Raw genomic sequence first — 143,408 nt, 5'->3', positions numbered from 1 at the left:
TCATTAGGTATTCCCCCCACCCCCCAACCCCACAGTCTCTTACAGTTATTTACAGCTTTTTCTTTTCCAATAGCTCAGCCCTAGTCAACTGGGAAGTGGAGGGGGGGGCGGGATTTTCAAGCAGCAGGAGCTACTGTTGCTGAAAATAAAAGATGGGCCTGGGAGAAAGAGGAATGTGGGACAGACAGCTATGATACCTTGAGGGTCTGAGAAGAGGACAAATGGATGGGTGCCTAGGAGATGAGATTGCTCTTGGCAGCATCACAGCCTCCATACTGAAGAACAGCGACAAGCAGTTTAGAAATGTGAGCGATGGGTGGTCTCCTGTTGGTCTGCAGCTGTGCTCCAGTGCTGTTCTGGCCAAGTGAGAGTCTCAGCAGTTTATGGTGTAAGTGACATGTTGCCACTTCATTGATCAAGGCAACACTGTCCGGCCGCAGGGAAGAAAGGCAGGAGACAGGGAAGAAGAAGCAGAGGGGATTGAGAAAGTTGCTCAGTCCTGGATGCACACAAGGAGCAATAAAATTGATGCTGGACACAAAAAGGGAAGACAGGAAGAAAGAAAGCACTCAAAAAATGAGAAACATCCATAGGTTAAAGAGTATAGTGAAGGACAGGTGTCACAGTAGGATCTAGGAGGGAGCACAGGTCCAGCAATGGTGTCCTTCCCTCTCCCCAAAGCTAGTTCACATTGAAAACAATCACAGAATCCCAGAATGGTCAGGGTTGTCAGGGACCTCATCCAGTCCCACCACCCCAGAGCAGGGTCCCCTCGAGCAGGCTGCACAGAACAGCACCCAGGAGCATGGGGTTTGAATGTCTCCAGAGAAGGAGACTCCCCACCCTCTCTGGGCAGCCTGGCCCAGGGCTCTGCCACCCTCAGAGTAAAGAGGTTCCTCCTCATGTTTAGGTGGAACTTCCTATAATGAAGTTTATGCCCATACTGAGCACCACTGAAAAAAGATTGACTCCATCCACCTGAGCCCACCAGTCAAGTATGTAGCAGCAATCATAAGATCCCTCCTTCTCCAGGCTAAAAAGTCCCAAGTACTTCAGACTCTCTTTATAAGAGAGATGTTCTAGTCCCCTCAGCATCTTCATAGCCTTTTTCTTTGTACCCTCCCCAGTAGCTCCCTGTCCTTCCTGACCCAGAGCTGAACACAATATTATCACCAGGGCAGAGTAGATGGGGAGGAGAACCTCCCCCAACCTGCTGGCCACACTCTTCTTGATGCCCCCAGGATGCCATAGGCTTTCTTGGCCCCAGGGCACACTGCTGGCTCATGGTCATCTGTTGTCCATCAGCACTCCCAGGTCTTTTTCCACAGAGCTGCTTTTTGTAAATTAGTCCCACAAGCCTGGGGCATTTTGAGGAGTATGACCAGGAGGAAAAAGACATATGGAGAGGAAGAACAAGAATTCATACAAGACAGTCATGCAGATGACAGGAAGAATAATACAAAAAGGAATTGCACATTGCAAGCTGAAGACTGTTTTGCTTCAGGCTTTTTTAGGCTGGGGAGATTGAAGGCCAAAAGATACTTTTGCACAGGTTCTGAGGGAGTTTTGAGGCTGTTTATCCAGTTATTTCAGTGGCCTTTGCATCAGTCCTTATATCCATACCAACAGCAATTACCAAGAAGATTAGAAAGTTGCCCAGTGGTGTCAGGAACACTAGTCCCAGAGAAACAGTCTAATTAACAATCAAATAATACAGCACTTCAATAAATGCAGTGTAGCTTGGTTGGGTCAAACCATCACAGCTTCTGAAGGGCAAAGTATGCCTTATTAACCTGAAAAAGTTAATAAAATCAGAGAGCAGTGTGACCCCAGTGCATGTAATTTACTTGGATTGCTGAAACACATTTTACAAGGTTCCTCATAAAAGACTGTTAAGGCAAATAAATAGATACAGGATAGAGGAAAATGATTCAGTGGATTAATAACTGATTTCATTAAAAGATACAAAACAAAGAAATGTAAGAACAACTGCAGAACCAAAGGCATTCCAGACTAAGCTTAAATTGAGAGGAGACCCCAAAACCAGAGCAATCTGAATGTCAGGGAACGCAGCTGCCTACAGGTGGTAGATTTTCATTTTCTTTTTGTATCAGGTAGTTTGTAATCTGGCCTTAGTGCTCATCCAGACGTGGCTTTGACATCAAGTGCTTTGCTTTGCCACTGCATTAGCCCCTACTTTTCTCATGTACAGTAAACTCTCTGCTCTCATGGCATGGACCTAGGAAATACACACAGTCTCATGATGCTTGGACTGCAGTGAATTATGTGGCATCATGATGCCTATGAAAAGATGAAAGGTCTCAGTACTTTCTGCAGAGGGCAGTGGATGTTTCAAACCAAGAAACATGAAGGAGGGATTTTGCTAAATTTCCAGTGACAGTTAAGGACTCCACAGTTGAGCTATCAGACTGATTAAGAGGTTATTTTAGCTATGGCTAATGATGCAGAGCTGGAGTAGTTTGACTATTGTAATTCCACTCACTATCATTGTTATTTGTGTGTGTGATCATAATACCTAGGGCTCCCACTGGAGCCTGGAACCATGTCATGCTGGATGCTGTGTGGACATGTATCAGAAGCAATTTGAGAGGTAGTAATACAAACAGATGAGGCAGACAGTGGGAGGAGAAACAGAGGCACAGATATACAAAGAGTTTCCTGTAGAACGTTTAGGATATCAGTTGAAGCCATCCAGGTCTCCACTGCTATGCCCACCCAGCTGGGTGGATAAAGAACATCCCAGCTTTATAAAAACCAGCATTTCTTCCAATTCCTCAGCCTCAATTCAGACATTTTAGGGCTTAGATCTCTAGTCCTGACTGGAAAAGGTGAACATTGTTTTATCCATTTAACATCAAAATATCATTTTCATTGCCATGTTTCTGTCTTTTTGACACTATTTATAATGAGATCTACCCTACACTGGAAGCAAAAATGTAGCATATCATGAAACTCAAAGATCACAGAAGACTTCAGAGCTTTTGAAGAAAGCTGGGGAAAATTGTCCCCTGTTCCAAGCCAGAAGAATTGGAAAATACAATTGTATATTATGTTATGAAGACAGACTATTGGAGTTTTGAATATGCAAGCTGCCTTTCAGAGAGAATTCCTGCTTTCCAGGAAGGTAAATGGGCAGGATGGGGCCTTGTCACTTCAGGCAATGACCAGCTGTACATACTGAGAAGATATTGGACTTCTGGCACAAGAGACAATGACAAGAAACTAAGCTAATACCCAATGTTTATTAAAAGTTACAAAGACCTGACACTGGGTGACAATGTGCGAAAGACAGAACAGTCAAGTAAACTCTGAGATGCTTATGTACAGGGTGCAAGACAGTTGCAGCACATGGAATGGTAAAACAGTGGCACCAGTTACACAGGTACTGAGAAATCTCAGGGATGCTGGAAACCAGTGTGGATGGGTGGAATGTGGTGGAGCTTTGGGTTAACCAGTAGCAGAGGGTTGAGAACTGAAACACTCTGGCAGGGGCAACAAAGCTTTGGTGCAACCCCCTGCCAGGAGGTGCAGCTGGAGGGAGAAAAAGAGTCCCACTAGCCTCCTGTGTGCCCCCCAGCTTCACCCTAATCATGCTTAGTTTCCATGAAGTTATCAGATGCATAAGCATTAATGAGAATTATGGGAGAATTTAACATCTCAAAACTAGATTGTAAGATAATTATCACTTATGTTGGCTCAGATGTTTTAGGTGATAGATCTCTTTGCAAAAGTAAGTCTAAGACCTTTTTAGACCTAGTTCCTGCATGGGTTTAAATGTAGTAAGATTTGAATAAAGTGTGATTATGGCCTTCCTTTATTCAATTCTAACTTCAAAATTGATGAAACTAGGTCTAGAATGAAGCTTTGGAAGCTTAGAAAGAGAAACTTTGAAATCTAAGGAAATGAATTATTGAATCAGACTGAGTAGCTCTGGGATCTGTGTGCAGAGAATGCACAGGTACTAAAAATTCAAATTCAAAAGGAGAGAGCAGTGAGAAGAGGTATGCTTGGGAAGTTACAAACTGTAAAAAGAAAGAATGACTGAAAATCTACCTCACATAGGTGGTTAAAATAACTAATAGTAAAGGGAACTTAAACCACAGAACCAAAAAGAACATAGGGAAAATTAGGACAGTTGAGTACTTGAGGCAAAAATAGATCAAAAGTTACTAATCACTAATAATGAAGATCTGATTTACTGCAGTTAAAAGCAGGAACAATGTGATATCAAGGGCATTGAGAGGAGTCCCAGTGTAAACAAGGGTAGTGCACATGACATCACCTGAGGTGCAGCCACTATCTAGCCTGATTCAAGTGAAAAATGAAAAACTGGTTTCTACCTAGACCATTAAGAGCACTGGAAGGCAGAATGACAAATCAAGTAGGGATGATATATAATAATTATACAAATCAGGCAGAGTCCCCAGAATGGAAGAGTAACAAACAGCATTTCTGTCCGTAAGAGGTTGAAGAATGATCCAGACAACTCAAGGCCTTTCAGCTTGCCATCAAAGTTTTGAAACAAGAATAAATAAAAAACGGTGACATAGGGAGGAATATGGAAATTACAAGACAATCATAGAATGCTTTGGGTTGAAAGGGACCTCAAAGACCATCTAGTTCCAGTCTCCCTGCCATGGGCACGGACACCCTCGCTAGACCAGGTTGCCCAAACCCCCATCCAACCTGGCTTTAAATGCCTCCAGAGACAGGGATTCCAGAACCTCTCTGGGCAACCTGTTTCAGTGCCTCACCACCCTCACAGTAAAGAATTTCTTCTTAAGGTCTAACCTAAACATAGCCCCTTATAGCTTAAAGCCATCGCCCCTTGTCCTGGCACTGCATTCCCTGAGGAACAGCCCCTCTCCCACTTTCCTGTAGGACCCCTTTAAGTATTGGTGTGTCACAACTAGGTCACACCAGAGCTTTCTCTTCTCCAGACTGAACCAGCCCAGCTCTCACTGCCTGTCTTCATAGGAGAGGTGCCCCATGATCATCATGTGGCTTCCTCTGGACTTGGTCCAGCAGCTCTACATCCTTCCTGTACTGGGGACCCCAGAGCTGGATGCAGCACTCCAGAGGGGCAGGATCACCTCCCTTGACCTGCTGTTCTTGATAGTTCTTGGCTAAGTAGACATCAAAAATAGTGGTGTTGATACTGGAGCATTTTCTGAAGCTTTAAAAATCTACCCTGTTAATAAAATTACTACTGGACCTGTTATGCTCAACCCATAGGCCTGGAGAAAATGCATTCCCACTTGCAGTTACATTGGGTGCCATGAAGCAGGAGCAAATGTTGGACTGAAAATGTTCACAATAATAGAGAGGCATTTTATCTACTAGGAAGATGTGCAATGTGGTTAAATCATTATCAATTTTTTAATGCAAGAATGCTTTACATAGAGCCAAACTGGTAAAAATGGGAAAATTATTTTTTAGCATACCAAGATTATTAAATGTTTTCCATTAACTGGATCCAATATATATTCTTTGTTCTACACAATCTATCAGATTCTAAGGAAAATTTCTCCTAAAGCTAATAAAACCATTTTTGAAATATTCACTCTTTGCTCATTTGCATTTGCTTACAGAAAATTGTGTCTACTGCAAAGACAGCAAAACAGTAATTATTTAAATTAGTTTGATAGATGTTTAGTAACGCTTTGATTAAAATATCAATTTTAGATACCAGTAAGTTTGTGAAAAGCAGAGCATTTAAATGATAATGATTTTTTTTTCAATAAAAAGTTTCATTTTGCACAAATGATTTTGTATGAACAGCCCTTTTCCTATAAAAATTTCAGACACTCAAACAATGGAGCTGGTGCAGAACTGAAGTTGGTATGATGACCCAAACACCTCATGATAGGGCAGAAAACGGGCACATCTGTCAGATTATATACAGATGAATCCACCTTCACACAGGAATAGTTTAATTATGTGGGTGATGCCCAAGTAACTCTAACTTGCCTGGAAAATTGTCCAGACAAAATAAGTCATTGGCAAAAGGCAACACAGACCTAACAAATCCATATGAAGCACCAAGCTCAAAGCCAGGCTCAGAGTTCCTTGTTCGAGCCTACAAAGCAGCAATAAATCCTGTAATCATAGGAAAGACTTTTTGGGGTTCCCAACTCTGTTGCTGCACCTCTACACACGAGGAATTACATGTTACATGTGTATGACCTAAATCTTGTCATGCAAATGAACCCCACTAGTTCCCAGCCTGTTTGTAATAGATACAGTTTGCAAGATTATTCCCTCATTCTTTCCATATGTCCCCTAAACCAGCTATTCCTCAGGACAAACATCTCAAATCCATTTTTTTCCCTCAGAGATCTCCATCCAATTGGTACACCTCATTCTCAAAATGTAGTTCCCTAAACTGGCCATAGTACTGTGACCCTGCCCATCCTGAGTAACAAACAAAATGTTTACTGCACATGGACAAAGGCAGGCATATATTTATCATATATGGATAAATAAAGGTATGTATTCACACATATATATATATATATATGAATATGCTTTATTTTTTCTTTGGTATTTTGTTTTTTAATAGTAATGTGTTATGCCTGAGCCAAACTCACTTTGTGATCCCTTATTTCCTCCCAGGTCCTCTTCTGCAGTATCATTCACAAACTAGACTTTTCCCTGCCCAATACTTGCTGGAATATTTACTCTTACCTGAAAGGAACAGCATGGTGCATTGATTTGTAAGAAATAGTACTGAATTTCCTCAGTGCATTTCTCCATGCTGTCAGGATTATGCTGAATTTGAAGCTTTTGTCTTTATGACTCTCCACCCTCAAATGGAGTGGACAGAGGAAGAAGATATGATGAAAGTGAATGAAAAATGAAATTAAAATGATGTAAAAAGCAGCAGCAATTTGCAGGTTGAGAGGCTTTGGTGAGAGCTTTTAATTGCAATGGTTAAAATGGGAGTCTGGATGAAGATTTGGTCCTCAGGTCAAAATGGTAAGATTTTTAGTGCAGAAATGTGGTGAAAGACTGTGACTAACACCCTCCATCCTTTAATGCAGAGAGGACATGACATGCATTACCTATTTCAATATTAGCAGTCAACTCCTAAGAAATGTATTAGATGTAGGGTGGGCTACAAAAGCAGGATTCCTCTCTTCTCCATAAAACCTTGCTTCTGAAACCAACAAAATTCTGAGAGAATAGCAATAGTAAAGGTGCCATAGGTGTCTGCTTCACTGATGAGCAGCATCCCAGGCTCTGTGTCCCCATCACAGGCAGGGGTGCACATTATCTCCTCTATAGATTTAGCGTGAGTTTCAAGTCTCAGATCCACAAGAAAACAAAAAACCACAAGGAACCCACAAAACCAAACCCCACCAAACCACAAAATTAAATATTTTGAGCTCAGTAAAGGCACTTTTGCTAACACAACTTAATTTAATTAGCAAATGTGTGAGCAGGGCTGATCTGCTATGAGCAAATCCCGTTAGGCTCTCGCTGTGCCAATACTTGCTGTTGGGTATGAACACATGGGGAGTGAAGCAAACCCACAGCCAAGCTGTAATAATCTCTGGGAGCTGTTCTGAAAAACATACTCTTCTGAATTTCATTTCCTCATCTTTTTCTCATGCAGTCACCCACAGCAATGTGTGGTGATGTTCCACTGTCTGATCCTCAACCACCAGCATCTTCAGTATTTCTTCCATTGCAAAACTCAAAGCAAACTTGTTGCATGCAGTTTGCACCCAATAATAATGTAACTGGAGGAATGGAGGGAAGCAGACGGATGCCAAAATGAAAATAGTTCAGCAAATAAAACAACAGGGAAGGTCTGGGTCTGGCTTCTCAGCAAAGACATGCACATTGTCACGAGCTGTCCCCTAAACACTAGATATTTCTCTCCCAAAGAGACCTGTCTCAGAAGCTCATGTCTACTGTCCCAAATACAGCGACAGTGGTTGAGTCACCTTCCCTGGATGTGTTCAAAAAAGGGGTTGATGAGGTACTTAGGGATATGGTTTAGCACAGGATGGGAATGGTTGGACTTGATGATCTTCAAAGGTCTCTTCCAACCTTGTGATTCTGTGATTCTGTCAGTGCTGTACTGTCATTAGCAGTGGCCTCATGGAAAGCAGTGAGAATAATTGCCTGTGGGTGACTCAGAGAACAATTACCAACAATTGAATATTTTTTTTCTACTCACAGAATGATAGAGCAGCTCGGGCTGGAAGGCATGTTAAAGATCATCAAGTTGCAACGCCCCATCCAACCCAGCCTTGAACACCTCCATGGAGGGGGCATCCACCACCTAACTGAGCAGCCAGTGCCTCACCACCCTCGTAGTGAAGAATTTCCTCCTAATATCCAATCTAAACCCACCCCCACTCATCCTATCACTACATGCCCTTCTAAAAAGTACCTTCCCAGCTTTCTTGAAGGCCCTCATCAGGTACTGGAAGGCCACTATAAGATCTCCCCAGAGCTTTCTCTTCTCCAGGCTGAACAACCCCGACTTTCTCAGCCTGTCTTCATAAGAGAGATGCTCCACCCTTCTAATTATCTTCATGGCCCTCCTCTGGACCCACTCCTACAGTTCCATGTCCTTCTTATGTTGGGGACTCACAACTGGACAAAGTAGTGCAGGGTGAGGTTTCACAAGAGCTCCTTTGACCTTCTGGCCACGCTTCTTTTAATGAGGCCCAGGATATGATTGGCCTTCTGGGCTGTGAGTGTGTATTGATGGCTCATTTTGAGCTTCTTGTCTACCAGCCACCCAAGTCCTTCTCTGCAGGTCTGTTCTCTGTCACACTGTGGTGGTTCAGCCCCTAACACCGCTCGCTCAGTCGTGGAGAAGAGACAAATGGATGGGGAGAAGGACAGTTTACTGACAAATTCACTGTGAAAGGGAAGCAATAACAGCCCGTTGCAAATTACACTCTCAGGCAGACATAACACAGAGTACCTTCCCAGCCCAAGGATAACAGAGTAATGCACAACACAACGACCAACCCAACACCCCGACTGCACTTGGACTGCACTGGAGGCACCCAGGAGAGCTCCTCCATGACCAGATCCTTTTATGGGGGATTTATGTCAGGTGATGTGGAAAACAACCCAGGCTAACTCAGCTCACCTGTGCTGACTGCTTGGGGAGGATAACTCTGGCCTGGACAGAACAAGGACACACATCATCTCCCAGCATTACTGAGGATAAGGATTGCCCCAACCCAGGTGCAGGACCTTGCACTTGGCCTTGTTGAACTTCATGAGGTCCACATGGGTCCACTTCTCCCTCTGGATGACATCCTGTCCTTCTGGCATGTCAGCTGCCCCACTCAGCTTGGTGTCATCAGCAGACTTGCTGAGGTTGCACTCAACCTCACCATCAATGTCACTGATGAAAATATTAAATAGTACCGGTTCCAGTACGGACCCCTGAGGGACACCACGTGTCACAGATCTCCACCTGGACATCAAGCCATGGATAACTACTTTCTGGATGTGACTATCCAACCAATTCCTTATCCACCCATCAGTCCGCTCATCAAATCCATCTCTCTCCATTTTAGAGAAGAGGATGTTGGGGGGGACTGTGTCAAAGGCTTTACAGAAATCCAGATTATATCCACTGCTTTTCCTGTGTCCACTGATGTGGTCACCCCATCACAGAAAGCCACTAGGTTGGTCAGGCAGGATTTGCCCTTGGTGAAGTCATGCTGACTGCCTCGTATCACCTCCCTGTCTTCCATGTGCCTTAGCATAGCTTCTAGGAGGATCTGTTCCATGATACTTCCAAGCACAGAGGTGAGGCTGACAGGTCAATCCTTCCCTGGGTCATCCTTTTTACCCTTTTTAAAAAGGGGCACAATGTTGCTCTTCTTGCAACATGACTATGATGGAGAGGGGCTTGACAACCACATCAGCCAATTCCCTCAGGATTCTGGGATACATCTCATCAGGTCCTACAGACTTAGATATGTTCAGGTTCCTCAGGTGGTCATGAACCTGATCTTCCCCTACAGTGGGAGGGGCTTTACCCCATCTACAAACCCAGGAGGGGTCAGCTTTCTTCTCATCTGTAATGAAGACTGCATACCCCCAAAAGATGTGTGTAGATACCTGTGTGACTAAATTCATAGTTTTTATTGGTTTAGTTGTGGATTGAGAGAGGCAAGCAGGTTTTGAGGGGCTCGTTATCACAGCTGAGGAGAGGAAAGAAAGTACATCTGCTAATGTTGGAACAGACAACATCTTGACCTTCAGCCCCATGTACTCCTCCACTCTCTGTCCCTGGAAAAATCCCCACCCCATCGTGCCACGGTGTGAATCAGCACCTTTCTCTGGAGCTCTCCAATTAAGATTCAGCAGTGCTTGGAGAGCAGCAGTAGGCCCACACTGAACTAATTAATTTTTCCTGCCTGAGTAATTACAGTCCAGAGGTGACCATGAAAGCCAAGCAAATCAATTTGTGTTTTACCCAGATCCTCATCAGTCACGGAGCACTAACCAAGAAGAAAAAAAATGAGCAGAGACTGAGCTGGCCCCTGAACAACAGGCAACAAAGGTTGCTCTAAAGCTGCTAAACTTCTACACTGGACATAGCAAACACAGTCCAAAAAACCCCTTTTTTTTTAGTTTGCCCAATCTATCAGTTGCTGCAGTCACCCTCTTGAAAATTTCAGCTTTATCTCCTTCACTGGCTCTCACATCCCATGAAACTGATTCATATTGTAGCCCAAACCACTTCAAAGTTCCATTTCTGAAGAGGAGTGCCACCTTTTTGCAAATGTCAGAGCGAGTGTTGGGAGTGACTTTCCATTTTGCAAACAGCAGCAATCTGCTGCTCTGCTGAACCAGTGCATTGCTGTTAGCAGCTCCATCTATTTTCCAGTAGAAAGTCTCCCAAATGTGCCAGGGATCCAAGGACACAACTGTGTCCACATTCCACTGTTGATATGTCATGAAATGTCACTCTCAGCCTTACCAGAAAGCATCCAAAAAAAAAAAGATTCTCTCTTAAAATCCAAAGTTTTCTTCCTTCCCCATCTAATTTTTCCATGTACTTCATACAATCCTAGATGGAGAAGCAAGTGTGTTTGACTGGTGGTATAATGGAGAAGGAAAGTTTCTTTCCAGAATGCTAAAGAACTGGCACACTTGGTTCTCCCAGAAGTGGGTGTGAGGATTGGTGGACAGGTGTTGTGTCACTTGAGAGGGTGTAAGTGGGATAGGTCTCACTGTAGAAGTGCCATGGCATTATGTTCAGCTGGCAGAGACTCTGCTGCCAAGACAGAGGTGGTCAGTAAAAGGAGAGTTAAACTCTTAGAAGTGTGTAGGGCAAAGAGGTGCTTTGTGACCCCAGGTCTTACCAGCCCTACCTAACGAGCAGTCAAGGGGAGCTTTTAATGGTCTTTAGCTGTCATAGGGATTGTGTGACTCCCACATACAGTGCAATGAAATGAGCTGTCACAGAGATACACTTCTGCTGGTGTCCAAACTAAAGCACCTCATCAGAAAGGTTTATCTGTTGGCTTTTGCTGTATTGTGTAATACCACTGAGAATTTTGGCTCCACCCCCTTTGCAACTGCCTTCAAGTAGCTGCAGCTACTATCAGATCCTCCTGTAAGTCCCTCTTCATCTGGATAACCCAGTCCAACTCTCTGCATGCTTGCTTGTGGGCCTGGAACCTGTGTTATGACTGTTTTTGTCACCATCTGCTGACCTCCCTCCTCTTTATCTATATCCCTCTTGAAGCAGGACCGTCCCCCAAACTGGCCACAGTAATGATGTTTGTCCTCACCAGCACTGACCAGATGGGAAACTACTTTCTCTTAATAGGCTTATCACAATCCTCCTAATGTTGCCCAGAAATGGTTTGCCTTCTTTGTACTTAAAACAAAGTTCTTAGCAGACATTCAGTCTTGCATCCCCAGTTTCCTCCAGCAGGACCTGTGTCTTTTCAAGAAGACTGAAAGCATCTAATGCTGTCAGGCAGAGGATCTGGGCTGATTCAGACTGGCTCTGGGTTGTTACTGTGCATGGATGGACCTGAACAAGTGGAGAAGGTGAGCCAAATGCATCTCACTAAACCCTTCTCTTTAAAATACATGCATATGAAGTGTGCATGGCTGTATATATACACGTGTGCACGTGTCTGTGATGATGTGGGGATAAATCTTGGCCCCAGCCACTTGCTGCAGGGACAGATGGTTGTCTCTGTCGGTGAGTTCAAGGCATTGAGACTCTTCAGAAGGAGGCATTAGCCACAAGTTCTGTTTGGACATGAAGTGGAATAGCTTTGGACCTGTTGTACCGACAGCACAATACGACTCCTGCCAAGAGTTTCCAGGATGCACCTGTCATGTACACAGTCCTGCAGCCAGACATTTCAGTCAAGACTCACAAAAACCCATTGGGAGAGGCCTCAAAACCCAAGAATAACCAGGAGGAGATCAGGATAGAGTGAGAAGAGCATTTCTGCCCCACCACTGACCTCCACATTCCCTTTTCCCACAGATGCTCTATGGTGGGGCAGTGCTCCTCTAACAGATACCTCATTCATGAAGATGTCATCCTCTGTTGAGGACCCTGTTAGATTTGTTTGACCTTTCTGCCTCTCAGGTTCCATAATCATGCTAAGGAAAGGCTGATTCATGATCAACGTGGCCCACTAGTTGAGGAACCTAATGCTCCATCTCAGTCCATGGGCTATCATCTAGAGAAACCATTTGCCATTAAGTTGTTGTTATTAACTGCAGTGAAGTTGGTGTTGGGCTTGTTCAGAGGGATATTTTCCCCCATGTATAGAATCTGGTTCGGTTTTGCTTGGCCAGCCAAAATGATGGCCCTTTATCAGAATGGACTTTTCTTGCCAACACATTTATTTTTAGACTGAATTGCCTTTCAGATGTCTCCAGATGAGTGTGCTTTGATGAAACACTGCATTTGGAAAGGCCCAAGCCCCAAGTTCAGTAAGAACTTACGGAGAGGGGGGAAAAAACGGTTGGAATTTTTTGTTTTCCTCTTTCTCCATGTTTCCTCCCCTTCATTCTCCCCTTGACGGCGAAAGACCTTGTTTTTTTGACTCTACCAACCTCAGCAAGCAGAGACTGAAGGGACCCTGAGGCACTATTACTGCGATGAATGGCACGCCAAGAGCTTTGTTGTCCTTCAACGCAAGCGGCTCGCAGCGTAGCAAACCCACCCCATTGGGTCACAGAGGTTAATAAAACCACAGCAAAGAATTTATCAACATGGTGGTTTGAAAGCCAACGTGGGTGATGATTACCAAATTTGCATCCCAGAGTAATTACCTTTTGCTGGAGGATAAAACCCTCCCCAAAATTCTCCCGCCCCTTGTGCAATGGCACCAAGAAGATGATTCCTCCTGACGTGCTGAACTTTTGAACCTGATGAAAAAAAAAATCCCTCTTTTTTTTTTTCAGTTATACAAGAGAGTCATCGAAAGTTCATTGCCCTTTCTCACATTTGCACCACCAAAGGGACATAAGGAAAAACATCAAGTGTAATATCCGTCAATGTTAGCCAGGCATTCAGAATACATCACCGATGCATAAATAACTCAAGCAAAACTCCAGTGGTGGGAGGAGGTTCTGGAAGAATGGAGATACACAACAATATTTAATTATAAATTGCATCGAAATTATTGTCTTGACTCATCAAAGGGCTTCTCACAATAATTCCTTTGGTTCAGATGTGAGCCTGAAATCCTAGGTGGCCCCATCCGAAAGCTCGGGATTTTTCTTGGTTCGCTGGCTACTTTTTCCTGCCAAAGTTCATAAAAATCCAGACACCAATTTGCTTAACACGAGGGGTGTGAAATCCCCACTTAGAGAAGGTGAAGTTAATTGGAAAAGAAAAAAAAAAATCATAAATCCAGGCCACTGAGCAGTTAGAATTGATAAGCTCTCCTGTGACCTTGATGTGTTGTGGTTTTATTTTCCTGAAATGTTTTTCCCAACACACGTTAGATGGAAAATTCTCTCCACTGGAATCACCAAGCGTTGGCTTTTCCTATCCCTTTAGTAGAACACTGTTTGTGTACACTTTGTGTAAGGCAAATGCTGATGAAAAAAGCCTTCTGAAAGGACTGGTGGAAGAAATCAGGCATCCATCTTGCACTGGATCCCATCTAATGGGAACTCTGGGCTGCTGAACAGCTGCTGTCACCAGTGTTTTTGCAAATAAAATTCTCTGGAGGACTTCTTTTTTTATGTAAGCAGAAATTTGATCAGGGATTACTCCCAACGTGCTGTGAAGGAGATCAGACTACACAGGCTACACAGCCACAGAATTGCCTGGTGGTAGCAGTAATGTGGTCCACAAGGTCACAGACACCCCAGCCTGATGGAGAACCCAGTTACCAGAGGCAACACCAGTGAGGATGAAGAAAACACAGTGGGATGCAGACCATGGATTGGTCTTGAAGATATAATCTTGACAGCCTCAAGTCAAAATGGACTATCAGAAATGTTAATTTGAAGAAAAATAAAGATTTTCTAGTCTGTAACTCCTACAGAGGCTCTTAGGTTCTTTCCTAACATATAGCCATTAATTAATAAAAGTAAGGCACTGTCACATGAAACTCAAGGAAAGCTAAAGTCACTGCATCTCCTTTCTCTACCAATGCTTTGATTGTTTGGTGGGAGATCCCTTCACTATTTCTGTTCACTCATTGTTGAGCTTGTTCAGCCTGGAGAAGAGAAGGCTGTGGGGGGACCTCACTGCAGCCTCCCAGTCCCTGAAGGGAGCAGAGGAACAGGAGGGGAATCAGCTTGTTAAAGGGCAGAGACTGGCAGGACAATGGGGCTAAGCAATATGGAATGAGACACCTCTTTCTCATGTTTGGAAACGTTGCAGAGTTAAAGTCAAGGAGGAAATAAAGTCAGAGTAGTACCTCCTCCAACCACCAAATCAGCAGGAAAGTCCAACCCCTGGCTCCACACAGGGACAGCCAAGTCAGAGCATGGGACTGTGTGTCAGTCAGGATGGAGATATGTAAAAAAATCATGTTGTGGTTGGAAAATCTTTTCAACAAGAAAGAATGGGCATTTTTTAAAACCCAAACATTTCTTCTTAGACCCTTGCACAGCAAATCATCTGCCTGAACAGTCAGACTGTTCACTTGTGACATTTTCAAAATGAAACCATCCCACCTCTGGTTCAGAATAACATCTATAAACATTTACATTTGCAAAACACAAAGAAGAAATGACACTGGGAGGGTTTCCAGAACCAAAAAGGAAGAAAAAAAATTGTCGTTTCCATTCTGATGAAATTCCTCAGGAGTTTTGTGTGTGTGAGAGAGAAATAATTTCATTTGGATTTGAGGATACTGCCCTCTTTCCCTTGTTTGGTAAATTAACATTTTGTTATTCACTTTCCACAGTAGGTCTACTGGCACTGCATTTATTTACCTCTCCACAAATCTTCCCATTCAGAGTATTCACAACTCCATAACTTCTCATGAATAATGTACAAACTAGCATAAATATGACTTTCCTATATGTGTCCTGATCTGATTAATTGAGAGCCATAGCATTCTATGATCCATGCTATTTCATCTTGTCAGTTTATAGATATTAGATTGACCTGAATTACAGGTCAATTTGTTTTACCAGCAAATCCAAAGAGCTGCAGTTTTATTTTTTGCTGTGCTTGTAGTCAGCCTGGATGTTCACTTAAATTGCACTGCATTTTGTACTTTGTCAAATTTCTCCATCAAGATCCCAACAAAGCACCTTATGTATATATTAAAGTGTTAACCAAAATATGGCATAAAGGAGTAAGAGTCCAAAATGCAAATCCACACTGCTTCAAGTCTTATTAAAATAGGTCCATGTCCACAATGACAAAAAGAAGTTGGATACATCACTAAAAAATTAATAATCCACTACTTAGAAGTGGGAAACAGCTTAGATGTGAATTCTTAAACAAGTAAAAATTCAGCCCTAATGATGAAAGTTTGAAAAGAGGGTTAATATGTGTTATATTATAATTTATAATCCTTCATTTGAGTCTCTCTAAAGAAAGATATGTGTCTTCTTCTGAAGACCTATTGCAAAAGTAGCTGAAGCCCCAGAGGCTGTGGTTGGACCTTAGGAAAAGATCCTTTCCCAGGAGGGTGCTGCAGCCCTGGCACAGACCACCAGGGAGGTGGGGGATGTTTCCAAGACTCGTGTAGACAAAGCCTTGGTTGCTGTGATGTGATGTTGGGGACAGTCTGCTGTGAGTGGGAGGTTGAACCAGAGATACCAGAGGTTCCTTCCACCATCCCTACTGAGACCTCTAAATAACAGGATGACTTAGAAAATGACAGGAGAGCTGAGCAGAGATCCACCTCACTTTACTAGATGGCTTGCCAGTGAAGGTTTCTTCTGTTTATTTATCACCCCAGGGAGCCCAAGAACTTGTGCATGGCAAGACACATTCCCTGGCCTTGCTGTATGCTCAGAAAGCACCAGGGTCCATTCACTGTTCCTTCAGAAACACACTCAGGCAACCTTGGACTGCTTGATAGCATCTTTGATGGACAATCACTCCTTCAAGTTCAGTACCAGCTCAGTCCTTGGTCCCCCATTCCTATTCCAGTGTTTCTCATCATACTGTGGTGGCTGGGAACATATGGGAATCTACATCACATCTACATTCCTGGAAAGAATCAGCCTGGAAAGAGCTGAAGAGTCAAAGCTTTCATCATGTTCTGCTACTAAAAGTGCATTGGAAAGGAGTTACAGATCCTAAAGCTGTTTCAGGGTGTACAGTAAGAAATATGAATGTGCACTAGAGCCTGTCCCTGAGCAGGTGAATGCAAAACCATTATGAAAAAGGGGGAGCTCTGAGTGGAACTGGTGCAACAAGAAGTTAGGATGCTCATTGTATTTGGTTTGGCTACTAAATGCACTGACAATGGTTATAAAAAGGATAACAAAGCCCTGATGGGAACAAGCAAGGCCCTTACTTATTTCTCTGAGTGGCAGAGAGAGAAATCTGGCAAGCAAAAGATAAACAAAATGCAGCAGACCCAGAGCAAAAATGTGTCAAAACTGAAAAACCAATGAAGAAATATAGAAGAGGGGAGGTGAATAGGCAAAGGAGAAATAGTGCAGGCAATGGATAAAAATGCCTTAAGAAAAATGCCTCACAATGGTCTTGTACCTAATAATCATAGGAAGATCAACCATTATGCAAAAATGCAGCCTAGAAAAAGCCAAGGAATGAAAGCATCATACCTGGGATACAAGCAGTGCCTCAAACTGTCAGATTTTATACCTTATGAAGTAGCACATTACAAAATGGTAGGAATATGTTTTTTTTCAGAGCTCTGACCAGCACCAGATAAGGGAAAAACCTGGTAGAGGCACACAAACAAACAGGAAATTGAATGGGAAGCAGGCATCAGTGCTGCTGCAAATGGCTAGAGCTACAAACACTTGCACTGCATTGTGCTGAGGGAGGAAGCAAACTCAGAGCTAAGCTGAGAGAAATTAAAATTTCATGCAGGCTCTAAGGCAGTGTAAGTCACAAGCACAGTAGAAAGGATATTCATGGGCTAAATGACACAGGAACCCTTGCTTTCAGCAGTAAATTAAAGGAATCCTGACATGAAATGAGAGATAAATAATCCACCAAACCCACAGGAATGAGATGGGTGAGCGAACATACAATATTCAGAGCAGACAGCACGATGCATCTGCTAACAGGAGAGAAAACCCTTCTGGTAACCCAGTATTGCAGCTCCTGTTACAGCTTCAGCCTGTGCTGAGCTTCAGATGTGACTGACCTCCCATGCACACACTTTTGCACAGACAAGACACTGAAGACCTTGACCTGACAGAAGTTGATGCTGCAGAAATCATCAGCTGCATCAGTTGTGGCACAGGTATGAGGAGGTCCTAGGGAATCCTACCAAGTAGCATGTCTGATCCTTCCAGGGACCATGCCTCAAACTATGACAAACATGAAGACATGCTCAGGGCTTGTTATTGGCATTGCAAATGAAAGCAGACAGATCACCAGCTCCTGATGTCTGAGTAGAGAAGCTAAAGCCAAGCCCTCCTTCCAGGTGAGACAGAAGGGAATTTAAAGCTGTTCATCCTGTGACTCTAGCTAGCTTGAAGGCATTTAGAGGAGGAATGGGTGGTGCTGTCATACTGCCTGCAGACATCTGCAGACAAAGAGGCCAGGAAACAGGTTGTGAGCTGTGCTGCAGCTCCCATGCAGTCCAGGGAATCACAGATGTACCTGTATCTCCTAGGGCAGAAATGTAGGTGCTTAAGCCATTATGCACTTTTTTAGAGAACATGAATTAGCTCTTTGGACCTGATCTCATATGCAGGGAGAGCTGAGGTGTAAAGATGTTTCTCCAATGTCACTCTTTCAGTCTGTCTTACTTCTGAAACTTGCAGCCCTGTGCACTCCTGACAGGTTCTAGCCACATGGCACTTTCCCATCAGCGTTTTGCTACTGATGCCCACTGAGTGAAGCCTGTGGCCATGTGATGGGAGAGACATCTGAGCCACCCAGCAAATGGTGGTGTGTCACCCTGGACTGGAGCAGAGAAGCTTTCAGGGAGATTTTGGGCTGCTGTTTGCTTACCAGCTGGCTTTCAGAGCAGCAGCCAGACCAGTTACTTGGGAAATGGATGACAGAGGACAGAAACAGTATTATGCTGTAGACTTCCCTTCCTAGGTCAGGAAAGGAAAAGCTCATAGTCTGGGAAGGTCAAGTTTTTACCTGAGGTCTATCCAGCAGAGATTCCTTCCTAATGGTTTGCTCTGAAAGCCTAGGTTAAGACCAGTTTCATATCTGAACAGCATTTCCCTCCTCAGCATTCCTGGGGGAATGTGAGCAGGACACACTGCTCATATTTTTTACCATCTTCAAGTACAAATGTTCCACCTCCCAGCATATTCTGCACCTTTATCATGTTTTTCAAGTGGTTATTGGCTTATTATAAGCTTCCCTTAAGCATTTGCATGTGCAGATGGCACAACCCAGGTTGCTCAGGGACTCACAGCACTGGATATTACAAAGACACTTTGGGAGAGTGGATGGCTTGATGAAGAAAGTAGGGCTGGGAGGAGAAATGGGGTGTTGAGAGGCCTCTGGTTACCAAAACTAGTCATGGGAGACCCAGACAAATGCACAAACCTGGCACCAATATTGATGAAACTGTGGCTTACTTGGGAAGAGTTTTAGGTGTGCCCAAAGGTGGAATGCTGACCCCATCCTTTGTTCAGTAGGTTTCCAACACAGATTGAGTCTTGCCCCAAAGGGAGGCAACACTCTTCCCTAGTCAAAAGAAGTGGCCAGTGGGATGGGAGGTGAGCTTTCCAGACTGTTTTGCCTTTGTTGCTCTGATAAGACACTCCATGCATGTTCTGCATGTGGGTTGACAGTGTATATGTGGGTGAGCATCAGCTGCACCCCCTTCCATAAGGCTATGAATGACTTGATCCCTTAGGGATCACGTTTTTTATGGTCTCCCTTCTTTTGGGGTTTGCAGCCCTTGTTGCTCATCAGTCCTGGGCTCCTGGGAAGAGCTGCCACTGCAGGAAACAAGGCTCTCTACCCAAGGACCTTTAGGGGCTTTCCACAACCCCAAGGAAAAGTGGCAAATTACAGTTGGGTGCCTGCCTCCAGCAAGACTTGCTAGATTGATTGATCTCAGTCTGATGCTTCCCATCACTATTTCTCCTTGACAAGACATTTCAGAACTGTTGTGTGTTGATCTTGTTCAGAGAATGGATTTGGCAGGTTCAGGCCTTGACCCAAAGCTTCAGACATGCATCTAAATGTATTTCTAAATGTACAGAAGCATCTCATGACTACAGAAATATTGACTTCAGTCACCAACAAGCAAACTTAAGCTTGTCCTGACAAATGCATGCAGAAATTCCTTTTTCCTTTGGAAAGGAATTAGGAGTGTGACAGAATCAGACATCATAGATATGTGATTATGAACTAAATTATTGATGTTCTTATTATAAGTCAAACTCTTTATTGCAGCTGAATGTTAGATTATGACAGCTAATGGTCTATACAGTCTATTTGCTATATTATTTGTATCAATCATCTAAACTACACCTCGTTCTTTCAATGTGCCTGACTTTAGGGGCTGAAAGATTACTGCAGAGAAGAATTTGTGGATAGTAATTAAAGTAAAAGCATTGAGTTCATTTCCATAGAACTTGATCCTTCCTCTGCTTTACAATGATCATTTACATATATGATTTTCCTTTTTTTTTCTTTTCTTTCACATCCAGGGTTGTCAGGGGAGCAAGATTCTCATGAAAACAGCTATGATTTACTTCCAACATGGGGTTCAAACTGGGAGGTAGTTGCTTAGACACTGAATTGCCTGGAGGTTTCTCCTCCTGCTCACAACTGTTTGTCAATGCGTTGGGCAGCTGAAATTTCCTAGGAATAAGCTAACCTGTCTTGTACCATGAATAATGAAGACCAAGCAAAATCATCACTGAATTGGTAAGTTCAAATATTCAAACATGCACATAAAAAATCACAGCATCTTTTTAACTCAAGAAAAAGTTAATGGCAAAATGTTACTCTGGATAATTTACAAGTGGAGCAAATGGCTACATTTGTCAATGAATTATTCAGACTAAATGGTTTAAGCACGGTAACAGTGATACCTGCTTATCTTGAAGCAATTTCCCAGGCACTAAACAAATTTTGGGCATGTTTTCCTCTCTAAGAGATCAATATCCCTCATTTTGTCTACCAGGATATTTACACTGGAGCAGGATAATTGGAAAGGCCAAAAGTTGGAGAGAGCACCTAGAAAAAGAAAAACCACAAGAAAATGCTTCAAACTTTACAATTCACATTTATTTTGAAAAAATGTTTTGTTAAAAATACTCCTACAAAGGCATTGGAGCAGCAGGTTTCTGTTTCCTTTATAAATACATATGATTTATTTCTTTATTTTTCTCAGTAACATCGAAAGACATCTGACAAAGCCCAGGGGAAGCCCTGGTCTGAATGGAAGACACATCCCTGTGTAACAAGGACCTGCACACTATCTCCCCATTCACAATTAAAAAAATACAAATACTGTAATGAAAAGCGTTACATTGTCCACAGGGCCACGGCCAACATACAGGAGGATGAAGAGTAGAACACCAGGGTTAGGGACCCCCCCTCCCCTGGAGCCCAGCTGATGTATCCTTGGACTACTGTTAGAGGGATGACAAGATGGAGCACTGATGAGACACACTTGTCTTTGGGCAGTTGAAGGACACATGTGATGTCCCCATCCTATATTGCCAGCTCCTTCCAAGACCATGACAAGGTGGCTGGAGCCCAGTCTCCTCTCCACAGCCCTTCCCTTTGACACAGGCAGCTCCTCACAAACCCTCCAGTGAAGGCTGATGGTTTCACATCATATTGGAGGAGCTTCACAAGCAAACCACAGCAATCCAGCACCTTGAGAGGCAAGTGGGGCTGTTTTGCTCAACCACCCTCTCCCCTGCCTCCTCCCCATCTGAAATTCCAGCCCCCAGCATAAGATTCCCTTCCCTCCAGAACCTTCTTGCTTTCTCCCTGGGCTTTATTCTCTGAACTAGGACTGATCTTCCCCAAAAGGCCTCTTTTAAAATGGAAACATGGGCAGCTATGTTGGCTCTTCAGCTATTCAGAAGCCTGCTGATACATGACATCTGGGATGCAGGCAGCAGTTGGACCATCTGTGCCACGCTCACCCTGAATGGAGCTCTGCAAGCTCCAAGCTGTGACTCACCTGTGTCCTGCACCCCACCACCTCTCAGACCACAGCCTTGCTGAGCAGGTCACAGCTTTGCTTGGGAACTTGGAACCATCAGGCTCCCTTCTCCCAGACCTTGCTCTGGCTTCAACTGCTCAAGCACTCCCACAGAACTTCAAATGGGGGCTCAAATCATGTCCTGGGTGGACCGACCTCACAACCCACCCAAAACAGATGGCATAGAATCACAGAATCATAGAGTTGTCCTGGTTGGAAGGGACCCTTTAGATCATCAAGTCCAAACATCACCACAGCCTGCCAAAACCACCACTACACCACATGCATCAGCACCACCCCTGTCTTGTACATGCCTCCAGGGATGGAGAGTCCAGCCTGTTCCAATGCCTAGCACTCCTCTCTGTGAAGAAGACTCCCTGCATGGCAGGGAGTGCCACAGGGCTGGCAAAGCCACTCCAAAGCAGACCTGAGAATAGAAATCATGTCCTCAGACTGATGGGTGCTGCAGGTAGTCAGCAGGGCTGGACCCTTTGCCCCAAACTGTTCCCTGCAACATCTACTAAAGATCCTGGCACTGCTGCCCTGGTCTCATGCAACTCTCTGCTTCTTAGTCCAGGAAGATCTATGTGAGGTGGCTGATGTTTCCAGGGAGGAAAGGGAGGAAGACAGAGAGGCAGAGGGGGGGATTTTTTCATAGGAAGAAATGGAGCTAAAAACAGTTTCCCTGCAGAGATGTGCTGAGCCAGCTCCAAGGAAGGGAATCCTTAGTGATGACCCAAACCTGAACAAATCTTCCAGCCCTCCTACACTGGAGAGGGGACAGAAGGCAAAGAGACAATGAGAGAACAGAGAGCTGATGAGGGAGGGCAAGGAATTAAATAAAAAACAAAAGGGTCAGAGGCAGATGAAGTCTGCAGGGGATGAAGTCACTGGAGGATGACATCCAACAGAATGCCCCATGCAGTTACCTATGCTTGGATCCACAAGTGAAGGAACAGATCCAGATCCCCAGTCCCTGATTTCTCCTCCTCCAGCTCCCTCAGGACAGCAAGGGGTGTCCTGTGATGTGTGGTCTTGGTTCAGGAGGGACATTATGAAGAGAAGTGAGGTCAGGACATCAGCAGGAGCCTCTGGATGATCTAGGGTCACAGTCTGGCACACTGGAGAAGGGGCACATGTCAGGGCACCTACAAACTGCAGCTGTCCCAGAGCTCAGGCTCATGTCTGCTCTCTCCAGCTCCCTCACCCTCCAGACATTCTTTCCTTCCACATCTGCTCAAGCCAGTATTTTGCTGCCCAGATCTTCTCACTGTTTGATGGGGCAGGGAGACCAGACTTGTCTTGAGTGATCCTGGGTAGGGGGAGCTGAGGTGTGTCACTTCCTTCCACTGTTGAATGGCTTGGAAGAAAACTCTGAAGCTTGAAGGCAAGATGGTCTGTGCTTCTACTGACCTGAGTGACCTCATCACAACCAGACCCTGACCCTGAGCAAGTTCTTACTGCAGAAGCACCACAGAGAACTCAGCTGCCTGAACAGGAATTGTACCCTGACTTCTCTGTCATTGTCAGTCTTTATTCCTCAGTACCTCAGTCCTGTGGAAAGGCTTGGCTTGCCTCTATGACACGTGCTTTGCAAACTGCTTGGTGCTCAGGTGTGGTGGGAACATACACAGTGGTCACCAGAAGCTGGGCTGGCCAACATGAAACCCCTGCAAACTGGCTTCCTCACATGAGAGTTGGGCTGTCCTATAGTAAAAGCTGTGATTCTCCTATGAGCCCAGTGCTCCTGGGATCATGAACACAGAGCTGGGATCTTCAGAGAACAAGAATAACCATCAAACAACTTTAAAAATCATCTGCTAGAAATATACTGATCCTCTCCCTTCCAGTCCCTGTGAGAGTTCAGATCCCAGAGGAGGCCCAGGAAGCACAAGTACACCAAATATTGTGCCTCTTTCCTGGTCTCTACAGCTTACAAGGGGCTGCAGGGCATCAGGACTATACAGCCAGGGATGCCTTCTGCTGCAGGTAGACCCTTCTCCCATGTTCCTGGGCTGCTCTGCAGAGACTGAGCCACTGCCTGTGTCAAGCAGCTTTCTCACTAGCAGGGTAGCCAAAGCAACAGGAGGTTTCTGTGTCTGTTTCTAAATTGTCTCCAGGACATAAAAAAATCAACTGAGTATCAGAGCTGGGCCAGCACTCAGAACAGAACCTTGCACTGACCCCTGTTGGTATCTTGTTCTAGAGCCTGCTCTGGGATATTACTGCATGTACTGGCCCTGAATCACTCCATTGCATCAAGACCTCTTTGCTCATTTGAGAAGCTTGTTCTAGGCTCCTCTCCTGCATTTTCATCCTTGAGACAGCTCTCATGGGGCCATTTACACTCATAGTTAGATACCCAAGCAACCAGCAGTGACTGCTCACACAGGCTGAGCCAACACCCAATGCAGAGGTGCCACAGTCTCACTGTCAGAAACCATAGTGGAGGGAGGAAGAGGAGGGAGGGGATGTCTCCTTACCCTAGCAGCCCTCTCTGTGCATCACATTCTCTTACTCATCAAAGAAGGTATGAGGCAAGAATGCTTTCACAGAGAGCTTCCACATCCAGAGCATGATGGACCACCAAGACAGTCTCCCTTTTTGTGCCATCACTGCTGTTTGAGAGGCACTGGTGACACACAACAGTTCTGAGTCCCAGGGTTGCCCAGGGTACACAAGGAGTTGGGAGGAGGGAGCAAGTGGTTCCTACCTCCACACAGAAATCCTTCACCAGAAAGAGAGAATGGAAAAATCAATGCTGCTTGAGTGTTTGAGCTTTTAAGAGAGTTAAAATGTCAGTGCCAAGAATACAATGGTAGAAGTGCTGAAGGACCCCATGCCCCCAGGTATCCATGACCCAGAAAAACTGGAAGAGGTATTTGTGTGCAGGAGGCACATACAGATATTTCTTCCACAAATTTGTCCAGTCTTCTTCAGAATCCACCTAATGCTTGGTATCTACGTGCTCCAGCAATGAGTTAGCCCCTAATCATTGTGCTTTGTGCCAAAGAATATCCTGCTTCACCTGCCTTAGTGCTTGTCTTGTGAGAAACAGTGACTGCTGCTTATTCACCTTACTCACACCTTTCCTGATTTAATGGCATGACATTGGTTTACCACCTCCAAACCAAGAATCTAAATCTATTTATCTTTCATACCTCCTAAAGTCTTCAGGCTCTTCCTGAGGTCTGCAGCTGTGTATTCCTCAGGTTTTTGTGTATCCCTTTTTGCTGAGGAGAAGTTCTGATGGCATTTAAGAAGCTGGCACTTCAGAGATTTACTAAGTCATGACAACACCTTTGTGTGAAGGCTGCTAGCTAATACTTGCTAGCAATCAGAGTCTTCACATTTATTCTCCACTAGCCAAGGCCAAGCAAGGGTGTGGATTTTCCAGACCATGTGCCCTCAGGTCAGTGCCCTCAGCTTGGTTGGGGTCTAGTGCTTTGGTCAACCTGTCCCCCAACCTCACAAGCTGTCTCACTGGCCACAAAGAGGGGGTGTGCTGGGAGTGCAGAAGAATGGCAATCTGGGGGGTGGGGGGAAAGGTGATCTGATTGTCAGCTTCAACCTCAGGTTAGAACATCGTGCTTTGCTAACATAGCTGTCTGGCTAGTAAAGACTCAACAAAGTTTGATCATTTCCTCCTAGCTGCAGGAGGAGTACATATCATCAAAGGATAGAACACAGTACCTGTGCAGGCAGCAAGGACTGGCTTTAGAGGTAGAAGCAGAAGCTACAGTTGAGGCAACTGAAAACCTCTGACATTTACTGGGATGAAGGGACTGGAGAAGAACCACCCAAGCACTTGCTAGTGCTTTTTTATGAAGGCAAAATGGAATTCCTGAAAAAAATATGAGGCACTCAAGGTCAAGGCTTGTGGCTTGTTTGCAGGAGTGGAAATGAGGGCACTATGAACACTGAACAGGCTGTGGTTGGGGTGAGCGAGTCAGTGGTCGGACAGGGCTACTGAACTGGGACTGGTGCTGCACCCCTGCAAAGCACAGGACTGCAGAGAGGTTTCTTACAGACTTAATACAAAAAGTAAAGAAAAGAAAAGGAGAGAAAAGGCTGAGAAGGCAAATTAAGACCAAGATTTGTGGGGAGAGAGGACTTCTTGCCTCCAGCCTCAAATTTCTGCAAGTAACGTTTGTCAGTGGAGTTGGTAGGAAAAACAGAGGGAGAATAAAAAGATGAATTCTGGGAAATATTTGCCAAGTGCTGGGAGTTTTCTAGGAGAACTATGGAAGATTGAAACGCACAAGGAAGCAAATAGAGACCAAAGTTGTGTCCTTGTCTTTGGAAAAGGCTCAATGGTCACAAGAAGCAAAGTCATCCTGGGGAAGTCTAATGACAAGTCCAAGATGTGTCTGAAGATCAAAAATACCCCCAAAACAAACCCTAAAATATATTCTGCATAGTGGGAGGACTCCAGCAGCTTTCACCAGTTACAAGATAAAATCAGTAATAGAGAAGAGGTATTTTGGGTGGAAACTGCCCACAACACAGCCAGTGGCAGAACTGCACTGACCTGTGAAGATGGTAGAACCAAGATGACAAGCAGATGGGAGCAGTGCTCAAGTCACAAACAAGAGCTTCAGGACAACATGTGGCTCTGTTAGCTGCAAGCAGGTAGAGCTCAGATCACAGGATGCTGAGGACATGCCATCTGGCTTAACATAAAGGACTGTTGGTCCTAGAGCTGAAAGCTGAAAGCAGGTCAAACACCAGGTCACTGAGAGATTGCAGTGCAAAAGGAGGGGGACAGAGCAAAGAAGAATATAAAAAAAGAAGTTGGTGCTACATTAGTTGTTCATATGACTCTTGAAAGAGGAAATGCTGAAACCTGCATGTAAAGAACTTGCAAGTATGCCAAATTTTTGAAGATGGAGAAAGTCCTACATTAAACCAGCCTCAAGTTTGACACATGGAAAGGGAGATGAAATGCATTAAAAAAATATACTCAGCTCAAACAAAGCAGACAACAGTGATACTTCCAGACACTCTGGATTCATACATCCAAGGCAGCCACAAATTTATTTTACCATCAGAGTATACAACTGTTAATGAGGCAGCAGAATTTAAGCCCTGACTTCAAGTTTCATATAAATCATCCTGGAAAATGTAACAGGAAGTTTTCTCAGCTGTTGAAACCCACCAAGTTTTTCCCTACAGCCCACTCAGTCTGCAGCCTGTGTGATGACTACTGGAAAGGGACCCTTCTCTTAACACCAGTTCAAAGAACGACTTCAAGAGGCATGGGAGAAGCATTATTAGTACAGCCAGCACCTCATACTGATACAACATGCTCTCTCTCTGTCTCATGGACAGCCTGCATGGATAGTGCTTATGCAGCCAGTGAAAAGAGCAGAATACTGCTGCCCTTTATGCCAGATCTTCCAAGCCAGAGCCATGTGAAGATGCAGTGCTGCTTTCTCCACAGCCTTGCACAGGGTAGTTTTAGACCCTGCAGATGATTCTCTCCCTGCTCACACTGGTGTTTACTGGTCCAGTGATGCTAAGGATGACTCTGCTATAAAATGACTGGCATGGAGATGTGGGCAAAACTCCACATCTGAATTACAGCACTGAATTAGTACTGCATACTTGGTAAACCCTGTGACAGCCAGGTTCACCCAGGTCACACACAAGCCCCACGTGTGGATTGCTGCTGTTAAAAGCTGCTGTGTGGTAGTGAGGATGCTGTGGGGAGGAGAAGCTGGGCAGCTCCTCAGCTGCTGAGAAACACAAATCTCCATCAGGTTTATGAAAGGAAGTTCTGAGATTTTACTGGGGGAGTGGAGGGGAGATAATTTGGGGATGTGGGTGCAGTTCTGTGTGTCCCCCCAGGCAGCAAGGGCAAGTGATTCCTTGTGGCAGTGCTGTAGCTTAGAAGTCTGTGTTCCCTTTTGCCTGGCACATCCCTGTGCTGTTAATTCCAGGCAAAGGGCTGGAGGCAACAGTTGAACATTATCCACTAAATAGATTATCATGGAGATTCTTTTAAATTCTTACTATCTACATCTGCTTTGCTTTCCACACGCTGCTGCTCTGCATGACTTGAACTTTCCACTGGCCAACCAACTAGTATTTTCAACCCAGCATCCTGCTCAGCTCTCTTGTTGGCTGCCACTGCCTGACACGGGTGACCCTCAAGCAGCAGAGAGCAGTGGGAACAGGAGCAGGGTAGGGAAGTCTGGGAAGGAGCTCAGAAGGTGGAGGAGAAATATGAAAATTGCAACAAGCTGCCTGAAAAACCTCATGGTGATAATTTTTGCTAAGTATTCACACATGCACACATGCACATGCACAACAGTATTTCACAGTGTCAGTGTTAGCAAGTGCCTTTTCCCCTTGTTACACATTCTCCCTGTGAAGCTGAATTTTGCCATTAGACTCATGTTTCATAGCAGTGCATTCGATACCCATGAAATAAATATGTTAAAGTCACTTCAGTGACTGCCCTCCACTGGAGCATGCTCCAGAGGCATTTATAACCAAAGTACTTTACAGGAACTTGGTTCCTCATGCTCCCAGGGGAGCTGGAGGGATGCAGAAAATTGCAGTTTTATGGATCATTTCTATTTTAGCTCCAGCTCCCCATTAGCACTACACAGTCAACCACAGACAGATGTCACAGCAATGCCTGGTATCAACAGTTGGGAATGTGTTGCTTTTAGTCCCAATACCATGTGAATTTTGGTCAGAAGAGACAAGGATATTCATTCTCTGTCCTGTAGACAGGTGCTAGGGCTTTGGTGAGTTGTGGCACTGGGCTTGGTATGGTCCCATCCTTCACAGTGGGTTGGGTCTGGCAGGTAGATGTGTGTGATGCTAGCCAGTGAGGAGATTCAGTGCAGAAAGAAAAGATGTCTCCAAATGAAGAAGACCTGAAGTGCTTTTCCAAGCCATGTGACTGGCTCTGGAGGGATGCTGCCTGGCCACTGCTCCTCCTTAGTGTGTACCAGAATGGAAGGGGTAGCAGAGAACAGTCAGGAATTGTCTGGGAAGGACCACTGAAGGGCATCATGTGCATCTTCCACATGGCTGCCCCACAGGAATTTGCTGGTGAGTTTTCTAGACAGAAAACTGACGACTGTTCCCTGTTAAAATACAGCAGCTACAGTGTGAGGCAGAGGGGCATCACCTGAGTTCTCACCGCTGCTCTGCGCTTCACCGGGCTGGGCGCACGGTGCAGCTGCTTATTCCTCTGTGTGCCCTCAGCAAGCACCCTGTGTGCTTCAGTTGTCAGTTCTTACACACTGTTCTTTAAAAGTTGAGTCCATTTTCCTGACCAGAAGAGATTTTTAAATGCAAAGACATTAAAAGCATCCCTTTACTAGATGCACAGGCTGGATAAGCAGATTGTGTCCAGGCATCACCCGTACACAACATGCCAACAGTCCACTCACCCTTCACTCTACATCAGAGTCTGCCATCTGCAAGAGATGTAGGGCAATGTCAGCAGGGATGCACTGTGGACATGGAGTATGTCCCTGTGTAACCAGCACACACCTCTGCTCCTGATGTTCACAGGACCACAGATGTACACCTGATGGGACGACACACCGTACAGTCCTGCACCACAGCTGAGATGAACAGTGGCTGGAAGGAAAACTCCTCCAGTGAAGGTCCCTGCTGTTGAAGCTGTGCACCAAACACTGGGATACTGCAAGAGCTAAGCAGAGAATTCCTCTCACTTACAGGGAATGGTCTGTTGCCACTCAGAACCTCTTCACTGTCGGACCTGGTCTGAAAGTGGAAAATGCTAAATCCTTTATAAATGGCCTCATGTTTTACAGGCAGTGGAGGGAGGTGATGTCTGGCCACAGAGGTCTAGACAACTTGGGAGTTTCATCCACAGCAGACCAACTTCCTCTTGGACTGAGCTCCTGGAAAATACAGCAAATTGGCTCCCAATGAACATGCTTTCAGCACCAAGTGCTGCTGGTGAGGAGTGGAGTACCCTATGAAAGACATGGCAACGGCAGACAGGGGTTTGTAAACACAAGTTATGCTGGCCATGGCCAGGAGTTGTGTGGAAACACTCCACGCCTGGCCAGAGGTGGGTGGTAGTAGGCATGTTTAAAAGGTGGTGTGGAACAGGGACAAGAAGTTCAGTTCTTATTTGTTTTGCCCTGTGCTTGGTTGGTGGTATTTACACATACCAAAGACCTGGTCAGCAACTGAAGTATTTATTTCAGTCAATTATAAATCCACTGATTGACCACTCAGCTTCAGCCACAGCAGTTTCCCTCTGCAGATGAAGCCACTAGGTCAGAGTATTTGCCTTTGCTGGCCCAGGCTCTCCTTGAGGTGACTGGCTGAGACTGAAGCTGCCTCAGAGCCCCCAGCACCTCATCCAACACAGGGACTGGGTCCCCAAAGGACACAAAGCACATCCACAGAGGTTGGCCACTGAACCCACCCACAGCCTGAGAGCAAACCCAATTCAGACTGTGAGAAGCCACACACCACCAGCTCCTCTTAGAAGATCGGGCTTACCCTGCCTGTCTGTGGTCCATGCACCAATCTGACACTTTCTAAGCAGTCAGACATTTCTAAAGGGCTCTGATAGCCAACTATGGAGTCAACACCCCCTCCCACAACCCACCCACCCCTTTCTTTCATCCCCCCCCCCCTTGCAAACCCCTCCTTCCCCAAAACTTCTGTGATGCTGCTCACCCCTGGACCAACCACCCTCAACTGAGCAGGTGGTCGTTTCATCTTGGCAAACAACCATTGGAAACCCAACCATCAGAAACATCTCTCAAAACAGCAAACAAGCAAATGGGAGGAAATGTGCATGTAAATTCCTTTTTTTTCCTGGCATATGGTCAATCAGTTGCAATTTTTTTTCCCTTCCCCAGGGGAGGGATTAGCAGTTCTTGAACGATATGAAGCTTGGAGATGTCATTTCTTTTTCATTAAAAAAAACAAACCCCTAACCAACCAAAAATTTCCAACCCCCCAACTCACAAACTGGTGTTAACAAAACAAGGGAAAAGGACAAATCTTCCCACAATGACAACTGAAAAATAAAGGTACACGTCAGCATTTGTAATCAAAAACTACTACATACTGTACTTGGGAAGTCTTCTGGGATAAGATCATTGGCATCTAGTGAGGACATCACTAAAAGTCTTGTGCATATGATATGTATGAGACAATGATGCCACTGGAGGGTGGATGGACGGACCCTTAGGAAACTGTCACTCACAAAACTGTTCCATGACAAGAGAAAATAAGAGATGTAAAAAGGATTGGTTTTTCCCCATCCCCACCCCCCCAACCGTTACAGATTCCTTCTCATTTGTTGGAAACAGCCTCTTCTAGTCTCAGTTTGTTTGTTTTTTGTGGTTTTTGTGGTTTTTTTTTTAAAAAAGTCTTCGGCTTTTGAAGAAGTCCATCCATTTCTGAGATAAACACTTGGTTCCACAGCACCAAAGAGCTTCAGCTCTCTCTTCCCTGTGATTTCCTAACAGGGGCTTTCAGGAAGGACTACTGGGCTGCAGGATATTCCCAGAGCTGCCATCCCACATGAGAAGAAGTGCTCGTGACCTTGCTTTGCATTCACCTTCTTGAAAAAGTCTCGTTGCTCCAGAGGTGCCTGGGCCGAGCTGCAGCAGCCGTGTGCAAGAGGAAATAGATGAAGCTGCTCTTTTCCTTTGGAGACTCCCATTGGTCTTGGAGCCCTTTTCAAGAATGCAATTGCTTTATTATTATTATTTAAAAATATTTCATAGCTTTTTTTTTTTTCTTTTCAAAATAGTTGTCTTTTTTTGTTTTGTTTTGTTCCCTTTTTCCATTCCTTAAATTCTAGAAGCTCCTGGCAACTTCTCATTATTAGGACAGGGTGTTTCTTCCTGTTGCCACGATCCTCAGAGCAGCTGCCTGTGTGGTCCATGCAGAACACTCAAGAACTGGAGCTCGGACATAGAGGGGCAAAGGGGAGCAGGACCTCAAGGAAGTGGAGTAGGACACGTACCTATCAAACCTCCACAGACTGAATTTGGTTCATCTGTGCTCTCATCACCTGGATACTGTTCAGAATTTTCTTCTGGTGTCCTGCTAAAGTGACCCCAACTCGCAGAATGTCCCTTTGGGAGGAAAAGAAACAAAACACCTCATAAATACCAGGAGCCACTTTGTCACAGCAGAACAAGCCCATGCATGAGCATCCCCCTCAAGTGTGGGGTGTGGGGAGCTGAAGACTCCACAGATTCATCCCATCAATGCACACAAACCTGATGAAACTTCCACTCTTTTTCTTTGACTCTTCCCTGCTTATCCATCCCATCTTTGCATTTGCTACCTACCTGTAGCACCCTCTGAGCACTGGAAGCCTCAGTAGAGTGTGAAACCAAGTATCACAGGCTCTGCCCAGGGGTTGTAAGTGCATTTGCATTAGGTTTTCTACCCTTGCATCACTTTGATTCTTTCATTGCATGTTCTCTCTCTCCTTTTGTGACACAGTGACCCATTTTTCCCCATCCCTGGATATATATGAACAGGACTCAGTGTGAACAGGACTCACCAGTGTGAATCTCACTCTCCCTGTGGCTGTTCTTGCTACTTTGCTTTGATCTGTTGAGGCCAGGAAATAACAAGCTTTTGATAGTTACCTTCCTTGCTAAATCACAACAGTCTAGGTTTCTCTTTTTCTGCATTGTTTCTATTCTTTATAAATATTGGGTATCTGGGAGAAATAAAGGTCATGCCAAGAAATGTGGCTCTGCATTGGTCCCACCTGTGATGATTCCAGGTGAGTTTGCTACTCATCTCTCAGCTGGTGGGTTAAATCTCAGCCATGAATTCTGATCAGGGAATGGGTGGCATTCATGAGATGCAGCCTACACCTGACTCTAAGAACTTTTATTTGCCTTTTCTCCTTCCTTGAGTGTTAGGAACAAACTTTTAAGAAGTGATGTGGCAAAACTCTTTCTTCTTTTAGAGTGGAAGCCAATGGGCAAAGAAGGGTACACAGGAGCTCCAAGGAAAGGTGGGGGGAAAGTCCTCCAGCATAAGTATCACATAAGCCTGTATATTTTGTTTTAGACCTTGCTGTAGACCTTATCTATTTAGTCAAACAAAAGAGGCATGAAGAAGTTGAGCATGGGGCTGTGCCACAGATTTATACATCCTGCCCAGTGGTAGCTGACTGGATACCAGCATTTGTTCAGCCCATCTCTCTGAGATCAGTCTGAGAGTGAACATCCAAGACACAGCTTTGTGGCTGCCCAGCAAAGTGACTGGGAACCTGCCAGCACACTGCACAACTCTGGCACCCAGGATGGTGTTCTTCACAGGGCTTTCCATTACCTTTTCTGCCCCAGCCAGATGTGCTGATCTTGAGAATTCTCCTCACTGGGTGAGATGGGCACTTAGACTTTGGCTTTTGTTATGATTGGGAATAAAGCCCAAAGTCTTCACTTGTGTCTGTAAACCAGAGGAAGACTCTGGTCCTGCACAGCCCTGTGCTTTCTAAGCTTTCTGCCCTGGACATAATGCCTTTGGTGGCAATGGTGTCCCAGTCTCCAGACAAAGCAGTGAGAAACCTTTCAAGTAGGTCAAGTGTTGTGATCACATGGATTTTGTGAAATGAAGCAGGCTTCAGTAAACATTTACACTTTCCTGGCTATCCAGGTTTAAAGAAAACAGCATCTCAGAGCAATTAATGTCCACTTATCTACTTCTGCAAACACCAGCAAACATTAGAAGGTGGTTTCAAGTAGTACCACAGCATGGTTTCCCAAGGAGAAAGGACTTGGGAGTGTCCTCCTCCCAATTATTATGTCCAGCTAAGCAGGTGAGCAACATGGAAAGTCTGTCAAAGCTGGTGGGGACATGAGCTGAGGAGATCCCTGTGGTTGTGATGAAGGCACACAGAGAGGGCTGGGAAGACATTGTGAGGGACATGGTAAGGAAGTGGCACAAGTGGCATTTAAGGGACACTGAGCACTCCTGCAAAGAAAGAGCTGGAACTGTTTGCTGTTACATACACTGCAAACAGCACAACCTAGGCAGGGTTGGGTTGTGGTGCAGGAGTGATGTCCCAGTTTGGTCAAACTTCTTCTTCCCCAGCCTTCACATTTTATAAATCCTCTTTCTGCTTTATGAACACAGGCTGTAGAGTACCCACATGTGGAGCTGCACCACAGATGTGCTAAACCAGCCAGAATTGACATGTGAATTTCCTGGCAACAAGTGAGAACAAAAAATGCCAGAAAAGGTTTGTGTGAACAGATTCTGATTCATGGGTAGATTTAAAGTCTGGAATTAGGCACCAAATCCAAGAAAGCTTTCTGGTTACCAGACACAGAGACACTTACAGATGGCTTTAATGCTTGGTGCTTGCTTAGGCAGGGTTTCTAAAGCTAACTGCAACCAACCACAAATCTTTCACCAGGGGCATCAAAGCCACAGCTATCCCCAAGGGATTTCAAAAACCACCACAAATGGATTTCAGCTGCCTGCTTTCTCTGAAGAACTTGCTAAGATTTTGCCATCAAGGGATGGTCTTAGTGGATGCAGGACGATTCACAACAAACTTGAAACCACCTGGCAGAAGTTTGCTTGCAGTGTGCTTGTCTCCAATGCACCATACATCCAAGAGGACTGTGGAGTCTCCAAGTGCTCTTCAGTGGCTGGACATTTGCTCCATGTTGGGGTTTTGGAGACCTTTGTGGGGGTTTTCACTTTCACAGTGGGGACACAGCATGAGAGTGTGGAAATGAATTCTGCAGATCCAGGGTGAGATTAGACAGTCTGGAGACAAGAAAGAGCCTGCAGGACAGAGCAGCTCTGCAGACACTGAATAGACTACAAGTGGGTCCACAAAGTAAAGTAAAAGCTTCTAGAAAAAGTAAAACCACATCATGTGAAAATAAAAACTAATTCAATACCAACCAACTGCTGTTAAACTACTGAGGCTTTTCCTTGTCCCTTGGGACTGGAAGCCTGGGCACTTACTCTACAGTCATCTGAGATACTACGTCGAAGGTGGTAAAGCCAGAACTGGCAAAGCTCTCCTTGTACTGGCTCATCTTGATGGCATCCAGCCATTCATCCACAGTGTTGAAGCTGGTATAATCCGGGATTGTGCGGTCAAGGAGGGGTAGGTTCATCCTGAAACACAGAAATGGGGAATGAGATGAACAAACTGGGGCAAGCATATGCAATTCTGCACCCTCCATCAGCTGGAGGGACCTGGACTGGCATCAGTCACAGTGCCTGCACTGCACCATAGTAAGAAGTAGCCCCCAGAAAGCACTCTATTCAACTGAAGGAAGGACTGTGTAGAGCATCAGAGAAGTCCTTCTGGATCAGTTCACACAGGAGAGGTAGGAGCCATCAATGATGATGGTGTGCAGCTCTGAAATCCTGGCTGAGCAAAGGGAGAAAGTACAATCCAGTAATGGGGCCACTGTTTTCCACAAATTGGTATATCCCTGCCCTGTCCTAGGAAACATCATCTGCCTCACAAGGCTTTATTTGCCTCCACTGCATGTGAGATTGGATGACCAAAGCAACAACACCCATCCAGCAATCACACATCCATGAAAACAAGATGCTCCCCTAACTGTGCAGACCTGACTGAGGACAGGAACCAGACTGACCTTGACATCTTTTAATGCCCTTCCTACAAAAGACCAAATAGCACAAGCCAAGCCACCTCTAAAGTAGCCTAGAGAGACACAAGGATGGTGCCCACCAGGACATAAAGGACAGAAGATCTGCAAATAGAAGCCAAAGGACAAGTGAAAGACATAGAAACACATACCCAGAAGAAAGAGGTGCCATGGCTTTCAGGCTGTTAGGATTTCGGATCATTTTATCTAAGGTGTTGACAATTTGCCCAAATTTGGGTCTGTGGTTTCGATCCTTCTGCCAACAGTCAAGCATCAGCTGGTGCAGGGCATTTGGACAATCCATCGGTGGTGGCAGCCGATAGTCCTGCTCAATTGCATTTATCACCTGCAGGAGGAGCAAAAGAGATCAATACCAAGGCAATAAAACATATTTAACTCCTAATGTTCCTTTTCTTGGCTCTTGAGGACATGGCCAATACTGCAATGGGGCTGCTTTGCCTCTTACTGCTATTATTACTGCCTATTACTGCTGCCATTCATATCAGCAGCGCACTACTCTGAGCCTGAACCCTCTGCATGTCATCCTGTCATCATGTGAGGCAAACCCAGTCTTGCTTTGCTGACTCCTTGTGATGACTCCTGCCCATCAACCTCCTAATGTGGGAAATGACAGCATCCCTGCTACCTTGACAAGGCTGTGTGAGCCCACAGCTCCAGGTATAGGTAAGGAGAGTCGTACAGAAGGGTTTGTGTTTATGGACAAGCCCACAGCACAATGCAACACCTCACCTGGAGGAGAACATTCCTTCCAGTGAAGGGTCTGCTTGTGACTCACAGACAGGAGAAGACACCTCTGTGTTTTCACAGGGTCACAGAAGGGTTTGGGTTGGAGGAGTCCTCAGAGCCCCACCAGTGCCACCCCCTCCCATGGGCAGGGACACCCTCCACTAGCCCAGAGTGCCCAAAGCCCCATACAAACTGGCCTTGAACCCTGCCAGGGATCCAGGGACAGCCAGAGCTTCTCTGGGCACCCTGTGCCAGGGTCTCCCCACCCTCACATGTAAGAATTTTTTTTCCTTGTATCTAATCCAAATCTCCACTTTTTTAGCTTTGCCCACATCCCTGGGGGTTTATTTTAGCTCCAGCTCTTTTCAATATTTTCATAAGTGACCTGAACACAGGACTAGAGTGTGTCTTAAGTAAATTTGCAGATGACACCAAATTGGGAGGAACTGTTGACAGGTCTGGGTGTGCTGAGCCAGCAGGAACAGCTGGATCTCCCCACAGTCCTGTGTACATGCACACAGTGGCAAGAAGCAAGATCTTGGTCAGCAGAGCCAAGTACCAGAGAACTTGGCTGCAGCATGCAGAGAGGGGTTGTAGCACACCTTGCCTAAGCCACACTGCAGCCCTGTGGGCAAGAAGGCTTTGGCTGATGTCTCTTTGGTCTCTCCTTACTCCAACACACAACCTAGGAAAACCAGGTCTTTCACTGTTCAGTGGAAAGAGCACGTTCACAAGGGCTGGCAGATCTTCTACAAGCAAAATCCCATCGCCCTTCACTCTGCACCTGTAGCCTTCCACCTTCTCCTGGATAATCAAAGAGGATGGAGGTGCACAACTTCTTCCAGGGGCCTATATTCCTCCAACAGAGGCATGTGACAGGCAGTGGAAGGCCCACAATGTCTCTGGCTATTCTCACCATGTGATCAATGGTGCAATGCCTTTGTTCAGCCGTGTCTTGCACACTTCCAAGGACAGAAATCTGTCTTGTGGGCTACCACAGGGCTGCACCATGCTCCTAGGGAAGAACTACCCACGTCCTGAGTATCTTCTAACACTGCTGAGGGTGCTCCCATCAACCCTGTCCTAGAGCAGTACAACGGGCCCAGAACAAAACCCAGTTATCCCCATTTCTTCTTCCAAAAATGTTGACCTTGGCCACACCTCCCACCAGAGAGAAGGCTCAGCCACAGGCTGAGTCTAGCTGTAGCCATGCTCTGGCTTTGCAACGCTCCCAATTTCAGTGCTCCTTGTTTCTTAAACAACTCACATCTTGGTTGGTCATATCCCAGTACGGCCGCTCGCCGTATGACATCACTTCCCACATGACTATTCCATAGCTCCACACATCACTGGCTGATGTGAATTTTCGGTACTGAATTGCCTCAGGTGCTGTCCACCTGATTGGGATCTTCCCACCCTGCAAGGAAAAAAAAAAAGAGGATAGCAACAGAAAGAGCAAGAGCAACTGCAGAAGATGAGTGTCCAAAATATTCACCTCTAATATGCTGGTAAAATGCTTGAAGGAAGGGACCAAAGGACAATCCCAGTACAGTATTGGGGATGGCTGTGGCTTGTCTAGCCAAGTCTGGGAAACCTTCAAGGATAACAATTCCACTCCACCCACCCCCAGCCTTGGTGACCTGCCCAAGGGCTGCATCACCCCCCTGGGGAAGAAGCTTTTTCTGTTATTCACCATGAAACTCCCAAGACATGGTTTTGTCTATTGCCCTTTATTTTTTCATCTGATACCACTACAAAGAGTTTGTGTCTTCTCCACACCTGCCCTTTACATACTGCAGGTCACTTACAGGTGTCCCCTCAGCCTCCTCTTCACCATATTAAGCAAGCCCAGCTCCTTCCACCTGCCTGCTGCTATAGCAATCTTCAGCATGACAAAATGCCCATTGATTGTGCTGCTACAGTCTGTTCAAAAATGGACAGACATTTAATGTAGAAAACCCCAAACTGATCCCCTTTCAATCTCCTCCCATCCTTGTGCTGCCACCTAGCTATCTCCAAAGCAGAATAAAGGGATTTAGAACACCATCCTCTTTGGCTTTCTACATGTGCAGACACTTTGGAGTCAGTGATCTGCCCTGCAGGAACCCTGTGCTGCCATCCAGAGAGACCTGGACAGGCTGGAGAGCTGGGCAGGGAGAAACCAGATGAGGTTCAACAAAAGCAAGTGCAGAGTCTGGCACCTGGGAAGGAATAACTGCTGGAGTCAGGACAGGCTGGGGGTGACCTGCTGGAGAGGAGCTCTGTGGAGAAGGACCTGGGGGTGCTGGTAGATGACAGGGTGGCCATGAGCCAGCAGTGTGCCCTGGGGGCTGAGACAATGGGATCCTGAGGGCATCAGGAGGAGTGTGGGCAGCAGGTCACAGGAGGGGATCCTCCCCCTCTGCTCTGCCCTGGTCAGGCCCCACCTGGAGGACACGGTATGGGGCCACAGGGATGGCAATGCTCTCCTTAAGACCTTGCAGCCTCCTGATTTTCTACCAGGGTCTTTGGACTTGAGCCATTCACAACTCAAGGGACCTTCTGAAGGGAAGATCTCCCCCTGCACTGGAAAATGAGCAACATCTGCATTTTGTGGTTGTGAGAAGATTAAGGAACAATGCATTTTGTCACTGAATAACTACCATGTCTTATGAAGGGTTTCCTAGGGCTTAATAGGACTCAGACCCTAGAGATGCTAGAATAATGAAAAAAAGAAAATGTTTCTTAATCTTCCCATAGCCACAAGCCCCAGACAAAGTATTTTGTTTTCCACAAGAGGGAGAGACCAAGCATTCCAAACATGAGGCATACTCTTGACAGAGTGCCTGGCAAGCAGTGAGTTAATAAAAAAATAGGTTAAAAATAAGTCCTAAAGCTGAAATTACTGGGAGATCAGTATCTAATGATGCTTTGCCCAGGATGCATCCACACTTGAGTTAGTCATTCTGGGGCTGAGTCCATGATGTGACATGAAAAAGGATCATGACCTCCTGGGGAGAAGGTAGCATGACTAGACAGTGATGGTAAAACACCCTGAGACTTGCTGCAGTACAACAAATCTGTCAGGGCAGCATCTCAGAGGACCCCCCCAGCAGGACCACACTCCTGGGATCTCATACCCACAAGAAGGAGCCCAGTGAGCCATTCTCCATGAACTCAGTAATGATCATGACTAGTGAACTCTTGCTCACCACCCCCTCCAGGGGGATGATGTTGGGGGGTGGTCAAACTGCTGGCTTAGCTCAGGAAGTCCCATCTCTGCTACAGGGATATAAAGCATCATCCCAACTAGGAGCTCTACAAGGGACACAGATACACTTGCAGACACATTTAGAAGAAGGTTGTTAACCACAAGAATGACTGTAGGGCCATCAACAGCCACTGGACAACTGACAGGACCCTGGAAGAGAAAATCTTCCTTGGATCATTTCATTTCCTTTCCCATCTCTCTTCCCATTGTTGGAACCCTTGAAAAAGTGCTCCCCATGTGAAGGGGAGGGATCCTCCCCCCTTTTCTTCTCTTTCCCTGACTCCCTCCTCCACCACCCATCCCTTCCCAGTGGAAGAACAGCTTTACCAGTGCACTGGTGTAGGTGGGATCAGAAGTGTCATCCTCCAGGAAACGGGAGAGGCCGAAGTCAGACACTTTGCAGACCAGGTTGCTGTTGACCAGGATGTTGCGGGCAGCCAGGTCCCGGTGCACGTAGTTCATGTCAGCCAGGTACTTCATGCCAGCAGCGATGCCCCGCAGCATGCCCACCAGCTGGATCACTGTGAACTGCCCATCGTTTTGCTTAAGGGAAGAGAGGGAAGGAGTTCACTTGAGAGGAGGAAATCCCCTGCTCACCAAGGTCAGCCAAGCAGGTAGCAGCTGGTACCTAGGCTGCACGTCAAGACTCAGCCACACCACAAGTAAGGAAGTTCCCTCTCAAAGCAAGAGGGTGAAGGAGAGCTCACAGGGGCTGGAGGTCACCCTCACCCACCCCAGGGCCATCACCACAGTGGCTGCTGTCAGCCAAAGGCACTAGATCTGCCACATCTTGCAGAGGAGGGTTCAGGACGAGCAATCTATTCCTACTAAGCAGGATATCTCCCTTCAATACAGAGAATCACCTGTTTCACACTCAGACCTAATAACAGGCAGAGCAGCTGGAGGTGGAGTCCTGCTGTGTTAAAGCTACAACAGACTGTCCCTCCATGTTGACAGAGCCAGAGACTGTAAATACATCTGTGGACATGCGTGCAGGGAGGCACAGCCTTTTATAACATACATAACAGATGACAGCCTGGGGTCCACCTCTGCTTGAGACACAGGTCTTTGGACAAGGCAGCAGATGTCCCAGTAGCCCAGGACACTGGGCAGTAAAGGGCACTGCTACACTGGCACAGGGAAGGGAACCTCTCCTGCAGTCCTCCTCTGGCCCAACATGCTCATTCCTGGGATCTCATACCCTCAAGAAGGAGTCCAGTGAGCCATTCTCCATGAACTCAGTAATGATCATGACTGGTGAACTCTTGGTCACCACCCCCTCCAGATGGATGACGTTGGGGTGGTCAAACTGCCCCATGATGCTGGCTTCGCTCAGGAAGTCCCGTCTCTGCTTCTCTGTGTAACCAGACTTCAGGGTCTTGATGGCCACAAAGATCTCTCTTTTGCCAGGAAGCTTGAGATGCCCACTGCACACCTCCCCGAACTCTCCTGTGAACAGAAGGGAACAGGTAGGGCTTGTCAGTCTTCTGCCTCTGCCTTTCTCCACAAGGGACCCTCCTCCCATGGGCTCCAGCCATGTCTGCCCCACACACCCATGAGGTGCCCACCCACCATTTATTCCCTGCTGCCTCCCTCACTGCACAGCAGTGACCTCCCTTCAGTGGCCTCATCACTGGACACTAGATGCACACAGGAGCTCCTTGTCTGCAGCACTGGATGTACTGTTTCCTCCAGCACTGGAATATCTTGCTCCTGCTTAGTCCAGGCTGGGGCTATGTGTAGGACCTTACTGACACCAGTCCTCCCAGTACACATCAGGCTAAATTCTCACCAAAGACTGACACCACAAAGGAAACAGTGCTGCTGAGGGCCAGGCAGACACTCACGATTCACCTACCTGCCCCAATCACCTGCTCGATTTTGACACAAGAGATATCGATTTCTTTTGCAAATTCCCTGACAGCCTCATTGGGATCTTCATAGGTGAAGGGATCAATATAGATCTTCATCCCTGGAGTCACTGCACAAAGGTGAGGGAGAGAGTCAGACAGATGCAAATGGAACCACTGGTGGCATCGAGACAAAGCTAAAATCAGGTCAGAAAGACCTCACTAAGTGTCACACAATCAAGAGCATGAAGCAGACACAGCAATGTGATCTGAGAAAGAACCTGCAGAGCCACCTCTGTCCAGGACTATTGAAAGTGGATTCTGATGTGTATTGTCCAACACATCGCTGGGACAGTGGAGGGTAACGTCATGAGCTGGTTCTGCACGCTGACCAGAGGTCCATACTTCCTCTGCAGCAGGATGTGGCTTTAGGAAACCCAGAGGAAAAGCAGAAGTGTTTGCTCTCAGGAGGTGGTGCATAAGCACACCAATGTCACAGCAGAGCCATCAGCTTATTACAAGGGTAGACAATGGCAGGACAAGGGGGGTGGAGTGAAGCTAAAGGAGGCAAGGGTTAAATTGGATATTAGAGGGATGTTCTTTGCAGAGAGAGTGGTGAGGGGCTGGAACAGGCTGCCCAGAGAGGGGGTGGATGCCCCATCCCTGAGGGTGTTCAAGGCCAGGTTGGATGGGGCCCTGGGCACCCTTGTGTAGCTCCAGGCCTGGAGGTTGGTGTCCCTGCCTGTGGCAGGGGGTTGGAGCTCTGTGATCCTTGGGGTCCCTTCCAACCCAGACCAGTCTGGGATTCTATGATTCTATGATCATGCTGCAACACAGCAAGGGGACCATTTGTAGAAACTGCAGCTCTGCAGTGTGCTCTCACACCATCCCATCAGAGGTATGGGAACATGGAAGAGAAGAGGAGACTTGGGCTCAGGACAGAGAGCAGATAGTCAAGGTCTGCCTTGGAATGTAAACTGAGGCACGAGTTGCTCTTATTTCTCTATAGAGGAGGCAGCTCCAGGTGTTTGGCACTACTGACACAGCCACCAAGCCAGGCTGACTCCTCCATAGGAGCCTGTAACCCTTGCAGGGGCAGTGCAAGCAGGACACAGTCCACTTTGTGCCCTGTTCTCCTGTTCTGCCTGAACCTGGATTCCCTTGTGGTAGTTCCAACATGGTAAAGACAAGCTGTAGGGGAGACTGGGGACACTGCAACAGCCCAGCTCCTCCTGCTAGGCAGACTAGAACACATGGTGATGTGCTGATGTGAAAGGCCATGGCCATGGCATCTGGTGAGGCTGGACTGCTGATGCCACATTGCATGTCCTACATCTTGGGACAGGTCTTACCTGCAGTTTTCCCCTTTCTGTACTTGTTTTTCTGGCCTCTGGCTTGCCCCAAAACTGGGGGTACTTGGAGAGCAAAACTCACAGGTCACTAGATCAGGAGCCCAAGACAGAACCAGAGGCATGACCCCAGTTCCCCATGCAGCAGGCTAGTAGGGCTCAGGGAGTTGCTGCAATGCTTCCAGGGCTTGCAGGTTCCCTGCACCGTGGCAACTTGCTAACCACAAGCTGTAGCCTTTCCACAGCAATTGCTGCTGGGGAACTGAGCAGAGACTGTGCCTTGGACTGGTGTCTTGAGTGAGGATGTGGCTAAAAGACCATTACCAGTTCATCTGCTTCCAGTGGCATCGAGCCTGTCCCTACAATGGTACAGGCGCAGCTAGTAATGCCACCCCAGCCTGAAGCTGTCATGTTATGCACCAGACCCCAGGAGGAAGTGTGAAATTGTGTTTACATGTGCAGCAGGGACTGACAAACAACTGAGAGCTGCATTTGCATAATCCTTCTGGAAGAGTGTCATTCTGCCTGGGAGGCTGCAGCCAGCACGCTGCTGCGCTGGCACCGAGCTGCAGTTCGTTTGGGAAATGCAACCCAGATCAATGCAGAAGCAATGAGTGAGTTGAGTCCTGTGCTGACACACTGCTGGTGTTCTCCATTTTTGGAACAGTGCCCTGGTCTGTCCAGGAATAAGGTACAGACAGGCCAGAAACCCTGAAGCTGTGAGTGTAGCACAAGGTACATCACACCTGAGAGTCGAACTGAGCAGGATTCCAGCAACAGGTCTCTAGGGAGGGAGGGGAAAAGCATTTCAGGGGACATGCAGCCAGGCATTGTGAGGGGAAGGAGGACAAACTGGGGTGAGGCAGGGTGTGCAGGAGGTCCTGAGCAGGAAGGTGAGGGGAGCGTCTTGCAATACTCAGGGGTGTTGGAAGAGGGAGGCTACAAGAGTTATGTATTGTATTATATACCCATAGACATATAGGTACATCTCACGTCTACTGAGATTCTGGAGGCACTGGGATGGGTTCTAGGAAAGGCAGCACAAGGGATGAGGGTTCTGGCAGAGCAGCCACACGCTGCAGGCGGTGGGTCGGTGGGGAAAGGACTCTGGGTCCTGCCCACAAACTGGGCAAAGTTCAGGGCAGACAGACAGGGTGAGGAGGCAGAAGAGAGCGAGGTCACAGGGGCACATCAGGGACGTGTGTTGGGTATCACAGAGCACTACAGAGCACACACAGGTGTCCCCTGCATGCTCAGCACCCGACAGCAGCAGGCATGCAGAGCACAAGCTCTGTGAGGCAGGGCAGGGGCCTGAATCATGGGGGGCTGGTGAGGGGTCTCAACAACACAGGGGGGGTCCTCCTGCCTGCACGCTGACCACGCCTGAGCCCCACCACCCCCACACACCACAAGGAATGAGTGAACAGGAACACAAACCGAAGAGAGAGCGGACCCCCAGGGCTGGCGGGGGCCCGCGGTACGTACTGTGGCCACTGGTATAGTGCTGCAGCTTGTCGGTGTACTCAGAGTCAGCACGCTCAAAGCCCCGTCTTCTGGAAAGAAAGGGAGTCCTGAGCACCACACCACGGGCCTGTCAGAGACACTGCAGAGGCATCTGGGTCCTCTTCACCTTCCCTCCCCCCATCCCTGCCACCCTCTGGCCTGGGAGATGACAGGGTGGCCATGAGCCAGCAGTGTGCCCTGGGGGCTGAGAGAGACAATGGGATCCTGGGGGCATCAAGAGGAGTGTGGGCAGCAGGTCACAGGAGGGGATCCTCCCCCTCTGCTCTGCCCTGGTCAGGCCCCACCTGGAGTGTTGTGTCCAGTTCTGGGCTCCTTGGTTTAAAAAGGACAGGGATCCCCTGGAGAGAGTCCAGAGAAGGGCTACGAAGATTATTAGGGGCCTGGAACATCTCCCCTATGAGGATAGGCTGAGTAAGTTGGGACCCTTCAGCCTTGAGAAGAGAAGACTAAGGGGGGACCTAATTAAAGTTTATAATTATCTTAAGCAGGGGATGCAGAGGGAATCAGCTAGCCCCTTTTCAGTGGTCTGTGGGGACAGGACAAGGGGCAATGGCTGCAAGTTGGAGCATAGGAATTTCCACAGCAACCTGGGGAAGAACTTTTCCCCAGTGAGGGTGAGGGAGCCCTGGGACAGGCTGCCCAGGGGGTGTGGAGTCTCCATCTCTGGAGAGATTTAAGACCTGTCTGGATGCCTATCAGAGTGATATGTCCTAGGGAGCTGCTTTGGCAGGGGGGTTGGACCCCAGGAGCTCTCCAGGTCCCTTCCAACCCCTACAATTCTATGACTCTATGATTCTATGATCTCGGTCCTCTTCACCTTCCCTCCCCCATCCCTGCTACCCTCTGTCTCCAGCTGTCACCCCCTTACCCAGCCCCAGGTTGTCTGCTTGGACTGACCTACCTGTTGCACACAATGATGATGACGACTACAGCGATGAGGAACACCAGCCCCGCTGCGGAGGAGCCGATGATGAGCGGCAGCTTCTCCTGGACACTAGTCTGGTACTCAGCTGGCATGCAAAGAGGAGGGAGTGGGTTACTGTGGCACAGGATGGATCTACACCAACAAGCACTAAGCACAGCCCTCAACACTGCCCACATTTGCAAGGCTATTGTAACCAGCTTCCTGGCATCCTTTTGGTCCAGAAAAACTAGGGCTGTTCCAGGCATGGCTCAGGTTGGCCATGGCAAAGGATGTACCTTAACAGGATGGCTGGATGGAGCTATCCCTTTTGGGTGGGAAAGTTTAATCCCCTGCATGCATGCTGTGCCTTGTCCCTTGGCCTCGGGGCCAGAAAACTGGCTTGACCTGTTCTATCTAGCAGCACAGAATTAGAAAATAAAGACCTAGGTCTGCATCTGTCACACAGCTATGCAGGTGAAAATCATACATTTCATCTCCTCTAAATCCAACTGAGCAGGCACATCCCCATACCAGGAAAACCCAGCAGAAATCAGCCTGGATTATATGGTTCCCCACATGGACCACCACGCGCCCACAACTCTCTCCAGGTTGAATAAATAAATACACATGGCTTGTCAATACACCCTTGAGGGTTCTAACAGCTGCCTGTGCAGCTCCATTTGTCCAAGTCTATCCAGACCCCGAGTCACCTTTATGCAGAAGCAGCTGAAGACTCACCTTCAGTCATGGTCTGGAAATACATCTTGCCACTATACCGGCCATACCCAGCCACAGTACGTGCCCGCACCTGGAAGACGTAGATGGTGCCAGCTTTAAGGTTTTGCACTGCCACAGTGTTGGTAGGGCTCTTCACTGTTGTTGAATTCAACTCGCTCAGATCCTGACAAGAAAATGCAAATCCATCATCAGGAAGAGGAGTCCAGAGTCAGGTGTGGCACCTCTAGGAGGAGGGAGCGCAGGAGCAGCATGAGTGGAAAGAGCATGGCATTCCTCCAAGACTGCCTTCCAGGAGGGAGACACACACACAGGAGTGGGAGTATGGACATCCCTGGGCTCCATCACCTCTCAAGAAAGTCCCTGCTTCTCCAAGCCTTGAGCTCAGTGGAGATGGGAACTGCTTCTCTTCTCTGTGCCCACTTCCTCTTGGCGTGATCCTCCTACCTCACACCTCCTCCTGTGCCTGATCTAGACCCAGAACTCTCTCAATTTCCTCTTCTCCATCTCCCTTTGCCTGTGCTGAAGGTATAGCTCACCTGAACTCAGGGCTTTGGTTGTCAGGAGAAGTACTGCTACCATTCCCCTGCCTAGCCCCTGCTTTCACCAGGGACCATGGCTAGGTTCTCAAAGCTGAGGAACATAAGACATGTATAAAAAATGAATATTTAAATGAATATTTAAGAAACAGCATATTTTTAAAAGACTACTTCCAAATTTTTGTGTCCCCTCCTTGTCTGCAATTGTTCTAGCTGAGGACTTGAATTTGTGAAGGCAATTGATCCATCACTGCCCTTAATAATTATGCCCTTAATAATTATGCCTTTAGCTGAGCATCCAGAAGCACGACTGGATGGACCAGGATCTCCTTGTGCTAGCCACAGTACAAGAGAATGAACAGTTCCTGTCATCCCCCCACCAGGGACATGGCAAAACAGGGGAGGATCAGGGATGGTGCTGAATGTGGTGCTTCTCATGAGGGCCAGATGCCTGGCAGCCATCAAGTCCTGCCAGTCAGTGCAAAGCAGTGGCAGATATAAACATAAAAGGAGGCACAGGAGCAAATTCCTGAATCAAATTGCTGCAGTTCCATTGAAAGTGCTCGTCCTTTCCCAGGGGACCTCTGGGCTGGCTGGACAGGCTGCCCTAGAATGAGCACTGCTTGGAACAGATCAGCAGCTGCCAGCTCAAAATCTGGAGCTGGCAGATTTACAAGTGAGTCCCTGAGATCTGCTAACTTCAAGTCACTGCAAAGGGCTCAGCAAGTTCAAGAACTCTCACCCTGCACAGACCCATCAGGGAGGTGAGACAACCCCAGGAGAAGGAGGCATGGGCTGGCAGAAAGGTTCAGACAGGTAGTTGGTGTAATCTCATCTGTGAAACTGCTGTGGTTGTCCCAGGTTAACAGGAAACTCCCTGTGAAACTCCCAGTGAGGAGCAAAGTATCTGCTCCCCCTCACCAACTTCTGCTGCCATGGGCTCCTGAAGGGCAGAGGGTATTGAAGGGGCAATCAGGCAGAAGGTCCCATCCTGTGATGAGCCAAGGCTTCCCCAGACAGTGTAGGATGTCAGTCCCTTGTGCTGCATCAGCTGCTGCTGGCAGGGGTGATGCAGGAGTCAGTTTGCACTCTGCTTTGCACACCCTGTGCTGTGTCCTCACCTCCTCAGCTGTTAGAGCACAGGATGAGTCAGAGGTTGACTTGCCCACCAATAAATGGTGGAAATTACCTTTGGGGGCAAGCTGCTCTCCTTTTCCCCCCCACTCTCCACACTGCTAGCCAGCTGGTGACTGTGCTTTCACATTCATCCACTTCTAGGAACAGTGCTGGTGTCTTCACTGACAGGACCCCTCTGCACAGCCAGAACCTGTGGTAGCAGCAGCACTAGAGGCCCACAACAGTCATTCACCATGGGGCTCCATACAGCACACCATGTTGAACCCATGTTCTCCTCATTTTCCTGGGAAAGCCCAGTGCTTTCTCCATTAGCCATGCTGCACAGGATGGATTATACTCATGACCTGGGTTTGTGTAGACTATTCACCTCACAGCTGCAAAGCATCTGATAGACAACACTCATGGAGTTAATTGCTGCTTGGTTTAGGCTTTTGATTGAGCAGTGCTCTGGTGTGAGAGAGTGGTCTGGCTGGAATGGGTTTCTCCAAGTGTGCAGTCAAACTTGGAGGCTTGGAAATGCTGATGGCACATCACTGTTCAGGGTAATGCAGAGAAGCTCTGCAAATGCCTGGGAGACCTCTACTATTCACAGCATTCAGCAAGAACCTTCTCTTCTAAACCCTACAACGTTAGTTTTATCCATCTGGACCTGGAGCTGAAGATGCCTGGATGTCACTGGGGTGTCTGGGAATTAGACTAATGACAATGAAAAGCTCAAGTACAGACACACAGAGAAGAAAGATGAAGAAAATATCAGCACACAGAAAACTGATTGCCTCATTTGTCTGATCAGGCCTCAGCATTCCCTTGGACCTTTCCCAGGCAGGCTAAGAGAGAAGTAGGTCAGGAAATATTTACAGTTTGAGTGCTTAAGGGCTTGGCTAAGTCCTCCCAAGCCCTTGGATGGCTCTAACAACACAGTTGTTTTAAAATAATTTGCCCAGCTGTTTGAGGGAACCTCATCCCTGCTCCTGGAGGACTTTAAATGGAGTGCAATGGGCATATTGACATGATGGTTTATAGCCCAGGAAGCTGATCTCTGTCTGTCTCAGAAAGGCATTCTCATGCTGGTGCTCTCCTCTAATTCCAGAGCAAGGAAAGAGCATTTACACCTCTCCACCCTCCCTCATCAGACCTATTCCTTCCCCTTGGCATACTGCTCTGCCATCACCTCTCCAGTAATTCACTGTAAACACTTCTCCCCTTTCCCCTGTCTGTGCTTCTTCAGCAGGTCAAGGGCATCCCAGGTGGTCTAAAGCCAAATCCCTTTCTCCCAGGTTGCTTTTTGCAGGGGTTTTGGGGTGTGTGTGTGTGTTGCTTTTTGTTTTTTCCCTTTTCCTGCTGTTTATTTTGGTTTCCATTTGGAAACCCTAATGCAAAATAACACCCTTTTGTGTTTCTCTCTGCACCCTCCTGGCAGGGCAGTGGAGCTGGGGAGAAGGTCTCCCCTCAGCCTCCTCTTCTCCAGGCTGAACACCCCCATCTCCCTCAGCTGCTGGGTGAGGAGCCCAGAACTGGACTGGTTTGGTCTAACTACATGTGAAAGAAGCTCATCATGTTGCCTCCATAAAGGCATTTGTAATAGTATCTAATAACAGCAATGTTATAAAGAATCTGTGACATGGAAAGGAAAATCTACCTTTGTTTCAGGCACCAGGAGCAGCTCCTTCCTGGCAATGCTAAATCCCAACCTTTAAAATGTAGTTTATGTCTTTATATGGAAGAGAATCCATTTGGAATGAAGAGCCAGGACACTTCTTATACAAGCTGCATATGCTGCTGTTATTCCATCAGAGCTGTTTTCATGCTAATAAAATGCCATTTTCTAATGGGGGGGGGGGGAAATTCCCTCTAAACCCAGCTTCACTAGCTGCAGAGGTGTCTTCTGAGCAGTCAGAAGCACAGGGGACCGTTTGCAAGGAAGCATTTTGGAAGAGAAGCACCTCTGTACAGAGCAGCAATCAAGTGAAAGCACATGGGGGACGTGTCGTGCACCCCATCCAGACTGCAGCACTGATGGGCAGCAGGGGAAAGGCCCAGCACATCCCAGGCTCTGCACTTTGGGGCTGTTCCCAGGCACCAGGGAAGTGGCTTTTGATGGCAGGACTCAGCACTGCAGTGGCTGGGCTGCCATGAGACAGCTCTGCCACTGCCTTGTTGAGAACTCAGACAGCCCCTGACTGACCAGCTGAAGCATTTCAAGCCCTTGGCTTGACTACTGATGGATCAGACCTTGAGTGTGCAACAAATCCACTGCCACTGGCCAGGCCCCACCTCCAGCTCCTGGTTATTCCACTTCTTTCTCAGTATGTTTTCAAATCCTCTGAGGTTTGCTTGCTTTTGACCTGATTAAGCTTTGCTGAGAATGACACACTTCTTGGTTAGGCTCTCCAGTTCAAGAAAGACAAGGAACTGCTGGAGACAGTCTAGTGCAGGGCTATGAGGATGATTGAAGGCACTGGAGCATCTCTCATGTGAAGGGAGGCTGAGAGAGCTGGGGCTGTTCAGCCTGGAGATGCCTGAGAGGGGATCTGATCAATCCTTATCAATATCTAAAGGGAAGATGCCAAGAGGATGGGGCCAGACTCTTCTCAGGGGTGCCCAGCAACGAGACAAGGGGCAACAGCCCCAAACTGGAACACAGGAATGTCCACCTCAATATGAGGAAGAACTTCACTCTGTTGGTGTCTGAGCCCTGGGCCAGGCTGGGGAGGCTCCTTCTTAGAGGAGAAATTTTTTACAAGGGTGGTGAAATATTGGCACAGGGTGCCCAGAGAAGGTTGTGGATGACCCACCCCTGGAAACATTTGAGGTCAGGTTGCAGGGGGCTCTAAGCAACCTGACCTAGTTGAAGATGTCAATTCTTGTTGAAGGGGGTTGGACCAGGTGACCTTTAAAGGTGCCTTCCAACCCAAACTATGCTACGAGTCTATGATCCTTTCCTGACAGTGATGTACATCTTGCTTGAGGAGGAGATGAAGACTGGCCTTTCCTCTTCAAACAAAAAATAAACACACCAAGAACTTCAAATACCAGGACAGAAAGTGTCTCAGCACCAGCATGTGGAGCTGGTTGCACTGTCCTCTCTGCCAGGGCCAGTGCTCCACCTGAGAACCTCCTGCCACCTGAGAACCTCCTGCCACCTGAGAACCTACCTGCCTAAGTGTGGCTTGGGCCCCTTGTCCCTGTGATCACACCCATGCTGTGCCCTGAGCTCTGATGATGGAGCAAGGAGATGCTCACCTTGGGGCTGGCTCTGAAGACTGGCCACAAACAGCAGCTTCCTCTTTAGACAAAATGCCCTTTATTTACAGCCTTCTCCAGAAAATAGAGGGGAGAGGGGGGGAAGCAAAGAGATTAAGAGAAAGTAAGAGGATGAGAATGTTCTCCTGAGATCTTCTGTCTCTACCTCAAGGGCCCCTGGGAAAGGACCCCTCTGGCTTTCCAGATCTGTCTTGTTACCTACTCATCCATCTTCCCACATATTCTGGGATCATTTCCAAGGGTCAAACAAACGGCTGTGATTTATGCAATATAGGTCAGGACCTATTTAACAGCTTACAAAGGAACTCCTTCCCCACCCCCCCTGTTCTCCCTCTGGCTCTTGGTGATGAGAAAATAGGTCACAGGCAGGCAGTGGGGGGGATTAATCATTTCTTCTGGCAACTGCTGGGAAAAATATTTTCAGTTCCATTTAATCATAAAGCTTTTTAATTAGTTAGTTTGTAATTTTTAATGTATAGCTTATAAGCTCTTGTGTAAAGGGGCAGATTCCTGGAAGGAGAAATCTCCTGCTCCCCACCTCCCCTGGGTGATAAGGATGAAATTCACCAGCCAGGCAGAGCTTGACAGGTCCTGGGACCAACATCAACATGGTCTTCAGTGTCTCAGCAGCTGCACAGCTCCAGCCCCACAAGATGCAGATGCTGGCTTGCAGTTCCTCTGCTGGCCTGGGCAGGGAGGAGGTGGAAGGGACAGGTTCCTCAGGGCTGAAAGAACCACAGCTGCAGTACCCCTTCCCATCCATAGTGCAATAGGTACCCTCCATGGGAATCTGGGACAGCTTCTCCCCAGTTCTGCACCCAGGTAAAGGGGTTCAGGCTGCTTTTCACAAACACCAGTCTCACCTTTGGTGTACTCATAGACAGCATTGCACAAAATCTCACAGACTGGACACTCAGCTAGGGTGGTCCAGCCTGAGAGTAGATGCCCTGTGACATCCTGACCACCCTGACCATCCCCATTCTCCACTAATGCCCCAGTAAGAGAAAGGAAAACATTAGACTCCCCCCAAGCCCTGGCCATCCAGTTGTCTCTGCAGTGGGTCCACCTGCTGCAGGTTCTGAAGTGGTGAAGAGAAGAGAAGCTCCTCCTGAAAACACCAGCAGATTTTCCAAACTTGCAGCTTTTACAGAGTGTCCCTGGAACCACCACCAGGCTCCAAAGTACTGCCAACCACTGCCACCCACACAGCCCACCACGGCAAGAGAAGTAACCTATTGACCAACCAACGGCTGCAGTCGGTGTCACATCCTTAAGAGAAGCTCTGCACCACTCCTCTCCCCAAACCCTGTGGCTGCACCCTGCCCAGGCCCCTCAGTACCTTCTCATAATACTGCAGCTCATAATCCAAGATGACTCCGTTGGGTTGGTCAGGCTGGGACCATGAGAGGGTAATGCTGTCCACGGTGCGGCTGACCTGGTGCATGATGGACACAGCTGAAGGAGCTGGAAGAGAGAGTGAGAGAGTGAGACAAGCCTCAGTCAGATGCCTGCATGGGCAGGACCCCCTCCCCTTGCCCCAGCTGAGTGTAGGGAGGTGTGTTACTGCTCCTTGGAGCTACCACGTTCGCTGCAGCAGTGGTAGGGCTGTCCAGGGGTCAGCACAGCCTGGCTTTTGCTCTCAATAGAGAGCAGGCAGGGGAGGACAAAAACTTTCCACTGCTCACTAAGAGTGTAATTAGAAGCCACATAGGGCAGCATCTTGGGCAGGAAAAGAAATCATTGCCAGGACAAATGAGCCCACTGCTGGAGAGAACACAGCCTTGTTTCCCTGGAAAAGCACTACCAGCCCAGCAATCTGCAGCCCTCCCTGCCTGCCCCAGGGAAGCAGGGGGTTTACACTTTGCCATTTGCATAGAGAAGCTTTGCAAGGCACAAGCAGACACAGGAAGCAAGCAGGTCCTCTCCCTGCCTGGGTTTGCTGGGTCTGCACATGCCAATCAAGGGAGGTGCATAGAGCAGCCTGAGCAGGCAACGAAAACCTGACCTGACATGCTGACAATGGTGAGTCTCTGCCTAGCCAGAGTGCCCTGGAAATAGCACACCCACAGACGCCACTTGTCCCACTGAGCACAATGGGACCTTCCAGCAGCTCCTCAGACAACCCAGCCAGCTGTCCACCCTTGTGCTGCCCTGCGCTGCCCACAGGGCTTGACACATGGCCAGGTAGGAAGAGTGGAGTCTTGGCTGGTGACATGCTGTGGGAAACTGTCCTCTGGGGACAGGGGACATGGGGCAGAGCTGTGCTGCTTCCCTGGGAAACACTGACCTGCTTGCTGCAGGCTGGGGCAGATGAGCAAGCAGCCTGGTTTGCTTTTAGGCTGTTTGGCTCAGGTGTTGATGGTGGAGATGCCAGACCATTGCAGGCACCAGCTTACAGCCCCCCTCCCCTCTCTGGGGGAGACTGACAGCCAGAGATGCCCATGCTGCCTCCTCTTCACAGCACCTGAGACCAGTGAGATGGGCACGTGTCCTCAGCCATCCCACACCCAGCCTGCTGAGAGTAATGCCAACACAGTCTCCATGGACATCAGTCCTGAGGCCTCACCCCAGCCCAGCCCAGCTGTGGGGAGTGCTAACTGCAGCACAGAACCAGCCCTGCTACCCCCACCAGCACACACTCACTGCTGCAGCAGCTCCCAGGCAGAGGGCAAGCCTCAGGGGTGGGAGAGGACCATGAAGTGGTAGTGAGAAAGCTTCCCCATCACTTGCATGCCAGCCCTGGTTACCAATGGATGCAGCTTGCACTCAGAAGGGCTTTTACCAGGTCCAACCCTTTCAATATTTCATGGAAGACCAACCCATCTGACAGCTCTGAGCAACAGCTGGGAGGAGCAGCACACAAGGCAGAGCACCTTTCCCCCATCTCCAGTCTGGTTTCTCTTGGCATCACAAGCAGTGACAGAAGCTGTGCCAGCTGAGGGCTGCAGACACAGCAGCAGGAGGACTGTGCTACTCAGACCAGAATGGCTGCAGCATATTCTTGCACATCACTGTTGGGAATGACAGCTGAGCAACTCCTCTCCAAGCATGGCAACAAAACCTGATTCCCTGATCCCACTGTCTTTGCCTCTGTACTACTGGTTTCCTGCATTCAAAACACTGTAACTGCAGGATGCTCAGTGCCTGGGTACCAAAGGAGTAGGAGTTGAGTATGGACAACACCACACTGCTGCCCCATTTCCCTTCACAGCCCTGGTTTCCCCACCCTTGGAGGAAGGCCCAATGCAGGTCAGCCTCAGCAAAACAATGGCAAGCTCTGGAGTTGTATAGTGCTAAAACTGAACAAGGGCAGGAAACTTCCATCACTGGAAGTGTTCAAGATCAGGCTGGATGGGGCTTTGAGCAACCTGACCCATCTGCAGCTTGCATTTTGGAAGAGATGATCTTTAAAAGTCCCTTTAGACTCAAGTCATCACATGATGCCAACAGATTCTGAGACCAAAGCCTCACCTCCTCCCAAAGCCAATCCCTCCACCCATTTCTGGGTAAGCCAAACCCCATTACCCAACAGTCTGAAACTGTGTTACACAGCACTGCTTCCCTCCTGCCTGCATGTCCCAGTCTCATTGCTTCAGGATCCCCATTTACAAACTTGTGGTATCAGTTTCTCATGCTGGTGTTAAGATGAAACACAGGTAAAACACTTCTGGAACCTATCAGCTCTTGCCAGAGCTCACTGCTTCCTTGTTGACACAGATTTCATAGGGTATCTGCAATCTCCAAGACAAATGATTCTCTTTCTGTGGAGGACAGTCTTCAAAGGAAGATGCAACCAAGCTACAAGCAGGAGGGGAAGGAGGCTGGCTGGGATGAACATGGACCTTCTTCTAGAGCTTCGGTGGAAAAAGAAACTGTACAAGTTTCTTGGAAACTTGTCAGGCAAGTCTTGGAAAGAATGTCAGGCAATGTGGGAGGATTAGAGGGATAATGTTCACCTCTGTAGGGAGAAAATTTGTGCAGCCAAAGCTCAGTTGGCGTTGAGGCTGCCCAGTACAGTGGCAGACAAGGAAAGGGGTTTTTCAAATACATTAACAAGAGGAGGACCAGAGAGAACACTGGTCTGTTACTTGATGAGCACAGTCACCTTACAAACAGGGACATACACCAAGCAGAGACATTTAACACCTTCTTTGCCTCTGTCTTCAACACAGTCCATGGGCTGTGGGAAGCCACACGCCTGGAGTTGGAGGATGTGACTGTGATACCAATAAGCTCCTAGTTAACCCTGAACTTGTGAGTGATTTGATGCTCCACCTGGATCCATGTAAATCCATGGGCCCCAATGGGATTAATCCCAGGGTACTCAGGGAGCTGGCTGATGTCATTGTGAGACCTCTCAGTTATTTTTCAGCAGTCTTGGGAATCTGGAGAGGTCCCAGTTGACTGGAAGGTGGCAAACATTGCCCCAGTTTTCAAGAAGGGTAAGAAAGAAGAGCCTGGTAATTACAGGCCTGTCAGTCTCACTTCAGTGCCCAGTAAAACTGTAGAGAAAATCACACTGGGAGTTACTGAAAAACACCTAAAGGACAACACAGCCCTTGGTTGCAGCCAGCACAGGTTCAGGAGAGGCAGGTCCTGTCTATCCAATCTGATTCCCTTTCATGACAAGGTCACTCAGATGGTCGACCCAGGGAAAGCAGTTGATGTTACAGTTCTGGATTTCAGGAAGGCTTTTGACACTGTGTCTCATTATCTTGCTGGAAGAAGTGCCCAGCTTACAACTAGACAAATCCACAACAATTTGGGTGGTCACATGAGCTGAAGAGTTGGTCCCAGAGGGTGGCAGTAAATGACATTACATCTTGCTGGTGGGCAGCTTTCATAAATGACCTGGACACAGGACTGGACTGATGACTCCTCTCTCCTAAGCCTTTTCCAAGTTTTGTTAAGCTCCTTTTGGGATAGAAACCTCAGAACTGATCTCAGTAGCCAGCAAGAGTCTCCCTTAAATGCAGAGACACCATCCACCTCCTCGCTCAGGTTTGACATTCCTCTGAGTGTGCCCAACTCATTCCAGGCCTCAGCCAGTTTGTGCAGAGCAGCTGTTCCCTCCCCACTGTGCACCTTCAACTTCCTTTCACTGTTTCTTTTTAAACTATGCTCCCAGCTCAGGGAAGGGAGGGGGTAACCTCTTCTTCCTTCACCCACCACCCCCCCTGCACCGATGCAGGGCTGGACCAATGCCTCAGGACACAGGGTGCTGCTTCATTGCTTGTAACTGCCCCACATCCTGCTGGGAGCAGGGGGAGAGATCCCAGCTGTATCCAAAATTAGTGTAATTGGTGAAACTGTTTGGTAAAGCAATTCATTACAATAAACCTGACAAAAAGCAGCAAGGGGGCATCAAACAATGAACTCTACTGGGTGAATGTGGAGTGAACAGGCACGTTCTCCTCCTTGGTTTTATGTCCCTGAGTTGTACTGTTTAGAGGCATCCTTAGGAACCTCATGTGTTTCCCTTCACAGCCTGTCTCCATGACACGAGGTCTTCTTGGTCTGGCCTAATAAAACTGGAGTCCTCAAGAGAACTGCTGGGGCATCCTCCTCTTTTACTGAGACAGCAAGAGCTGTAACCTTTCTCCTAGCCCTGATTTTTCCATATCCTAATGTGATCTCCCTCCTATCCCACCCCCACCTTCTCAGTACAGAGGGACCAAGAATAAAAGACATGAGAGTGCATCAGGACTCACTTAACAGGACAACAAGCCAGCACCTTCCTCACAGACACTGAGCAACATAACCTGTCACCCTGTGATGCAGCCTGGTGCCTTGCATGTGCTGCTTCATCCTACCCCTGTTTCTAATAGGCTTTGATAACAGAGGTTAATTTTCTGTGACTCCTGGTCCACCACAACTGCCAATTTCAGCCAGTCTGACTCTTGGTGAGGTGATGCTGTGGAACAAGCCCACCTCCAGCTACACACACCAAGGAACGTGCACAGTGCTGGAGGGCTGCTCAGAGCCCCAGTGCTGCTGTGCCACCACAGAAGGTCACTCTGCACAGCCTGGTGGCTGGATGCTGCTGTGGAGGGAATAAAACTGGACATGACACAGCCACCAGCCACAGCAATGCCACAGAGAGCAGCCCAGCATCTTGGACTCCCAAGGGCAGCATCTTCTGTTGATGAGGGTGTCTGGTGGGACTGTGTCCCCCCAGCTTCTGGACTGCCTGTCAGGGGAAACCAGCTCCTCTTTCATGATGTTCCTTCCCATCTGAAATGCTCCTGATTGCACTCTGCCCCACACTGCAGCTGCCCCCCTCCCAGTGCCTCCACCTGCCAGTTCTGCAAGGCTCAGCCTTCCTCTCCTTGCCTGCGAGTCGGCACTGTCGAGACCCCAGTGTAACCAAAGCGTCTCCTTTCCTTGCTGGCCAGGCTGGAAGGGTTGGGTTTCAGGCAGCAAACCCCTATCTCTGATCACTCTAATACCACTAACCCATGTCATGTCAGAGTGAGTCAACATTTGCTCTGGAAAACACAACAGAGAGTGAGCAAAGCCAGCCCGTCCCGTGGCCTCTCCCCAGCAACACTCTGAGATTACCCAGGGGAGGTGTGGGGGAAAGAGGTGAACAGCTGGGACTTTTCCAGCATCTCCTTGGAGCCTTCCTGACAAATCTTGGTCCCTGGAGTGTCAGGTTACTGTTGGGGTGGGGAGGGCAGGGGGAGAACTGCTTTTATATAGCAGGGTCAGCAGGGAATTCTGGCATTTCCAATTACCCGCTGGCAGCAGCGGTGTGATCCAGGGTCAGGAGGAACAGCCTGACCCCCACTGAAGGCAGAGGGGCAGGGAAAGGCACTGTGATGCTGCAAGGCACCGGCTGGGGAATGGGGAGATGGGGGGGGAAAACTCTAACTGCCCTGCAAACGCTGCAGAGAGACTTGGAGAAGCTTGGGGTGAGTGGCCATGCTTCTCTCCCAGTGCATCCAGCCAGGGATTCAGCCTCACTGGGTGATCCAGGTAGCTCCAACATGTGGGAAGTACACAGAGAACAGGATCCTGTGGGACCAGAGCAGGGCATTCCTCAGTGCAGGGCTCCCAGCAGTTCCCAGAGTTCCTCCTACACTTCAAGCCCTGCACACCACCAGCAGCTCGCTCTGACAAGGCTAAAGGGTGATGCCACGCAGCCACGAGGACAGTGCTGTGATCAGTCATGGAGCCAGGGTTTCCCTGTCCTTGAAGCCACAGGGCCTGGAGATATTTAGGCCAGGATTCAGGCTCCAGCAGCACCCAAAAAAACAGTACTGGAAACACACTTTGCACTTCCCCACAGTCCTGTGCCAGCATCTCAGCCAAAGGACATGTAATCCAAACCAGCACACCAGTGCCACGGGGTCCCCAGCAGGTCCACCTGTCCCCAGGGCAGGTCCCATCTCTGACCTCAAGTTCTTCATGTGCTTACTGAAGTTAACCCTCAGAGTCCAAATGCATCTGGGTATCCAACTGAAAACAGACTCATTTGGTTAAAACCTTCTCCCCACTTTTTGCTTCTTCAGGCAAAGCTCTCTCCTGCCATTCCAGCATCGTGGTCTTTCATGGCCCCTCCATCAGCCCTCCAGGAGAATGGATGGGAATTTGGGAAGTCTTCCTCCAATGTGAGCACTGCAAGGAGCACACTAAGGAATACCTGGATAAGGAAGGGAGGAAGGGAAGCTTCTTCCTGACCTGCCATCAATAGCAACCCTGGTGACCCTGCTCTGCATGGGAGGTTGGGCTGGAGACCTCCAGAAGCCCCTCCACCAGCACTTCTGTGCACAAGATTCTCCTGTTCAAAGGGTTCATTATTACTTGGACTATTACAATGTTTGTCCCCCCAGTTTCTCTTCCAGTGTCCTCCCAGTGATGGTGTGGTCAGCAGCCTCATACTTATGAAACCAATTACCTCCAGCAGAAGCTGAGGAAGGCAACACACCATCACAAGGGATGGCAGCAGTAGGACTCTTTCATCAACAACTGCCCTCAAAGCACCACGAGCTGCAGGTCTGGGATGCTTGCTGGACTCTACAGCTCTCTACGACCGGCACTGCACAGCCTGGGAGGTTTTTGTTTCCCAGGCTCCTGGCAAGGTGGCCCCATCAGGCTGGTGCCCACGTTGTTTGTGTGTGTCGAGTGTCTGGAAAACTTCCCAGCTCAGCCTCCAGCCCCTTGTGTTTGGAACTACAAACGCTGAGAAATCTTAAAAAGCACAGCAACACATTCCAAAGCTGGTCCTGGCTACAGACCCACTCCCATCAGTGAGGGCTTTGGTGTAGATTACAGCCTTTAAAGCAGTTCCTACTGCCACAAGCTCAATGACTTGGCCTGAGCAGATGAAGGCTTTTGGCTGTCTTTACATTTTTTGTTTAATTGAGTTTGCAGCCTTCATTTGCATGCTGCCATCCTGCCTGCAGAGGAGGGCAGCACTTTGTTCTCAGCAATGAGAGAAGGTGCTCCAGAGGATCCCTGCATCCCGTCACAGAACCTGCTGGAATGGGTTTGGGGCTGCTCACTGCTGAGTTCATCTCCAACTCCTGGCCCCTGCTACACCTGGAAAACCAGCAGGCTCCAGATCAGGGCAATGTCATGGGCAAAGCTGGGAGGAGTGGCTGACACACAGGAACACTGAGCTGCCATCCAGACAGACCTGGACAGGCTGGAGAGCTGGGCAGGGAGAAACCAGATGAGGTTCAACAAAAGCAAGTGGAGAGTCTGGCACCTGGGAAGGAATAACTGCTGGAGTCAGCACAGGCTGGGGGTGACCTGCTGGAGAGGAGCTCTGTGGAGAAGGACCTGGGGGTGCTGGTAGATGACAGGCTGGCCATGAGCCAGCAGTGTGCCCTGGGGCTGAGAGAGACAATGGGATCCTGGGGGCATCAAGAGGAGTGTGGGCAGCAGGTCACAGGAGGGGATCCTCCCCCTCTGCTCTGCCCTGGTCAGGCCCCACCTGGAGTGTTGTGTCCAGTTCTGGGCTCCCTGGGATAAAAAAGACAGGGATCTCCTGGAGAGAGTCCAGAGGGGCTACGGGGATGATGAAGGGCCTGGAGCATCTCCCCTGTGAGGAAAGGCTGAGTGAGCTGGGGCTGTTCAGCCTGGAGAAGAGAAGACTAAGGGGGGACCTGATTAATGTTTATCAGTATCTGAAGGGTGGGATGCAGGGGAAATGGGCAGCCCCTTTTCAGTGTCTGTGGGGACAGGACAAGGGGCAATGGCTGCAAGTTGGAGCACAGGGAGTTCCACAGCAACATGGGGAAGAACTTTTCCCCAGTGAGGGTGAGGGAGCCCTGGGACAGGCTGCCCAGGGGGTGTGGAGTCTCCATCTCTGGAGAGATTCCAGCCCCGTCTGGACGCCGCCCTGTGCAATATGAGCTGGGGAGCTGCTTTGGCAGGGGGTTGGACCCCAGGAGCTCTGGGGGTCCCTTCCAACCCTTGGGATTCTGGGATTCTGTGATTCCTGCCTGAACCAAGTCAGACAGGAACTTCTCTTATTCCACACAGATAGAGGGGACTGTGAAACCCCAGGGACTCTGAGATGGACCAAGGGACAACTGGGCAGCTGTCTTCATTAACCTCATTTGCTACAACCATCTATTATGTTCCACATAAGCACGCTGCTGAGCAGCATCACTCCCTGGGATATGCTCAGCTGTTCAAGCACTGTGACCCTGAATCTGTGACCTGTGTGTTTGCAGCCTTGCCTACCTGCCTCCAGCATCCCCACCTGCCTGAATACTGGCACTCAGCGCCCCGTGCACGAGCAAGGCACTCAGCACTGCAGGCTGTATTTGCCCAGGGCAGCAGGGAAGATAAATCACTGCTCCTGAACATGTAAGTAGAAGATGAGCTCCTGAGCCATGCCATCAGCTCCCAGCACTGGCACGCAGTGGGGACGATGGCGTGTTGTGGGAAGAGGGGGAGGTGTTGGGACTTTCCACCCCATCCATCATGGACAGGCTTTTGTTTTCTGCCTACAAGTCAGCTCCAGATGCTTCAGAACAGGTTTCTGAAGCCCCAGGCAGGTGGTGGGAAAAATGATCCTCAAACTCACAGAAACAACAGGGACTCAGCAGGTGAAGGAGTCCACAGAGCTGGTGGAGAAGAGCATCTGCTAGGGAAGCTCTAGCAGTGCAGCTCTTACCCTTCCCCACCAACATCCCCCCAGCTGGCCACCACAGGAGAAAGGAGACCTGAAAAGCCAGCAGCTGGCAAAGCTACAACCATCTGGGAGCCCTGTCTGTGGATGGTCTCCTGTGGGCAGAGGAGAAGGGGCTTGGGCATGGCAGGGTCCCTCCTTGGCACTCACCACCAGATGCTGTGGATGGGGCAGATGCAGCAAAGGAAACAGGTTGGGCCACCAAGTGAGAGAAGGAGGGCAGCAAAAGTCAGGCTGCATCAGGTTTTGGTGGCTGTAGCCTTGTGTGTGAGGTAGCCAGGGTGAAGGTGGGAGCTGAGGGTGAACACAAGAGAAGGGAGAAAAGGGCCATAGTGGCACATGGGTTACTACAGACACATGGGTCCTTGTGGAGGGTAAGCTCTGGCTGATAATGCTGGATAAAACAAGCAGCCAAGGCCACGTTGAGCTTTCAGGATGTTTTGGAGCCTGGGAGCAGAAACACATCCAGTAAAGTCCCCAAAAGAAGAAGCCTGAGATTGAAAGGACCGCAGGAAAAAGTCCTACCATAAGCAGACCCACTCCTGATTGCTCTGTCACACAGGCAGACAGGCTTTGCCCTGGCTCCTCCATGTGGGATATGTCTCCACAGCTCCAAATTCCTGCTTTTCCACCTAAATGCTATCACCAGCCCCTCCACACCATCTGCTCTTGTCCTTCTGCTTTAATAACTCTTCTCCCCTCCTGGTGCCCCTCCAGCCCAGCACATCATCACAGGCAGAAATCAAACCCCTCCTCTGAGGCTGAACACAGGGTGCCTCCTTGGTCTCCTAACGTGGGCTCTCCTGTGCTCTGCTCACCTCATCAGCCTTTCACACTACCTGCTACCATCACAGCTCAGCCCTCCTCACTGTGGGTAGCCAGGTGTACATGCAATGACCCTGCAAAGCTCTACCCAAGCTCTATCCAGTGACAGTGAGCCTCTGCTGCAGGTTGTGAACACACTTTGCTTGGTAGACTGCAGTCTTGCCTGTGGTGTTTCTCCACAAGGTTTTTATACTGGAGAGCTATCCCTCCCATGGTCTGCCACCAGGTCCTCCTCAGCTGCCAGGCTTCCTCTTGACCCTGTTATTCCACCTCAGGGACAGTGGGGTGACTCTGTGTAAGTAGCTCTTGTTGAACTGTCTTGATTTTTTTCCTGAACTCAGGAGTTCAGTAAAGGGCACCGACTGGAGTGAGGCACTGGGCTCAGCATCACCATCTCCTGCCACACATGAAACTGGTTTTACACAGGACCAGCAGTCCCTGGGGACTCAAACTGTGTCCAGCACAGTGGAGGCAGCACCTCTCCTTAAACTTAAGATCAAGGAAGTTCACACACCATTCACCTTTGTGTTCCTGCAAAGATGACTGGGGACATTACTGCTTCACCCCTCTCCAACCAGTTCCAGATGTCACCACCACTACCTTTTACATTAACAGAACTTACTTTGCTGTTGTGTTGTGGGAGGAGAACATCTGTCCTCATGTGGACAGAGGTGGCAAGTAGCTTCTCTCAAATTAAAAAAAGAGGTAATTGGACCAAGCTGAATCACCCTTTCTTGCCATGGAGTGGCTTTCCAGAATGTGCATCATTCCACAGCACTTTCTGGACACTTCTACATTCTTCATCTAAGGATTCTGAAGGTGCACAAGTCCATTGGGACCTGACAAGATGCATCTGTGGGCCCCAGGGGAACTGGCAGAAGTGGCCAAGCTATTCTCATCATATTTGAGAAGTCACAAAAGTCCAGTGAAATTCCCACTGACTGGAAAAAGGAAACACAACCCCCATTTTTAGAAAGGGATAAAAGGAAGAGCTGGTAACTACAGGCCAGTCAGTCCCCTCTGTGCCTGGCAAGATCATGGAGCAGAGGAGATGGGGCTGCCCCTGGATCCCTGGCAGGGTTCAAGGCCAGTTTGGATGGGGCTTTGGGCACCCTGGGCTGGGGGGGTGTCCCTGCCCATGGTAACAGGGGCACTGGGGCGGCTCTGAGGTCCCTGCCCATCCACATCAGTCTGTGACTCTGTGATTCTAAGTTTCCCTATTGGGATGATGTTCACTGTATCCCCACACCCTCCCATGCCACTCCTCTGGCCACACTCAGTCCCTGCCCTCTGGCTGCTCTGTGGGGATTGTTTTCTTACCCCCCTCACAACAGCTTTTCCTCAGGATGATCAAGAATTTACAATACCCTCAGGTTAACCATACTGCTGCTGAGGTGACATATCTCCTCAGTCCCAAAAGCACCACCACGTGTGGGTGCCCTTCCCCAGCAGCAGCCCACTTACCTCTGGTGAAGCAGGGTGCCTCTGCTCTGCTTTCTTCAGGGAAGATGCTGTGCAGGGCTGGGGGGGCACACACCATATTCTACACCTCTGCTCTGCCTGAGATGGAGCCCAGCTGGCAGAGGGGGGGGCTGTTAGCACCAGCTTCCCATCTTAACCCTCCACTCTCCCTGCACACTCTCCTCTCCCTCCAGCATCCTCCCCCCCCCCCCCATTCTCCTGTCCCAGCGCTGCCTTTGTGTCTGCAGCTTCTGTTACCAACTGCTAATGATCTACATCAAGGCTGCCAGGCGGTGAGGAGTGTAAGCAGAAGAATTCAGAGCCTCTAATTACAGAGGAATTAGCAAGCAGACAGTTACTGTTTAGTGCTAATGAATAGATACATTAAGAGAGGCATCACACAGGCTGAGAAGTGTGAGCCCTGATAATAAAGGAGCCTCAAACAAGGAAAATAGAAGGAGGAGAATCCAGGGGACAGAGAAGGATTCACCTGCAACTCAGCTTTCTAAGGTGGAAGTAGCCCCCAGTGGTACATGAAGGTGACAAGCACCCTGTGTAAGCACAAAGTGCAAACTCTGAGCATTAAAGAACTTCTCTGTAGCACAGGGTGATGCTGGGAGAGGGCAGAGCCCCTCACAAGCCCCAGGCAGCAACGCATCCAGCCTGCCTCCAGCAGCCACCTCAGGAGAGGAAACAGCAACAGAACAACAGATCCCACACCAGGTCCTGTCTCCTCACCCTGTGCAGTGTCCCTGCTCACAGCCAAACCACGCTGGGCTCAGGCTGCCTTTGGGGCTACTGACATGGTGCTGAAAGTGCTGTGACCCCCCAGGGCCTGAGCTAACTTAAGATCAGAGGTCACTCTGCTGCTTCATGTGTGACCAAGGCACCTCTGCAGGTTCACTCTGTCTTGGTGCTCTGCATGCCCAACCTAGAAGTACTCACCCCCTCAAACACCTCCTGTTCCCTGCAGCCCCCACACCCCCCAGTCTCCAGCCAGCTCAGTGCAAATGCAAACCCCTGCTCCTGTCAAACTCAGTCTCAAATGTCATGCAGCATCCAGGGCAACCCCAGGCATGTCCACACCCCACACACTTGGAGTGCTCAGAAGGATCCCAGACACTCCCTTGCCCCCACACATGCTCATACCTTACCAGCACGCTTCCCCCATGCAATCAGAGTCAGCAAAGCCCCAGCCCCAGTCTGAGCTCCAGCTCCAGGTGGGCTGGGAGAGCAGCCCCTGAGCAGGAGCTCTGTGGGACATCCTGCTGCCAGGGGCTGCTGGTGAATCTCCCAGGAGCAGCACTCCTGGCAAATCCCCTCCCCTGCATAGGAAGCAAACCCCCAGTCCAGCACAGAGCTAGAAACCCTGGATGAAGCCCTTCCAGCCCTTCCAGCTCGGTCTTCTTCACCAAGGTGACTCTGCAGTGGCACAGGACCTGGAACACACCTGTAACCAGCCATCCTGTATATCCACTTCCCAGCCCCTCTCTTGTGCAGCTTTCACAGCCTGTTCTGGCTTTCTCTGCAGTCCCAGCAAAGACTGCAGCTTGTCTCAAAACTCTTCAGCTCATCTTACCTCCCTCCTGAGGAACCCAGAGCAGGAGCAGCGCTGAGCAGTGCTGCTGTGTCTGCAACACATACAACGACCTGTGCAACCCACCATCCAAGGCAACAACCCCAGAACCAGGTGTGCACCCAGCACCAGAGAGAGATGCTCAGACACTAGGTGACCATGACATGAGCTGTTGGCTGCAGTGACGGTGATGGGGAGGGCAGCTCTGCCTCCAGGCACACTCAGCTCTTCACTATGGGATACTTTTCACACCCAAGGCTCAGGATTGCCAGGCCCAAGCACTTCAATGACCACATCACCCACCACCACGCCACACCTCACCCCACTTCTTAACCCCTTCAAGCCCCCCAGCACCTCTTAACCAGGAGATATCTCCCCACCACGCCACATCTCACCCCACTTCTTAACCCCTTCAAGCCCCCCAGCACCTCTTAACCAGGAGATATCTCCCCACCACGCCACTTCTCACCCCACTTCTTAACCCCTTCAAGCCCCCCAGCACCTCTTAACCAGGAGATATCTCCCCACCATGCCACTTCCCACCCCACTTCTTAACCCCTTCAAGCCCCCCAGCACCTCTTAACCAGGAGATATCTCCCCACCACGCCACTTCTCACCCCACTTCTTAACCCCTTCAAGCCCCCCAGCACCTCTTAACCAGGAGATATCTCCCCACCACGCCACTTCTCACCCCACTTCTTAACCCCTTCAAGCCCCCCAGCACCTCTAAACCTGGAGATATCTCCCCACCACGCCACTTCTCACCCCACTTCTTAACCCCTTCAAGCCCCCCAGCACCTCTTAACCAGGAGATATCTCCCCACCACGCCACTTCCCACCCCACTTCTTAACCCCTTCAAGCCCCCCAGCACCTCTTAACCAGGAGATATCTCCCCACCACGCCACACCTCACCCCACTTCTTAACCCCTTCAAGCCCCCCAGCACCTCTTAACCAGGAGATATCTCCCCACCATGCCACTTCTCACCCCACTTCTTAACCCCTTCAAGCCCCAGCACCTCTTAACCAGGAGATATCTCCCCACCACGCCACTTCTCACCCCACTTCTTAACCCCTTCAAGCCCCCCAGCACCTCTTAACCAGGAGATATCTCCCCACCACGCCACTTCTCACCCCACTTCTTAACCCCTTCAAGCCCCCCAGCACCTCTAAACCTGGAGATATCTCCCCACCACGCCACTTCTCACCCCACTTCTTAACCCCTTCAAGCCCCCCAGCACCTCTTAACCAGGAGATATCTCCCCACCACGCCACTTCCCACCCCACTTCTTAACCCCTTCAAGCCCCCCAGCACCTCTTAACCAGGAGATATCTCCCCACCACGCCACACCTCACCCCACTTCTTAACCCCTTCAAGCCCCCCAGCACCTCTTAACCAGGAGATATCTCCCCACCACCCCTCTCCCAAAGAAAGAGCTCTGCTGGGACACACAGCTCTGCATCTTACCAGCCTGGTTGGTGGTGATATTCACTGATGCAAACTGTGGGGAGAAGGGGCTCTGGTCCGTGACGCCGTTGACTGCCTGGATCTCGAAGGTGTACTGGGTGTGGGCCAGCAGGTCGCTGATGTAGATGCGGGGCTCTGTCAGGCCCAGCTGGCGGGGGGCGAACTGCACGTTGTCCCCGCAGCGGGTGCAGGCCCCACGGCCAGAGCCGCAGCTCTTGCAGATGATGTTGTAGACCAGGTCCTCCCGGCCCCCCGAGTCCCGGGGCGGGGTCCACTCCAGCATCAGAGATGTCTCGTTTACGCTGGAGATGACGGTCTGGGGGGCGGAGGGGATGGCTGCGAAGGGACAGACAGAGGGGGAAGTCAGAGCCCTGCTTATCGAAGGGGCTGGAGCATCTCCCCTGGGAGGAAAGGCTGAGTGAGCTGGGGCTGTTCAGCCTGGAGAGAAGAAGACTAAGGGGGGACCTGATTAATGTTTATCAATATCTGAAGGATGGGATGCAGGGGGAAATGGGCAGCCCCTTTTCAGTGTCTGTGGGGACAGGACAAGGGGCAATGGCTGCAAGTTGGAGCACAGGAAGTTCCACAGCAACCTGGGGAAGAACTTTTCCCCAGTGAGGGTGAGGGAGCCCTGGGACAGGCTGCCCAGGGGGTGTGGAGTCTCCATCTCTGGAGAGATTCCAGCCCCGTCTGGACGCCGCCCTGTGCAATATGAGCTGGGGAGCTGCTTTGGCAGGGGGTTGGACCCCAGGAGCTCTCCAGGGCCCTTCCAACCCCTGGGATTCTGTGATTATCACCACAGGGCCAAGTGCACCCTACTGTTTTCCCCATCCCCTGGCAGGTCTCCCCAGCAGGCACACAGGGAGCTGGTGTTTCTCTTGGTGTCAGGGATGTGCAGAGCAAGCTGGGCAGCCGAAGGTGGGAGCGGGAGCAGAAGAGACAGGTTCTGTCTCTCACTCAGGCCCATTTGATTATGTGGCCCCTGGCAGAATTCACCAGTTCTTACCAGGCTGGGGAAGGGGCTGGAAGGCAAATTCTCTGAGGAGCAGCTGAGGGAGCTGGGGGTGTTCAGCCTGGAGAAGAGGAGGCTGAGGGGAGACCTTATCACCACCTACAACTACCTGAAGGGAGGTTGTAGAGAGGTGGGCGATGGTCTCTTCAGCCAGGTGACAGGAGATAGGACAAGGGGAAATGGCCTTGAGATGCACTAATGCAGGATCAGATTAGATGTTAGGAGAAAAGTTTTTGCAGGAGTTGTCATGGCCTGGAACAGGCTGCCCAGGGAGGGGCTGAGTCACCCCCCCGGGTGTGTTTAACAGAGGGGAGATGAGGTGCTCAGGGATGTGGGTCAGCACAGGACAGGAATGGTTGGACTCGATGATCTTAAAGGTCTTTTCCAGCCCTGTGATTCTGTGATTCTGTGTTTCTGAGTCCTGGCCTTTGCACTACTCTGCAGCACGACATACACAGAGGTCCTCCTGTCTGCAGCCCCAGAGTGAAGTCATCCCACTGCCTAGAGCAGCACAAAGCAACCCAAATTCCTGTCCTCTCTGCCTGAGCAATGCTTGCAAGCACAGGCTGGCCCAGGGGAAGGAAGACCCGTGCCTGCAAGGACAGCGCTCGGAGCCCCTCGCGTCCTGGAAATTCCTACAGAGACAGATGCTCTTGTTAAGCATCCCTGGGTGTTTTGCCTGATGTGTCTCCTTTCCCAGCTGCATGCAGTCCCTCCCCAGTTGCCCAGAGCCTACATACTGGTGCATGGCATGTCAACAGGATCAGCATCTGCCCGGTAATATCCGTTGCGGCACACGCAGTTCGTGGCCCCTTCCGACGTGGTCCGGCTGTTAATGGGGCAGTGGATGCATCCTTCATCCCCTTGGCTGGCCTTGAACATCCCCGACGGGCAGCCTGGAAGAGAACCAAGAGCAGGGGTAAGTGATGGGGACAAGGGCTGGCAAGGATGCCCCGAGCCTGGACAATACACAGCCAAAAAACACCCCCTTGGGGCTTTGTGGAGTCCAAAGACTAAACCTGGCACTTTGAAGTAAACACAGTGGAGAAGCAGCAGCTGGTTGATGGCTCCGAGGGGGCAGATGCTGCAGCTCATGCCTCCTATGGAGATGAGGTCCCCACACAGAGTGCCCTGTGCAGGACACTCAGGGAATCTCACCAATGCTCCAGGTTTTCCTGCTGCTGCCACGTACTACGATGCGAGTGGCTCTGCAGCGGGTCAGCCCACAGCCACCACAACCCTGGCTCAGCAGTGGCCACCCAAGGAGCGGGGCACAGGCCAGGCACACACACCCTGCCCACAGGACCTGCCCACCCTCCAGCCATTTATAGCTCAGGGACTCTCTAAGAGGCTGGCTCTTCCCAGCTGGCATCCCTTGTGTTGGGATGTTCTTCCACTGTGTTCCACTGCCCTTTGGGACTGCTTCCACAGCCTCTCCAGATGGACCTTCCAGTGCTGGGGGAGGAGAGCTCAATCCTGCCTCACAGGGCTGCTGGGCAGGGTACCACACAAGCCCCAGGAACTTTGCAGGCTCTGAGGGAGGGCCAACCTTGGACCTCAAGGTGCCAACTCCCTGGGCCACACCAGCCCTCCCTTTTGCCACCTGATACATTTAATTAGCAGCCTCCACTGTTACTTCATAGTTGAGATAAGCAACTAATCCCACTGCCAGGTGCTGTCACTGCCAACAGCTCTGACAGCATTTGGAGAGCGGAGGGTGGAAATACAGAGGGGAAAACGGTTAAATGAGATTAACTGAAGGGGAAGGTGGTGCTCAGCTGACTCTGTGATGTGGATTAAAGAGCTGTCAATAGAGGATGAAACCACAATCTAAATGTTTCTGTTTCACCCTGTCCTTCTCCACAGGACACAAGCAGAAGCAGACGGCGCAGGCCTGCAGAGCATCCTCCCACTGCCAACAGCTCTTTGAGAGGTCCCCACGCCACTGACAGGACCAACATCCTGCACATCAACACAACTCAAGGAAATCATCTGGGTCACGTCACCTCCCCAGCACACAGGCACCTCTGCTCCAACCTGATGTGACAGCTGGAGGTACAGGACTCCAGAACCCATACCCACCACACCAGTGCTCCCAGAGAAGTCCCATCTGTCCCTCAGCTTTGGAGCAGGGCTCCTGCAGACACAAAGCCTGGCAAGGACTTCCAGACTGCATGCTGCCTCTCCATGTCCCACCACGGGCTGTTCAGTTTAAGAGGTTGCTCATGCTGTGACCATCACCCATCATTCCTCTCATTCCATGGGCAGGTGCAGTGGGGAGGTCAGCATGGGGCTGTGATATGACCATAGTGCTGGGGTCTCAGACATGGATGGACAGGACCAGGCAGGGCAGAGTGGGGCCCTGTTTTGGGAGCTCCTCAAAAAACCACGCTGGAAAGTCTTGTGATGGACAAACAGTCCCTGCCCTTCCAGCCAGACCACCCACAGCCCAGCCCAAACCAGCTCCTAAGACCAGGAGAACCACATGGACCTGGGTGTGACCTTTTCGATACCATGAGACAAACCAGCCCATGCACGAGCTCTGTGGCACAGCCAGAACCAAAGCCAGGCAGTGACAGTCCTGCAGCAGCATCCCCAGCCTGCTACCCCCTCCCTCCAAACTCAGGAGCACCCCCCAAACCCCGCAGCTCTCACCCCAGCAGCGCAGCTCAGCCCTCTCCCAGGGACAGGCTCCACACTGGGGGCTTGCTGGCAAACCCCTCTGAGGGGGGTTCACAAGGTTATCTCCCCACCAGCACCCCTCAGCATCTGACACCCCTGGGGGCATGCACACCTGCAAGCTTCACACCCCCCCCCCTCACCACCACCCCCCTCACCCCGACTCCTTCCTGCGCCAACCCGCCCTGGGCAGCCAATCCATCAGCCCTGACACAGCACACAAGGCTGCTGGGAAAAACGCCTGGAATGTGTTACCCACCCAGTCAGCCCAGTTCACCCTCAGCCTCAGCCCAGTTCAGCCTTGAAGAGCTGTCGTGGGGACTCTTAAAGAGAAACAGAAAGCCTTCTGCCCTGCCCAAGCGTGGGGACCTGGGGTGCCACCTCCAGCTCCTGAGCCCAGCTGACCAGGACTGTCATCTGGCATTTCTCCTGGAAGTGCAAACCCATGGGGAGAGGATCTCCCCACCAAAGGATAGGGAGCTGTGTGCTTATCACACCAGGGTGGTCAAGGGACCGCAGCCCCAGGCAGGGCTCACAGCTAGCACCCAGGGGCCAGTGCCCCAAGGGCCCCGAGGCCAGTGCCCTGGGATGTGGCTGGAAGGCAAGGACAAGTCCATGGGTCAGGAGCAAGACTCTGGTGGCAGCACATGCTCTGCACTCCTCGCTCCTGCAGACTCCCAAAGAGCCTGAGGAGCTCCACTCTGGATGCAGCTCCAAGACCAGGCTCAGCAGAGCATCCCACCCACCACCCCCAGGGATGTTGGGTGCTGCTAGTGCAGGAGCAGATCCCAGTTCCAGCACAAGGGGTGACTGGGATGCTGCCACCAATGCATGTGCAGACTTTCCACACCAAAACCTTGTCTCAGCAGCTCAGCACACACCTAAGGACCTCAAGCTTCAGCTGTTGGAAAACAACACTGCCCAGGGACACCTCACATGGGCTGTCCCCACAGCCAGCTGGCTTTCTCCAAGCTGTTCCCAGAAGAATGTAGGACTTTCACATTTTCTTACTTTGTTTGGTCTTAGTTTACATGTTTCCCAAAGCTGTTGCCTGGCCCTACCTCTGGAGGGGGTTCTGGTCACCCCTGTGGAAACAGTTCCCAACCTTTACACACAGGGAAAGGAGGAAACCAAGCGAGTGGTGACATCAAAGCTGCGCCGATGGAAAACCCCTAATCCCATAAATCCTTCCTGCTTTAATTGGTGTTAAAACAAAGCTAATCTTATCTCAGCCTTATAAAAGAAGGGATAGGACGTCCTCTCTAAAAACCTCTCTCAAAGCCCTCATAAACTTGACAAACACTCCCTGTTTGAGCCCAAGGAGAATGGCTTTAATCCCAACGGAAACATGAAAGTAAAAAGAGGGCTGTCCCTGGGCAAGAGCCTTTCAAGTGTCCTCCCAGCTCTCCTGGTCCCAGTGCCAACCCAGAGTCACTCCTCCAGCACCACTGAGCTGCTGGGGATAGGAATGTATGTCCACCAAGGCCAGACACTGAGGCAGGGACCAGAGCAGCCAGGGATGTCTGCTGGTCCCCGAGTGTGAGCAGAGCCAGGACCAGGGTCCTGAGCAGACTTGTGCCTCCACCTCAGGGGACTCCCAGTGTGTCTGTGGCTACCCAACACTTTCACTGCCCAACTGTCAGTCTCCACCCAGCTCCCGTATTCCACGTGCTGGAGGAGCTGGTTTCAGTGTCGGGGTGCAGATGCTGGGACTGGCTCTCTGAAGGACATTCCCACCAGATGCCCCAACCCCAACAGCCAGTGCATGGGAGTGTTGGGGGGCACCATTCCCCAGCTGCTCTGCCCAGGCTTGCCACAGTGTGAGGACCAGCACCCCATGGGCACCCTCTCCATCCCCAGCAGAGGGTTCAGAGGAGTCACGGAGATGATCTCCCCTACGGAGAGAGGCTGAGGGAGCTGGGCTGGGTCAGCCTGGAGGAGAGAAGGCTGGGGGGGACCTCACTGCAGCCTCCCAGTCCCTGAAGGCAGCAGAGGAACAGGAGGGGAATCAGCTTGTTAAAGGGCAGAGACTGGCAGGACAAGGGGGATGGAGTGAAGCTGGAGGAAGGAAGGTTTAAACTGGATATTAGAGGGAAGTTCTTTGCAGAGAGAGTGGTGAGGGGCTGGAACAGGCTGCCCAGAGAGGGGGTGGGTGCCCCATCCCTGGGGGTGTTCAAGGCCAGGTTGGATGGGGCCCTGGGCAACCTTGTGTAGCTCCAGGTCTGGAGGTTGGTGTCCCTGCCTGTGGCAGGGGGTTGGAGCTCTGTGACCCTTGGGGTCCCTTCCAACCCAGCCCAGTCTGGGATTCTATGATTCACAGACCCCTCCAGGCACAGGTCCCAGAGGACTCTTTCCAGGGCACAAGCAGCTTCTACAGGTGGAGGTGGGGGTGGCCAGGAAAGCTCAGAGTGGGCATGTTCACCCATTACATTTTAAGGCTGCTCAGCACCCAGTTCAGACAAGTTCCAAACCCGCCAGCTGGGGAAGCGCCAGCAGCCGCTTTCCAGATGACAACATTGTTCTTTGTCAGCAGTAGGTGCTGAGTGGAGCTGGCATAAGGGCTGATTAAAAATGGTTAGTTATGGTGGCTTGAATCACTGGGGGTGTAGCTGCACAGTCACTTTCCTTCTCAGCCTGCAGTGAGCAGAGAAGCCGTGGGCAGGCAGCACCGCATGGGAAGGGAGGGAGGTCACACACCGCCCGGGGCAGCTGCACACTGTCCACCTCCACCTTCCACAATGCCCTGAAATCTGTTTCTCCAGCTGGCAAAACCCAAGGAGAACCAGCTTTCCTCCAAAACAAGCTCCTGAGCGCTCTGGCACTCGTGAGATTTGCATGGAGCACTGCTCCAGTCCAAGGAAGATGCTTGTGTGGCTCCAGAAAAAAAGCCCCTGGGATGGCTGGGGGTTGGAGCATGTGGTGGGATGAGGGTTGGAAAGGAGTCTGGAGATGAGCAGGCAAAGGAGAGACCTTACTGCTGCCCTCAGTGGTCTCTGAGAAGGTGTAAGAAAGATGGAGCCAGACCCTCAGAGGCAGGACAAGGCTCAAGGTTACCCAGGGGAAAGTCCAGCAGGACACAAGGAAAGTGTTTTGCACCAAGAGGGAGGTCAAGTGTTGCAAGAAGGGCACAGAGGTCCCAGCATCTACATCCCTGGAGACAGTCACCACCTTTCCCAAGGCACTGACATGCACTCTAGCTGCCTGTTGCAAACAGAGCTTCCACTTCTGGACCTTCTGGATGCTCAGCCTGACCCCTACTCAATGGACCACTGCTTCTTGGCCACATGGGCAGGAGCACAGCAACCAGGGTTATGCAAACACAATGTCAACCTGAAGGCACAAAAGAGCCACACAAGGTCAACCAGGCATGTGCAGGAGCAGCCTGGGGAGAAAACTCACTCTTTTACTTTGCTGAAATTCATGGACTTTGCTAGACCAATCAGATGGGAAGGAGACAGCTCCCTTCCCCAGAGCTGAGTCCCCTGGTGCTGTCACCACACACATCTCATGGGCTGCAGCGCCAGCCTGCAGCTCTAGCTCTGCTTTGGATGTCCATCTGTCCCTGCCACCTCCCATTCACTCACATCCAAACAAAGCACTTCTGGCCCTCAGACGCCTCCAAGGTTTCCCCAACAACCTGAGCTGAAGCAGCTTCACTGGGTGACAAGGTGCTGCAAAGGGAACTGCAAGAAGCAAGTAAAATCGCTGTGTCTCCAACCCCCTCATGTGCAAAACACTGGGGCTCCTTTGGGACCCCCTGTTCCAGAGGAGGGGAGGATGTAAAGCCAGCCTCTGGAGAAGGTCACCCATCAGCATCAGCTGCAAGCCAGGGTTGGAAAGGGGGTGTTGGGACAGCAAGGCTGACAGTGAGCCACCTCTCCTCCCCTGGAGCAGGCACAGCAAGAGCACCAGCATCTGCTGCTGCACCCATCCTGGTTTATTTGGTCTGTGTTGTGATTTCAGAGCATGACTTGCTACCTAATCCCTAATCACACAATCACAGGGTTGGAAAAGACCTTTGAGACCATCCAGTCCAACTGTTCCTGTCCTGTGCTGACCCACGTCCCTGAGCACCTCATCTCCCCCCTGTGCCAGGCCCTGAGCACTGCCCAAGGGACGACACACTGGGTGTTGCCACCAGGAGGATTCCCCATGGGAAACGTGCTGGCTGGGCTGCAAGAAATGCCAGAGACAGCAGGAAGAAAGGCAGTGGGGTGGCCCCTCTGGGTGGGTGCCTGTGTGCTCCTGGCAGTTGTGGCACAGGCCCACATGCCACCACCACATGCCACTGTCTCCCCACACATGGCACAGACAGGACTTGGGAGCTGCTGGCTTCAGCCAGAGGAAGAAGCAGCCACGCACTCATGGGCTGTCCCCAAGAGACCCCCCCTCAGGAAGGGAGATACAAGCAAGTGAGGCCTCTCCAGAGGAGCTCACCTTCCCCCTGTCTGACAGACTTTTTTGGAAAGAAGGACTGCCAATGGGCTGTGTGGCACAGGCATCCTGTCCAGCACTGCCAGCGTGCTCAGGGATGCCCAGGGCCTGACTCAAACAAACATCCAGGCTGCTGTGTGCTCACAGCCTGGCCTGAGGTCAGCCTATGCCATGGCACCCCTGATCCAGGGGACAGCATGAGCTTAACCTGACCCTATGGCTGCACCCCAGGCACCTGCAACCCTTCCTTCTACCCACACAATGTGGGTACTTGGGAGGCTGAGCAGAGAGCACAGCGGTCTTGAGGAGAGGCCAGAGCTCTGGAATCACAGAATCCCAGAATCCCAGGGGTTGGAAGGGACCCCCAGAGCTCATCAGGTCCAACCCCCCTGCCAAAGCAGGCAGGCAGGATGATTGCACCACTGCCAGGGGCACAGTGTGGAACAAGTGACATCACATAAGGTCCCCTGATACATTTCTTTTGTGTTGTGGGTTTTCACAGAGTCACAAGGTAGGAAAAGACTTATAAAATCATAAAGTCCAACTGTTCCTGTCCTGTGCTAAACCAGATCCCTGAGCACCTCATCTCCCTTCTGTTAAACACACCCAGGGGGTGACTCAGCCCCTCCCTGGGCAGCCTGTGCCACAGCCCCACAACTCTGCCAGGGAAGAACTTTCCCTCCCAGCTGAGCTGACCCTGCCCTGGCACAGCTTGAGCCCATTGCCCCTTGTCCCATCTCCTGTCCCCTGGCTGAAGAGACCATCGCCCACCTCTCTGCACCCTCCTGGCAGGGCAGGGGAGGTGGGGAGAAGGTCTCCCCTCAGCCTCCTCTTCTCCAGGCTGAACACCCCCAGCTCCCTCAGCTGCTCCTCAGAGGATTTGCCCTCCAGCCCCTTCCCCAGCCTGGTTGCCCTTCTCTGGACTCGCTCCAGGACCTCAATGTCCTTCTGATGGTGAGGAGCCCAGAACTGGACCCAGCACTCGAGGTGCAGTCTCCCCAGTGCCCAGTACAGGGGCACAATCCCCTCCCTTGCTTCCATTTGAAGAAGGCTTGGTTTACTGGTCCCTCTGCAGTGGGATCAGAGACACTTGGTGTTCACGTGAGGCTGACCATCCTCCCCCTTTTTCTGTGAGCAGCAGGGAGGTTGCTGGAGAGAATGGGCTGAATGTGACAGCCTGGCACGAAGCTGCAGGAATGGACCAGTAGGATGCTCAGACAAAGGGGGCAGGAAGGTGCCAACACACTGGATCGGACACGGAGGTGATGTCACGTGTGGGACCAACCACCAATTTCCTGGTCCCTCAGCAGCCACATGCAATCAGAGACAGATTTGGGCTTCTGAACCCATAGGCTGCCCAAGGACCAAGACTGCAAGGGGTCCTGAAAGCCCTTCTCCAGGAACCTTCATGCATCCCCCCTCTCAACAACCACAGCACGGCTGCAGCTGACAGAAGGGTTTCCTCCACTTGCAGAGGAGATGGGGAAAGCAACCTCCCTCACCCAAGTGGGAAGCAGCTGGGTTATTCAGAGCCAGGCTGTGGTCAGAGAAGGGTTTTCTTCAAAGCAGGAGGTGCCTGGAGCTCTTCCAGGCAGGGCTGGGAGCAGGACAGATGGCAGAGCCCAGCTAATCCAGATGGGCCAAGCCAAGCCCAGCACTGAGCAGCGTTCTGGGATGCTGCCAAGCATCAGCTCCCACTTTAAAGGCCCCACTTGCTCTTACAAATGAACACGACCCCCTGAGAAGGTGCTGCAGGGAGATGCTGGTGTCTGAGATTGGTACCCTGCCTGAGGAAGGATGCTGCACTGGAGCTGAGATGAGCAAGGGATGGAGCTCAGTGTGTGTGTGTCCCAGCACTGCCCCCCCACACCCCACACCCCAAATCCTCACTAACAGAGTGCAAGACCCCAACCTTCACACTCTTGACACCTCTGCACCCTCCACCCCAGCAGGCTGCTGTAGCACAGGGATGCTAACAGGGAACTGCCTTATTAACAGGGCTACGTGAGCAAAATTCAAGCTGCCACACTCTTCAAGGTGAGGTCTGTGCCTTCTCCTCTCTCCTGCTCCTTTTGGCTCTGCCTGCAATGCAGCCCCTGGTTTCCCAGGGCAGGGTGATGCTGGAGACAAGGGCACACAGGCTGCAGTGGGCTGGCACAGCACCACTGAGCAGCACAGGGAGCCACAGACCCTCCTGAGCAGCTCTGAGGGGACTAAACACAAGCTCCTCCCAGCATCACGAGGATGCTGAAGCTCTTCCTGGTGACTTCTCCTCCTTTTCTCTCTCTGGGGTACCTCTCCCTGCTGCTTTTATTCCTGTGATTTCATTTGCTCCCATGGGAAACCATCATTAAAGGTCTCCCCAGCTTGTTCTCTGCCCATCCTCCTGCACAAAGGTCTTGGCAGCACGACATGGAGCCTGCTCTCCTCTCATACTGGTCCCCAGTGCTCTACTACTGGCCCTGCTGCCCAGCTCTCAGGTCTCTTCCAGGTCTAACATGAGGTGAAGGCACTGGAGGAGCTCCCTGGCAGAAGAAGGAGCAAAGTGGCTGCTCTGTAGAGAGAGCTGCTGGTATGGAAACGCCTGGAACCCAGTGAAGAGGTACCCAGCAGCATGAGGACCAGGGGACCTCCAACCCTGTTGGCCCAACAACAAGCTGGGACCAGCTTCTTGTGTCCCCATCACAAGGAGATCACACACATGGGGGTGGCTACTCATCCCTGATGTGATGGAGAGCAGCCTTGTGGAGACAGACATGGGGACCAATCCCACCCTGGGCTGCATCCCCAGGAGTGTGGCCAGCAGACAGAGAGAGGGGGTTCTCCCCCTCTGCTCTGCTCTGGTGAGACCCACCTGCAGTGCTGCATCCAGCTCTGCAGCTCTCAGCACAAGGAGGACGTGGACCTGTTGGAGAGGGTCCAGAGAGGCCACAAGGATGATCTGAGGGCTGGAGCACCTCTCCTGTAAAGACAGGCTGAGAGCTGGGCTTGTTCAGCCTGGAGAAGGCTTGGGGGAGACTTTATAACCCCTTCCAGCCCCTGAAGGGACCTACAGGAAAGCTGGGAAGGACTGTTTGTAGGGGCATGGAGAGATAGGAGGAGGTGGGATGGTTTAAACTGGAGCAGGACAGGGTTACACTGGACATTAGGGAGAAGTTCTTCACTCTTGAGGTTGGTGAGACACTGGCACAGGTTACCCAGAGAGGAGGTGGATGCCCCATCCCTGGAGACATTCAAGGTCAGGTTTGGTGAAGCTCTGAGCACTCTGATCTAGTTAAAGGTGTCCCTGCTCACTACAGGGCTGGGACTAGATGACCTTTGAAGGTCCTTTCCCATCTAACACATCCAATGATTCGATGATACTACAGGCTGACAGTGCACAGCAGTTGTGCTTCTCCTCTCAGCTAGGGTGGCCACTGCTGCCCTGCCAGTCCATCCCAGTACAGACAGTGCCATGGTACTGGAACCCAGATGCTCACAGGACTGATCTCCAGTCTAGAGCTGAAAATTAAATTAAAACCGCGACAGGGACAGTTAATTAAAGCAGATTAGTGTGAGACTAATTAGGGACGCTGACACTGCAACCATCAAGCCCTGCAATGTTAATTAGCTGTTCATTAATGTCAGCTCCCTGTTCAGTACAGAAATACGAACTGCCTATCTCCTGGGCTTCATGCACAGCACAGCACTCAGCACCACTGAGTCACCTGCTCGGCTGGTACACCCAGCCTCCTGTCACAGAGTCACAGAGCTGTAGGGGTTGGAAGGGACCTGGAGAGCTCCTGGGGTCCAACCCCCTGCCAAAGCAGCTCCCCAGCTCATATTGCACAGGGCGGCGTCCAGACGGGGCTGGAATCTCTCCAGAGATGGAGACTCCACACCCCCTGGGCAGCCTGTCCCAGGGCTCCCTCACCCTCACTGGGGAAAAGTTCTTCCCCAGGTTGCTGTGGAACTCCCTGTGCTCCAACTTGCAGCCATTGCCCCTTGTCCTGTCCCCACAGACACTGAAAAGGGGCTGCCCATTTCCCCCTGCATCCCATCCTTCAGATATTGATAAACATTAATCAGGTCCCCCCTTAGTCTTCTTCTCTCCAGGCTGAACAGCCCCAGCTCACTCAGCCTTTCCTCACAGGGGAGATGCTCCAGGCCCTTCATCATCCCTGTAGCCCCTCTGGACTCTCTCCAGGAGATCCCTGTCTTTTTAATCCCAGGGAGCCCAGAACTGGACACAACACTCCAGGTGGGGCCTGACTGCACAAAGGCCAGAGCTCACACAGTCCATAGGGAGCACACAGGGTCCATAGGGAGCACACACAGCCCATAGGGAGCACACAGGGTCCATAGGGAGCACACACAGTCCATAGGGAGCACACAGGGTCCATAGGGAGCACACAGGGTGCATGGGGAGCACACACAGCCCATAGGGAGCACACACAGTCTGTAGGGAGCACACACAGTCCATAGGGAGCACAGTCCAGCTGTAAGGACCACAGCCAGGCTGCAGCACACATGGTGTTGCAGGGAGCTCAGACAGGCTGTGGGGAGCACGTGTGTGGCTGTGCTGAGCCCAGGGGCTGTTGGGAGCACACACAGGCTGCAGGGAGCACACACGGCTGCACAACCCACCCACACACAGGGTGCAGGGAGTATGTGAGCTGTGGGGAGCACACGTGGGCTGTAGGGAATGAACACAGGTTGTAGGGAGCACACACCAGCTACAGCAACACCCCAGGGGCGTGGGGTGCACACAGGAGCTGCTGGGCACAGAGTGGGCTGTGGGGAACACACCAGCTGTACACACCACACATGGGGCTGTACACAGCCCATGCTGCTGGCAGCACACACAGGAGGGACAGAACAACCCCAAGTTACACCCCTTACAGGGTGTAAGGAGAGCAGATGGGGTGCAGGGTGCTCATCAGCATCTCTTGGCCACGCGCCGCTGGTCCCACGCAGGGCACCCTCGATCCCCAGAACACACAGCCCACCTGCCAGCCCCACAGCATCCTCCAGCCTGCAAGCACTGAACATCCCACCCTGGCAAAGCACACAGGGTGCTCACACCTCCTGCTCCAACCTGTGTCCCACTCCAGCATCCCAAAAGCCTCCCTGTACCACCCATCCATCCCCTTTAGCCAGCCCTGCAGAAACAAAAGGGTCTCTCTGGTACCAACTGGTGATGGGGTGGGGAGCAAAGGGAGGATGTCCTAATGGGAAGCTATCAGACTCCACTGCTTCTCCTCCCCCAGAGCCTATTTAGAGCTTTCAGAAGGAAACAAAACTTGTTTATCTTAATGCTAATCAATTTATAGCAATCAAAATAAAACCCATTAGGAGCCATTCCCCATTTGAGTTTCAAAGAGTCTTCTGACCCCAGGAGGCTCTCAGCTGATTGATTAGAAATTTCTGACACTAATGTGTGTCTTCCAAGGGTCCAGTGTGGCTTTAATGTCTCTCTCCTGAGACACTGATCACACTGATTGTGTGTTAACATCTGTCAGCCCTTTCCTGCACTTAGGGGAGGGGAAATTCATGAGCAGACCGAGTTGCATGGCACAGCTGGGGAGTAGGCAGCATTTTCTGGCTTAAACAGCTTCCAGAAATCCCTTGGGGGCAAATCATTTGCATGATCTTTTTCTACTTGGGCAAAAAAAAAAGCTGGAATGCACCAAGAAATAAAAAGCAGTGATGAGGAATGGAGGTGGAGCCTCAGAGCACTGGGATTTTGGCTTCAGCATCCCAACTAGGGTGGGCACAGAGAATCATCACATCATCGAATCATTGGATGTGTTAGGTGGGAAGGGACCTTCAAAGGCCATCTAGTCCCAGCCCTGCAGTGAGCAGGGACACCTTTAACTAGATCAGAGTGCTCAGAGCTTCACCAAACCTGACCTTGAATGTCTCCAGGGATGGGGCATCTACCTCCTCTCTGGGCAACCTGTGCCAGTGTCTCACCACCCTCAGAGTGAAGAACTTCTTCCTAATGTCCAGTGTAACCCTGTCCTGCTCTAGTTTAAACCATCCCACCTCCTCCTATCTCTCCATGCCCCTACAAACAGTCCTTCCCAGCTTTCCTGTAGGGGCTGGAAGGGGCTATAAAGTCTCCCCCGAGCCTTCTCCAGGCTGAACAAGCCCAACTCTCTCAGCCTGTCTTTACAGGAGAGGTGCTCCAGCCCTCAGATCATCCTTGTGGCCTCCTCTGGACCCTCTCCAAGAGGTCCACGTCCTCCTTGTGCTGAGAGCTGCAGAGCTGGATGCAGCACTGCAGGTGGGTCTCACCAGAGCAGAGCAGAGGGGGAGAACCCCCTCTCTCTGTCTGCTGGCCACACTCCTGGGGATGCAGCCCAGGGTGCCTGTGTTAGATACAGATAAAATAAGTATTTTACATATATATATATATATATATGAAAGATGATTTTGATTTGCAGTTGGAACCTTCAAGAAGGAGGAGCCTTCAAGACAGAGCACGCTTGGTCCATCAGTGTTTTGTACCACAGTGAAGCCCACATGTGTCTGCAGCTGAGGACAGAGTTAAAGCACAGACACCCCCAGTCCTGACATGTGCTTCTGGGGGACAGAAACTGTGTGTGTGGGCTGTGAAGGCATCACCCCTGGGGATCACACGCCCATTTGCTGGAGCTGGACTAATGCAGCAAGTGGCATTTTTGGCAGGGAGGCTGAAACCATCAGCCTGGTGATGGAGGGACCCTGCCCATCTGCTGACACATTGTTCTGTCAGCTGCAACAAAGCCCAGGGTGGCCAGAGGTGTCTGCAAATGTGTTCAGGCTAATGGGGTGTGTGTGGCTTTGTGCACCAGACACAGTGTCATCCTGTGCTCCCTCTTCCATCCATACAAAGAAAAGGGGGGTGGAAAAGGGGTGGAAGGGGAGGGGGTAAAATAGTGTGGCCAGTAGGTCTAGGGAAGTGATTGTACCCCTGTACTGGGCATTGGTAAGGCTGCACCTTGAGTGCTGGGTCCAGTTCTGGGCTCCTCACCATCAGAAGGACATTGAGGTCCTGGAGTGAGTCCAGAGAAGGGCAACCAGGCTGGGGAAGGGGCTGGAGGGCAAATCCTCTGAGGAGCAGCTGAGGGAGCTGGGGCTGTTCAGCCTGGAGAAGAGGAGGCTGAGGGGAGACCTTCTCCACACCTCCCCTGCCCTGCCAGGAGGGTGCAGAGAGGTGGGTGATGGTCTCTTCAGCCAGGGGACAGGAGATGGGACAAGGAGCAATGGGCTCAAGCTGCCCCAGGGCAGGGTCAGCTCAGCTGGGAGGGAAAAGTTCCTCCCTGGCAGAGTTGTGGGGCTGTGGCACAGGCTGCCCTGGGAGGGGCTGAGTCACCCCCTGGGTGTGTTTAACAGAGGGGAGATGAGGTGCTCAGGGATATGGTTTAGCTTAGGATGGGAATGGTTGGACTTGATGGTCTTATAAGTCTTTTCCAATCCTGTGATTCTGGGATTCTGTAAATCTGCCCATGCCAAGGGACACCCCAAAGGACAGCAGGCTCCCCAATGCTTCCTCCTCCTCCTCCCTGAGCTCCCCCTCCCCAGCACCAGCCCCCTCTGCAGCCTTTCCAAGCAGAACCAACTGCCTCTCGCTTTCAGCAGATTAAAGCAGCTAATCTAGTTAATGACAGCAAATCAGCCCAAAGGAGCCACTCTTCCCTGCAGCAGGCTCACCAGGAGGAAAGGTCCCCACCTCTCACAGCACCTGGAGCACTGGGGTGAGGATGCTGAACAGCAACCTGGTGTGCAAGGCCAGGCCAGGCTTTGACCCTCCCTGATGGGTGTGCAAGGTGAGCCAGTGAGCAAGGATGTGTCTAGGACCTGGCAGGAGCCTCTCCAGGAGTCCATCAGTCAGGTTCATTACGCTGGGTGCAGGATGCTGAAGCTGTGGGACGTGGAAAATTGGTCCAGGGGCAGCAGGGTCAACTGGTATGGAACAGGATGCAGCAGCAGGACTCAGCAGGGCAAAGATGGGTTTCTCAGGGTGCTCCCACAGGTGCTTGTCTTGGGGCAACACATTATAGCCAGCGTTAGAGATGCATTACAGACAGCACACCCCAAGGATGCTGTGCTGGAGACCTGTTATCCTTCAGGCCCTTCTGCAAGCTGGGAGGCAGGGGAAGAGGAGTCTCCCCTCTGCTGGCACTGGAGGGAGGAACTGCTCTCTGCAGAGCTGCTGGACTCAGCCACAGCCCAGGTTCTGAGCCCCTCTGCCTCCTCCTCCTCTGCAGCACCTCCACCCTTGGCTACAGCTCTGGTGTCCAACATCCACGACAGGCAGGGCAAGGGCTGATGGCAGCGTGGGCAGGACACCCCCTCCGTGGGTGGTGCCTGTGGGACCAGGGTCCAGCTGCTGCAGGGACACTACCCACGCTGTCACCAGCACTGCTACACCTGTTGGGCTGCCCTGGGCTGCCATGGTCCAGCTACACCCAGCTCTCAATCAGGGCAGCCCCTGCTGTGTGCAGCCATCCCTGGAAGCCCCTGAGGATGGTGATGCTCAACCTCAGCTTCTCCACAGCCCGTCCTGAGCTTCTCAAGCCACAGCTTGTGGTTGCTTTCTCTTTGTATAGGATCTAGCACCACTACCAGGGGCCTGGGTCTGCTGCCTTTTAACTGCCCCACCCAGAGCTGGAGCTGTAGGTCTCTTCCCAGTTCTTCACTGGGTTCTCTCCTCCTCACTGAAATCTCCTTGTGCCAAGCTCCAGCCAAGGGTAATGGTCCCATCCTCCTCTGCCAGTCACTCAGCCCTGGGAAAGACCCTCCCAAGGCAAGACATGAGTTGTCTCTGCTAACCTAAAAGCAGCTGAAAAAAACCATGCTGAGGTCTGGAATGGCGCTCAGCATGTCCAAAACAGGACCATGCAGACAGAAAACCCCAGCCCTGTGCCACATCTCCTAGAGGCATTCAGAGTCCAGGCCCACCAAGGGTGACCAGATGCTGTATGACACATGAATCACATCCCTGCACAGTCATACAGACACTGAGGATGCCAATCATTGGGATGCTGCAACAAGGAGCCCCCCTGAGCACCCACTTGCAGGCTGGAGCCGGGGGTGATGAGTGACACGGCACAGCCTCCTGATGTCCCCAAATCAGCCAGGTTTCCCAGAGCTACAGCCCCTGGCAAAGAGTGACATGGAGATCTGGGGGTGCTGAGTGACTGGGCAATAACACAGCGACTGCAATTCTGTGGTGACAAAAGGAAACTAATGCACTTGGGGGAAAAGAGCCCTAATTATCCAAACACAATGATGGGCACTAAATTAGCTATTAACATGCAGGGAGGAGATCTCGGCAGCACTAGAGATAATTCTCTGAAAACATCAGTTCAAAGCTCATCCATCATCAAATAAAATGAGAAAAGGCAGGGAATTATTAAGAAAGGAACACAGAGCAAGAAGAGGGATGTTATGAAGCCACTGCATGGAGCCACGTGCTGAGCAGGGCTTGCAGTGGTGGCCACCCTTAGCCAAGGTCATGAGGGAGATGTTAAAAATAATTGGGGATACAAAGCAGCTTCCCTACAGAGAGTCAATCAACTCAGGACGTTCCATTGGGAAGCAGAGCACTCGGGGAGGTGTATAAAGCCATCAGGAGCACAGGAGACAGGGGTGGGAAGAGATTGCTGCAATTTCTTAGAGGATCACAGAATTGGAGGGGTTGGAAAGGACCTCAAGAGATCATCAAGTCCAACCCCCAAATGCAAAGACACATCATCAAACTGTGAATGTAACTTGCTACCCAGGAATACCAACAGCACCCCAGGGCACAGGAGGAATCATCACTCATCCCCTTCTTTAAATTCCTCCCTTATTTCTCCCACTCTGACCAGTACAGCTGTCTGCAGTACCGATGGGATGCCCTGCTCTTGGCTTGTGCAGTGGGTGCCTGACCCTGCCCGTCTGCTCCCTGTGCAGCACCCACAGCACAGCACCTGCCCGCTCACTTCAACTCGCCCCAGGAGCCGCTCCAACTCCTCTGCTGGCCTCCAGGAGCCTCCTGTGGAATGAGAAACCACCCCAAAACACAGCAAAGATGTCTGCAGAGAGGCTGTTGAAGAGCTTCTGGGCCTCCCATCTGAGGGGTATGTTTCCCTTCACACTCAGCCCAGCGAGCAGCAGGAGCCAGAGCTGCACAATGAATCCGAGAAGACAGCGCAGTGCCGGGCTGTCAGCGAGGATCTTGGTTCCCCCAGCACTCACCATCCAGCCCCCCTTCCCATAGATTTAAGGACCAAAAGCTTCCAAGGCAGCCAGTGCTGTGTCTGTCAGGCTCTCCCACCCCAACTCCCCACCCAGGGAGACCATTAGCCACGGAGTCCCCAGCTCCTGGGCTTGGACTGGCACTGGATCCCTGGGAGAGCAGGGGCTGTGAGGCAGCTTCACACACACCGCTGCTGTGCTGGGGCTGGTATTTTTGGAAGCAGCATCCCAGGGGGCTGCAGTGGATGCTGCTTGTTCTTGTGCCAGCCCTGACTGTTTTGGAAAGTTTGGTTGAGCTCTGTTTGGCTGCCTCTGAGTCAGTCAGGCACACAGAGGGGGTTATTGGTTACAGGAGCTTCGGATTATTTGTTTTCTGAGGGTAGTTTGGGTGAGACAGCCCAGATTGGGCCCATCTGGTGCAGCTCCTGTAGTGAGGCACAACAGCCGCTGTAGGCAAGTGAGCAGAGTCACAGCTACCTCAGAATCACAGAATCACAAGGTTGGAAAAGACCTTTAAGATCATCCAGTCCAACCATTCCCATCCTAAGCTAAACCACATCCCTGAGCACCTCATCTCCCCTCTGTTAAACACACCCAGGGGGGTGACTCAGCCCCTCCCTGGGCAGCCTGTGCCACAGCCCCACAACTCTGCCAGGGAAGAACTTTTCCCTCCCAGCTGCTCTGACCCTGCCCTGGGGCAGCTTGAGCCCATTGCCCCTTGTCCCATCTCCTGTCCCCTGGCTGAAGAGACCATCGCCCACCTCTCTGCACCCTCCTGGCAGGGCAGGGGAGGTGTGGAGAAGGTCTCCCCTCAGCCTCCTCTTCTCCAGGCTCAACACCCCCAGCTCTGAAGGCACTCAGCAGAGCGTTAATTAGGAGGATGTAACGAGAGCCCACAGCCTGTGCCTGCTCAGCCCCGTGCACAGCCAGGGCAGGAAACACCTTCCCTGCAGCTCAAGCATCACTGCCCCCCACCAGCCTGCTCGGTCCCCCCTTCCCCGCGCCTCTCGCACAGGTCACTGCCCACACTGCACCCTGTGCTGCTTCGCCACGCAGAGGGTTTTGCTGGAGAGGTTGGAGGGGGTTGCTCCAGGCTGCCTCACAGAGCCAGCTCTGCACCTCAGAACACCCCAGGACACCCCCTCCCCTCCTGCTCAGCTGCTCCCGCCGCAGCGCTGGCAATAAAGAAACCTCTGTGCGTCTCCAGGGAAGCGGGACTGGGAGAGGGGCACAAAGACTCCTGCAGCTGTGTGTTTGCAAACAACCCAGCTGAGCTGTGAAGAGGGGCTGAAAGCAGTAATTGTCTTTAATTAAAGGAGGTTGGAGGCATCTCAAGCTTTGACAAAAGACATTTCCAGTCTGCTCGCAGCTCTGGCACTCGTGGCTGCTGCAGCCGCAGCCCGGCCCGCAGGTTCGGAGCCGGTGTGTGAAGTGGGGATGTGGTGACGCCAGCCCAGGGGTGCCAGGGTGCTGCCACGCACCCACAGGGCACCTCACCTGTGCACCTGCAGCCCAAGGAGCACCCGGTGAGGACCCAGTGGGGACCCAGCCCCCTGCAAGTCTCACACTTCTCGCTAGACCTGAGCCAGGTGTGTCCGTACCAGGACACAGCGGGTGTCTGAGGGCACCCCGGGTCTTGCTTCACCTGGCTGCATGTGGCTGTGTCACAGGTTGTCACTTCTGCCCTGCCCTGTGCCTTGCCCCCATGCTGATCCTCCCCATCCTCCCCTCCCACTGTGGCACCCTCACCCCTTGCCAAGGAAGCCACAACGCACGTGGGCAGAGACCACAGACCAGACACCAAGAGCACGACTGCACAGCTCCCTCTCACCTAATTAATTACTCATACTCATTAGTGAGCAACCTGGGCTGGTGTGGAGCTCTGCCACCATGCTGCCTCCTTGCAGGCTCTTGTTGGGCCAGGCAGCCCTTGGCGCTGTGGGAGCACACACTGTGATGGACACCCACACGGACACCCAGGCATATGGACACTGCTCCCCTGGGGTCCCCTGCCAGTGTCCCTGCCCCCTCACTCCCAGCTATGCAGGGAGATGGCAAGAGAGCTCAGGGTACCAAAATGTCCCCCCTTCCCTCCTCTTCCCCTGCACTCAGGGATGAAGGTCCCCCGGGGCGGGTGTACTGCCCACCACATGCTGCTTCCTCCCTCCCTCCCTCCCCCTCGTGTTTGTTCTTGCCCTTCCAGGACATCAGCATGCAGGAAATCATGGTTCTGGTTTCCATGGAAACCTCATCTCGGGGTGGGGGGTGGGAGGAGGAGGAGATGAGGTACCAAACATACACAGCATGGTTGGGCTGGCACAGCAGCAGTGGTCCCAGATGCCCTGCTACCCTATACACAGCTCAGGAACCTTCTGGTCTCCACCAAAGCTGTTCTGACCACCCCCCCCATGGCAGTGGCCATGGCAGCCAGGCTGGGATGCTCCAGCTCTGCAGGGAGCTGCTGCCAGGTGAGCATGTGGCACTCACCTTCCTCCTTCAGGCAGGACCCAGGGGCCAAACCCTACCTGTGTCCAGTCCAAACTATCCACTCAGCTTTGCACATGATGCTTTTCCTGCTTCCCCACACGGACACCCCCCCCTTCCCACACTCCACCCAGTGTCTGCCTCGCAGCTGGACACACCAGGACATCAGTCCTTGCACATGGGCAAACCCCTGCCATGGGCTCTGCAGAGGTGCCAAGGGCCAAGTGCCCCCAGAACTGTTACAGATGTCAGGGGCTGCACATGATGCACACATGGGTTGGGCTTGGCTGGTCCCAGAGGAACCACCATGGGCAGGTCCCCACGTGTGCATTTCTGCCTGGGAAATCCTGGAAAGAGCAGCCACACTCTAATTCAAGAGAAACAAAAACAAACTGGGATCGCTTCCATCTGAGCCAGACAGCAAAACCTTTCCAGAAGCAGAAAAAAAAGAGGGGAAAAAAAAAAAAAAAAAAGACCAGTTCTAATTATAGGGTGTCCTGGAGAGACACGCTGGGATCTGTCATTCCATCTGCAAAGCAACCACACTCACGGTGGCCACGCAAGTTCCTCCCAGGGCTTCCTCACCCTCTTTAGGGAGCAGAACGCCCAGCATAAGCCCTAACTGGGGCTGAACTGGTGCACCCTGTCGCTTCCAGTGCCGCAGACCTTGGGCAGGTCACAGAATCACAGAATCCCAGAATCCCAGGGGTTGGAGGGGACCTCCAGAGCCCATAGGGTCCAACCCCCTGCCAAAGCAGCTCCCCAGCTCATATTGCACAGGGCGGCGTCCAGACGGGGCTGGAATCTCTCCAGAGATGGAGACTCCACACCCCCTGGGCAGCCTGTCCCAGGTCCCAGGGACCTGGCACAGCCCCAGCTCCTTGAGATGTCTCTGTTACCAGCTTCCCCACCTCCTATTCTTCAGTCAGAGCCACGGGTCCAACTCCTAGGGTGTAAATTGAGAGTAAACCACCAACCTCATGCTGGATCAATGTCTGAGCTGATGTCAGTGCCGGTAACAGTGTAACTACTGTACTTGTGAAGGTGACTGAAAATTACAGCATCGCTTGCCTCCTGTGAGTGGGAGGGAGCTGGCGAGGCACCACGTGCCAGGAGGCACGCTGCAGGCTGCCACCAGCAGCACAACAGCAAACGTGGGCAATTTTTAATCCATCATCAGGGCACACAGCAGGGAAAGGTGAACACGAAGCCTCTGGGGGGAGGGGGGTGTGAGTCATTCCCTGAATATTTCTCTTCATCCCCTTTCCCCCCCACTCCTACTCTCTGTTCAGCTCACAGGGGCTGTGCATACACACCCAAAGGCTCCCAGTGAATTTGGCTGGTGGTGTTGCAGGGGAAGCCCTGCAGTAAACCTGCCAAGGCTCCACACCTTCAGAGATGGGAATCCCCTGGGTGACATCGGGCATGAGAGCAGCTCCAGCATCCGCTGCCAAGCACTGGGCTGGAAGGATCCTGAGCCGCCCAGGTGGGGAGGAATGGGGAGTTACCAGCCCAAATAATGCTCTTGATCACAGCTACAGCATCTAGAGAACTGTCACTGACACAAGAGACTGGAGGGATAAGGAAAAAGGGAGGGGAAGGGGCAGAGGGAAGCTCCTGAAAAAACAGCTGGTTTCCAGTGAAATGCCTCAAGATCAGTGCCTCAGGAATCCCCAGTAAGGGTCTGATGCCCAGCAATGCCCCATGTCTCCCCCCTGCCCCTTGATTTTCACACATGTATGTGTACCTGGGGTGCTGTTCGGGGTACCAGCCCCCAGCATCCCCTCTGCATGCCCCGAGAGGATGCAGACACTCACCAAGGGCAGGCAGAAAGGTGGAACAACAGGATGGAAACCACCTGCTGATGTCTGAGAGCAAACATGGCCCTGACACTGCACAGACCCTTCCCTCAGAAAGCCTCCTGGAGAGCTGTTGCTGTAAAAAGGCAGATATCATGCATTTAATGGAGTGTGCTGTTTGCTGCCTGACAAGTATTATCTGTTCCTACAGCCGCTTCAGAAGTGGCTGCGATCGCTCCGAGAGCCATCCAGGCTGGGGGAAAGCAACACCATTTGGAGCAAAGCATCCCTCTTTCTCTGCCTCATGGGCTGAGAACACCCTTTAATTCCCACTGATCGTGAGGGTTTGGGCACATCACAAGTTTGAAGTGAATCAAGCCCTGATCCCACAGCCATTCACCCAGCTCCTGCCTCCTGTGGCAGCTGCAGGTGTAACCACCGTGGACACCCCCGGGATCATCATGTTTGGGATGGAAATTGCTACCTTTGGTTTCAGGCTTAACAATCATCTTCTGGAACACAGGGGCTCTGTGAAGCCTGTGTATGACAAGAGGCTTCAAGTGCAAAGAGACTCTGCAGGTAGGAGCTTGTTGTCCTTGAAGACTGGCAGCACCCAAACACCAGAGATTCCCACAAAAGGCACTGGGAATCTTTCCCCACCGACCACAGTAGCCATTCCCAGCCATCACCCTCCATCCATCCTTTCCTAGCAGGGGAACAGCCAGCACCAGCACCACAGCAGCTTCCCAGGAGGGACAAGGAGGGTATGAAGCTGCTCCTGGCATTGTGCTGGCATCGGGTCGTGGCTGTGCCTGGCCATGGCTGGCCCATCACACGCCGTGTGCCCCACGGCCAGCAGCAGCTCTGCCCCCAGCCTGGCTGATTCCATTCTCTAACCATTCCTGGAGACTTCTACATATACTTCCCAGTGACACACTATGTTTCTAAGTCATACATGGAACAATGAAGTGTCTCCCCAGAGCTAATTAAGCTAATTATGGCTTCCAGATTAAATTTTCTGTAAGATTTTTACCTTGTATCACTAAAATAAAACAACTGTGCTCTTAGAGAGTGATCATCTGACATGAACCTAACTTCTCTCTCTCTGCTCCCCCTCTCAGCATCCCCCTCTGCTCTGCCCTGGTCAGGCCCCACCTGGAGTGTTGTGTCCAGTTCTGGGCTCCCTGGGATAAAAAAGACAGGGATCTCCTGGAGAGAGTCCAGAGGGGCTACGGGGATGCTGAAGGGCCTGGAGCATCTCCCCTGTGAGGAAAGGCTGAGTGAGCTGGGGCTGTTCAGCCTGGAGAAGAGAAGACTAAGGGGGGACCTGATTAATGTTTATCAATATCTGAAGGATGGGATGCAGGGGAAATGGGCAGCCCCTTTTCAGTGTCTGTGGGGACAGGACAAGGGTAATGGCTGCAAGTTGGAGCACAGGGAGTTCCACAGCAACCTGGGGAAGAACTTTTCCCCAGTGAGGGTGAGGGAGCCCTGGGACAGGCTGCCCAGGGGGTGTGGAGTCTCCATCTCTGGAGAGATTCCAGCCCCGTCTGGACGCCGCCCTGTGCAATATGAGCTGGGGAGCTGCTTTGGCAGGGGGTTGGACCCCAGGAGCTCTCCAGGTCCCTTCCAACCCCTGGGATCCTGGGATTCTGTGAAAGTCTGAGGGTATTTCCCAAAATTAAACATTCAAACTAATCTCCTGGCTTTGGCCTGGCTCACAGAACAATCTCAAATGGAAAAAAACCCCACTTTCTGCAATGTTTCTCAAGTTACATGGGATGCAGAGCATTCTCCTCCTTCCCCATGCAGGTTCAGCACACCCATGATTCAGGGACAAACCCTCCCTGCCCGCCAGATCTCCAAGCACCTTCATTCAGAGGAAAAACTACTGGTAAAAAAAACCCCTTGCCTTAGCTTTTAAGGCACTAATGAGTTAAAACCCCAGCAGCTGGGCCCTGGCTTCTGGAAAGGTGAGAATTAATGAATACACACAGCTCTCCCATCAGCCATGGGATGCTGAGGGAGCTGCTGCTCCCTGCTCACATGGGTGCAGCAAGCCCAGGAATGTGGGATTTGATCCAAAATGCTGTTTCATCTGTAAAAATAAATCCAGGGGAGATTTTCTTATTGGTTGAGATGTCAGCTCCATGAAAGCATCTGCGTTCCAGCAAGGCTCCTGTCCCTGCCCCAGCCAGAGCAGTGCATGCAAAGGGGTGGAGGGGACAGCACTCTTTCTCTGGTGGAGATCCCACTGGCTCTGCTCTCCCCCACCTCCTCCCATTGCCTCACTGATCCCAGCACAGTGAAACACCTGGGGGTAAGGATGGGACCATCCTGTCCTGGAGTGGGAAAGGGAGCAGAGACCTTCATGGAATCATCAAGGTTGGGAAAGACCTTCAAGATCACTGAGTCCAGTCAGCCCTGCACCACCATAACCAGTAAACCATCCCCTAAAGCACCACATCTACCCATGGCTTTGCTGGGGAAGACCTTGAGTAGGGAGAAGAAAGGGCTGGCACAACGGGCCTGGGAAACACCAGCCATGGCACAGAGCTACAAATGCAAACTCCACCCTGTCTCAGAAATCCTGGGGATGCCCACCAGTTCTGCCAGGAAACTCCCAAGAGGCTCTGCTGGACCTGAAACCTCCATCCCTTTCTCCAGCCCAAGGGACTCATGACCTGCCCATACTAATGACTGAGTAATTGTTACTCCCCTCCACGCTTCCAGTGGCTGCTCTTGGGTTGTCCTCCTGCAGCTTGCCCTCACAACAGGGCTACAATGCTCCTGGCTCTTCCAAAATCACTCTTGTGTCCTGCAAGCCTTGTCTCCTCCCCTTCTCTACAGGGGAACGACTTCTGTGGAACACCTCAGCCCATCCCTTGTCTGGAAAGCAAAATGAGAAAGCAGTTCCCACTTCCTTTGCCTGCTTTTTGCCATGGAGCTCTAGTCCCTCAGAACATCCTGTTCTGGGGCAAGTCACCCATCTTCCTCCTTCTGATGTCTTGTCCCAGTCCTGGACTGCTCATGATGCTCCTTATGAGGTCAACATCTCCTGGGACTTCAGACTCCCCACCTCCCCACCTGACAGCCCCTTGCCCCACTACACTCCCCCTGGTTCCACTCCCCAAACACCACTCAGCACTGGGCAGGGGACAGGCTGGCACCTCCTCCTGCTCCAGGGTGCACCACACAGACTGAGGGTGGTTAACCCCCAGCTGCTGCGATCCCCACCACAGCTCTACCTGCATTCACAACATGGAGAGGTCAGCCACAAGCAGGAGGGAGAAAATCACAGCCAAGGGCAGAAAGAGGCTGTATTCCCACTTCCCAGCTGGTACAGGAGGAGAGGGGGAAGCCCAAAGAGCAGCATCCACAGCACCATGGAGCCAGGGCTGGCTGGGAGCGTTCAAATTGTCAACAACCCTGTAGGAAAAGGCAGACAAATTCCTGTTCTGTGCTTGGGAAGAAGCCAGGTGATGTAACCCTCTTACAGGATGATGGGGAAATATTTTCCATTCCAGCAGTAACTCAAGATGTTAAATAGCAGCTACTAAAGTCAAACATTGGTAGGGCAGAGCTGCCTCCACTGAAGAGGGTGTAAAGAGATGGCTGATTGAGCCAGGGGATAGTTAACATTCACTTTCCACACCCCATGAAGGAGTGGGATGTTTCAGAGCAGTAGGAAAAAGCCCCCTGTGAACTCAGGCAGTCTCAGCTGTTAAAGGATTGCCACTGCAAGGCCAGTGCCAGGCACACACAGCCCCACTGGCTGTGGGATATGGTCAGCAAAGCACCAAAGGGAGGTGGTGATGGTCGTGCCAACCTCCACACTGATGGAGATCAGGTCAAGGCACATCAGCCTCACGTGGGGTTTTGGTGCACTAAAGACTGACTGGAAGGGGTAACCCCATTAGTGCCACACACCCAGACTCTGCAGCCCCTTTTCCCTGCGAACACATGATATTTTGATTAAGAAATCAGAGGGTCCATCAGCCCTGTGGGACATACTCAGTGCATTAAAACTTGGCGAGCCGATGCTGTTACGGTCTGAGCTGTGAGCAGGGAACGTGCACACAGCAGGTCTGTTTCCACTACAGCAAACAAATTCAGGTCGTGCCTCTGGGCTATTTAACATTTTTATCAATGACCCAGGAGAAAGCCCAAAGCATTCCCAACAATGCTAGCTGATGACATGGTAGTTGCAGTGAGGTAAATGCTGCAGATGATGGGTTCCTGATACACGGTGATCTGGATGCCTCAGGTAGTTGGGCACAAGAAGGGATGTGCATTTCAGTACCAACCACGTCAAATCCCACCTCCAGGGACAAAGACACATGCCACAGCAATCATTTGCTCCCATTCCCACCAGGAAAGACAAGGATCCCTGAAGAGCACAAAGAGAATCCCAGAATCCCAGGGGTTGGAAGGGACCTGGAGAGCTCATGGGGTCCAACCCCCTGCCAAAGCAGCTCCCCAGCTCATATTGCACAGGGCAGTGTCCAGACGGGGCTGGAATCTCTCCAGAGATGGAGACTCCACACCCCCTGGGCAGCCTGTCCCAGGGCTCCCTCACCCTCACTGGGGAAAAGTTCTTCCCCAGGTTGCTGTGGAACTTCCTGTGCTCCAACTTGCAGCCATTGCCCCTTGTCCTGTCCCCACAGACACTGAAAAGGGGCTGCCCATTGCCCCCTGCATCCCATCCTTCAGATATTGATAAACATTAATCAGGTCCCCCCTTAGTCTTCTTCTCTCCAGGCTGAACAGCCCCAGCTCACTCAGCCTTTCCTCACAGGGGAGATGCTCCAGGCCCTTCATCATCCCCGTAGCCCCTCTGGACTCTCTCCAGGAGATCCCTGTCTTTTTTATCCCAGGGAGCCCAGAACTGGACACAACACTCCAGGTGGGGCCTGACCAGGGCAGAGCAGAGGGGGAGGATCCCCTCCCGTGACCTGCTGCCCACACTCCTCTTGATGCCCCCCAGGATCCCAGGGCACACTGATGGCTCATGGCCAACGGTTAAAGCCAAGGGGGGATGTAGGGAGAAGGACACCTCTGCATCCATCCCCTCTGGCACCCCACTGATGAAATGCCATCCTGCAGGTGGGGTGGTGGATCAGGCAACAGGGAGGCTAAAGCAGTGCCAAGGGCCAGAAAGAGCAAAATAAACTGCCCCAAAACTGTACCAGAAGCCTGGGGGCCAAGGGTTACTCTTCAACAGGCACATGGCAAACAGAGGTGTGGTGATGGCCAAAGTTCAGAGTGCCAGGTGCAGGTGGGGTGGGAAGGGAAGAGCAACGGCTGGAAGCGTTTAACGGGCAGTTCTCCATCTCTGGAAACATTTACATCAGGATTGCCTGTATCTGCTCCAGCTCAACCAGGAATGCTTCCTGTAAGAACATAATTACCCCTAGGGCCTTACAATTTATTGGCTGGGTCTAGCATTATCAGTGGAGGCCTGGGCCTGAAACAGGCATGGAGCCATGAATAGCCTCTCATACTGAAAACATCACGTACTTACAGGACGTGACTGTGAGGCAGCTAGGACATACCCTTCTCTGGCACAGCAGAAAGCCAGTGTCTCCAAGCCCTGAGCACACACTTGCCTCACTCCAAGACCCAAGCATAGCAGAGCTGGGACAGAGCCCCAGTGCTTCCCACAGCTCTGCGATGGAGGAGCAGCTCTGGGGGTGTGTGACACACGTGTCCATGCACATCACTGGCTCTGCACATCCATCCCCAGCACATGGTGGGGTGGTGGCAGATCTGCTGCATCAGACCTCAAAATAACATGCACCCCTAGGCAGAGAAGCCCCTCATAGAGCCCACCTGTAGGGTGCATATCTGCAAGGGCACAGCCCTACTAAAAGCCACTGGCCAGCCTGACACAGCCCCAGACTGGGACACCCTGGGGACCAGCCCACCACAGCCTTGGAGGTCACACTTCTCCCTTGAGAGCTGCACTTGGGGCTGGGTTGGTGCTGAGCTGACTGGGGGGGATCCAGCTGGGCTGGTGGTGAAACTGGGCTGTGGTGTTGGTGGGGCTGGACAGGACAAGACACTAATCTGGCTGCTGGAGTTGGGTCAGGACCCCCACACTTTCCCTCCTGGCTTTGCACCCCAGGGAAGGAGCAGGAGGAAGGCAGTGCTGAGCTCCCCACAGGGGCAGCATGGAGAAAGCAGGTGGCAGCCTGGACCACCGAGCTGACCAGGCTTCTCATCCCAGCATGTCACCAGCTCCTCCTCGGAAAAACCTGTGACCCCAAGGGATGATCCCACATGTCTTTGAGAGGAGGAAAGCGTCACCACCAGCTTCTGCAGGGCAAAACCACCCCTGGCTGCCACGGAAAGACCAGGACTCCCCCTGCCCAGCACTGCACAGGTAAGGAGATGCACAGCTGTGAGCACAGCGATGGACACAGGGGCACATGTCCCCCAAAGACAGGCAGGAGCTGGGGTGGGGGTTCAATAACCGGGACCAGCAGGCAGCAGCCGCCATCCCCAAGCAGGGAGAGCCCCTTCCTTGCAGGCAACATTCATCTCCCAGCCAGCGCAAACAGAGAGGCAGGCAGCACAATAGCTCTGCCTCCGCCGTTGGGAGGGGAGGGGGAGCCGATGGATCGGGGAGGCAGGGAGGGAAATGCGCTTAATATGCTGCATGGGAGGGACGGGCGGGGGGGGGGGGAAAGGGGGGGGGGGGTGGCAGACAAAGAACAGGGAGATGGAGGAGAAAAAGACGCAGGCAGGGAGCAGGAGAAGGTGAAGCGGGGAGGACGGGGATGGGCGTAGCGGTTTGGGGGTGGGGGGAGGGAGGGAGGGAGGGAAGGAGGGAGGGAAGGGAGGGAGGGATGGAGGGAGGTGGTGCGGGAGCGGAGAGCCCCTCGCCAGCGCCGCGGCAAGGAGCCAGGCGGTGAGCAGAGGAGAGCCGAGGAGGAGCCGGCAGCTCAGCCCCTCTCGGGCCCCTGCGGGACCTGCGAGCCAGGCCCAGCCAAATGGAAATCTCTTAACCACACAGAATTGTTAACTGCCCCCAAATCCTTTTGTGCTGGGGCTGCGAGCTTAGAAGAGCTTAAGCTGTTAGATGCATGAACTTCCACCGTAAATCTCCCCCTGTGGACAGCGCCCTGAGCAGGCTGGGCTGCAGCAGCCAGAGGAAAAACCCTACAGAGAGAACCAACAGCAGCAGCACCCAGCGACCGCCCCATCCATCCCTCAGGATGCCCTTCTCCACAGGGACCCTCTGGCAGGGCAGGCCCAAGGAACCGTGTCCCCCACCCTCCCTGCCACGTCCCGTCTGAGAACACTGCTCCCCAAAAGCCAGCTTGGATTTGCTTTTGTTTTGCTTCTGGAAAGGGGCCCAGATTCCCTCCCAGCCCTGGAGACACAAGGAAACTTGCTGGCCACATGCACGAGCTCCTACGCTGCCTCCACAGGGACCAGGAGCACGGACAGGATGGGATGCGGGCAGGGATGCAGGGCTGCCTGAGTTGTGCTGAGGAGGGGAGCTGGGGTGACCTGTCCCTGCCCCAGTCCCTGTGGGGATCACTCACGAAGGGGCTGGGAGATGCTGGGGATGCTGTGGTGTCCTGACAGCTCCACAGCTGGCTCTCCCCATGGCCCACAGCCTTTTCTGGGGGCTGCTGGGGAAATCAGAGGGAGTGTCCCCATCTGGAACAACCCTGGGGTCCCACCCAGACCCGATGCAGGGAGGGGAAGGGGAAGGGGAAGGCAGCCCTGGATCCAGCTGCCCCATGGAGGCGGCAGGCTGCCGGCCACCGGTGATTAATGATGGCAGGGAACGCAGGGCCGGGCACACGCCAGCACCGGCTGGAGAAACAGCTGCCAAGGCACCAGGCCTCCCAAAATCCTGCTGCTGCACAAAGAGGAGACCTGGCCTCTCCCTGCAGCTCACTCCCCCCCCAACCTGACCCCCCCACTCGGCTTCCCTTGCCAGCGCAAGTTTCAGGGCTGGGGTCTGCAGAAGGTGTCCTGGGAGCCCCAAGCATGAGAAGGGACCATCCCTTGGATATCTCAGCAGGACCTGAGAGCTCTGAGAAAGCAAAGCTCCATCAGAGCAAAGCAGTGGGCAGGGGTGGGTCTGGGCAGGTTTGAAAAGCTGCTGTGATGAAAAAGCTGCCATGAATCACTCTGGCTTTGTGGTGCTGCTACGAACACTTCACCTGGGCATCAGAAAACACACGTCTCCCCTTCAAGGCTGGACGTGGCCAGGCTCCTTTTCCATGCCATGCTGCAGCAGTACCTCCTCCCTCTCCCCATCCCTAGCACCATTCCTGCTACAGATGGAGGACACTTCATCACCCCAAGCTTGGTGGGAATGGGTGTCCAGGGGCTTAGTGAGGAGGAGCTCAAAGCATGGATGTTAAATAACACCCTCAGCACATCAAGATGCTTGACGTGTGAGCAGCCCAGCCACCAGCAGAAAATGTGGTACACTCTCCAAGGGGACTGTCCAACCTGGAGCCCCAACCAACCATGGCCAGAGACTGTCCATCTCCCTCTGCAGGGTGTCCATCTCCCTACTACCAGCACCTTCCCTTTGCTTGCTTGGTGCTACCCAGCCACCCCTTATCACAGGAAGAAGAGAGGAGATGTAGCTTCTCTGTCACACCTTTCAGTGCCCATCGACCTGTCTAGAGCTGATCTCAGAGGAACCCCAGCTCAACTGTGCCTCTGCTAATGAACCATAACAGGATTAGGCTGCTCAGCCAGGACAGAGGGAGAAGAGTCCATGTGCTGAATGTAGCATTTGCTCTATTCATGGTACCTACAGCCACTGGCACCCAATACACATGCAGATCTTGGGTCCCCATCTCTCTCCCAGTAATTCCAACAGCTTATTTCTCAACCTCCCCAAGCCTGTGTGCTGCTGGGAAGGAGCACAGAGATGGGTTTAGGCATGAGAGGGTGGTGCAGAGCCTCTCGTTTGCTCAGGACCATGCTGGATCCATGGTGCTCAGCTGAAATGAGCAGGGACTCCCTGAAGCTGCTCTGAACACCTACAGGGGCAACAGAACATCTCTGCAGGGGCAACAGAACATTGTCAGGGGCAGGAGACCTCTGACTGCTCAGGGAGCTCAGGGGCTAGGCTGGAGTGGTGAGCCTGGCCTTGAAGGGCCATCTGCACCTCACCAGGAAAATGCTGCAGACAACTAGTTCGTTCCTGCCACACCATGTTTGGGGGCCTGAACTCATGTTTCCCTCAGCCCAGGAGCATCTCAGCCCACGCCAAGGCATGGGATGCAAACCAAAGTGAAAACAGCCCCAGTATTTTGGGAGGTGACTGCAGATCAGGGGCACACACCATGGCCACACACACACATGAGTCCCTCCCAAACCTGGAAAGGATGGAGGTCACAGCAACAGGCAGCACCACTAGACCCAGTGGCTCTGAGGACACAGAGGTAATGCAGAGCCACTGCAGGGGCTGGATGTGCTTGGGGCAGAGCTAGAGGAGCTGGGGAAGGAGTCAGCATCCACCCACACGTTCCTCTCCCACGTCTCTGCATCCCCCTCTCCCACCCCTGCCCAAAGAGGTTACTCCCAGGTGGCTCATGCAGATCCCAGCTGCAAATCCCGACTGCCCCCACAGGCACAGCACCCCAGCAGCCACGTGGGTGTGCGGAACAAGACCCCAGAGTCAAGCAGTTACCTCTGCACACAGTCCCGTTCTCCACCGACTCGTAGCCCGGCCGGCACATGCAGCGCCCGATGGGCACCAGCCACTCGCCGTCCCCGTTGCAGTACAGCTTGATGGGCACGTCCACCTCCTCAGCATTGGGGATGCAGGTCCCACGGGCTGCCACCAGCGAGGTGCTCTCCGCTCCGGAGAGGGTCTCCTGGAAGACAGCCCCGTTCTGGATCACCCGGGGACACTTGCGGTAGAAGACACGGACGGCAATCAGGGACATGCAGCCTCCATAGTCCTGGAAGGCCAGGTAGAAACCATTCTTGGAGACAGGCCCGAAGCTGCGCACCTCGGTGTTGATCTTCATCACCCTTCCACCGAGATCAACCTGCGAGAAGCTCTCGTCGGCGGCGATCGTGTCCACCTTCATCCAAGGGTTCTCCATCCAGTTAGGAAAAGTCTTGGTGGCCGAGTCAAAGTCTGACTCAAAATAGTAGAGGTTAAAAGTCTCCTTACAGGAGCCTGGGACATTAGGGATGCTGCTGCAGTCCCGGACAGAGAACTTCATCTCCACGTGGATGCGATGTGCTCCTCGCCTCCGGATGTACTTGGTCCGAAGCCAGTTGTTCTGGCTGGACTCAAAGACGTTGCACACCTGGTAGGTGCGAATCGTGTTCATGTTCTCGTCGTACCCACTCACCTCTTCCCACTGCAGACAGGAACACACAGAGTCAAGGGACTGCACCCAGCTGCTGCCCCCCCACCCAGCTCACCTGTCCCCCACCCCACCACGTGTCCAGCGGGCAGCTGCCCCATGCCCTGCACACCCCATCACACAGGCAGCCCCACTGGTGCCCAGCACCTCACCCCGGCACAGCTCCAGCACCACCCTGCTGGGGAAAACAGAGGGAGTGTCCCCATCTGGAACAACCCTGGGGTGCCACCCAGACCCAATGCGGGGAGGGGAAGGGGCTCTGTCCTGCCCCGCGGGGTCAGACCCACGAGGCACGCTGGGCAGGGTCCCATGCCATGGAGACAAGGTTGGCCAAACCCTCAGCAGAGCTTGGGGCCATCTCTCTGCCATCGGCACCGCGCTCCGTGCTCAGGTCTATGGTGGAGCATTGCTGCTGGGGGCAGGGCACGGTGGGGACACCCACGTCCTCTGTGGGCAGTGATGTCTCTAGCAGGGGCTGCTGCCTGTGGGCTGCCCAGTACAGCAGAGCCTCCTGGCACAGTGACACGGTGCCTTTAGCAGATGCACTCCCACTGGTGCTGCTCCGGTCACAGGCACGGCAGGCAGGACCCACTTTCTCCAGAGCGTGTGACACAGCCATGAATCACAGAAGAATCCCAGAATCCCAGGGGTTGGAAGGGACCTGGAGAGCTCCTGGGGTCCAACCCCCTGCCAAAGCAGCTCCCCAGCTCATATTGCACAGGGCGGCGTCCAGACGGGGCTGGAATCTCTCCAGAGATGGAGACTCCACACTCCCTGTGACCTGCTGCCCACACTCCTCTTGATGCCCCCAGGATCCCATTGTCTCTCTCAGCCCCCAGGGCACACTGCTGGCTCATGGCCACCCTGTCATCTACCAGCACCCCCAGGTCCTTCTCCTCAGAGCTCCTCTCCAGCAGGTCACCCCCAGCCTGTCCTGACTCCAGCAGTTATTCCTTCCCAGGTGCCAGACTCTCCACTTGCTTTTGTTGAACCTCATCTGCTTTCTCCCTGCCCAGCTCTCCAGCCTGTCCAGGTCTCTCTGGATGGCAGCACAGGGTTCCTGTGTGTCAGCCACCCCTCCCATCTTTGTATCATCAGCACTTGCTGAGGGTGGATGCTATGAAACCTCCTCACAGGCTGCAGCCCAAACACCAGCACGGGGGGCCGGCTGTGCAATGGGCCAGTAGCCAGCAGCCTCTCCCCAGAGGCAGGAGGGAAAGTTTACAGGAGCCTGGCTGACCTCACTGTGCACACTGAAAGGGAGATGCTGGTCTAGATGCTGGGGTAGCCCTGCTGCCTGCCCCTTCAAGGGCAGTCCTGTGAGCCCTGTCACAACAGTAACATCCTTCTTGGCCACACAGCTCAGAACTGATATATGTCCCCATGGGAAGCTCAGCCATGCTCCCCCAAGGCTGATCCTGCAGACTCTGGGGCTGCTGGACACCTCCTGGCCCTGGGCAGTTCTCTACCCTTTTCCCAGGCTGTTTTTTTTCCCCAGACCCTTCAGGGCTTGTTGCCTCCATCCTTTGCAGGATGAGGTCACTTCAGAGTGGGTGATGTGCACAGCAAGGTGATGGGTGGGTGATGCTGCTACCCTGAGCTCAGGCAGGAAGGGGTTCTGGTGGGAGCAGAATCCCACCCACCCCATCAGAGCATCTCTCCCAGCCCAAGCCTTTCTGGAGGGCAGAGCATTCATCAGTGCCCCCTCCCCACCCCAGCACCCTTGTGATGCTGGTGGGAGGAAGTAGGGCTGTGGAGGGAGGCTTATAAGATGGGAGACAGATTGTTCCTCGCACATCAAGGCTAACAGCCCAACAGAAGGCTGTCAGGGAAGATCCCCAAACAGCTCCAACCACATCTGATAGGCAATGGCTGCGAATCTGCTGCCATGGCTGGGGGAGGAGAGCAGCCTCAAAAGACACAGAAAGAGTATTTGCTTTGTTTTCCAGAAATAAACTTGGCATCGTGGTGGAAAATTGCAGGATCTCCCTGTTTTTCTAGGGCACCACTTGGGAGGGGGCTGAAGGAATCAGGGCCAAGGCATGGGAAGCCAATCCCTTCCCTGGCCCTGCTTTGAGCTGGCTGTCCCTTGCATAACCACTCCTGCCACACTCCACTGCTGCATGTCAGCCACCCAGGGATGCCCAGTACTGCCCCATCCCCACCAGAACAGCCCCTGGGGAGGGCTCAGGATGTGATCCTGAAGAGCTCAGCCTGGCTGGCCAGAAGGAGAGTCTCTACACCTTGGGGATGGGCAGGAGGTAGCAGAGGACAGGCATGGGGCCACCTACAAGTAGCACAGGAGCTCCACAGCCAGAGAGAAAGCAACTGGTTGGGCATTCAGCTCATTACTGATGACCAGAGGCCATAAATGCATAGAGCACCCAGCAGCTTTTGTCTTACAGGTGATGTAGCTGAAGCCAAGCCACCCATGGATGGGATGCTCTGCCTTGTCCTGCCAGCAGGCACAAATCCACACTGGGAGAAGAGGTGACGGTGCCGCAGCACCAGCACCCATGACACACACAGTGTGGGCACAACACACACCACACCCCCCGTGCGGAGAGGGCGACAGGAGCCAACTCCTAGCAGTGCTTAGGGCCACACTGGACCTTCCAGATGGTCATCTCCATCCTGCTGTGGACAAGGGATCTGGGAGCACCCCAGGGGCGAAGCTCAGGATCCCCAGCACCCCCCTGCATCCCTGCAGAAGCGAGCTTGGGGGCGGGGGGGGGCGGTGGGGACAGGCTCTAAACTCCCTATTCTCAGCTGAGAGAGAAAGTCACCCCTGCACAGCAGCCCCTGAGCTGCCTCGACGTTTAATTAGAAGCCTCTCCCTTTCTCCTCGCTCTCTAATTAACATGCCAGGAGCTCAAAAGAAGGCGGCAGCACAATAATACCGGGAGACGGCTTCCAGCAGGCCTAGGCCTCATTACGGCGGGGCTGGGGAGCGGGGAGCAGGGCGTGCTTTACATATGGAAACACGGCAAACAAGCAAGGCTGGGCCAGGAGAGAAAAGGACTTGACCTCTGCTCCCACCTATTGTGTGCCCATCATTCCCCCTCAGCGGCTGGGCCGGGGCTGGCAGGGCGGGCGGGCTCGCAGGCGGGCGTAGGCCTTTATCATGGTGATGGGGGCGCGGTGCGGGCAGCGCCCGTACCCCAGCGCGGCGGGGCGACTGGGTTTAATCTTCCCCCCACAGAGGCTTTGCTTGGTCATTTCTTTTCTGCTTCTAAGTCAGTTTTGGGAGAGGCCTTGCTGTCAGGTGAGGCCCACGGAAACATCTTCATCCAGCCCCTGCAGAGGGTGGATGAAGGGCAGGGTGGGGCCTGAGCCACCATCTCTGCACGCAGGGATGGGAAGCATCTCCAAGCTTTGGCCAGGCTGGGTTGGGCCACCCAAGACCAAGGGAGTAGGTCCAGGGGTGTTGGGTACCAGGCTCCATGCTGCTGCCAGCTGCCATGGCCAGGGCTGGGCGGGATGCTCTGAGGCACACCGATACCCTACACAAACCCCATGGGACACTGAGGTGACTGGGGCCACCCTGAACTTGTGTCCTGAGTGGAAGGGTGCAGAGATGCACTGTCTTCTCCAAGTTCTTCTTTAAAGGACCTTGTTCTGGGTGGCTTGGTACATGGCTCAGGGCACTCCTGGCAACGGTCAACAGAGAGAATCACTGCTGAGCCAGCAAATGTCCCTCCATGAGGTGCCAGGGATGGACAGTAAATTCAGGGCTTGATCAAACAACTGCTGTGGGTGCCACTTCTCAGGTCAACCCCTTCACCCCTTTGTGCTGCAAGTGACAGGCAATGGGATAACAAGACAATCGGGGGAAATGACAGTGGCCTTGGCATTTCAATTGTCTGCTTTCCTGATTTTTCAGTTGCTGTATGCCAGCTTTATGGTGAACTTCACACTGGCCTGCTGCTGTAGGGTGAGAATTATATTATTCCAGGGCTGGGGTAGTTTTTGGAAGTGTCACCCCCCAGGAAACCACTGGAAACCTCAGCTGCCATCCTCTTATGTTCTCTTCTCACTAGAGCTTTTCATGCAGCCAAGTGTCTTCAGTGGGTGACTCTTGATGAGCCATCCCACCTATGTTCATGTGCAGCAGAGACCCCAGACGGGGTTCTGAGCACCCATGAACTGAGGGGACAACTTACCCCCGAGGGAGGGTGTACTGTCCATCCCAGCTCTGCTGTTGCCGTTGTGGAGTCCATCAGCGTCTCTGCAGGAGGAAGGTGAAACAAGGAATCAGTGGCCGTCCAGTCAATGGCCTGAGGCTGGCGAAGGGGAAAGAGGTGGACAGGAGTCAGCCCAGGACTGCAGCCATCAAGCTCAGCCTGCGCTGAGCCCTCTGGTCAGCTTTCAGCATCGCTCCCTCTTCACCAGCTTTGCTTCCCAATCTGTTGCCCGCTCCTCCCTGGCTCCCCCATCTCCTGCAGTGCAGAAGGGGAAATGCTCTTCTACACACATCCCCCCCCTCCAGCTGGACTTTCCTCCTCAAAGCCCAGGATCAGGGCATGGCAGCCCCAGAGCAGCTCTGAGGCCCACAGCCTGAGTGACTCTTCTTCCATCACCTTCCAGTTTCTTTTGCAAAAGTGGGCTATTTTTTCCCAGTGTTTTGCACAGTAGGCAGAATCCTTGGCAATGTGGCAGCACACAGAAGGATCAGCACTTTTACTACTTAAAAGTACTAAAAAAATTAAACCAAGGTTAAAGCTGGTTTTCCAGGCAATTTGGGTGGAAATGGGTCAGGCAACACTACTGCCCATCAGCACAGAGGGCAAGTCTCCCTACACCACACACGGGCAGCAAAGCTTCCTGGTCCTTTCCACAGCTCACCCCTCTTCCAGCATGGAAGGGTTTTTTCAGCCCAAATAGCTATAGGTTGGCTTAACTACAGTGACTGCTCAGGTTATGGAACCCCAATGCTTAGGATAATGTGTGTGGGTGTTCCCCATCCAGCACAGGAACAGGATGGATGGCCCTATCACAAATCATACAATCCCAGACTGGTCTGGGTTGGAAGGGACCCCAAGGATCACAGAGCTCCAGGCCCCCTGCCACACTGGACAGACACTTCCATGAGTGGTTTCCACAGCCTGGGTAGCTGTCCATCCTCCAGGCCCACAGTCCCACGATCGCTGCAACAAAGGGACTCTTCTGCACTCTGCCCAAGGCTGATGTTTAGCAGACAGGACCATATCCCTGAGTTTGGAAATCTTGCCCAAAGGTTTCAGCATGCTGAGGCTGGGCACAGGAAAAGCACGATGCTGGAGGGACAGAGCACAGTACATGTCAGCATATGGCCAGGGATGCTGTGGCTGAGGCCCAGCTGATGCCCACAGAAGGAATTGTATTGCTCTGCTCTGTCAGAGAATGTGGATTGATTTCAGCCTGTGCACTTGGGATGCACTTGCAGGGATGCTGGAGAGCATCCATCACACACACACACACAAAATTTGGCTTACAGCTCCACTTTCCTGCCCTCCCAGTCACTGCAGGACAGTCAGGGAGAGTGTCTGGCCTTAGGGCTCTGCAGCTCTCAAGGAAAAGCATCTTACACACACCATGTACAACTCACCCCCCTGGCAGCTCAACCAGGAGCAGAGAGCTGAGATCTCCAGTCACCATCCCATAATCCAACAAATGGTGCCAGTGCCCACAGCTACAGGAGGGACGGAGAGTTACTGGCTGTAACCATCTCCTGTAGCTCCTCCTCACCACCAAAAAACCCAAGCATCCTGCCACAAAGTTCCCCCAAACCACCACCAACTTCTCCACTCTCACTAGGTTAAACAAAGGAAGAAACACTCAGGCTTGGGCAGACCCAAGACACGAGCCTGGCTGGAGACATGGCAGCTGTTCAGCCTGCCCAAGGGTGCACAACAACACCCCTTTTCCCCTCCAGTGAGCCAAGCAGTGCCTCAGCCCAGATAAACTCCTCACACCTACTTCTGGCAGTAAATCACCTTCAGGGTTTTCAGGCTGCGGGTTGTTTGTTACTCCTGGTCAGAGCCAGCGGTTTCCAGTCCACAGGAAACCAGGCTTTCCAAATCTGGGTTTATTCCAAGAGGAAAAAGCTAAAATAGTTCTTTTTCAAACGTTCCCTTTAGGAGGAGTTCTGGAACAGGGCTAGCCCAGAATCGGTGTCATGCAGATTTATGAAATCTCTTTTTCAACCAAGTGTTTGTTTACAGAGTCCCAGTGCTGGTTATCCCACCAGAGGATCTGGATTTGCCATGAGAACCCCAGAGGTGCTTTGATCTGGAAGGAAAATAACGTTTCTCACCCAGCTGAGCTGCTGCTTTACCTTGAGAGGAACCAACCCTCAAACGTGGGACTCTACCCTACCCACCCATAACGAGCCTATCCATAGCAGCAGCTCTGCTGGAAAAGATATACCCCAAACCAGTATAAACTGTGCCCCAAATACAAATAGTCACAGAGCTGTAGGGGTTGGAAGGGACCTGGAGAGCTCCTGGGGTCCAACCCCCTGCCAAAGCAGCTCCCCAGCTCAGATTGCACAGGGCGGCGTCCAGACGGGGCTGGAATCTCTCCAGAGATGGAGACTCCACACCCCCTGGGCAGCCTGTCCCAGGGCTCCCTCACCCTCACAGGGGAAAAGTTCTTCCCCATGTTGCTGTGGAACTCCCTGTGCTCCAACTTGCAGCCACTGCCCCTTGTCCTGTCCCCACAGACACTGAAAAGGGGCTGCCCATTTCCCCCTGCATCCCATCCTTCAGATATTGATAAACATTAATCAGGTCCCCCCTTAGTCTTCTCTTCTCCAGGCTGAACAGCCCCAGCTCACTCAGCCTATCCTCAGAGGGGAGATGCTCCAGGCCCTTCATCATCCCAGTAGCCCCTCTGGACTCTCTCCCTAGCCCATGAGGGAAACTGCAGCTGCAGCTTTGCCTGGGAGCTGAACCCAGCAAAACACGTGGAAAAGGAGTCAATTTTATGAGGGGAAGTAATTGCCCCTGAAGAGCTGCAGATTTTGCACTGTTTGCACCTATGCTGGAGAGCCAAGAGCTGGAGAAGAATGTGCAGGAGGAGCACACACTGAGCAGGTCACCACGGCACCTCCAGGCTCTGATAACTGAGCAGATACTCATGGACATCTCTTGAGCGGATGGGCGACTCCAAGCACCAAGATGTCCCTTGTACAGAGCTCTGCTACAGGTGCAGAGCCCCACGTGAGCCCAAATAAGCCCCAAGGAACAAGAACCCACCACCCTCCACTGGGATGGGCTGCCCTCAGTCAGTCCCTTGCAGCTTCTGCACCCACAGCAGCCTGTGGTGGGCTGCCATGGCCATATCTCACCCAGCAGGTCTCCTGATCCTACCTGCATGCTGCCCCGTGCTCATACCCTGCTCCAGGCACCCCCAAGAACCTATTCCAGGACTTGGGGCTGACAAAACCTGAAGGGGCACCCCCAAACCCAATTGCTAGTGCCCCACCAGCCACGGAGAGGAGAAAGAGCTGCTCTTAAGCAGCAAACTCACAGTCACAGCTTAATGCTTTCAGGGTGCCACCTTGCCAGTTTGGCAGCAGCCAGTAACAGGCTGAAGGGGCTGGTGCCTCCGCAGCCCCATCACGACATCCCTGGCATCCAGGGCAGAGCAGCCCGATGATGATGATGCCATGTGGGAGTAAGGGGGTGGGTACCTGGCCCCTGGCCCATCTCTGGTGGCTGCTGATAGCTGCAGCACACTGAGCCAGGCTCTCCAGAGCAGCATCTTCCCAATCTTGTTGTTTGTGTTCTCCCCTCCCGCGTTGTTTATCTGCAGCCTCACACGCCACCCACGGCCCAGAAACACACCCGCAGCTGCTGGAAACCAGCAGACACAACTCTGGCCAGCTTCCCACCAGCAACCACACTGCTCCCCAGGGGACAGTCAGGAGATAAGTGCCTGTCCTTCTCACTTTGAAGATGCTTTCAATAAGCAGCGTTCTGCCAGCTCTGGGGCTCATCGCCGGCACTGCCGCTCGCAGCGAGGGCAGCCCCGGGGCCTCTCAAGCTGCACACACCATCACCAGCCACACCACCACCTCCAGGAGCTCAACAGCTATGCTAAGAGACAGTCAAGCTGACAATCTGCTGTGCCAATAAGCTGGGGTGGGGGGCTCCTATGCTTCTGCACGGCCCTCCTGCTTGTCAGCCACAAGTGAGATGAGTGTGGGGATCTCAGCTGCATCAGCTTTCACCATCTGGCCAGGGAATCATAGAATCCCAGAATCCCAGGATCCCAGGGGTTGGAAGGGACCTGGAGAGCTCCTGGGGTCCAACCCCCTGCCAAAGCAGCTCCCCAGCTCATATTGCACAGGGCGGCGTCCAGACGGGGCTGGAATCTCTCCAGAGATGGAGACTCCACACCCCCTGGGCAGCCTGTCCCAGGGCTCCCTCACCCTCACTGGGGAAAAGTTCTTCCCCATGTTGCTGTGGAACTTCCTGTGCTCCAACTTGCAGCCATTGCCCCTTGTCCTGTCCCCACAGACACTGAAAAGGGGCTGCCCATTCCCCCTGCATCCCATCCTTCAGATATTGATAAACATTAATCAGGTCCCCCCTTAGTCTTCTTCTCTCCAGGCTGAACAGCCCCAGCTCACTCAGCCTTTCCTCACAGGGGAGATGCTCCAGGCCCTTCGTCATCCCCGTAGCCCCTCTGGACTCTCTCCAGGAGATCCCTGTCTTTTTTATCCCAGGGAGCCCAGAACTGGACACAACACTCCAGGTGGGGCCTGACCAGGGCAGAGCAGAGGGGAAGGCAAGACTGGGATCATGCCAGGTATTGGCAGTGATGGGGTGGGCAGGACTGGGGATGGAGAATGACAGGACCAAGTGACAGTTCACAGATGTGGGATGGGAAAGGGAAGAGAGGTGGCCCATCAGCAGAGGGGTGGCAGCAGGGACAGGGAGGGGATTGTCCCTCTCTGCTCTGCCCTGGGGAGGCCCCAGCTGGAGTCCTGTGTCCAGAGCTGGGGCCCCAGGACAAGAAAGATGTGGGACTGGTGGAGAGGGGTCAGAGGAGCCACGGAGATGACCAGAGGGCTGGAGCAGCTCCCCTGTGGAGAGAGGCTGAGGGAGCTGGGCTGGTTCAGCCTGGAGAAGAGAAGGCTGTGGGGGGACCTCATTGCAGCCTTCCAGTCCCTGAAGGGAGCAGAGGAACAGGAGGGGAATCAGCTTGTTAAAGGGCAGAGACTGGCAGGACAAGGGGGATGGAGTGAAGCTGAAGGAGGGAAGGTTTAAATTGGATATTAGGGGGAAGTTCTTTGCGGAGAGAGTGGTGAGGGGCTGGAACAGGCTGCCCAGAGAGGGGGTGGGTGCCCCATCCCTGGGGGTGTTCAAGGCCAGGTTGGCTGGGGCCCTGGGCAACCTTGTGTAGCTCCAGGCCTGGGGGTTGGTGTCCCTGCCTGTGGCAGGGGGTTGGAGCTCTGTGATCCTTGGGGTCCCTTCCAACCCAGACCAGGCTGGGATTCTATGATTAGCAGGAGAGCCCCACACATTGCAGACATTTCCCTGTGTCCAGAAAAACAACTTCCATGGAGCTGTGCCAGTCCAGACCTGCACAGAGCATCTGGCTCCTGGTTTCTTAGAAGTCCTGGCAAATCCTTCACATTCACAGGCTCCAAACTCCTCCAGATAAAGAAACAGCTGGACAAATAAATAGCCCCACAGATAGCTGGAGCCTCCACCCTCATTTTTCCACCCACAGCTTTTTCCCTTCCCCTTTTTACTTCTCACACCAGCCCCTTCCTCAGGGTAGGGAATGTGCCAGCACTTTCATCCCAGAGCAGTAATATTAACACACAGACTGGGCTTCCAGGATCACCCAGGAGCACATGAGCTGTGGCCAGGGCTGGAGGGGTGACATGGACCAGAGGGTGCCCAGAGCTCTCTGACAGGCTAAGTAATCCCATGGATGACCCAGGATGGTGGGGGGAGGATGTGCCTCATCACCATCTCCCAGACATACCCTGGGTGCCCACCAAATGCTCCTCACCAGCTCAGTGCAGGCTGGAAGGATGCTGCAGAGGGGCTCCAGGTGGAGCCAAGGCAGGGATGCACAGAGGGGAAGCCACAGCTCGGGACAAACTCCTCCACACAGCCACGGGGGCTCCTCAAACTGCATCCCCACACAGGGGAGGGGGTAGCTGATGAGAAACCCGTCTGTCCCCCGCCCCGAGGAGCTCTGGCTGCAGCTCTATTTATCCTCCCAGCAGTTGGAAGGCCCCTCTCTGCCTCCTCTGCTTCACTGGAGCCTTATTACAATATTTTTGCCAGGAAGAGCTGAGAGAGGCTGAGGAAACCCAGTGGCCCTTCCCTGCAGCCCCGGGCTTTGCTTTGCCTGGCCAGGGGCCAGCGGAACAGCCTGAAACCCAATCCTGCCCCAGCCCAGCCGCCCGGCGCGGGAACAGCACGCGGCTTTGTGAGCCGGCAGGATGGGGGGTGTGGGATACTCCACTCAGGGATCCACTTAAACTCCAAGAGGGAGAGTGATTGATAGGGAGCGAGAGGAGAAGAGGAGGGTTGGCTGAGCTGGGATGGGGACTGCCAGCATCCTGCCCCGTGCCCAGAGCCCCAAAGGCCACCCCAAGGGCAGCGGTACTGGGTCACAGCTGTAGTCGTGGTGCTATGGACCCAGCAAACAGGTACCTGGTCACTCAATGCCCTTCTCTGAACAACTAGGTCCAGCCAGGCTCAGGGAACTAAGACTAAGGGTGCTGTTCAGCATCTCCATCATCTGGAGCGCCTCTGACCTGCCAGCCAGGCCCTCCCACCCCAGGGATGACAGTGCCAGGAGCTAGCAAGGCATGGATGGAGGAGCCCTGACCCAAGGAAGGTGGAAGGTTTTCCTCCCCCTCTATCTGCTCTGCCCTGGGGAGGCCTCATTGGGAACAGTGTGTGTGGTGCTGGGCTCCCCAGGGCAGGAAGGACAGGGAGCTACTGGAGGGGGACCAAAAAGAGCTATGGAGATGATATGGGGACTAGAACATCTCTCTTATGAAGACAGGCTGAGGAAGTTGTTAGCCAATGTTAGCCAAGAGAAGACTGAGGGGGATCTTATCAGTGCTGACACACACCTCAGGGGTGGAATCAGTCTGTGTTCAGTGGTGTCCAGGGACAGGACAAAAGGTGATGGGCTTAAATGTGAATACAGGAAGTTCCACCTGACCCTGAGGAGGAACTTTTCCCCAGTGAGGGTGCCAGAGCCCTGGGACAGGCTGCCCAGGGGGTGTGGAGTCTCCATCTCTGGAGAGATTCCAGCCCCATCTGGACGCCGACCTGTGTGACCTGTCCCAGGGACCCTGCTTTGGCAGGGGGTTGGACCTGATGGGCTCTGGGGTGCCCCTTCCAACCCCTGTGATTATGTGACTCTGTGATCCTGGGTGCTGTCCTGTGCAGCTGCTCACGGGGATCCTGCTCTGGCAGGGGTGGGACTGGATGAGCTCCAGAGGTCCCTACGAACCCTGACTGTTCTGTGACCCCTGAGATTCCACACACAGCACTGGCCAGAGAAAGATGTCACCACATTTGGGGAGCCAGGGAGCCTTCTTGGCCCCTCAGTCCACCAGGACATCACCCAAGGCTGTCGGCAAGCCCCATGAAACTGGATCCAGCCCCAGGGCCAGCAGGGAGCAGGGGACAGTGCTGGAAGCTGGTGTGGCTCAGCAGTGCCAGCTGGGACTCCTTTATCCATCTACTGGGTGATGCTCAGCTGCTGGTGACACTGGGGAGACAGGTCTGATGCCAAACAGGGCAACATCCCCAAGACACCCTGTCCCCAGCACACCAGTTCCACAGCCCCACTGGAAAACACCCTCATCTTCCTGCCCCTTGCTGTGGGGGGCTGCCAGGCTCTTCCCACTCCCACTGGGTCTCTGTGCCCTGCCTGACCACACGCTTCACCACACCACCCTCAGGGCCCAGCCCTGGGGGGCTGGTGCTGCCATGCCCAAAGGGGCCCTGAGCTCCCAGCTCCCAGCCCCCCCTGCACTGGGATGTCTGGACACAGCCAGGCTGGGGGCAGAGCTGCTGCTGGCCGTGGGGCACACGGCGTGTGATGGGCCAGCCATGGCCAGGCACAGCCACGACCCGATGCCAGCACAATGCCAGGAGCAGCTTCACACCCCCCTTGTCCCTCCTGGGAAGCTGCTGTGGTGCTGGTGCTGGCTGCTCCCCGGCTGCAAAGCTCAAAAGCATGAGGAAGACTCAGCTCAACAGCCTCAGGGGTCCCACCCATCACCACAGCCTGTGTCCTGGCTGCCCACGTGCCCACCCAGGCACCACCACTGCCAGGCAGCCCCATGTTGGGGATTGTCCCTCATGTGTGGCTGTCCAGGAGGGGTCCAGCCCAGCTCTGGCTCCCAGCAGAGCAGGGCTGGGTGTTCAGTTTGTGCTCTGTCATCCTGCGGATGCGGATGTGAGGGAGGAGCACACCTTGCTCTGTGTGCTACCCCTGCTCATCACTGCAGATCCTCTATGGCCCCGGTTTCCCAACACCATCTGCCCCAGCAGAAGCCTGATAACCCCACCAGAAACCCCAGCAAGCTGCTGAGCAGCACCAGGGACCATGGTCCTTGCTGGCAGCATCTGTCCCCAAAGGAGCCAGGACTCGTAGGTGGTCCGAGTTCAGACGAGGGCAGGCTGCTGGGAAGAGACAATGCAGATGCTAAATGCCAGTGAGCAGGGGCCCTCCTGCTGCTGCTGGGAATGCAGTAGCCACACAGAGAAGACACAGATGCAGACGTTTAACAGCCATTGCTACTGTCAGTGCTAATGACTCGGCTCACGCAGTGGGACCCACCCCAGCATCTGCCAGACACCTCGAGGGGCAGAATCCCAGGGTTAAGCAGGTGTCATCCTCGCCTCCATCCCGCCTCATCCACCTCACCAAAGACTGGATTCCCCAACGAGCCACCTCCCAGGAGGATGATGTGGAACCACATCCCCCCTGACAGCCTCCAGGTCCCTCTCTGAGGCCACAGGCACGCTCTGGGACTTTGGAGACCCCCAGCCACCAGCACCTTTGGCAGATGCTCCAGACCCAGCGTGGCCGGCAGCCTTCCCTGAGCACTGTCCCTGTGCAGCTGTCAGTGTGGCACAGGCAGTGTGTGGGGCTGTCCCCATGGCAGGGACACACAGCTGCCACCACTGGAGCCCAGACATGGAGTCACCATCACTGGTGAGCAGCCACACACAGCTCCGGGCTGTGCCACCCCGGGAAGACCTGTCTTGTGTCATCACCTGCTGCCACCACTGCGCCCTGCGTCAGACAGGGACAGGGCACAGGGCCACACTGCTCAGCCTCCTCTGATACCCCAGGCTCACTCTTGCTCATCCCTGGGCACAGGGGTGAGGCCACCTCAGGAGATGGAGGATGCAGCAGGAAGCCCAAAGGCTGCACAGAGCCCCTGGGTGAGGAGCACACGCTCGGCTCCCTCATGACATCCACCTCCCTCCCCCTTAATCCCCCCCACCACCCGATGTGATGAGCGTTGATGGGACCAGGAGCAGTGACAGGAGCCCTGGCCATGGGGGTTCGGGCCAGTTCTGCCTCCCCTGGGGCCAGTTCCCCACCCTGGGCAGGAGCTGTGTGTGTGCTGAGCCAGCAGCACTGGCACTAAATGAGGTTCTGTCACCCTGCGTGGTGGCACACAGGCTGCAAGCAACTTGCTCCCAGCAGGCTCCAGAGCCCTGCTCAGTCCCCCAATCGAGCCATCCTTAATGGGCTTCCATTTTAATTTGCTTTTATTGGAAAACACAGATGGTGACACACACACACACACACACACACATCCCCCTCTACATCCGAACACACAGAGGGTGATAACACTCATGGAGGAAAGACACTCTCTCCACACACACAGCCAAAGCTCCAGCACAGCCCTCCCACCACAGAGACACCCAGCAGTGCTGCACAGCCCCTGCCTGGCCTGTGAAGACCTGGCCCCACTGAGCCACCACACTGACCCACTTAACCTCCTCTGTGACTGGGTCTTTGCAAAGCCACATGGGGAGCTGCCCAGGGATGGGTGGCTGTGCTGCTGGGCACTCTCCCACCAGAGCAAACCCTTGCCCATCCCTGCTCTCAGCATCCCTGACTCCAGCCTGGCACCTGCCTTAGGTTCAGGTCAGGGCTCAGGGAGGCGTCAGCAGCACAGGGACAGGCAGGGAAAGGCAGGCACTGCTGCATGGGCAGGGACTGCACCGACCCCAGCACCCCCAGCAAAGAGCCAGCACTGAGCAGCCCCAGGCACCCCAATGCTACTGCCTGCAGATGGTCATAAATCACAGAGCTCCAGGCTGGTCTTGGTGGGCAGTGATATCAGAGTCCCCCAGGGCCACTCCTGCCCCAGGCAGGGCCACCACCCCCAGCCCAGGGTGCCCAAAGCCCCATCCAAGTCTGCCCTGAGCCCTGCCAGGGATCCAGGGGCAGCCCCAGCTCCTCTGGGCACCCTGTGCCAGGGCCTCCCCCCTCCCCAGGAAGGATTTCTGCCTAATGTCTAATCTGGATCTGCCCTCTGGCAGTTCACAGCCACTGGTCCTTGTCCTGGCTCTGCCCTTCCTGATACCCAGCCCCTCTCCAGCTCTCCTGGAGCCCCTCAAGGGACTGGAAGGCTGCAATAAGGTCTCCCCACAGCCTTCTCTTCTCCAGGCTGAACCACCCCAGCTCTCCCAGCCTGGCTCCAGAGCACAGGGGCTCCAGCCCTTGGATGGTCTCCTCTGAACCAGCTCCAACAGCTCCATGTCCTTCTCCTGGGTCCCCCTGAGCTGGAGGCAGCGGTGCAGGGGGGAGAGGGACAGAATCCCCTCCCTCTCCCTGCTGGTCCCGCTGCTGGGGATGCAGCCCAGGACAGGGGTGGCTTTCTGGGCTGCCAGCACACGTTGCTGGGGCAGGTTGAGCTTTACACCAACCCCCCCAAGTCCTCCTCCTCAGGACAGCTCTCCAGCCCTTATCCCCCAGCTGGGGATCGCCCTGACCCATGAGCCTTGTTGAGCTTCATGTGGTTCACACAGTCCCACCTCTCCAGCTTGACCACAACTCTGAGTGTGACCAGCCAGCCAGTTCCTTCTCCTCCCCTGTCTCTTGATTTGGAGACCAGGATATTGTGTGGGACAGTGTCCAAAGCCCCCCCCCTCCTCCTCCAGCTCTGCCAGTGCTGCTGCACAGAGCCCAGAGCCCCTTTCACACCCCCCAGCCCTGCCAAGCACACAGAGGGTGGGGATGCCCTCCTCCTCCTCCTCCTCCTGCACGTCTGGCTCCCAGCACCCACCTGACAGCCAAGTGTTTCTGCTTGTCACTGTTTGTACTGACAGGCTGTGAATTCACTCCTGGCTGTCACATCCAAGCGGGAACAGCTCAGGAGGATCCACAAACCCAGCTGCAGCCTCCTTTCTGCCAAGCTCCAGGGGGGGATGCCCCATACCCTGGGGTGGCCATGGCCAGGGGGTGTCTGCATCAGGCTCCTGGCCATGGGAAGCCTCTTCCCAGGAGAAACAGGGGGAATCACCAAATCCCTACAAGGGGCTTGGCTCCTGCCTCCCAGCTGCCAGGAGCTGGGCACCTCCCCTCCACTTCCCTTTGGGATCTCTGGGTGTCTGCTCAGGGCCATAGCAGGAATGCAAACCCTGTGTCCCCTCCAGGTCCCTTCTGGGCCCCTTCACTGCAGATAAAGCCACAGCAGAGCCAGCAGCTGCTGGGGGTGGGTATTTTTAGCAAGTCCCAAATGCTTCCTTGGGAAAATCCCACCTTCAACTCCTCACAGGAGAGAGAGCTTCCTCTCCCATGCCCAGGTAATCTACTGCACACTAACACCACCTCTCCAGGAAGCAGGCTGAGCCAAGAGGATGCTCCTCTGGTGAAAGCCAGAAGGCTCCTGCCTGGGTCATCCCACCTCCATCCACCCACCACACACAGCCCATCAAGCAGAAGCTGGCCAGCTGCCCTCCACTGGGAAAGAGCATCCTTGAAGCAGGCAGGAGATGGGCTGTGGGACCACAAAGAGAGTCAACCTCCCCCCCACCAGGGTTGAAACCTTGAGTTGGAGTTGCATCATGCCTCAGCAGAGGTTCCATCACCTCAAGGGCTGCACAGAGCAGCCAGGGGACCAGGGACCACATGGACATGGGGAACATCTGCACCAGGATGTATCTCCTGGTCTGCAGACCAGCCTGGAGAAGGTGGCAGCAGCACAGGAACCAGCCCTGCTGCTCACAGGGCTGGCAGAGAGCACACCAGGTCCAGGTCCTTCCTGGGATGGGGTCCAGTTTCCCCTTGGAATAGGGTGGCAGAGCAAACTCTGCTGGAGAGCTGAAGAGGACAGGGGCACGAGTGATCCCAGGATGAGCAGTCACATGGGTAGAGACAACCAAAACCTGTGTCCAGGGATGTGGGGAGAGGTTTTTACACCCACCAAAAAAAAAAGAAACACAGCCAGAGATGGCAAAGGGGCAATTTCCAAAGGCTGGAAGGAATTATCAGCAACAAACTGATTAGGGGGAAATGTAAAGAAACCCAATGAAGAGGAATCACAGGTCGCCTAGGGAAGCTCTGCCAAAATCTCCTAAATCTGTGAGCATAAAAGAAGGCATCTTCAGCTCAAAATTCTCCTGGCTTTGAATAAAAGACCCCCAAAAAAGTCAGTAAAAATAAACATGTCGTAGAAATTCAACCTGGGGGAAGCTGGCAGCTGGGAATCAGCAGTTGAGAGATGCAGACAGTTGCAAAAGGATGAACCAAGGACCAAACCCACTGCCAGGCAGCCTGAGGAGGGGGGAAAGAGGGGTTCTTCAAGGCACCAAAAGCAAACAGAGAGCTGTGGAAAGGTGAATCTGCAGGGATGCTCCAGGGTGAAGCCAGGCAGCAAAGGCAGACACCCCACCCCACCCAGAAACAAGGAGGGCAGAGCAGACACGGTGGCACCAGGCTGGAGATGAGCAGTGACCCAGCAGTGACCAGGGGATGCTGAGAGCCGTGGCTGTGCCTGAGACCTCTCACTGGCAGCAATCTGCTGCCCATCCAGGAGCAGGGGCAGGGCCACCAACTGCAGAGCTGCTTCCTGCCAGCAGCAGCATCCCCCCCACCACGGTGCTCTGGTGTCACCAGCAGAGACCCCACAGACACGTGGGTCTGAGCAGCCTCAGCACCAGCAGCTCTGGTCTCCCCTGCCAACAGCTTTTGCCACGCACCAAGCAGGGACAGGGCAGTCTAAGGGTGGGGAGTAATTCCACAGCATCCCACCAGGCTGGTGGGTACCAACCTCGAACACCCCCAGGGATGGGGCATCCACCCCCTCTCTGGGCAACCTGTTCCAGCCCCTCACCACTCTCTCTGCAAAGAACTTCCCCCTAATATCTAATTTAAACCTTCCCTCCCCCAGCTTCACTCCATCCCCCTTGTCCTGCCAGTCTCTGCCCTTTAACAAGGTGATTCCCCTCCTGTTCATATGCCATGCAAGGAGGAGGTATTGCTTACTGCTCTTCTCTACTGGCTGGGGGAGAAACTGAGGCAGGGAGCCTCAGGGAGAGGATGAGACAGTCAGTGAGGATGGAGAACCTGCCTCCTCCAATGCAGAACCCTGGCTTGGCCATGATCAGCACCCCAGACCAGTACAGAATGTGACATCAAAGTGACACCATGGTGGCTGGCACTGCCCCTGCAAACCCAGAGCCATGCCCCAGGCAGCAAACGCCTGCAGAGCCTGGAGGGGAGAAGCGCTGTGTCACCTGGAGCATCTCCCCTGTGAGGAAAGGCTGAGTGAGCTGGGGCTGTTCAGCCTGGAGAGAAGAAGACTGAGGGGGGACCTGATTAATGTTTATCAATATCTGAAGGATGGGATGCAGGGGGAAATGGGCAGCCCCTTTTCAGTGTCTGTGGGGACAGGACAAGGGGCAATGGCTGCAAGTTAGAGCACAGGAAGTTCCACAGCAACCTGGGGAAGAACTTTTCCCCAGTGAGGGTGAGGGAGCCCTGGGACAGGCTGCCCAGGGGGTGTGGAGTCTCCATCTCAGGAGAGATTCCAGCCCCGTCTGGACGCCGCCCTGTGCAATATGAGCTGGGGAGCTGCTTTGGCAGGGGGTTGGACCCCAGGTGCTCTCCAGGTCCCTTCCAACCCCTGTGACTCTGATTCTATGATACCCCTCCCCAGCACTTCACACCTCAGGGTGAGCACCATGGGAGAAGGATGCACCAGCTGCCTCCCTGCTCCCTCCTCAGGTGAGAAACCACCCTGCCAAGCAGAGAGCAGCCCCTTGTCCTCCGAGCACCAAAGGATGAGCAAACCCCTCCAGCTCTGCAGGGCTCAGGGTCTGCTGCCTGAGCCTTGTAACAGCAGCACGCTTCCCAAATTCACAGCCCAGGGTGCCTGAGGCATTACCTGACAGCCTCTGCAGCCCTGACATGGGAAATCAGGCGAAAAAGGCTTGTGCAGGGAATGCACCATCCCCCAAATTCCCTACTCAGCATGAAGCAGCCTTTATAAATCAATGCCTGGAAGAAGAAAACAAGTGAGGGAGCAGCAAGTTCATCCTCCCCTTTTTTTTTTTTGGCTGCACTCCAGATGATCCTTGAAACCCACAAGTGAGATGGGAAAAGGGAGCTCTGGAGAGCTCAAGTCCCATCTCCTGCTCGGGGAGGGACTCATGCTTGAGCACCCAAAGATGCACCCAGACCCCCAGGAGCGCTTGAAGAAGAGGGTTCTGCTCTTCCCCCACCTCTCAAAGCCACAGTCAGCCCTCTGGCATCACAACACCCCTCTCCTCATGCTACTCTGCACCCCAGTAGCCCAGGCAGCAGAAAACATCGCCTTGGAGTGAAAAATACCTCCTCAATTTGTGGGATTGATGCCCAATTTACCCTGCCCAGAGAGCAGAGGCACCCATGGGGTGCACGGGGTTGCCAGCCCCATCATCTGCTGACACTACCAGAGGTTTGGGGATGGACAAAAACCCATGGGTTGGGCCTCTGATTGTTCCTCTCAGGGAGAATAACTCCTGACACAGTTCTGACTCATGGGATGTGGATGTAAAGAACTCAGTGAAGCCTCCAAGCACGGGCAAAGCAAGTTCCAGTATTCCCAGTTTGACTCCAGTGCAGCGCCCAGCTCTGCACACCTGCCTGCCCCACAGCAGGATGTCCCCTGGGCCAGGGATGATCCCACAGGACAGTCCACAAGGAGCCAAGGGGGACTTGCAGGAAGAATCCCAGAGGGGTGGGAGAGGTGGGAAGCAGGAGGGAGCATCCCTGCAGGGACCAGCCAGCTCAAGAGGTGACCACTGCTGACACCCAGAGGGTTTGCACTGCAGAGGCTCAGTGAGGGCGAACCAGGACTTCCAGACCTTCCTGTTTTCCTTCAGATGCCACAGATTTTCCCCATGGAAAACGCCCCCAGAAGTGAAATGTGGCACTGCAGAGGCAGAGGAGGGAGCACCCAGACAGCTCTGGCACCCCCAAACTGGGCATCCCCTCTGAGGGGAGACAGGGACAGGGCTGTGATGCCCCCCAGGAGCAGAGCCCTGACCAGCACTCATTGCAGGGATGCCACAAGGCTTGTGAAAGCTCATTCCACACTCAGGGGCAGCACTGGCTTTGCCTCCCTTAACAACCAGGGGGTTTCTGTTCCCTACAGAGCAGAGAAACAGCAGACACCGAGCACCCCCCGACCCCTTTTTGCCGTTGGGGAGGGTCAGCAGAGAAACCTGTGTGCTGACACCCTCCAGCCTGGGAGCAGAGGGGACCCCCCAGCCCAGCCCTGCAGCTGGTGGCTGGTTGTGGTGGCCGTGGCAGCAGGTGTCCAGCCTCAAGGACGGGTGAACAAAGGCCAGTTCACAGCTCCATCGATCGGGAGGTCAGGCGGGTGAGGCACAAACATCTGGTCTGACACTGCCCAGCACAGCCCAAAGGGCTTCCCCACAGGCTGGGAGGAGCCTTTCAGAAGGAAGAATCAGAGCTGCTGCTCAGGTCCCCAGCCCTGGTTTGTGCCTGGGCACTGTGGGCAGCTCAGGGTACGTGTGGATGCTACACAGAGCTGGGTGCTGCACAGCAGGGCAACACCAGCCAGCAGCCTGGGGGAAGCTCTGCACTTACCCCAGAGACAGAAAGGTTGGTGAGGAGCTTATCAGCAGGGAAAGGAGAATCACAGAATCCCACAATCCCAGGATCATTAGTGTGTGGGAGAAGGAAGCTCTGCTGTCCACAAAACGCTCACCCCCACCTGACTTGGGGGCTTTTTGAAGTTGGGTTCTGACTGCAAATTATTACCCCCAGGAAAGAGAAACTGAAGTGGTTGGTTCAGCATGACTCCTGCCAGGCATTCTGGATGGCTGGGGGGGACATTCCTACTCCCTGCACAGCAGATATGCTACAAATCATGCCAAAGATCAGTCAACTCATGGATTAGGTACTGGCCCACATCCCCCTCAGTGCTTCATTCCCCAGACCCCCAGGATAGGATCTCTGGGGCAGTGGGGATCCAAATGGGATCCTCACCATCAGGGCAATGCTGTCCAAGCACCACCAATACTTGGGGCAGAGTTAGTAGAGAACACAAAACACAGACAGGGTTGAACCCTGAACCTGGCCATTCCCAGAAAGGTGGGACTTCCTAAAAAAAAAGCAGCTGGAAGGACTAAAGGGAAAACACACCTTCCACCCATGCCCAGCCTAGAAGAAAGCATTTCATCCCACAAAACAAGGAGAGCAAATGACTCTGGGATGGGCACCTTGGCTGAGACTTGTTGAAACACAAACTGTGACATAGGAGGCTCAAGTTGGAGGTTAAGAGATTATTTGGGACGTTGCTCCCTTGGGGGGGCTGTACAGACCTGAGGCAGGCCAGCTGAGAGGTGGGGGTCTCCAGGAATTGATGGGGGGAAATCCTCAGTCATCCTGATCACTGCTGGGGCAGGGGGACCTCAGGGACAGGGACACCTGAGCTGGAGATCTACTCTGATCAAAGTTGGAGGTGCCTTGTTTCACTGATGGAAATGAAAAGTCTTATTCTCCTAGAAGGGGAGCAGACACAGCAGGACCCCAACTCACTTCCCCAGCACAATGCCTCTTGTACAACAATGCAAGCCACTGCATCAACCAGACCACTGTCTGACACCCCAGTGCCTCCTTCTTTTGGCAGTGAAGCTACAGCACGCTGCTCTGAATTGTGCCCATGGGAGGGCTGGCTGGAAACAGGCTGGGAAAGACCCTCATGCATCATCCAGACCTGTCTCCACATGAACCATCCAAGGAACTGGGAGCCACCTGATCCCACTGACAACACAACCCCTTCAGCCTGCTCCAAGAGGTCCATCTGTTCAGTATCAGGAGTTACTGGGGAGGGTGGGGAGAGGGAGGGGGCAGAAATGGCATTGCTGCCTCTTTATTGTCCTTTGGAGCAAGCCCCATCCCAGCTGCACAAGATGGTAAGGCACAGTGAGGCAGGGTCTAATACCAGTCTCTGCCCTCTAGCACCCACCCCACGCTTGTAGAGCCTCATCCACTCTTCAGCAGGTGCAAAAAGGCCTCTCCCTGCTTCACTGGCAGCAACACTTCAAGTCAGCTGGACTCCCACCCACAGAGATACCAGCACATGTCAAGCAGGAGCCACCTTCCCAGTTGAAAGCTGGCTTTGACTGGGCAGCAGGTCCTTCTCCACCAGCAAAGCAGGGCACACCACCTACTCAAAAAGGCTCCTGGCATGCACATCCAGCTGCCAGTGGTCTTCAGTCCTACAGCATCCCATTCAACTCACCTGTCACTGTGTCCAACCTGAGGCTGAGGCAGTCTTGGCCTCCCCTCTCCATTCCTGCAAGAAGTCTGGCCAGGACTCCTGAGGAGGAGGATGGTGAGAGCCAGGGACAGGTGACTGCATATGCTCAAACTGAGCTGCCACAGTAGCCTCTGCTGTCACCTCCCCAAACCATGTCTCCTCCAGCTCCTGGCTTGGCTACAAAGGAGGAGGAGGTCCAACCATGCTACCACTGGCAGGTCAACCCCTAATCCTGGGGCTAGGACCAGCCTACAGCATCAACTCACAGTTCAGCTGAGCCACAACTGCACCAACACGGTTCCTGGGGTATGAAACAGTTCAACAGGCAACACGTGATGGACACAGAGCCAACACCCAGCTCTCACCACCAGACTTCTGTCAATACCTGTCAGCATCACGCTGCATCACCCACTCCCTGTGAGTGGTGAGGACAGGCTCGTTACATAATTCTAATGCACAAAGGGCATTAACAACCCCAAGGCTTCCAATCCTGGACACACACAGAGGGCTGGATCACCAGGCTGGAAGCATGTTACTGTCCCAGCACTGGTGATTGTGGCCTGTACTGGCCAAAGGGAGGATGGTCCAAACCTGAACTGCTTTACTCCTGGCTTTAAACCCCAGATTTACCCCAAACTTCAGGATATTCACAGGCAGAGCCAAGCAGGAGGAAGGAAAAAGAAGTATAAATGAACATCAGGGGTGGTTTGGACTAGATGATCTCTGGAGGTCCGTTCCAACTCAAGGTGCTCTGTGAGCCTACAACTCAAGGACAAGCTTAAGCCACTAGTTCTCATTGAAAGGCTGTGATTTGACAAGCCAGGAGGACAACAGCTTCAAACCAAGCCAGTCACTGGGTAGCAAAGTGCTGGCAGTGACTGCACACACAAAGGCAACACAGCACAAACAGGAGGAGAGTGAGCAGGGAACTCCTGTTCCACTGCCAAAGGGGGGCAGGTGAGGCCAGAAGCACCCAGGAAGGCAGGAGGAGACATCAGAAAGCTCTTTATCCCTTCCAACGGGAGCCTGAGGAAAAGGGGGTGCAGATCCATGAGCCAGTGGAGAGCACCAGGCAGGGGACAACTTCTGACCCAGACATATCCGAGCTTGTAATGCTTCAGAGACTGGGATCAGAGGAGGAGAACTGAGCCAACCAGCCGCATTCCACAGTGACAGCTTTCAACAGACCCCAGGAATCAGCCCGCCAGGGGATGCCTGGGAGGAGCAGAAACCTGGCCTGGCCTTGAACCACTAACACGGAGCATCTCAGTGCCGCCACGGGATCACGTGTCATAGGCGAGCCGGGATCACACAGCATCGGAACAGCCGGGATCACACGGGATCAGCACGGCCGGGATCACACGGGATCAGAACAGCCAGGATCACACGACATTGGAACAGACAGGATCACATGGGATCAGCACAGCTAGGATCACACGGGATCAGCACAGCTGGGATCACACGGGATCAGCACAGCCGGGATCACACGGGATCAGCACGGCCGGGATCACACGGCATCAGAACAGCCAGGATCACACCGCATGGGCACAGCAGGGATCACACCGCATGGGCATGGCCGGGATCACACCGCATGGGCACAGCCGGGATCACACCGCATGGGCACGGCCGGGATCACAGCGCATGGGCACAGCCGGGATCACACCGCATGGACAGAGCTGGGATCACACCACATGGACAGGTCCAGGATCACACCACATGGACAGGTCCAGGATCACACCACATGGACACAGCTGGGATCACATCACATGGGCACAGCCAGGATCACACCGCATGGGCACAGCCGGGATCACACCGCATGGACACGGCTGGGATCACACTGCTTGGGCACGGCTGGGATCACACCGCTTGGGCACGGCTGGGATCACACCGCATGGGCACGGCTGGGATCACACCGCATGGACACGGCTGGGATCACACTGCTTGGGCACGGCTGGGATCACACTGCTTGGGCACGGCTGGGATCACACCGCTTGGGCACGGCTGGGATCACACCGCATGGGCACGGCTGGGATCACACCGCATGGGCAGGGCTGGGATCACACTGCATGGGCAGGGCTGGGATCACACTGCATGGGCACGGCCGGGATCACACTGCATGGGCACAGCCGGGATCACACCGCATGGGCACGGCCGGGCATCCGAGGCCTCGCTCAGCCTGAACCCACTGCTGGGGAAATCGTGCAAACGCTGATGTAATTCCAATCATAAAGAATTAAAGAACAGGAGTATAATTAGCACCAGCCAACATACTTCTACAGGAAACAGGGCTTGTCAAACAAATCTGATTTCATTCTTCACTGAGATTACAAGTCTGATTGGGGAGAGGGACTGTGCAGGAGGCAGGAGGCTTCCTGACTACCGAAACCAGGAGGCGTGACGGCAGCACGGGGAGCACGGTCAGCAACAGCCCAGCACTGCCTGGGCGTAAACTCCTATCACCAAAAACATGCTCAAGGGATTAAGGGCTGATTAGCTGGCAGGTTACAAGGAACAGTCCCCAGGCACCAGCCCTCAGGTCCCCGGGAACCAGCCCCAGATTCATTTTTGCCTTGCAGTCAGCATGAAGGAGAAGGATGGAGGACACCAGCGCTGGGGTGTCTGATGCTCTTCAGGTTTGCAGAGCATCCTAAGGGACAGGATATGGGATTCACCTCCCTTGGCATTCACCATAGGAAAATACAATGCTTCCACTCTGCTGCAACTGTTAACTTTCTGGAGAGGGCAATGGCAGAGAAAAAGGCCTGTGAGGACACAGCAGGTGATCCACAACAGCCATGCAAGGCAGCTGGACTGAGCTGCCCTCTGAGGCAAGGGGGCTGGGGGACAGCTCATGCTAGGAACCTCACTTCTGTGCTCATGATTAAATTGACCAAATAATCGTTAACAGGAAGCTGGGGGGGGGGGGGGAAGGGGAGAAAGAGGGGGGACACAATCCTTAAAATAATTCAAACTCTGCTGGAAAAAGCCCTGGAAAACCTGGTCTCCTCCAACAAACACCCCTGAAGCTGGTGTGGCTCAGCAGATGTCAGCACCTGCCAGGAGAAGCTCCAGATGATCCCAGTGACTGGGTGGCACTGGGTGGGGGCAGCCCCCTGCACCCAGCTCTGGCACTGCAGCTGCGATGCTGCTCCAACCCAACAGACCTCTGCTGTGTCAGAAACAAGTAGGCAGCTTCAGTCCTCTTCCAAGGAGGCAGGTGTCACTGGCAGGACCCCTGTCACAGCTGGGGACCTCCCTGGGAGCCAAGAGGATTAGGGCTAAAGCTGGGAGTGCAAACAAATGCTGACTTTGCCCCTCCTTCTCCCCCACTGCTGGGAAAGCAGGAGCATAACCAAGGAGGGGGGGGGCGGGGGGCTAAGGTTTCCAGGAGGGATAAGCTTTTTGGTTTGGGTAGGAGCATCTGTGAGGTCACACAGGTGAGGTGCCCCACCATACAGCTGCCTCGAGGATGCAGCAGCCAGGACATGGAACATCCTCAGCATCACCTGCACCCATCCATTCCCTGCCCAAAGGCTGAACAGCAAAGCTCAAAGCACCCCAAGAAAGTCCTGAAGACATTAAACCAGGGTCTCTTCCAACAGCAGGCATCACACAGGAAGATGAAGGTGAAGATGAAGGTGGAAGCAGGAGCACACCCATGACTAGAAGGAGACCGCCTGGTGCCCAGCCCAAGCTTTAGGATGTTTAATAGTGTCTGGGAACTTTTCAAGCTGCAGCAGAGACAAGACAGGTCTGAGGTGTGCTGGGAGATGGGAGAGGAAGAGCCCAGGTCCTTGCCTGCCCCAAGGTTGAGAAAGCTCTCCAGTGCACCACCACACAGCAAATCCCCACGTAAAGAATCTGCAGCGATGGGGAGGGCGCAGCTGCTGCTGTCAGTGCCTCCTGGGCTTGTCAGAGCTGCCTCTCACCCCCTGCCAGCCCCTCTGACACCCAACACCGCCTCTGCCAAGCCAGCTCAGTTGGGCTCCCCGGCTAATGCAGGCACAAAGCCATCCTTGGGGGCTCCTTTAGAGCCGTCCCTCCCCCCAGAAAAAGAGGCTTAGTCAAAGCAAACTCCAGACCCATTAAGAGCAAAAGACCTCACAGCCAACAGAGGAATGCCTGGGCTTGATGGACTGTTTATAGAGTCTTTTATAGGAAGGATGGGTAACCTAATCCCAACTACAACATTTTTTATGCTGCTCTATGAGGGTTCAGCTGTGATTAAACCGTTGGCACAGTCCCACAGCACATAAAACCATGGAGACCAGCAAGTCTCATCCCTGCTGGAGCCCTGCAAGGCAAGCAGCACGGCTATCCCAAGCACCGACGGGCAGCCAGTCCCGCCGTGGGCAGGCCTCCCTCTCACACCTCCAACAGGCCTCGCTGTCTGCAGACCAAAATAAAAGCAAGCCAGCAGCTGCTGCTGTGATGATCTCCAGTGAGTAGTTACTCCTGCTGCAACCCAGAGCAGGGCAAAGGATAACTAGCTGTCTGGAACCTGGTTGGGTCCCCAAAGTTGGGTGCGGGAGATGACGCTGCTCTGGCAAAAATGTGCTCTCAGCAATGGGCTTCAATGTCCTCCTCTCCTAGAAACAGTCCCAGACCAACACAGGGCCCTCTGCCACCCTCCTGATGTTAAAATCCCACTGCAACATGTGAGCCAGCCTCATGGAACAGGCTGCTCAGAGAGGGGTGTCCCATCCCTGGGGGTGTTCAAGGCCAGGTTGGATGGGGCCCTGGGCAACCTTGTGCAGCTCCAGGCCTGGAGGTTGGTGTCCCTGCCTGTGGCAGGGGGTTGGAGCTCTGTGACCCTTGGGGTCCCTTCCAACCCAGACCAGTCTGGGATTCTATGACTGTATGAACTGAGGTGATCCCAGTTCTGTGTCTCTACCAGGCAGAGATCATGGTCCCCATCACGGCAAAGTCCTCCCAGAAGCCACTCTACAGGGAGAGGACACCCGAACCATCCACCTGTCTCAAGCATAACTTGACCCATGAAACCAGGACAAGCCACCCCAGAGTGCTCTAATCTGACTGTCAGAAGGAGAGAAAGATTTGGAGGGGGAGACATCAGTACCTCCAAGCCCAAGAGTCACAACATCCCCTCGCTGGAGGACAGCAAAGCAAAGCCCCCCACCCCAGAGCTCCTGCTTAGCTGGAAAGGGGAGGAGAGTGGGAAGGCTGTGGCAGAAACCCCCCTCTGCCACAATGCATCCAGGGTGGGGGCTGTTCATGGGATACACATCCTAGGAGAGCCAGTGCTCAAGGTCAGAGGGGCCGGGGCTCCCCTGGCACCTCTGCTGGGTGGGATTTCTTCAGGCAGTTTGAATATGGTGTTTGTCTCGTTTCGTTGTTGCAGAATTGGAACACAACCAAAGCTCTCCTCTTTTTTTCCCTCCTGGCTTTGACAACTCATCCCTCAGTCTGTCTGGTCACCCTCGTGATGCTTGCTGGCATGATGCACCTCACGGCCACCAGTCACCCAGCCCAGGAGGGCCCCCGGCGCTCACGTTACCCACAGCCTTGTGAGGTGGCCTCTCAGTAAGGCTCTGGAACACACTGAGCACATAAGCCAACCAAATCCTTCTGCATCAAATAAAAAGCACCACCACCACCACAGAAACCCTGTGCTGAGCAACCCCAGCCACAGCAGCCAGGCATGGGACACGTCCCTCAGCGTACAGCCAGGCTCCTCATCTGGGATGGGGCTTTGCCAGCGTCTTTACAGAATCACAGAACGGTCAGGGTTGTCAGGGATGTCTGGAAGTCATCTAGTCCCACCCCCTGCCAGAGCAGGATCCCCTCGAGCAGGCTGCAGCCAGGATCACAGGGTCTGAATGTCTCCTGAGGAGGAGACTCCCCAACCTCTCTGTGCAGCCTGGCCCAGGGCTCTGCCACCCTCCCAGCAAAGAAGTTCCTCCTCAGGGTCAGGTAGAACTTCCTGCATTTCAGTTTGTGTCCACAGCCCCTTGTCCTGTCCCTGGGCACCTCTGAACACAGACTGACCCTTCTTCCTGACCCAGCCCTCAAGGGTTTATCAGCACTGAGAAGATCCCCCTCAGTCCTCTCTTGGCTAACAGGGGCTGACATGTCCCAACTCCCTCAGCTTCTCTTTGTAAGAGATGTTCTAGTCCCCTCAGCATCTCCATAGCCTTTTTTTGTCCCCTCTCCAGTAGCTCCCTATCCTTCCTGCCCCAGGGGAGCCCATCACTACACACACTGTTCCCAATGAGGCCTCCCAGGGCAGAGCAGAGGGGCAGAACCTCCCTGATACCCCTCTTGATACCCCCCAGGATGCCATTGGCTTTCTTGGCCCCAGGGCACGCTGCTGGCTCACGGTCAACCTGTTGTCCATCAGCACTCCCAGGTCTTTTTCCACAGAGCTGCTTCCCAGCAGGTCACCCCTAACCCATACTGGTGCCAGGGGTCCCCCCAGCCTGGGGGCAGGACCCCACATCAGCGCTGAGCAAGCACAGAGCATGTTCTTGCTGCCCAGGGTAAGAAGACCCCCACAGCCATGTCTCTACCTGAGCCCAGCCTGGCACAGGGTGCTCCCTCCAGCACCCGTACCAGACCTGGCACACCAGGCACCTCAGTGGGAACACAGTGGGTGGGCACGCTGCCCCAGCTCTGTGAGCAGCCCATGGTGGGGGCCAGGCCCTTCCCCACCCCTCTGGGGGCTGCTGGACGGCACACCCAGGGCTGACCTCACACACTCTGGGATGTTTCCCTTCTCCCTCTGCAGCCCACACACCAAGGACCTCCCAAAAGCACAGTAAAATACCAGGTCAGCTTTCCCAGGGCTCAGCACCCACAAGTGGGAGCTCAGGTCATATTTTAGGCCACCCAAATTACAAGACAAACCTTCTCCTGGAGGGTGCCCTGCTTCCCCTCCCACCAGCACGAGGACACGTGGGCAGCTCCAGCCACCATCCACAGGGACACACGTGCTCCACCACTCCCTCCTGCTGACCCTCAACACACACCCCTCCCAAACCTACCACAGCCCTGGGCAGTGTCCCCCAGGCACCACTCACTCCTCAGCCCAAAACTCAAGCCCCCCCCATGCAGCACTGCCCTTCCTTACAGGGAGAACTATGGATGCAGGGAGCAGCAGAGCAGGACCTGGCCACAGGAGATCACCCTTCCCATCCCCCAGCCCCACAGATCAGCCAGGATGGGCTTCTGCAATGCCAGGGGATGACAGTGAGTGCTAGGGACAAGCTGGCTCACTCAGCCTTTGGCACGTGCTCATGAGCCACGTGCCACCAGGATGGGGTCAGCCATTTGCTCAAGGCCCTAAAGGACCCACTGGGATGCACTCCCCAGCAAAGCCTTATCACCACTTTTCCACCTCCTGCCACAAACCAGCAGAGCCCAGGAGACCTCCCCAGCCACTGCCCAACCCAAGGAGGTGCATCAGTACAGTGAGCCCAGGAGACCTCCCCAGCCACTGCCCAACCCAAGGAGGTGCATCAGTACAGTGAGCCCAGGAGACCTCCCCAGTCACTGCCCAACCCAAGGAGGTGCATCAGTACAATGAGCCCAGGAGACCTCCCCAGTCACTGCCCAACCCAAGGAGGTGCATCAGTACAGTGAGCCCAGGAGACCTCCCCAGTCACTGCCCAACCCAAGGAGGTGCATCAGTACAATGAGCCCAGGAGACCTCCCCAGTCACTGCCCAACCCAAGGAGGTGCATCAGTACAGTGAGCCCAGGACACCTCCCCAGCCACTGCCCAACCCAAGGAGGTGCATCAGCAGCCTCAGCACAGTGTCAGTGGTACAAACTTTAGCCAAACCTGGGAGCAGAGACCAGACCACAAATGGGAGCAGCTGCCAGCAAATTCAGCATTTCCAGAGGACCCATGTTTCTCAAAAGCTGTGGGTCTCCAGCCAGAACAGGTGTCAGTCACAGCAAAATCTGGTGGCAGCTACATAATCTGAAGGCACAAGGCTTTGACACAAGACCCAAAGGGGGAAAAAAAAGCATCGTTAGCACCTTCTCTGCTCTCCATCTCACCTCCAGCCCTGGGAAAACAGAGGTGAAAAGCCTAAAGGAGGAGAAAACCCAGCACATGGGGTGCTGGCTCTGTGCAGCAGCAGCACAGCCACCCAGAGCAGGGATGTCCCCATCACCAGGTGATGCTCAAAACGGATCGGTCCTCCCCCCACATCATCAGCCATCACTGGGCTGCATGGCTGGACCCACAGCAGCACCCCTCTGCCCCAGGATGGCTCCACAGAGCTGGTCCCCTCCCACCCACAGACCCGTGAGCTGCCTGCAGTGTGGAGATTCATCCAGAGCATGACACAGAGCAGGGCCCACGCTGCCCAGCCAACACCTCCCCCCAGCCAGGCACCAACCCCTCCTAAGGCTGCCAACATCCTCATTAGCACCTCTCCTGTGCCTGCCCTGCTCCCAACTGCTCTGCATCTGTCCAAGGACGCTCGGTGCAGCTCCCCAAAGGCAGAGCAGATGAATGGGGGCAAGTCCTAGGGCTGTTCAGTGCCTTCACCCCCCTCTCAGAGCAGCTGGCACAGCCCCTCCAGCCCACACCAGAGCCCCACTGCTCCACGATGTGTCTGCTGTCAAGGGATTTCACAGGGCATCCTTTCCGAGCATCCAAAGAGGGGCTAGAGTGTGCTGAGGATGGGAGAGGCTCAGGAGGGTCCTTGTTACTACCTCTCTATCTGCAATGTGGAGCTTTGGGGGCTGGGGGGGCGGGGGGGAGGGTGACTCCAGGCTCTGGCTGGGTGATGCATTTGCCCAACCCAGTTGGAAAGTGTCCCTGGTGGGGCTGCTCCACCTGCTCCCTTCCCTGCTACACCACCACACGCTGCCATGCCAGGCAGGGGCAGCCCAGAGGGGCAGAGATCTCTGCCCCATCACCCAGCACACGCCAGCACTGGGCAATGGCTGCCCTGCCACCAGCCACTCCCCAGGCACCAGCTGCCCCTGTGCTTCCCAGGGAAAGAAAAATTAAAAAAAATCCCCACTCATGACCACCTTTGATCTCCCAGAGCTGTGCCTACACCAGAGCAGCAAGGAATCCCAGAATCCCAGGGGTTGGAAGGGACCTGGAGAGCTCCTGGGGTCCAACCCCCTGCCAAAGCAGCTCCCCAGCTCATATTGCACAGGGCGGCGTCCAGACGGGGCTGGAATCTCTCCAGAGATGGAGACTCCACACCCCCTGGGCAGCCTGTCCCAGGGCTCTGCCAAGGAAGCCACCTGCCCGCTCCCACTTCCCACCCGGCGCTCTGCCGGTGCCGGGCAGCGGGCGCAGGATGGGGAGGAGCACACACAACCACCACTCACCCACCAGCAAGGGTGCCCAGCCAGCCAGGGGGATGCAGCAGGAGGGAGCTGTGGGGAAGGGCTTTCCCCAAACTGGCAGGCTGTGCTTAACCCCCTACCCCCCCACCCCGCAGGCTATGCCCCCCCAGCCAGCTCCCACACCTTGTTTCAGTCCCCCCGCGCTGCCCCTGGTTCGTGCCCTTCCCCTGCTGGCCTGTCCCCTGACACCAGACAGGCTTCAAGTCAAACAAGGCAAAGATTTATGAAGTGAGGCTCAGTGTGAAGGTTCCCAGTTGCTGCTGTGGAGCCTGGGGACAGGATCACAAGCAAAGCAAATCCCAAAACGCACCCATAACCTCTGTCTGGTCAGAGGTGACCCCTCACGTGCTCCAGCCCATCACACCCCCAGCCCCCACCCCTCAGCATCCCACACAGCTCTCTGCTGGTCCAGGGTTTCTTCACCTCCTGCTCTGCTTGCACCCACCCCGTTCAGCAGGCACAGCAGCCTGAGGAGCCGACCACATACCTTGCCCCAAACCAGCCACACGTGGGTTTGTCATTCCAGAGCACTCCTACCTCCTTCTCAAGACCACAAGCAGGTTCTACAGACACATCCTCAGAACAGGTGGTAGAGAGAGGGTAAAGGCATCATCCCCATATGTGTCCTGAGACCAATCCTTCTTCCCTGGTCAGACAAATGAGCCCCATCACCCCTAGCCATGAGCTCAGACACTGACCCTATAAAGAAGCTGAGCTTGCAGGAGAGAGATGCAACAGGGAGTTGAAGCTGAGCTCCAGGAAGTGGCACCTTGTCCATGCCTGGGGCGATGAGCCAGCAGCAGGGAAGGACATTCCCAGGGCCCTCTGGGAGCAGCAGCCACGGTGCAGAGAACAGAGCTCGGCAGATGCAGGTCCTGGTACTACAACACGAGTCTCTCCAGGGAAAAAGCCATCACACAACCTGAGCAGCCTGGTCCTGCCCAGTCTGTCTTCAGACACATCATGCCCAACCCTCCAGCCCCATCAATCAACTCAGGTCACAGAACTTGGGGGCAGCGGCCAAGGGGTGTCATGAGCAGCTCGGAGAGCAGATGGGAGCAACTGGCTCCCAAAAGCAGAATCTCCTCCCGAGGCCGAAGGGCATCCAAAGAGTCCCTGTCCCCTGCTCCAAGACAAAGTGCTCCCACCAATCCTCCCCCACCCTGAGACTCTGGGACAGGAAGAACCTGTCATGTCACAGGGTATGATGACTCTCACCCGCAGCCTCCCACCGCTCCTGCGTGACGGGGCTGCGGAGGATGCAGTGAGGTGCCTTCTCTTTCCTGCATCCCTCTGCTGAAGTCGTCAGGCTCACAGAGGGTCTGGAAACAGGGTCCAGCCCCCATTTGACCCTCCTCACCTTCCCCTGCCTCCCTGCAGCAGCCATGCCACACCAGCAGCCCAGGGAGAGTCTCTGCAAGCCACGGCAAGGACCTGAGGACATGCAACCAGGCTCCAGCATCACACCCCACACTCTGGGGACGTGTTTTGGGACTGTGAGCGACACCTCCATGGAGCAGGGCTTGTTTCAGCCTGCTTGCCCAGCAGACAACCCCAGTTCAGCCTGGCCCAGAGCTGAGCAGAGGCAGGGAGCTGCTCCCCATGTGGCAGCCACGGCCCAGGACATCGTTTGTCCTTCCACCCACCGTAAACCGGGTGTCCCCATGGCCCCCACAGCCTGGGTGGGAGCAGCGGGGACCCCAGCCAGCCCAGCCACCTGCCCCCCTCTCCCATGGCGGGGCCGGCAGCCAGCCTGGGGCTGCCCAGGAGCCCATTGTTCCCTTTGTCTGGCCTTTGAGGACGAGCCGCACGGCTCCCGGCGTCCCCTCCACCGCGGGGACGTTCACACGCTCGGCCGCCCTTGCCGCCCCCCGACCCGCTCAGCCGCTGGGTGAGGGGCCGAGCACACCCCCTAAAGCCCACCGACCCCAGGGCTGAGGGCAGCTCCTCTCTCCCTCCCTGCCACCTTCAGCCAGGGCCTTTCACCCTCCACAAGGCCGTGTGGGACCCCGCTGAGGCAGGGGTGGGCTTCCCCCTGCCCCAACGCTCCCCTGCCTCCACCTCCTATCGCTCCCACTGCAAACCCACAGCTGGAGAGCCCCAGAGCAAGTGAAAAAACACCAACCAACAAGCCCCCCCTTCACACACCCCCTTCTCCACCCCTCCAGTGCTCTGCGCACCTCCGTGTCCCCTCCAGGCTGCTGCTTCGCCAAAGCCCCCCCCCACCATCCCTGCACCTCTCCTGTCCCAGCATCTTCACCCTTCTTTCCCAGCCTTTCCCAGTCCCGAGCTGATGCTTTCAAAGAGCCATCCACAATGACTTTAAGATCTCTTTCTTAAAATGCTAATAAGTAATTTAAAGACCGCCACTGTGCAGGCATGGGTTTAGGGTAATTTTTTCCATGTGAATCCCTTTTCATTCATCACTGACTACATTTAATCTGCCACTTTATAGCCTGGTTATCCAGTGTCATGAGATCCTTTTACAATATTTTCAAGACAACTGTTGTTTTTAGCGTCCTGAATAATTCTGTATAATCTGCAAACTTTCTCGCCTCCCAGTTCCCAGCCCTCTCTGGTGCTCCCATCAACGGGCTGCAGAGCACAAGCCCCACGCTGACCCCCATCCAGTGGGAAAACTGACTCTTTCTTTCGCCCTCTTTAAGCAGATTTTAATCCATAAGAGAGTCTTTCCTCTAAAACGACTGCTCTGGAGTCTCCTGGATCACCCAGGGAGTTCCTTTTAAAGGATGCTCGTCCCGTTTGCTCTGGCCCCAATATTCATTTTGCCAATTTATTTTAAAATAGAAGCTCTTCTGTCATCACTCCAGGGCCCTGGGAAGGAAAGATGCTGGCAGGGGTCCCCTTGGGGGGAACACCACAGTTGTGGGTCCATCCTGGTCAGGTTGAACGTGCTGGGTGGGGGGGGGGGGAACTGGGGGCAAAACTCATTTCTTCTCACAAGTTGTTTTCCAAACCCCTTCCAGCTCACCATATATGAGTTTATCTTCACCACAGTTATGGATTTGTTTCTATTTTCCCCTTTTAGACACCAGGTCCACTTTCTGAAGAACATCTTCCTAACTCCAGTGACCTCCTGGAATTTGCCATTGAACCAAGATTTATTGTCTTTTTAAGACTCACACCGCCCTGTGCATTTCTCCTGAGCTTTGATATCACTTCCCACATCACATGCAAGCGTTTTGCTGGCTTAGCTGCTCTCTTTGGGTCACTCCTTCATTCTGCCTGCCTTACCAAACGACACTACACAGGACTTTTCAGACCTGAAGGTTGGTGTCCCTGCCTGTGGCAGGGGGGTTGGAGCTCTGTGATCCTTGGAGTCCCTTCCAACCAAGACCAGTCTGGGATTCTATGATTTTACAGCTGAGACAGTCCACTTCTATGAGGTGTAACATGGAAAGCTCATCATTTACTAGACCAATCACTAAAGCTTCACCAAATTCTGGAGCTGATCAGCCCCTCCTTGTGCCCCCTAGAGATGAAGCTGCTCCCACAGGGCCAGCCCCACACCTCAAACCCCATCACGTGCAATGCTGAGCTGGGAATCAAGGGCTCCTCCTCTCACCAGCTCCAAAGAGCTGCAATTATTCCCAGTCATTAAAGTGTAATTCCTGAGCAACATCCCTGTGTGACATTTCTGGAGGCACAGACCATGCCTGGGGACATTTCTGGAGGCACAGACCATGCAGGGGCACGCTTGTGTTTCCTGGCTGCTTCCATCTGGTGCCCAGAGGAGCAGCAGAGACCCAGCACTGCTCCCTGCAGCCTCCATCCAGCATGGATGGAGGATGCAGGAAACCCAGAGGGATGGATGGCACAGCACAACCCTCACTTACTCCTTCACCTCCACCCTGCTTTGCTGGGGGACTGGGTGCAAACCCCTGCCATCCTCCTGGCACGTCCCCCAGGCACCCAGCACAGACACAAAGGCAGCCTGGATGTATCCCCCACCCTGGATGTATCCCCCACCCCGTACAACACCTTGCAGCATCTCTTTCCCAAGGGGTCTCTACCTGCCTCCAGCATCCCCAGTGATACACCTGCCCCTGGATACCAGCTAGGGCTGAGCCCCCTTCCAACCCCCCCCTGCCCCGGGTGCTGCCGCCCACACCACACGTCAGCACCTTATCATGGGAGGCCCCTCGTTATCCCTTATCTAATGGCTGAACTTTTGCCTCCAAGGATCTGAGGATGCCCCCACTGCCCCCCTCCTGATGCATCCAAGGGGCTTCCCTCCCAACATCTCTGCGAATTCCAGGTTTCAGCAGCATCACAAACCACGATGGAGCCACTGGGGAAGGGGGAGGGGGGTGATGGAGGGGGGTTTTCTCATTAGAAAAAGGACTTTCCATGGGCTGGGAACCCCACCTGTGCTCCTGGACAGCCCCATGCACAAGCACCCGTTCCAGCAGGGTCAGTCTGTTGGGAGCAGGTATGTAGTGGGGAGGGAACAGTCTGCTCAAAAGCTCTGGGGCTTCAGCAGGGATCTCAGCGCCCAGCACCCAGTTCCTGGGGCAGGTCTTGCAGCCCTGTGCATGCCCACCCCTCTTTGAGGTCTGGGCACACACAGCCAGACCCTTGGCCTGTCTCACAGCACTCCTATGCAGCTCCCATCCTTAGGGGGGAAGCCCCAAACCCTCCAGCAGCATCCTCAAGACACAGCCAGGTCCCCTTCACACCCTCAGATCCCTCTGTAGGGTGTCCTGAGGAGCTGGGGGACATCAGTGACCACACCAGCCCCAAGATCTTCTCACAACTGGCTTTGTACAGCCCTGACCCTTGGGCATCTCCTTCCAGCCCCTGCTCCCTTGGCTGCTCTCACCCAGAGGAGCTGGAAACACATCAGGGATCAGAAGGAACCGCTGCTTCTGCCTGAGAAAAGCACAAGAGCAGCAGCAGCAGCTCTGAGGAAGTTTAAACTGGACACCAGGTTATTTGGTCTCCAGAAGGTGTTTCCCCTGGTAACCCAGGGGACAGGTGGGTGCAAGGAATGCACCTTTTGTCAAAAATTAACCCAGGAAACAGGGACAAGGAGGGAAGGCAGCAGCAGGGGGACAGCCAGCACAGGGCTGACTCGAAACCACGGTCTCTGCTCCAGGGCTCAGTCCCACTTCTCTGTAACTTGTTTCCAGCCTGGACTCAGGACAATGTTTGCAGCTCTGAACCTCAAACCCACGGGATGGATTGGCTCCTCAACAGATTCTGCCTTTTACCCTGGACCTGCTGCATCCCTCCAGAGCATACTGGGCTGGCTGGGATGCTCCTACAGTCCTGGCACACGCCGCCTCCCTGGAGCACCGAGGTCAGAGCAACTACCCTGGTGTGACCTGTAACCCTGGTGAGATGGCTGAAGTCTTCCTCCACTGAGGCCACAAAGCCAGACACAGACAGAGCCCTGTTCCCTCCTGCACCACCCTGGGCCCGGAGGAGGCTGCAGAGGTTCAGAAGCAGATCACAGAATCATAGAATCCCAGACTGGTCTGGGTTGGAAGGGACCCCAAGGGTCACAGAGCTCCAACCCCCTGCCACAGGCAGGGACACCAACCTCCAGGCCTGGAGCTACACAAGGCTGCCCAGGGCCCCATCCAACCTGGCCTTGAACACCCCCAGGGATGGGGCACCCACCCCCTCTCTGGGCAGCCTGTTCCAGCCCCTCACCACTCTCTCTGCAAAGAACTTCCCCCTGCAGATCCCAACTGCATGTACAAGAGACAAAACCCTATTTTCACAGCAAAATATCTTCTAGCACACACAAACTACCACACAGTGTATATTATGAGTGTGTGTGCAATATGAAAACACACAGTGTGTGTTATATAGGTTATAATACATTATAAGCTGTGCAGGGACACAACAGGCAGGGGCGTTGGTGTCCAGCACCCAGCCACAGGGTGTCCAGGGGATGCTGACTCCCTGGTACCACATGGATATTCCCTGGTACCACATCATCTCCCTCCAAGCCATGGGCCAGGCTCAGGCTGGCAACAGCTCAGTGCCAAAGGATGCTCAGCGCTGAGTCCCCCTGCCCACCCATGATGCTGCTCCCCAGCAAAACTCCTGTGGGTGATTTTCCTGCACCCCTGGGAGCATCCCACCAGCCCTGTGCCACCCACTGTGGGGCTGCCTGCACCCTCACTCGGGGGGCTGCCTGCACCCTCACACGGGGGGGCTGCCTACACCCTCACGCTGGGGGGCTGCCTGCACCATCACACTGGGGGGCTGCCTGCACCCTCACACGGGGGGCTGCCTGCACCCTCACACGGGGGGCTGCCTGCACCCTCACACGGGGGGCTGCCTGCACCCTCACACAGGGGGGCTGCCTGCACCCTCACGCAGGGGGCTGCCTGCACCCTCACACGTACTCAGCCCATCTCGTTCCTCCTCCTGCATTTTTGGCACATGCTGGCTCTCCTCCAGCCCTTGGGATGCTGCCAGCGCCAGGAGGTTTATGAAAAGTTAACTCCAACGGGGCAGAGAGCACCTTTGGGATTGTTTTTTTTGGTTTCCCCCCCCTCCCATGTGAGTTAAGCCAGGATGTTGATTTTAAACCCCCCCCCAGTGCCCTTCCCAGCTCACCCCAAAACCCCCTCGGCAGCACCAGCACTGGCAGGCGTGCAGCACACGCCTATGGCAGGGACACAAAGAGGAGCCGTTAGTGATAGCAGCACTGTTACCAACCGGTGTGGGATCCAGACCCTTCCAGGACTCCTTTGTTCCTGACTTTCTGGTGTTGTGGTTTGTTGGGTTGGGTTATTTTTTTCTTTAAAAACACCCAAACCCCCCCCAGACACCCAAAAAAAAACTTTCCTTTTCTAAGGCTGAACTTTCCCAGCCACAGATACATCACCTTGCAACCGCCTTAATAACTGCACGTGGTTCTTCACCTCTGCTTTCTGTACCTTGTCATCCACCTCCCTGTTTTCCATACTGATTTATGCTTTACGTTCTTTTCACATTTCCTTTCAACAGAGCTGGTTTGAACCAAACAGCCTTTCCTCCCCAGCCCCAGCCACACATTCTTCTGGCCAGTGAGTAATCAACTTCCAATTTCCATGCACACTCCTGTTTATATTTCCTTCCCTATCGGCTTTGTTTCTAATTAGGGTTTGTTAAATGCAAGTGAATATACAGCGTACAGAGAAATATAAAGCATGTAGATAAATAAACACACACACACACACACACACATACATGCACTGGCTGAGGCTGTGCCTGCGACCACGGATCCCAAAGCACTTTGTCATGTTCATTAACAAAAGCTCGTGGCTCCCTTGGGAAGGGTGATTGTGTTATTTTACGCCTTGTAATTAGGAAAACTGAGGCACAGAGGAGACAAGTGAAATCACCAGCGGTACAGAGGAGCTCTGTAGCGGAGCTGAAAACGGGACTCAAGAGGCAGGATCCCTGGGCAAATCACCACAACCTGGCTTTCCCCTGAAGAGGCTTTTCCTGACCCCCATTTTAGCCCTGGGGATTTGCCAGAGCTGCCCTGCACAGAGGTGTCCTGTGGCTGGGGGATGTGGTGCGGTCCCACCGCCACCTCCTTGGATGGTGGCTGCTCTTGGGTCAGGCTGCCCACCCCAACGGGGGCCGGAGCATCCAGAGGTGCAGATGAACGTCACGTCCAAGCACCCCAGGGAGCACTGGGCAAAGGCAGCTCCCAAAAGGGATGGAGGAGCAGAGCTGCATCCCGCAAAGCTTTTGCCTCACCATCCCTCCAAGAAGCCTTTGCAAGGAGGGAGGGAGAGGCTGGGACATGGCAGCTCGTTGCCCACTCCACCACTGTGAGCTGTGTCACAGCCCCATGATGCACATGCAAGGCAAGAGGCAACAGAGGGGGTGCAGGGGTACACCACCAAACCCAAACCAACACGTGCAGCCCCAGACAAGGACACTTGCTGGAAGCATGGCACAAAGCTCCCATTGACCATCTCCCCAGCAGCATTCCCATCCAGGGAAGAGGACATCGCACGGCCATCATCCTGGGTGGGTGAAACCCCTCCAGCCCAGATGTTTACTTCCCATCCCTTGGCATCAGCTCAGGCACTCATGTATCCAGTCCCTGCTTCTCCTGCCATGATGGTTGGAAGGTCACCCATGGCTTCAAACAAGCATGCAAGAGCTCTGGGAGCCGGTCACCGACCCCCTGGCACAGCCCAGCAGCTCCTCTGGGTGCGTGGCAAGGGCAGGGTGCAGCAGAGGTGTCACCTCATCCTTGTGTAAGGTGCCAGGGCTCCTGCCCGTGCCAATCCTCAGCAGCAGGGGCTCTGCACAGCCAAGCCCACCCAGGGGCCGAGCACAGACCCCACTATCATGTCAGCAAGGCCGACTGATCCCATGTTGGACACGTATGCTCCCACAAACAGGCTCATCACCCCCCCCCCCCCCACACACACACACACATCCCCCCTGTAATTAAAACCACACTGGGCTCATTTGAATAGCATAGCTGGCTAGCGCTCTCCACTGCAACGTAAATAGTCCTATTTATGCCAAGCTCCCATATTGTAAATATCACGACGTATAGCTGGCCAACCCATGAGTCATCTCCCAAAACTCCAACTTCATCAACGGTGCTTCGTCCGCGTTCCAGGCCAAGCAGCATCCCACCACCCCTCTCCTCCACGCCCAGCCTGCCCACCGGCCCCCAACACGGCCGAGCAGGGTGCCCCCCACCATGGGCAGACACCCCTGGGCCACACCGCAGCGGGATGAGCTGGTTTTTGGGCCTGACACTTTGGCTTTTGCCCTCCCTGTCCGGCCCAGTTCTCTGGTGATTCCTGGGGTGCTGGGCAGGCACGGCTGAGATGGGCTCGGGGAGGGGGGAGACTTGGTGCAGGGAAGGTGCTGGGTGGTGGCAAGGGGGGACACACACCAAGGGACCTTGGTGGAAGCATGGCACAAAGCTCCCATTGACCATCTCCCCAGGAGCATCCCTATCCACGGAAGAGGACATCACACAGGCAGGGAAGGTGCTGGGTGGTGGGTTCTAGGCATGGGGGGGGGGGGGACACACCAAGGTCCCTTGGTGTGTCCCCCCCCGCCATGCCTAGAACCCACCACCCACCACCTTCCACGCACCTCCCCAGCCCGCAGGAACTCCCCACCTGCCCGCCTGGCTCCGCTTTGTCTGAGCACCGGGGGGGACTCGGCGGGGACCCAGCTCCTCCCGGGGCCGCCGGGAAAGCCACGCCGCCAAGGCGGGGGAGCCGGCCATGAGTTCCAGGATGCCGGCGAGGCCTTGCCGAGGTGCGCCCCAACGCCTCAGCCAAGCCACCAGCAGCCAACACGGCGTGGCGAAGCCCGGGCATCCTCCGGAGAGGCTCCGCGGGAGCCAACCCGCACCCGGGGACCTGCTGCGGGGGGGAAGAAGGGGTGCCGGGGAGGGATGCCTGGCTTGGCGAAGGGATGGCGGAGGGAAGGGCAACGCGGGGATCGGGAGGGTCTGGTTGGGGGGGAAAGGATGGGGAGGGTGGAGGGAGGGAAGGAGGGAAAGGGAAGGCGAGACGACACATGAGGGGCCCCCAGCTCTGCACCGGGCTCCGGCGGCAACACCTCCGGCTGGGGCAGCACTTCCCCAAAACTTCGCCTCCCCTCCAGCGCTGCGGAGGGGGTGCGGCAAGGAGCGGGGAAAAGGGGGACAACAAAGTGCCATCCTTCCCCCCGCAGACGGGAGAAGGGAAAAAACCCCGAAGGGGCGCTCGCCCTACCCCAGAAGGGCCCCCGCCCCCCGCCGCACCACCCCCCCCCCCACACACACACAACCCCCCCACCCACCCCTTACCTTCCACGGCGGCGAGCAGGGGCAGGAGGGCGAGCGGCAGGCAGCAGAGCCACAGCGGCCCCATGGTGCGCGCCGGGCCGGGCATCAGAGGCGGTGCGGCCGGCGCTCCATGGAGGCGGCGGCGGCGGGGGGGGCGGGGGGGGGGAAGCGGCGGAGCACAAGAGCCGAGCCCCCTCGCTGGGGCCGCCGCCGGCGCGGGCACGGCCGCGGGCACGGAGCGCACCGCCGGCCCCGCCGCCGCGGCCGGGCCGAGCCACCGCCACCGCCGAGCGGGGGGGAGCGCCCCGCGCCGCCCGGCCCCGCCCCGGGGGCGCCGCGCTGCCGGCGACGGGGGGCGGGCGGCGGAGCGGGGGGGCAGCGGGGGGCCGGCGGAGCGGCGGCGGTGGTGGTGGGGTGGGGGTGGGGGGGGGGAGGGAAGGGAAGGGGAGGGGAGGGGAGGCGGGCGGGCTGCGGGCGGCGGCTCCCCCCCGCCCGCCGATGGTTTCTCCCAGAGCTGTCGATCATCCAGAGAAAGCCGTGATTTCGGCCCAAATCTTCCTCGCCGGGGCTGGCTGCGCGCCGCCAAGGCCGGGAGGGGGTTCCCGGAGGGATGCCCCCGCCTCCGTTCTACCCGGCCCCGGCTGAGCATCTCTCCATCCCGAGGGGGGGGGGGGGGGGGGACACGGGACGTGCCCACCCGGCCTTCGGGCCCCGGCGCTGCCCAGCGGGGCGTGCGGGGGGCGCCGCGGGGGCCAGCGAGGGTGGCGGAGGGAGGGGATCGGGATGGGGGGGCGGGGGGGGGGGGGGCTGCGGCCGCGGCCCGGCAGCAGGAGGAAGGGGACGTGCCCAGCGCCACCGAGAAAAAAAAGAAGGGAAAACGTTTTAAAAATCATTTTTAAGAAGATTTGGCAAATCCCGTGGGCTCTTGGGATGTGGCTGGTGGGCTGCGGGCAGCCCTGACCCCCCTTCCCCCCCCCAGCCTCCCCCGGAGTCAGCCCAGGTCGGGAGGCAGCTGGAGTTCCTGCATTTCCCACGTGGAACAGCTGTGAGTCGCTGACCGGCCCCGCTCAGCCCAGGTTCGGGCAGCTCCACCTCTCCATCCCGCCACCCGAGGTGCCTGGGGGCCAGCCCTGCCCTTGGGCTGGGTGCTGCGGAGGCGCCAACCTGCTCCCCAGCCAAAACCACCTTCGGGAGGTGTGTGACTGTCACCGAGACTCTGCCCCAGAGGGTGCCCTCTGTCCCCAGCCTGACATCTCCCCCTCATCTCTTTCAGCCCAACACCCACTCCATGCCCAGCCCTGCCCCTCTGCTCCCCCCTGCCCGGGATGGGGGGTCAGGGGCACCTCACAGACAGCACGTGTGTGTCCTAGGGGATCATCTCAAAGGAGATCACACCCTGTGCCTGGAGCTGGGTGTGAGCTGGGCAGGGTAAGGCCAAAGAGCTGCAAAGCTGCAGGGTGGATGGGATGGATACTGGCCCCTCCACCCACCAAAGTGCCTGAGACCCTGTAGAACAGGCCTGGCTCCCTGTGCTGCCACTCATCCTGCTGGTGCCCAGCAGCTGGACCATCCCCGGGGGGGGCCTGTCTTGGCCAAGTGCAAGTGACTCCAACCAGGGATATGTTTGGAGGAGGTCACAGCTCCCTGGTGGTGTTGGCCAGATGTGAGAGGCTTCCCCAGCTCATCGTGGCCAACTGCAGCCCCTGACCCGCTCCAGGAGCCCCTGTCACTGCAGATTCTGCTCACACAGGTGCAGCAGCCTCCAGAGAGCTCCGTGGCCCCACTGTGTGGAGCTTGTGTCTTTAGCAGCTCATTGGGGGTCACTGTTGGATGGAGACTGCTCAGCTCATTACAGGAGGAGGCAGAAGGGCCAAGGACAGACAGTGGCCTTGCTGCTCCAGCCCGCTCCTCCCTAACCCCTCCAGGCATTCTCCTCTGCAGGGCCAGGAGCCCAAGCACTGTGGCAAGTTGCCCACCCACCCAGCGCTCTCCCAGGCCTCCCCCATTGCCCAAGCATCTCTCATGCTCCCTTGCTCCCCGCTGCTCTGAAGCACCCAGCCAGATGGCAGCAAGCACCCACCCTTTCCAAATTCCTCCAATCATCGTTTCAGTGCTGGCCCCCAGGGACTGATCCCGTGTTCCCCAGTGCCCCAGACAGGTATGTCCCAGAGGATCCACCCAGTTCTCCAAAGTGACAGCCCAGAGTCTGAGAACAAGCAGCAGCCCTGTCTGTTTGCCAGAAGCCACCCAGACCCTCAGGATTTCCTTGCAGCTCTCTGGGGCTCTGCTGCCAGAGGCAGCAGGGATGTTTTTCCCAAGGGAACTGCCACTGAGATGTTTCCTCTTCTTCAGTTCCTTTGAGCATTCCCTCAGGCTGTTGCTGCTGAAGATGGGACCTTGGATGACACAGACTTATTGTCTAACTGCCTCAGTGACTTTGAAGGTCTTAGGTACTCCTTGGAGTCCAGTTTGTCCCCTGAAGATGCCCTTCAGAGCCAGTCACGAGCTGTAAGCACTCACACCTCTCCACTCTCTGCCCAGGAGGGGCTTCCTCTGACTGCTGCATCCCTTCCACATCCATGGAAGGCCTGCCAATGCCCCGCAGCTACCCTCACAAGCTCTCTATTGTCAGTGTAGGGGGAGCAGCCAGCCTCCACCCTCTGTCTGCAGCCCACAAGCTTCCTTGGTCACCAAGCCAGCAGCTCCAAGCAGACTAGTAAGTGCCAGGAAGCCCCACACCACAGGGTGCAGTTCCAGACCTCTTCCCAAGTCCTCTCCTGCACCTTCCCCTCACTCCAGAATTAGTGGCCACCATGGAGGCTGGTGTTGGATCAGGCAGCACTACACACCCCCACTGCTGCCCTCAGCCAGCCACAACAATGTGAGCAGATGGTCCTTGCTGCCATCTGGTGACAAGTGACCACAGCACATGGTCAGAGGGACCTGACCACCATTAGGCAGCTGGACCCACCCTGGGAGACAAGGGACATTGGTGACACTGCCCACATCTTCACTTTGGACAGCAGTGCTGTAGGGTGATGCTCAAACCCCACTGCAAAGAGTGTCAGGTAAAGCCTGGCCTGGAGAAGCAGCACCACTGGGACAGGCAAAGGGAACAGCCACCCCTTCAGTCACATGTTTGCATCCAAAGATGCTTCCCAGGCAAGAGAGGTGACATCAGGGGGACATTAAAATGGGCTGGATGGTGACACATCTAATGCAGCGTTTTCTGCCCCTGCTGCAGGGAGAACAGGTTTCATTTGCACATGAAGCTCCTGGCTGATCACAGCTGGAGGAGGCGGCTCCCTCTCACTC

At 53.4% G+C, this 143,408-nt stretch overlaps 1 protein-coding gene across 3 annotated transcripts; it reads right to left on the bottom strand.

Moving 5' to 3' along the window:
* Positions 1–31,118: 31,118 nt before the first annotated feature.
* On the bottom strand, positions 31,119–140,199 carry EPHB2 (EPH receptor B2; the record flags this gene model as incomplete). Of its 3 annotated transcripts, XM_084274680.1 has the most annotated exons (17): positions 31,119–31,703; positions 31,798–31,909; positions 34,782–34,937; positions 35,593–35,786; positions 37,455–37,604; positions 39,765–39,980; positions 40,639–40,886; positions 41,296–41,418; positions 44,074–44,189; positions 45,062–45,170; positions 45,803–45,965; positions 52,079–52,203; positions 66,216–66,551; positions 67,968–68,123; positions 98,506–99,190; positions 103,360–103,424; positions 140,115–140,199. In XM_084274680.1, 16 exons carry the CDS (start codon positions 140,197–140,199, stop codon positions 31,801–31,803), a joined length of 3,036 nt encoding a protein of 1,011 aa, XP_084130806.1. In that variant the 3' UTR covers positions 31,119–31,703; positions 31,798–31,800. The 3 variants fall into 3 exon arrangements, with proteins under 3 accessions (XP_084130806.1, XP_084130805.1, XP_084130807.1); XM_084274679.1 differs by having other exon boundaries at positions 31,119–31,909; XM_084274681.1 differs by having other exon boundaries at positions 31,119–31,909; positions 44,122–44,189.
* Between the last annotated feature and the right edge of the window lie 3,209 nt (positions 140,200–143,408).

Source organism: Gallinula chloropus (assembly GCF_964237585.1).
Source record: "Gallinula chloropus genome assembly, chromosome: 23".
NCBI classification, from domain to species: Eukaryota; Metazoa; Chordata; class Aves; order Gruiformes; family Rallidae; genus Gallinula; species Gallinula chloropus.
This window is presented reverse-complemented; position numbering and strand designations above follow the sequence as displayed.